Source organism: Chanos chanos, chromosome 2 (assembly GCF_902362185.1).
Source record: "Chanos chanos chromosome 2, fChaCha1.1, whole genome shotgun sequence".
Taxonomy (NCBI): domain Eukaryota; kingdom Metazoa; phylum Chordata; class Actinopteri; order Gonorynchiformes; family Chanidae; genus Chanos; species Chanos chanos.
Window position 1 is genome coordinate 9,198,772 of NC_044496.1, and position 125,641 is coordinate 9,324,412.

Below are 125,641 nucleotides of genomic sequence, written 5' to 3' on the forward strand. Positions count from 1 at the left end.
ATGCATCTTTTAGAGTTAGGAGACATGTGTAATTTTTATAGTGTGTGTGTGTGTGTGTGTGTGTCTGTGTGTGTGTGTGTGTCTGTGTGTGTGTGTCTGTGTGTGTTTCTAACCTTGCAAAGGTACCTACTGTGAGACAGAGCTTTCTGCCTTAACGAGGACAGTGGAAAGGAAAACCTGCCTATATCACCATATGCTGCTGTTGCCCTTCAATTCAATTGAGGATATTCCCACAGGGACCAAAACGTTAGTGCTCTGTGAATTTGACCTATTTCACATTTCACATGCGATAGTTGTCCTCTCCCCAAGAGAAATCTTGGAAAATAAAAGGTAATGTTTTAATGATATCCACAGCTGAGCCCATAATGTATATTAAGATGTTTTCTCTTCTGTTTTTTTAGCATGGACACAGTGGACACAGTATACATGCTCAGTAGACATGTGTGTGTGTGTGTGTGTGTGTGTGTGCACGTGCAACTGATTTGCTCATTGATGTCATGTCTATTTTATGACCATGTGTGTGTTCCTGTGTAAATGCATATATGCGTGTGTGTGTGTGTAGGTGGGTGGGCATGTGGAGAGGAAAAAGAAGCACTTTATTTGTCACACACCCATCCTAACACCAGTGAGCACACACACACTAGAGCAGTGAGCTCACATATACACTATGAGTTAGGAGCTGTGGGCACAAACTCCAGGTGCCCCAGCACCAGTGCCTTGGTCAAGGTCACTGACAGGAGTACTAAGCCTAGCATGCATATCTTTGTGGTGGGAGGAAAACGGAGCACCGGAGCACCTGGAGGAGAACACGCAAACTGGGACCTGGGACAGCCAGGATTCTAACCTAGGATCTTCTTGCTGTGAGGCAACAGTGCTAACCACAGTGCTAACCATGAAGCCCGCGAAGGGGTGTGTGTGTGTGTGTTTCTGTGCACACGCGCGCGCGCGTGTGTGTATGTGTCCTACTTTTATCAATTGCTATGTGTCGCAGCCCCACCTCAATTAATCTCCAGGGTGACGAATTTTTAATTGTGTCAGTTGCTCCAGGAATAGAGACTGCTACGTAAAGAGATCCCTCTTCTCTTTTACTGATACACTTTCACCTGAAATATATTTCACACTTACACAGTAGATCATGAAATGTACCATAGCGTTTGAAGTAATACAATGAGGTCTTCAGAACAAGATTGATTCTGATGCGTCTGTATCACGCATAGATGTTACATTTGCCACCTGACTCTTCCCTTTTGCCATTAGACATTCATTACCCGGTTTAAGCTAAGCCTGGTTTCTGTCTAGATTTGTCAAGATCAGTCAATTACAGACTGTGTCTGTATCTGGCCTTTATGCTTGTCAGTAGTAAGTGATCTTAAACACACCCATTATCAGATTAGTTAAGTAGGATTGTGTATGCCTCAGCACATCCTGAGAGTCAAAGGCTTGGGTCGGTATTATTCAATGCATCTTCAGTGAATCTTGAAGGTGGAGTGTTGGATATGTTTCCAGATTATAGAGTTTATTCACAGTTTATTTATTATGTGGATATTGTGTATTCTTGGACAAACCTTGAACAAGAGTCAAAGGTCTGCTGAAGAGCAGGCAACTGAATTCAGTGAGGCTCAGTAACCTGAACCTGTGATTCTCAAACAATACACCCACCTCCTAGCCCCTCCCCCCTCTTTAAAAAACACAAAACAACAACAACAAAACTGGAGGACCTGCACAGACGTAAGCACCATCTCTCGCCTTGTTATTGTCATGGGGGCTGTGGTTTACTCCATCTGACTGACCTGGCTGAAGGCTACAGAAGCACAGAGAGAGTAAATCCGTGTCAGTGAAGCTCCACCTGGATATCTCTATGTTCAGACCTCAGGGCTTGAGGGCCTGCTGAGCACACAATCCTGCAAATCTGTCAGTGTTTGAAAGGGAAAACAATCACAGGGTTTCGAAGAAGATGCTTGCAAAGCTGCAGGGCTTAACCCTTTCAAATCCCTCATCTCTGAATCTTGGGGCCGTTCTGCTTTTTCTTTCTTTCTTTCTTTCTTTCTTTCTTTCTTTCTTTCTTTCTTTCTTTCTTTCCTTCTTTCTTTCTTTCTTTCTTTCTTTCTTTTTCTCTCCCTCCCCTCCCTCACCCTCACCCTCACCCTCACCCTCACCCTCACCCTCTCTGTCCCTCTCTCTCTCTCTCTCTCTCTCTCTCTCTCTCTCTCTCTCTCTCTCTCTCTCTCTATCTATCTATCTATCTATCTTTCTCTGTCTCTCTCTCTTTCTGAATGGGGGCAAGAGACATAACAGCCTGTTCTGAACACTTTGTTGGTCACTAGACGTGCTGTCCTTGGGGAAAAGCAATCTGAAAATTTAAAGTGACACGGCTGAAACCCCTGCCCTTTGAATCTCCAGGCCATGGCCCTGCTTGTGTGACATTCTAAATGAAGTTCTGTACCTTGACTTCTACTGATAAAGAGGAGAGAAAGATGTTGAGTTTTGCAGTACGGAGAAGAAAACACAATTTTCCTCTCTTTTTCCACTTTCAGATTCTGAATGTTTCTCGGAATCTTTCTGTTTCTTTTGGTGCTATCCGGCTTTTAGAAAACTGAGTGGAATCTAAATGGACAACTTGTATGCTAGAGCCAGCAGCTATCTAGTGTTTCCTAGCTCTTTCTCTCTCTCTCTCTCTCTCTCTTTCTCTCTCTCTCTCTCACACACACACACAGATACAATCACCTGCTCTCCTTTCTTTCTCCCTTCTCTATTTTTGTGTTTCTTTCTTCTGCTCTCTCTCTCTCTTTTGGACTTCTGTGAAAAAATAAATGGTTTGGCACTGAGTAAAACTGAGCAGTGTTGAGGGCCAAGAGACGCTGTGCTGGAATGTGAACCTGAATGTCTCTCACTTGGCCCATCACACATACACCACACACACACACACACACACACACTCAAACACATACACCACACACACACACACACACACACACACACACTCAAACACATACACCACACACACACACACACACACACACACACATACACACACTCAAACACATACACCACACACACTCACACAGTTTTTATTTCACTATCAAAAGCAATAACGGAACAGCTCAGTCCTGTTATGCACTATTGTTGATGGGGTGATGGTGTGTGACCACACAGCGGGCAGCTGCCCTTCAAGAACTATGTGACTAAAATCTTCACATCAAACAGCCCACTGAACTTTCCTGTGGCTCTAGACTGTTTTATATCCGAGACTGTGAATCCTATTTTGTATCACAAAACATTAGAATAATGTGTTTCTAATCAGAACACACAGAGGGATGTCTCAACTATCACGACCATCTTAGAGAGAGAGAGAGAGAGAGAGAGTGAGAGAGCAAAGCAATTTTCATACTTCAGCTGTAGACCTCTAGATGACTGAAATGCGATAGTGGCTGCCTGAATATTTCAGTTTTGGATAAAAATGTTAATACTGAAAGGGATACAGACATTATCAATGCTGGAATTAATGCAGAATGTGTCTTGAAATCATACATAGTACACACCGTAACAGTAAAAGTTAGGATTGTTAAAAAAACTGAACAAAACAATGTCACTTCAAAGACTGGATTCCTGCTTAAAATATTTGAGTTTTGTTTCTCAGCAACTCTGAGGCAGAGAGTTGACAGGAAATTGTTTTAATCTTCTTATTTGGGTCTGAAGTGTGAAAGATACTAACCATCTACTTAATCCACACATTCTCGTTTCTTTCACATGTATAACTATGTTCTTCACATTAGGCATCATTCAGTCAACAAAGAGTGTGGATAAATGCAGTCATTTTGCTTTTCTATGACTCACTGCCATACATGTTAATGAAGTGTAATTTCTAGTGTGTGGGATCTTTTGTACAGTATAGAGCTTTCTGTGTGTTAGGTTTTGAGTTTTGACCAATATCCCTACTGTGTTTCCATAGGGACTGTCGGAGGAGCCCAGATGGCCAATTTCAATAGGAAATGTGAAGTGCACAATTGAATAGCTGGATCTTGACACAAACAGAGGAAATAGTTTCCTGCATTGTGTAATATGTGCTTTGCTGAGAAACCCCTTGGTAGCGTTGGCCTGTACAGCTGAATATAAATATGTTTCTGCAATGAGAGCATCTCAGCAAACACCACAGCAGCAGTCTGGAGCGCTGAGATAATTCACCAAAGCAGTAAATTAGGATTCTGCAGTCTGTGGGTCATCATTTTTGTTTTCTCACAACTTTTAAATTTCGGGTTTACACTCACATGTCGGAATAATACTCAGACTACTCAAGATAGGAAAAGATAGCACAGACAATAAGCTGTATTAGCTGCAATCAGAACTGTGGAACATAATGTACACAATAACACAATTAGGACACTTAAGTAATGACCGTATAGCTATAGGAGCTCAGACCTGCCCATCTCTCTCTCTCTCTCTCTCTCTCTCTCCCACTCTGTAGACAGGCAGTGTGGGCGGTAATGTGTCTTTCCTCTGTGCTATGCTACGCTATCGACCCTCTCCACCACTCATAACTCACACAGAGCCTGTGCCAACTCACACTTACACCTCACACTTTTAAATGAGCTCTCCCGTATGCACCGCCCATACTCCACATCACACACAACCCTGTCAAATCACACAGTGAGCAACCAGCAGCATTAAAAGAGAGCATCGTTTAGCAGCTTATGCAAATGATACAATAGCTGCGTTGAAGGACAGATGCGCTGACAGAGTCTGTTTGTGCCGAAAGCTTTCTTAAGCACAGCACAAAAAACCAAAAACCAAAAAAACAGAGGTGTAACGGCATGCCGAAAGCTGTAGTTCCCCGCGAATAGCTTCATTTGAGTGTCACTCACTGGTGTGGAGAAATTCTGTCTGTCTTTGAACGCGTTTTGCTGTTTCACTTTGATCCTTTATTTCTCACGCCTTTTTTTTTTTAAATTTTATGTTCTTATCTTAGGTTAAACACATTTTATTATAGACTTGTATAAAGTGTGGTCCAGAAATACAACTTTACCTGATGTGACTGAGCTCCATTTTTCAGGACAATAACAGCCAAAGCTCTCAGGTCTGCAGTCTCATTCAAGATTATAACAGGACACCTCTATACAATTCTTAAAGGTGTAAATAGATGTAAATATTTGATCCTTTTAAATGAAACCGTGTCATATATCAGAACACACATTGACAAACGGTTTGAATCTCACCCACAGTTTTGGCCAGCTGGGGAACCTCTCAGTGTGCCAGCGTCAGTCTTTTCTATAGTATCGTAATATTCTATAATATTCTAATATTGGATAGCACAGGCCTTGTTTCTACCAACATCTCTTCCTCTGCTGTTTCACTGCTGTTCCTCTGCTGTTTCACTGATATCCTATTAGAATTTCAATTCACAATTTTCTTTCTTCTCAGGCTTTTCAATGACCTTCTCAGACTTTCTAACACAAGCTCGAAATGATTATTGTTAGCCACTGCTGAGAAACATGGTGGTCTACAGGCTGAAAGGCAGCTCTGGTCTAATGCCACACTGTTTTATTTGATTCGACCTAATTGTGCAGTTTACATGCCAGTGTTACGTGTTCCCTGATTTTGTATGTTATAAACAGTTTTATTGCTTTTTCTCCCCTAATTGAAGTAAAAGGCACAGCCAATTGTGCTATGAGTGGTCAACGCTGTATGTTGAAATTTCCTGATGTTTCCCAAGATTCCCATCAAATTCCTTGAGAAGGAAGATGAGTCAAGTTCCAAGTTCCTCTCAGAATATCAGCATACCATCCCTTAAGAGAGCAGTCAGAAGTCTATACTTTTTCAATAGCTTTTCCAGGAATGGACAGCCGAGTCCTGATCCATAAAAAAGTTCATGGCTTTGCCGGGTAGATAAGCTGAATGTGTTCATTTACCTCGGTGTCACGAGAAAGGAGAGAAATGGGCTTGTATAGGAGCCGCAGGAGAGAAATGTCCTGCTTGACCCTAAAAAGTCACAGTGGTCCCACACAAGCACAAACACAAACGCAAAGCAATCAGCACATATAGACTGTCCCTCTGAGACAAGGGACTATTTCCCTTTACACAGCACCCCCCCCCCTATATTTGTTCAAACAGGGAGAGAGGAAGAGAAGGGCAGAGTCTGAGAAAGATAGAGATGAAATGTACAAATGTGACACAGAGTAGCCTCCAGATTTTTCACACACAGAGACACATAGACTCTCTCTCTCTCTCTCTCTCTCTCTCTCTCTCTCTCTCTCTCTCTCTCTCTCTCTCTCACACACACACACACACACACACACAGACACACACATGCAAGCGCACAGACACACACACTCTCTCTCTCTCTCTCTCTCTCTCTCTCACACACACACACAATGTTCCACAGCTGCTGCTTATCTGTGCCTCAATGCATTCATTCACCAGCCCAAGGCCTGCAAACAGGAAACACATCCTCTGCTTCTCTCTCATGACACGAAACTGTCTCTGACTCTCTCTCTGACATTCTCTCTGACTCTTTCTCTCTCTCTCTCTTTATCTCCCTCTCTCTCTCTCTTTCTCTCTCTCTCTCACACACACACACACACACACACACACTCATTTCTACAAGAGAAGAGAACAACACGGTAATAAACATGTGATTTTTCTCACCTGTTTCGCCTTCGCCACGTGAGAAAGATATTTATAAATGACATACTCTCCTTTCCTTTTGTGCTCACTGATCCCCTGATATGTTCATGCTCAATCGAAATCTCAGCAGTGTGAGGAAAATGTTCTCACCCACGCACACACACGCACACACTCACAAACACAGAATTCAATGACCTCATCTATTCTGAATGCCTGTAGTATCGCATAATTGCATTTTATTGCTTTGGATCACAGGGTTTTTTTTTTCCTTTTCGAGATTAAAATATGTTCACTCTTTTATTCTCTTTGGGTCATAATATGGCCGTATACATTTGGATCTATCACTGACATGTCTCAGGAAGAAATGTGTGGGATCAACAAAGTTACATTACAGAATGAATTACAAAGATCGAATTTTTTTTATTATTTAAAATGTAAAGGTAGGCTGTAAAGTACCTGCAATTTCAGCTCTATAATTTAGTCGTAGTGAATCACTCTAGTCTATGTAAGAATCTGCTTCATTAATAACTTTAAATAATGACTTCCCACCCATATTCTGTTTTTATTTAGATATTTAACATAACAGATATTTGTAAGAAACATTCACTGAATCCAAAAATAAGATATAGACACTAATGCTGCTTTTCAGACTATTGAAATTAGTTGTGATTTCACTGAGAGAGAGAGAGAGAGAGAGAGAGAGAGAGAGAGAGAGAACCCCTCCCAAACAAACATACACACACGCGCGCACACACTCACACATACACACACACACACACACACACACACACACACAAACACACACGCAATTTCCAATAATGTAGATATGCACCTGAATTTATGGCATCCAATTTTAGTTGACAAGGATATTAAACTGAGTCCTGAAATTGTATTACTCTATCAAAATCTATAACTCATTGACTGGTCCCCCACTATAATTGGACTGCTGTTTTTTATTAGTTTGTTTGTTATTACTCTAGTTGTTCTTTGCATGTGTCGTGTATCAATTAGACACAAGTCTGCATTTTCTTATTTCTTGGAGAAAGAGTAGAATTCCAGACCTGTTCCAGGGTTTCCAAGGTGACCTTTGCAAGACAAACACTTAGTGTGACCTCAGCCATCTGGGGGGGCCAGGCTTCTCTCTGCCGAGAACGCTCTGGGGGTGCATCCATTACTTTAGTCCCCCGAGACACACGCACACTCCATGCCAAGTGAGAATCACTCAGGGTAACCGTGAGCAACGCTCAGTGGAGTGGCCAGAGTCTATGGCTGAGATTGTGTTAGCCAACAGTTTGAGGCAATTCACAGCACAGGAATTACTGACTTAAATCAGAAGAAAATAATTCTGATATTTCTCTGTCTTTTCCTCCATTTCTCTCTCTCTCTCTCTCTCTCTCTCTCTCTATCTCTCTCTCTTTCTTGTTGTGGGTGTTTATTACTGAAGAAAGGTGTTTTCATGCTAACAGTATCCTATTGAGAAGGGAGTACCTCTGCACCACTGGGCAGTTCAAATCGTTACCAACCATTCACACCCATGCATATACATAAAGAAACACAGACCATTAAGTAAATCTCCTCGCTTACACTAGTAGAGAAAAAAAAAAACCCTCCCACACTTTAGTACACTCACATATGGTCACATATGGTTAACTGTGCATGTGGCTCTCGCATCTGATATGTACAGTATAGCGATAACACACCCACTCACTTCCATTTTCCACACTCAGACACAAAGACAGCACCTCACCAACCCCCCCCCCCCAAAACACACTTACTCACTCTCTCTCCCTCTCTCTCTCTCTCTCTCTCTCACACACACACACACACATGCATACATGGTGAGGACACAATGTCCAGACTCAAACTGTCCCATGCTGTTATGTGCTGCAAAGGCAATACTACATAAACCAGGGTGGCACTCCTTACACAAAGCCTTTTGCATGGCTGGACCCATTAGGACCACCTCTCCTCGAAACCTGGCTCTCATCCACACAGACTAATTTACTGCTGCTCTCAGAGAGCCAGACTCTAGTAATGTGCCCACTGCCTGAAAACCACTGGGCAAACAACTATTTCTCTACCAGTTACAATCAATGTAAGTCTCTTTCTTGGCCAAATATAATAACAGCCTGATGGAAAATGCGCTCTTGGAGAAAAGAATGTTATGGAAAAGTATCAAAGAACTTTTTAGCTTTCATTTCTGCGTTGAACTGGGGTATTCAAAGCTCCTTGCTCTTCCTGTCTGTCTACTTTACCTGCTCTTGGTGATGGAGATTGATTTTCATAACCTATCAGTGCTAAAAACGTTCTACACCGTCGATAGTGCCCTTTGAGTACATCCATTTGACCTTGCTGTTTGTAGTGTGGAGCCATTTGAATGATCCTGCTCCATCCTTTACTCATTGTCCAGAAGCCACCAGTCTTCTGGTCTCCCCAGCTTCTTCTCCATCTCTGTATTAACCCTTCCAGCTTTTACTGATAGCATATGAAATGAATTTTCACATCACCCTGCACTTTATATTCTCCTCAAGCTAGATAAGGGATTGCATCCTCACCACACATTAAGATATGCACCGGCAAGTCTAAAACACTATCCACAAGTGCAAATCACAGAGACGTCCTATGCCCACAAAGGAATTTAAGCAACAACGAACAACAAACAATATGTAACACTGATGTCAACATCACGTCCCGTGCGACTGCTGTGGCCTCTATCTCAGTATGCTATAGGTGCAGTTACTGATTGGGGTGTCTCCGGGACACTGAGAGACATGTCCTGTCCTCCAGCTGACTGTCTGAGTCTGTCAGAGAGGAAATCCTGTCTCTGTCTCTCCTCACACTTCTCTAATCCAACTGTGGGGTCGCACACCAACAGACAGGAGGGTGTGGGGGGTTTTTGTGGGGGGTTTTTTTTGGGGGGGGGGGGGTGGGGGGGTGGTGGATCCTGGGTCAGGGTGCCTTAGGAAGCATTGTGTTTTTAAAAACAAGCATTGTGAATATTAAGAAATGTAATCAGGTCTCTGATTCGAATGTTTTAGATTACCTTCGCACTCACTGACCGTACACTTCCTTTTGTTTGCAGCGTATCTAAAATTGCCAGACATTTGGATACTTTCTCCTTTGGTTTTCAGAAGGAAGAGTTTTTTTTTTTCCTGCTCAAAAGGTTCAGAAAGATCATACCGCAAAAATACAAAATAGCAAAAAAAAAAAAAAAACAAAACAAACAAAAAAACAAACGCACAAACAAAAAAAGACGAAACAAAAAACCAATATCAAATTATTTCATAAAACCCTTTTAATCATTATCTTCAGATCTAAAGATTTTTTTCTTTTTCGTGGTGAGATCCAAGCAACTGACAGCTCTAAATTATGTTGCTGTGTGTTATTTTTTATCTCAAAATGTACAGACGATATATCAAACATGACGTACAGTAAGGCTTTAGAGCAAGATAGCGTTTAAAGCTGCGTGTATGTGTTAACGCTCTTGTCTATATATTTTAGCTTCATAACCTAACTCTGGCCTGTCTGTCTGCCTTGTCCTGACAGAGAATCAGTCCATAGTTCAGCTTCATCAGCAAATCATCCCACCTCCCTCCTTCCACCTCTTCACTCCATCTCAAGGTCACTGCGCTCTTTAGAGTCCAAACAGTATGACTCAGCCCCGCCCTCACCCCTTCGTCTCTCTGTCCTGTCTCTTTCCCTTATCCTCCACGGTAAGGAACGCCAGTGTCAGCGACAACACACATCTGGCATCCCAGACAACCATAGCCAAGTACGATATGGGTCTCCAATGTGGAGTAATAGTTAAAAACACGACTCAACCAGCTATACAATGTGCATCAGTAAGAAGTAAATCAATCTCTGTATGTTTAAGTGAGGTCTTGTATGATCAGATATGGGAGGAGTTATACAAGTTCATTGTGACTGCGGGAATAGGTTGTGGTTTTGGACAGCAAACCTTATGCTGACCGTTCCATCTAAAACTCTTACATATTCTCTGTGCTGGAATCACCAAACAAGAGAGTTTTAATCTTGTTACAAAACTACATTTTTTAGTTTGGCTGTGTATCAAATGCTGCTGTTTTTTTTTTTCGGTGGCGTGTGTGTGTGTGTGTGTGTGTGTGTGTGTGTGTGTGTGTGCATGTGTGCATGTGTGTGTGCGTGCGTGCGTGCGTGCGTGTGTGTGCGTGTGTGTGTGTGAGAGAGAGTGAGAGAGAGAGAGTAAGAGAGAGAGAGAGAGAGAGAGAGGGAAAGAGAGAGAGCATGTACTTGTTCTTGTTCGGAGTCTGGCTGCTTTATTTTGGTTCATGACACGGGAGTGGTGTGCTAATTTCACTCTGCCTCTCCTTTGGTCCTTTGATTAATTAAGATGATTTGGCCACCTGCTGTTTACTCCAGGCTTTGAGCTTTATCACAGCCAGGCAACACACCCATAGGAAAAACAGAAACAAATACACACACATGTATGCACACACACACACACACACACACACACAGATATACACACATGCAAGCTCTCAGGGGATACAAGCATCCACACTTGGTATCCTAAGCTCCCTTTCTGCGATCTTCCATCCCTCTGGCTAGCCCTGTCCACTCCCTGTTTCCCACCAGCATGACGGACACCCCACATACACATACGTACTGGTACGAACACACTGAAACGCACATGCGTGGAGATACACGCAGACACTGCCACATGCTAAACAAACACACTTAAGTCTCTCAAAACTACTGATGTACGGAGGAACTGAATTCCTGAGCAAAAGCACAACTTTGCCTATAAGCAGGACAAGGCTGGATTAAAAGCTTCAGAGAATAATCAGAGTTAAAGCCTGAGCTCTGCAATCCCACTGCAGACATAGGGCTGCTTAAACCCGTCGAGTCCCACTGCCCTACAACATACAAACACACGCACACACAAACACAAACACACACACACACACACACACACACACACACACACACACACACACTGATGCCCCACCTGCATTCCCCTCAGTACTGCAGCTCTCAGGAACACTGCACAATCTGTCTCCGCAGCACAAACCAAACCCACTCAGCCCCTCCCAGATGCACTTACCTTTGTGACAGTCATGCAGAAACGGTGTAGAGGATCCGAAGTGTGTCCTCGTAATACACAAAGATCAAACACTGGGGGTTACTGCGCTGCTCACAGGTCCTCCAGCAACTGACAGGCTGAGAGTGTGTGAGAGTGAGTGAGTGAGTGAGTGAGAGAGAAACAGAGAGAGAGGGAGGGAGGGAGGGAGGGACAGTCAGGTTGCTGTCTTTGACTTAACAGAGGAGCCTATCACTGCTGCTGCTGCTGCTGCTGTAGCTGAAGCTGAGTGCTGCAGTGAAGCAATCTCAGCTTGCGTAGTTACTACAACAGGAAAAGCTCTGTCAGACTCACTCCCTCCCTCTCTCTCTCTCTCTCTCTCTGTCTCTCCTCCCCTCGTGCTGTCGATCTGATTACAGCCCGCTCTAATGAAGCTTATTGATGTGTGTGAGCTGGTGAAGAAGAGTTACTGACCATCCCATCTGAGAGATAAACTTAAGTCAGCCTAGTTTTCTCTCTGTTTCCCTCTCTGCCTCACATACTCTCTCTCTCTCCCTCTCTCTCTCTCTCTTGCTCTCTCTCTCTCTTTGTCTTTCTGGTTCATACAGTCAATCAATGAAGGTCCTTAAATTAATGTCAAAGATATATGTCATTATTGCATGTTAAAGAAGTGATGCTGGAAGAGGCAGTGTTACTTTAAGTTATGTGTCAAAACAATGACCCCATCAGAACATCCTGTTGGGTACAATGTCTCTCTCTTAAATATCTCTGTCTGAGACCCCAAACAGAAACAAGACAGTATAGTGATGATATACTGACCAAATATCATATTATATACAATATATGCAGCATAATGACCAAAACATCGTATATGTGTCCTGTGGATAAAAGGAAAACTCATCATCCAGTTATATTGACTAGTTTGAAATGATTCACTTCACTAATTTACAGCATGTAACAACATGACTAGGCCATAGTAAATGAAACAAACATACTAAATATATAAACAGTAATTTCCTTTTGTGGTTATTTTGGATAGATGTTGTTCAGGTGTATTGATCCTTCACTGTCCGGTGGATATAGGGTTACAGTGTAATGTGTTATCTGCCAGTCTCCCTCTCCGGGTTTCGTCTGAAGACGAGGCAGTCAGCTGTACCTTAGAAACAGTCAATGTTTCAGAACACCACAGGCTTAAATTTTTTAATGAACATATGACTGAGGTTCCCTTAGTTTATGATATCTGATTTTTTTCAGTGAACAATGGTGCAACAATAGCATATCATAACAGTTATGACATAGAGAACTGAGCTTGTTATTTATTTATTTCACATCTTATTTTATTGTTGATAATGGCAAGCTAGTAAAGTTCAAGTCCGTTACCCTCAAGTGGTAAGCACACGCGCGCGCACATACACAACCTGTACTGAAATCACCAAAGTTTTATTTCCACTATTGGTATAAGTTGCCCTCTCATACTGACCCAAGAGAAGCTCCATTCATCCAGATCCCAGCGTCAGTCATTGTAAGAGAAACGACAAAATCTGTGAGAGTGTACTGCCCTCTAGTGGCAATTTTGTTTTTCACACGCTATGCTGAGAACTGTGGACAGAAAATCAAATGTAAGGCAGTTCAAACAATTGCTGCATATCTGAAGTTCACATTCTTCTGTTAGTCTGAGATGTTTGTCATAGTTTAGTACTAATGCTACCACTTTTTTGGTCTTTGTCATTCTCTGACATCTATGAACCATTCCTTTTGCCTTAAGTGGTTATAGTGCAGACAGGCTAATGACTGTTAAGGTCAGTAAATCAGCTTTTCAGTCAAAGTTGGTAGATAACCTCTTATTGAATCCAGAGCTCTGGAGAACCTTCAAATGAGGTCAATCCTCTGCACTCACTCTGTTCTCATTAAAAGAAAGACAGGGAAACTAAAGAGATAACGTGTTTTTTTTTGAAGTTTCAGAATGCCTTCATTACTGAACCATGTTCCATAGCCACTGGCAACCAATCAGAGATAACAATACACAAAAGGGCAATTTTATTCTGCTGTGTTCAGAATTTCTAATGCGGTAGATGTCTGATTGAGATGGGTTTACATTGTTTGTTAAGTATGATGCAGCGGTACACAGTACACGAACAGTGCATATTTCTCCCCAAATTTGAGAGCATTATGAATTTTAAGAGTACAGTTACGTCTATAGTAAGTACACCTCCTGACGCAATGAAATATTTGTTAATGTAAATATGGGTACAGAACACTGTCATAATCATACCACATATGGTAAAGAGCCTGTCTCAGTGGAACTGTGATTTGAATCTAACGCAATGCATTAATGCATTGATTAGATTCATTAGATGCATAAAATATCCACGAAAGAGGAGATCTTTTAAATTCAGTGGAGTTGTTCCTATTACTTTATTATTATCATTAATATGCTTCTTCTGTTGTCAAGTAAGGACATAAATATTAAGGGACCTTCAATAAAAATGTATCACTTCAGCAATTCTGACTATAGGGGGCAGTCTGTTCCTCAACATTTGCATCAAAATTCTCTACACAAACGCACGCACATGGCCTTTTGCTGCGGAGCGCCTAAGAGTAAGCGATCTCGAGCAGAAACTGTTACTCAAGTGGAACTTTTAATACCGCTGTTCTCCGGTTACCATTCTCTGAGCGCAGAGCACGGTGTTCCAGCCAGCCGCACAAACCACTTCCTCCGACAAAGAGAAGGAATAAGGGACTCAGACAGAGGAGAGATGGACCGATGAATAGATGGAGACAGAACAGTCGAAGAGGAGTGGAGGAAGGAGATTGCGTAATAGAAGAAAAATGTATGGTTCCTTGCACTGTTGCGCGTCCCAGCATTTACTAACCTTAACCAGGGCCAGATAAAGTTTTCTAGGTAGAATAAACCCCTCTTCATTTTACTTTGTGTGACCTAAGAGGAGTGAACTTACTGTATGGATATATAGCATGGAGTGATAAAGAGAGCACCAAAGGTGAAGAGAGAGAGAAGGGGAGAGACAGAGAGAGAGAGAGACAGAGACAGAGACAGAGAGAAAGAAGGGGAGAGAGAGAGAGAGAGAGAGAGAGAGAGAGAGAGAGTGAATAAGCATGTGAGAGGGAGAGAGAGAGAGAGAGAGAGAGAGAGAGTAAGAGTGAGGAAGGAGAAAAAGAGAGGGACACACATTGCACTAAAACCTCTCCATCATTTGCTCTCCTCCTCCTTCCATCGTTTACACACATTTTCAGTCTTTTTTTTTTTCCGTCCTCAGAGGATTTTTTCCAGTGTGTTGGTTTCCAGTTGTCTCTTGGTTGCGACTGCACTGGTTTCCCATTATTCTATCTTCTCGTGTCAGAAACACTACATTCATACTTTTATTATTTCACCTGCTGCTCATCGACGCTCCTGATTTATGTGGATCTCTGAGCAAAAGCCCCACTGCGACCTTACCTCACACCTCCATCTGAGAGAAACCCAGAATGAAACATTCAGTTTAACATTCCGAACGTGGCACTTTCCCCTCATAAACCTCTTCACCTTTTAACCCTGTCAAACCTTCACAATGACTAAACTTTTGTTGACTTATAATTGTTTTTATTGAAGAAGAAGCGTCTGTTATAAGGCACACTGGGAGAAAATGATGTCTGCCCAGGTGAAAGGATAAGTATAGACTAAATGTTAAGTTTTAAATAAAACATTATGGGAGACTTAAGTGTCTGCACACTAACCCACACACACCCACAAACACACACACACTCATACTGAATTACTAAAAGCACAAAGGTGATTGTGGTAACATTTAAGAACACAACAGTTATTAAATTCCTCTTAAAGACCCCATACAGTACAACGGTTAAGATATAAACAAGAACAAATCTAAATAACAATTTTAGCCAAATGGCTGGGGGCAGGGGCCATTAAGCTAAAATCAAGAAACTTTGATTGCAGTGCTTCGAAGAACCTCTAATACCACTGATTCACAGTTTTATAGTTACTACGAAACACTGTAAACAACATTCTTAAGATGTGTAGCAGTCTTACTACAAAAATCCCAAAATGAGTTATGAAATTTAGGCTTTGGTTGAAACATGTTTAAATACCAAAAGAATTACATTTCATCCTATCTGACTGCTTCCAAAAAACAACAAAAAAAAAGGAAAAAAAGAAAGAAAGAAAAATAAAAACTCACTGAAAACCCGAATCTGAGTGCTGCTATCCAGCCTTGTATGCTCTCCTGTCACTAGAGGATGTTTACACGTATAACTCATCTCACGGACCTGACTTGCCTGCGTGATATTGCTAGGGTTTCAGAGTATAACACATCACAGAGGGGAAATTTTTTTTTCCAGTTTCCCATCTTCTTGAAATAACATGAAACAGGCAATTTGAAAATTCAATTTTGTGGTCTATCATACAGTAAACTTCCAGTGTGCTTAGAAAATACATCTGTTTCATTGTTGTTTCATTGATGGCATTAAAAAAAACATGAATTTTGTAACTGTTTTAAGCAGTTTTGTTTATATAAAGATATATAAAGGTTATGAGAAAGTGTTGGTTCAAAGTTAAATAAAATAAAATAAAACAGAACTAATCAGGTTGTGGTACAGAAATGAAGATCATGTCATGTGTGTCTCAAAGGCTGAAAATGTGAAAACACTGAACTAAACCTTAACTTCACGCTACTCTAGGGATTGTGGTTCTTCAGTGAGCATGGGGTTTTGTCAAACATTTTAAAATTCCTTAGCCTCTTATTAGGGCAATAGCCCATTCATGCACAACTCTCTGTCTAAAAATATTTTTGAGTGTTTTCAGAACTTAACCCTCCTTAACTAGGAATACAAATAGGCCTACTTACATTTTCTTATAGTTTTACTTCTTCACTGGACGGACACTGAAGAGAACAGAACCTACTGTCTACAGAACCTGTGTGGCCCATCTGAGGTCTCAGTTTAAAAGGCAAGTGAAGTTCGCTCTAAGTCTACAGCTCTTGCTTCAATTAGGGCTCCCCTTGACCAGGCTTACATAGCTCACCATCTTGCCTTGAGTTCTGAGTCCACAGCTTTCAGTTAACAAGCCTGAGCTTATCATAAAAGCACTGGAATTCCCTTCATCCACATGAAAAAACCACCAGAGTGATTGGCCGTCAAAACATCAGTCCAGTGGCTAGACTGTTTTACTCACCTTCTCACAGTGGAGAAGTGCAAGATGCTATTGTGCATGACGGTCAAGGTTGAGCAACTAGGACAAGGTTGGGATGGGACTGATTAAATTGACTGTGCGTGTGCGTGTGCGTGTGCGTGTGCGTGTTCGTCTGCGCGGGCGTGTGTGTGTGTGTGTCTGTGTGTATGTGTGTGTGTGCGCTTGTGTGGATGTGCACATGTGTTTGTATGTGCACGCATGGAAGAAAGTCCAAAAACACCTGGATAGAGTATATTTCCGTTTTTGTAAGTCTGTGTTAGTGTATTGTGTCCTATCATATTTCTTTGCTCTTATGCTTCCTGCAGCTGTGTTTGCTGGTCTTCACCGAAGCTCAAATGTTAATTGGGTTTGATTGAACTGTTAATTGATTACAGCTCTGGATTAGACAACAAGATTGTTGCCAGATGAGAGATCCAACACAAACAATGCAAAACCATTTGGAACACATTTCTATGTCTGTGAATTGCACAACACACCATGAGAGGAGATTTCATACAACAAACGTGGAGAAATCTTCCTGGGCAGTTGATCAAGGTAATGAGTACTCTGTGAAAATCTTCACATTATTAAGATGAATATGTGGTGTGATGGCCCCCTCTAAAATTTCTAAAGACATTTTTGAACTTTATCATTTGGAGTTAGTTATGTGCGCCCCCCCCCCCCCCCCCCCCCCCCCAAAAAAAAGCATATCGTGAACACCTTTTATCAAAGCCAGCTGTAACACGGATGTTTGAGTTATGGTCTTCACTGGTGTAGTTTATGCTGCTAGTAATACATAAACATTGATTTAAACAAAAAATAAATATTGGATACGGATCGAACCGTCCGTGTGTACGCACATAACAGAATAGAGGTTAGAAATAGGTCAAATACAGAACAATGGCTGAACCTTTTCAAGGTATTACCGTGCGAATCACGTTGACTGTCAACATATTGTTTTCCACCGTTCTCATCAGGTGACAAAAACCAAAAAAATACATTCAACATGTATAAAGGACATACAGCAGTCTGTAGAGGAAGTTTATTCATGAATGCCAGCCTGATCCTACCAAATATAGACATTTAATTGTCAGACAAATACTGCCCCTGACATATGGCAGTGTGGCCTTGGTAGACCTGTGAGTCTGGTATTCTAGACTAGTCCCGGGCATGTAAATCACTGCTGTGAGGCTGATCTAAAAGCAAAACCTCTCAGCTGGTATTTCCAGGCCCGCCAGTCCCATTCCAGGATCCCGGCTGGGTGCCTGGGACCAGGCAGGGGCAGGCCAGCTAGATTTCAGACTCTTTTGTAAATAGACACGTTTTAATTTGCCCCATCATTTCTTCTTTCTTTCTTCCTTCCTTTCTTCCTTTCTTTCTTTCTTTCTTTCTTTCTTTCTTGTTTAATTGAGGAGTACAGCAGTTTCTTTTTTCAGCTGGTGTGACGTTGATTACGAGTTTATTTGTATTTCTGCTCAGACATTTCTGCTATTCTTGTTGGGTCTGTGACCCAAGTCCAGGAAAGTGATAATGTTTTCAAGGCCTAGATCTGTGTTACTGAGTTCCATTTTTTTCCCCAAAAAATTCTTTATAATTCCTGACCCAGTCTTTCTTTGGGTAATCATTACGCAATCTGCGAAAACCACGAAAGATTGCAACGCTATTTTGGGGCACTGCGTAACTTCACCGAAGTCAGAAATTCTGTTAATGACCACTTTACCAGAACAATGAACTTCAGATTAATAGCATCACAACAAACACTTAATTTCAGAATGCCTACATTGTTTCGAGCACAACTAAAAGAGCTTTTTGACATTTATGATTTGCCTTTGAAAGCATTTCAACTGTTTTTGTTGATATTGTTCTAGGTTTAGAGCCCTGTCTATGTCAGTATCATTGTTGTCCAAATTCTTCTTAAACTATGCCAGGAAACATTTGCTTGGCAGATTATAAAAGCCAATATAAGGAGTAAACAGGGAAATCTTAGTTTATCCGTCACATATCCATTTGACGTCACAAGCATGTTTTTTTTTCCTGTTCTGTGAAATGAACAATAGCTTTTAGGCTGTCTCTGAAAGCATTTCTGGGAGACTGGTTGTCTAATCTGTGAGGATAAAACAGAAATATTACCAGGAATATTGAGATTATCCTTGTATTAATAGAAATTCAAAAACGAAGTCTAAATTTACTAGATATTTCTGGTATGCTTCAAATGCCACTTCTTAATTCATGTAACTCCAGCTCAAACACAGCATTTACTCAGAGAAATGTTCCCGCTTTCGAGTACGGATCATATTTTAATTAGAACATTTGGAATGACCCCTCCTAAAATGTCTTGCTGCTTGTCTTTCATCTCAAAAATGAAGATTAACTGCAAAACTAATTGGTGAGACAAGCACAAAATCAAAATCCTCCTCTTACACAGCCAAGTCGAAGTCATCAATAAACAGAGAAATTCAGTAACATCCAGGAACGCTTGGAAACAGTAGCACCCAGACAACAGTGTCATGAAATTGTGTTGCGCAATTTTCCTTTCTGCATCATATGATACGTAATCTCCTGATATGCTGTCATATGGAACAGATTTACAGAGATTGCAAGAAGGGGGGGGGGGGGGGGGTCAACTTTAAGCGGTCAGCCCGAAAATAAATAACTACACGCAAGCCTCCAGAAACCTAATAATTACGTATTAAAGATGTCTGGTTTTCCATGGTGATGCAGGAGAAACAAGACAAAATTGCAGCTCAGACATATTTTCTTTTTTCCATTTGAGTTTAAGAGGAAGCTCTGTGAAACAGGAGTATGTGGCTTGCAGCAGAAGACTTGTCGAGTGGTGGGACAGCTCTTCAGAGGGAATTATAGGTTAAAAGGATGGTGCAGGAACTGTCTCTCCTAATGGTACATGGAGGGGGGCTGACTGAGGGTTCTGACTGTAGTTCTGGTCGGCCTGGTCGGCTTTTGGCCGCATTCAGGTTAGGAAGCGCTGTTTCCGACCACAGCTGTATTGTTTTGGCATAGGTGGCAAGAGGGAGTAGTATAATTTTATGCTTACTGGGGATTTTCATCAATCCAAGCCAGTCTTGTTAATTTATTTGTATGGAGAGTTTATCTGTGGAAATAATTTGTGGAAGTTGTATGTTTTTATTTCAGAGCTGAGTGATGAGGGAGATATGTAGCCCTGTGTGTGTGTGTGTGTGTGTGTGTGTGTGTGTGGTGCCTGTAAGTGTATGCGTGTGCTTGCATAAGTGTGTGAGTGTGTGTTGCACTGGTAAATATGTGTTTCCATGCGTGTGTGTGTGTGCACGTGTGCATGTGTGTGTGTGTGTGTGTGTGTGTGTGTGTGTGTGTGTGTGTGTGCACGTGTGTGTAGTACAGTTGCTTTGTGGTGAGTGGTTTCAGTTTCCATATTCCTCTATCTTTCAGTGTTGCTACTGGCACTCTCAAGTAGATCCATCTGTTGCCAGATATCTGCAAAAGTTAAAATGACTCACGGTTCAGACTAGACTCGTTCTAGTCTCTTTGCATTTTTATATTACAGTCCCTCACCATTTTCACTGCATAACATGCTTCTCAACTGGTACATTGTTACTGCAGTTTAAACATTTAAACTCTGTCTTCAAAAAGCTGCAAGTGATTTCAGAAAAAAACAGATTAAAAAAAAACGAAGTTTCCTAAGCGTATAGGGTTAAAACTCTCAGGAAAAAAGCTGCTGAAATGAATGCATTCCATCAGAACTGTTAATGTGTGCTGCTTTGCTTAGACTTTATTGCCCCTTTGACAATCAGGCTCTTGCACAGAGTCAGAGGGGGCCAAACCTCTTACGGTGGTTAGAAGCAGTAACTATGAACACTTTTCTCATGCTGATGTAGTGGTGAAATGTTCTAATGGTTCCCTTCAGTGATCAGGCTCAGGACTAATGCCTTTTTGTGGAAGCCCAGTAGATATGAAAACGCCAGATTCAGAGAAAGGCCAAGACAGAGATGAGGGGAAAAATGTCCCAAAATGTTATCTGGGAAAGGGATCAAATTTGTAATGTGAATGTGCCGAGTCTATTTTGAGCGTTTTTTAAACTGAAAGGAGACAGTAAACTGATTTTATGTGGTCTGAACCAGACATAAGTATTTCCTCAGCATCTCTCATATGCTACGTAATACATTTCAGCCTTACCTTGACAAGGCAGGAAACACAGGAAAGTAGAAATGAGTTGGAATGGGAAACATGCATGCAATTCTGCAGTACCTCTGGAAATATTTGGGAGGTATTTGAGACTGAATACAGTTATTGCGAGGGATAAATTTCAGTGTGAATAAATAACACCAATAATGCATATGTATCATTTATGGCTGCAGCAAAGGACCTGAAACAGGTTCGTCTATGGCTGAAATAAGCATGTAAATCAATGAGAATATGTGTTATTACACAGTAATAACACTGGTGATAACATTGTGTCCTTTGTGAAAATGCTTCATTGTGTTAAACTCAGATAGTGCTCAGTAAGTATCCTGGAAACCTACACACGGACATGAAAGCATCATTTTCTGCAACTACAGACATATTCATGCTTTTATGTTCACACATGGTTGCAGTGTTTTTCATTGGTTGGAACATTTTAGGTTTCTTCCATTCACTGAAATGTCTACCCTGCAAGTTTTGTCTACAGATTTGCAAGAACTACTGTGACCTATTCAAAGTACAAGCTAAAGCTGAATTTCATGAGAGGAACATGAAATTATCCCTTTCTAATCTAGGAGTCCCAAAACAGTCTCTCACATCATAAAGTCTATGTGTTTCTATTTCTGGTAATACAGTGGATGCTGTCCAATACAGAGATTCCACAAAAAGGAAACTGACATTATTTTGACAGCTATTTGCCAAATGTTTTAATTCTTTGAAGTGTGGCTTCCAAAACAGCATGAAAGTAATGGCGTAAGTCCTTCAGTGAGGATAAACTGAGCACACTTCAGTAGGTACATGTAACTGCATCACTGGACTGGCCTTCTGTGTCCTGAAAAGAACTCCTGAAATGGAAAGAGAAAAACAATGTCTCCCCCCCCCCCCTCTCTCTTTCCCTCTCTGTGTATGTGTGTATACTGTCATTACACGCAGCAACATAAAAATTTAAGCAGCATACCCTTCATGAAAGATTGAATAGTGTTAAAGTTATGGCATCCTCAGATGTGAATGATCGTGAGTTTATCAGTCGCTGTCCAAAGCCACAGAATTTCAGCACAAAGCATTAACTCCAACATACCATCAGTAGAGCGCATGATAAAATATTGGATTGTGTGAGTATGTATCCCAACAAGGGAATGAATTTGTGAGAACAGCAGCTCCATTCCCAAAACCACCAAATTCCTCCAACTTAGGGCTTCTTGTCACTCAAAAAACCAATTTCGTCTAAGCACATCTCCCTTCGCATGACGGACTAACTAACTCATGCTACCATGGTTGGATCAAATTCTTTAATTCCTCAAACATGATTTCATAGATTTTAAGGACATATTTGCGTGTTTAAATGAATGGTTCAACAACAACAACAACAAAATCTGTAAAACAATTTTCTTGGAATTTGAGAGGCCCAGAAGTTACCATCTCGTGCCTATTTAATGAAGAAATTACATCATCAAGTAATCTTCTTCACTCAAAACAGATGGTTTATATCTTGTTTGGGTATCGACGATTCATGGTGGAGCTGGAGCAGAGCCTAAAGATACAGAAGCCTTATACTGCAGTAAATCAAATTTGTGAATTACAATGTTGTTTGGAAAATTTTTTCCTAAAACGAGTGTAATGTCCAAGGTTTTTCAGTTTGATTGTCTGTCTACTCTGCATCACCCATGCCTAGTGGCTGTTGGCTTAACGGAGAAAGAGTCAACCATATTTGGCATTCAGATGGAAGCCATAAAGTGTCTCTGAAATTGTTTTAAATTATTGACCTTGGTTGCCATGTCGTAAGCTAAATTTCATGAGAAAATGGTCAGCGAGAATGAGGAGGCGGGGGGGGGCAGATATGGATTATCTGTGGGCTACATTAAGTATAAAGGCAGCTGAAGGCACACACTTGTCTGTGTGGTTTTTGATCTGCAGTCTGTTCCCTTATGACTTCCATGAGTTTAACCACAGCAGGGGAAGCTGTCACTGACATGGCTACATGTGTCCCTTTGCCTGCAGTCTGCGTTTTATGCTGAAACTGTGGGTCGGAAAAGGCCCGGCTACATCTGTGAGGCTGGTCAGACCTGGCTCAGAGAGAAGTAGGGGGAGAAAAGGAGAGAGGGGGGCCGTGATGACTAGGGACAATGCAATTAGTTTGGAGATATTCACACCATAATTTGGATTATGAATGAATTCCATATTCAACACAGGTGTGCCCCCCCCCACCCCCAACCCATTTGTCAGCTGTATATGTCACAGAATTAATACTACAACCATGTCAGGGAAAACAGGGGACTCAGTTGCAGACTCACTGATGAATAAATAAAATGTTTATTGTGCCAGGCAGAAGTCTTTCAATACACTAGGCAGAAAGCGGAATCCAAAAAACAAGCAGAGGTCGTACCACAGAGCAGTCAGAGGGAGGCAAACAATCCAAAACGGCAGGCAAAGGCAAAATCCAGAGACAGGCAAAAGATCAAAAGCAGATACAGGGCAAGGCAGGCAGGCAGGCAGAAGAGGCAAAATCCAACAGGCAAAAAGTCAAAAAAACAGGCAGAGGTCAAGAACAGAAGACAATCAGGATAACAAAAGGCTAGGACGACACACTGTGGAAGGCGGTACGAACTGACAAACAAAGGGTAGAACAGGCAGGGTTTAAATAGACAGACTAATTACTACTTCAACGAGACACAGGTGAGCACAATAAGTGAGGGGCGGGGCCAGGGCACATGGAAGACCAAAATAAACAAAAGCACATGACAAAACCAAAAACAAATGACAGCTGTCACCAGACCTGACCAGCAGGGGCACAATAGAGAGCAGGTCACGCAGGAACCCTGACAGTACCCCCCCTCCTACGGGCGCCTCCTGGCGTCCCAACTGGTGGTGTGGGATGGAGACGGTGGAACTCCTGGATGAGTGTGGGGTCAAGGATGTCCCGAGCTGGGACCCAACACCTCTCTTCAGGACCATAGCCCTCCCAGTCCACGAGGTATTGAAGTCCGCGACCCCGGCGCCGCACATCCAATAAACGGCGCACCGTGAAGGCCTCTGAGCCATCAATGAGGCGGGGGGGAGGAGGGGGCTTGGGGACAGGGCAGAGGGGGCTGCGGATGAAGGGCTTAACTTGTGAGACATGAAATGTGGGGTGGATACGACGGAGAGTGGAGGGCAGTCTCAGCCTCACAGCGACAGGACTGATCACCTTGGCGATGGGGAAGGGACCAATGAAACGAGGGGCCAACTTGCGGGAATCCACCCTCAGGGGAATGTCGCGGGCGGAAAGCCACACGCGCTGACCTTGCCGATAGCGTGGAGCCGTGCTGCGATGACGATCAGCATGTAGTTTTATCCTGGCTGTGGAACGAAGCAGGGCCCTCCGAGCGCGCCTCCAGGTCCGTAGACATCTCCGGATGAATGCTTGTGCTGAAGGGACTCCGACCTCCTCCTCCTGGGCAGGGAACAGAGGGGGCTGATAGCCCAGGCAACACTGAAAAGGGGACAGACCAGAGGAGGAAGAGGGTAGGGAGTTAATAGCATATTCAACCCAGGGAAGTTGTTGGCTCCAGGAAGAGGGTTCTTGGGAGGACAGGCAGCGGAGCATCACTTCCAGTTGTTGGTTGGCCCGTTCAGTCTGGCCATTAGTCTGTGGGTGAAAACCAGAGGAGAGATTGACCTTTGCTCCAAGCAACTTACAAAAAGCCTTCCAGAAGTGAGAGGTGAACTGTGGTCCTCTGTCCGACACTACTTCCGTGGGTAAACCATGAAGCCTGAAAACATGATGAATGAGGAGGAGGGCAGTCTCCTTAGCAGAGGGTAGCTTGGGAAGAGGGACCAGATGCACAGATTTAGAAAAACGGTCCACGATAGTTAATATGGTGGTGTTACCATTAGATTGAGGCAATCCAGTCACAAAGTCCAGTGCTATGTGGGACCAGGGTCTCTTGGGAACTGTCAGAGGCTGTAGTAGGCCTGAAGGGGGTCGGTTGGAGGACTTGTTTTGGGCGCAGACTGGGCAGGCTGAGACAAAGCTATGAACATCGTCCCTCATGGAAGGCCACCAGAACATCCGACTGATGAAGGCAGCCGTACGTCGGATCCCAGGATGACAGGAAAGTCTTGATGAGTGTCCCCACTGGAGAACCTGGGAGCGGACAGATTGAGGAACATACGAAAGGTTAGGAGGACAAGAGCTGGGTCCAGACTCACCCTGCTGTGCAGATCGGACCACCGACTCGATATCCCATCGAGCAGCTGCGACCAGACATCGCTTGGGGAGAATTGTAGTGACCTCCGGGGTGTCCTCAGATGCCTGAAACTGACGAGAGAGGGCATCTGGTTTGCTGTTCTTGGAACCAGGGCGATAAGACAGGGTAAAGTTAAACCGAGCAAAAAAGAGAGACCAGCGGGCCTGACGGGAATTGAGACGTCTTGCAGACCTGATATATTCAAGGTTCTTATGATCAGTCCAAACCAAGAAAGGAGAACTTGCCCCCTCGAGCCAGTGCCTCCATTCCTCCAGAGCAAGTTTGACAGCCAGTAACTCCCGGTCTCCGATGTCATAATTACTTTCCGTGGGGGTTAATCTGTGGGAGTAGAAGGCACAGGGGTGTAGCTTACCATCCACAGCAGAAAACTGAGACAAAACGGCACCCACTCCCACGTCAGATGCGTCAGTCTCAACAATGAATTGGCGGGCAGGATCAGGCTGGATGAGGATGGGAGCCGAGGTGAACCGCCTCTTCAACTCAGAGAATGCCCTCTCGGCAGTTGGGCTCCAACAAAATCTCAGTTTGGATGAAGTCAGGGAGGTGAGGGGGGCTGCCAGGGTACTGAAATTGCGAATGAAGCGGCGATAAAAATTGGCAAACCCTAAGAACCGTTGCAAGTCGCGACGGGAAGTGGGCTGGGGCCAATTCTCTACCGCCCTTATCTTTTGCTGATCCATTTGAATCCCTCCTGCCGTGATCACATAGCCCAGGAACGAGATGGTGCTCTTGTGGAATTCGCACTTCTCCGCCTTCACAAATAACTGATTCTCCAAGAGACGCTGGAGCACCCGTCGGACATGTTGGATGTGTTCAGGGAGTGATCTGGAAAATATTAAGATGTCATCCAGGTAGACAAAGACAAACAGATTTAGCATATCTCTAAGGATGTCATTAACAAAGGATTGGAAGACGGCAGGGGCATTAGTGAGACCAAATGGCATAACCAAATACTCATAGTGGCCTGATGGTGTATTGAAGGCAGTCTTCCACTCATCTCCCTCCCTTATGCGGACTAAATGGTAGGCGTTACGGAGATCAAGCTTGGAGAAGACTGTGGCACCTTGCAGCAGCTCAAGAGCGGATGACATCAGGGGTAGCGGGTAGCGGTTCTTCACAGTGATATCATTGAGGCCTCTGTAATCAATGCAGGGACGGAGAGACCCATCCTTCTTGCCGACAAAGAAGAACCCCGCCCCAGCTGGGGAAGAAGAGGGGCGAATTATGCCAGCTGCTAGGGAGTCCTGTATGTACCTGTTCATGGCTTCCGTCTCTGGTGGCGACAGGGAGTACAAGCGGCCTCTGGGTGGTGAAGTCCCTGGAAGGAGCTCTATGACGCAATCATATGGACGGTGAGGCGGCAGAGAAGTGGCTCGTGCTTTGCTAAATACCATGCTGAGATCCCGATATTCAGGGGGAACTGAGGACAGGTCAGGGTGCTCCTCTGGAGACGAGGGAACCGGGGTTGAAGGAGCCTGAGCAGCACGGAGGCAGTGATTCGAACAGAAGGAGCTCCATTCTAAAACCTTATTGTGGGACCAGTCAATGTGGGGATTGTGCTGAGCTAGCCAGGGATGGCCTAAAACAACAGATGCCTGGGGTGAATCAATCAAATGAAATACAATGTTCTCCCAGTGATTGCCAGAGATGAGAAGCCTCACCGGAGCTGTTGTGTGAGTGATCCGAGCAAGCCTTACTCCCGTTAGTGCGTTGGCCTCCACAGGGAACTGTAGCGGAGTGGAAGGGATGCCAAGTTGGGCGGCCAGACCTGCATTCATAAAGTTCCCCTCTGCCCCAGAGTCGATGAGTACTGAAATAATGTGTCTATGGCCGTCAGTGACAAGGTAAGCTGGTAAGAGAGTACGTGTGGTAGAGGGCCGGGAAAGCGGAGTATTGCTCACCTGTAGTCCCGTGTTCAAAGGTGAGCGTTTAGCTTTTACTGGACAGGTGGACACAAAGTGGCCGGGCCGGCCACAGTACAAGCAGGAATTGGTGCTGATCCTCCTTTGTCTCTCTGAGACGGACAGACGGGCATGGTCGACCTGCATGGGTTCTGGGGTGACAGTCGATGGTGACGGATGACTTGGCGAAGACGACCCTGATTCAGGCTGGCGAGTGAACATATGAAACCTGGAGGGACCCCGTGCTCCTTCAGTAATCCACTCCTGACGACGTTGCTTCATGCGGTTGTCGATTCGTATGGCCAAATCTATCAGATGCTGAAAGCCAGTTGGTAGCTCACAGGTGGCTAGCTCGTCCTTAATGGCCTCGGACAAACCGTTCAGAAAGGCATCATATTGGGCCTCTGTATTCCAGTCGGTCGTGGTGGCAAGAGTGCGGAACTGGATAGCATAATCTGAAACTGAGCGGACTCCCTGCCGGATTCTCAGCAATTCTCTGGCGGCCTCTCTCCCATGCTGGGAACGATCAAAGACCCTCCTCATCTCATCACAAAATGCCTGGTAGCTGTCACAGAATGGAGCCCGAGTCTCCCACACTGCCGTTCCCCACTCTCTTGCTCGACCAGACAGCAAAGTGATGACATATGCAATACGGGCTCGATCAGTGGGGAAGGTGGTGGGCTGGAGCTCGAAAACCAGAGAGCACTGAGAGAGGAAGGACCTGCAGGTTCCTGGTTCGCCGTTGTATGACTCAGGTGGTGGCAGACGGGGCTCTCGGGCCAGCTGAGCTGGAGGGGTTTGCTGGGGGGCGGATGACGTTACTGGTGGTGAATGGCTAGGTTTCAGTGCCAGCTGGATCTGTTGTAACTGGGAAGTGATACTGGTCAGGGTGGCAGAGAAGGCCTCCATTGTCTGGTTAACGTTGGCAAAATGGCCCTCATGTCTTCCCAACATAGCACCCTGTCGAGAGAGAGCCTCTCGAAGCTGGCTGGAGTCTGCTGAGTCCATTAGTGTCAGTTCGTGTTGTCAGGGAAAACAGGGGACTCAGTTGCAGACTCACTGATGAATAAATAAAATGTTTATTGTGCCAGGCAGAAGTCTTTCAATACACTAGGCAGAAAGCGGAATCCAAAAAACAAGCAGAGGTCGTACCACAGAGCAGTCAGAGGGAGGCAAACAATCCAAAACGGCAGGCAAAGGCAAAATCCAGAGACAGGCAAAAGATCAAAAGCAGATACAGGGCAAGGCAGGCAGGCAGGCAGAAGAGGCAAAATCCAACAGGCAAAAAGTCAAAAAAACAGGCAGAGGTCAAGAACAGAAGACAATCAGGATAACAAAAGGCTAGGACGACACACTGTGGAAGGCGGTACGAACTGACAAACAAAGGGTAGAACAGGCAGGGTTTAAATAGACAGACTAATTACTACTTCAACGAGACACAGGTGAGCACAATAAGTGAGGGGCGGGGCCAGGGCACATGGAAGACCAAAATAAACAAAAGCACATGACAAAACCAAAAACAAATGACAGCTGTCACCAGACCTGACCAGCAGGGGCACAATAGAGAGCAGGTCACGCAGGAACCCTGACAAACCAGTCTGACATGGTGAGGTCATCCTCCCACAAGTCAAAAGGCAGTCCAGTGAGACTGCAATACTGTGCTGCAGTTTTTTTGGACAATTCCTTATATGATCAGAGACCACTTGACACATTAAAGTGATGTGCCTGCTCTGACCTGAATGACATCGAATCGAATGAAAGCACGGATTCTTACTTTTTTGTCAAAATATTTAATCATTTTTCCTGTAGCTTATATAGCACTAAACTTTCTGAACTCTGATGAAGGCTGTTAGGTACTCTGTTCTCTCTCTACCAAACTCCGGTCATCAGTAGCTCTTGCTTGTCTAAATAGAAGGCAGTTCGTCATAGAGCAGGTAACATATAGGTCATTTAGATAATTGATTGCAGTTGTGGCTCTGTATTTGGCCCCTCTGTGGTTGTGAGATAAGTGTTTCTGTGGTTTGTTGGACAAATATTGATTTCTTGGTGCTCCTTTCTGTTCTGATTTGAATCTCCTCATCCAGGAAGGATGTGAGAGTCTTATTTCCAAAAAAACTTAACACCTCACATCTCAGAGTTTCGCCCCCCCCTTGTTCTTCTGGCTGCATGTCTCCGTGAGTTAAATATGCATGCACGCATGGCAGTTTTGGCTACAGCATGACTTAATGGGGGGAACAGTTTCCCCCTTCTCTGGAAATAGTGACTGAGGAAACCCAACTCTCAATACTTGGCCCCTTTTCTTCATTTTGAAAAAAAAGCCTTTAATTGTAGGTTACTTTCCAATTCATCATTTGTGTATGGATGTTGATGACTCTCAAATTGACAACAGAGGATTTTTTGGTCATGAGTTATAATCCCACAATACTGGGAAAAAGCCTACTTCATGTTGCATTGTTCTCGTCCATCACCCTTTACTATCCAATCTTTTTTGATTTTGCTTTTATTATCCATGTCTGATGTAAGTTAGTTTGCCTCTGCCTGGGAAAATCAGTGTCTTGGAAGAATGATATATTTACCTGGTATTTCCATTAGCTTGTCCTATAGACATTATAACAGGTTGAAGTCACTGTGTTTGATTAACTAGGCCATCTAGTCTCTAAAACACTACTTGCTCTCTTATTTCAATTTTATAGGCGCTCAGTGTTGAAAGGAAAAATGTCCAGACACAATGAAATATATATGGGATTTTATTGCAGACGCTTTTTCTTATTTAAGATACTAATATAAAAATCCTAAAAATAAACACATTCAGTGTTCACATATGTAAACATATTTATGCACCTTGGTTCTTTATTGCACTCACTGAATGTGTTCCCACTGCTGTCTCTGAGGAAATGCTGCAGTTCACAGTAGTGCTGATTTCACATTCTCTGACTAGGGTCTGCTGACTTATATGCATTTTCAACCCACACTAATATGTGCTCAAATATAACCGTATGTTTAGCTTGTGTGGTGTCCACGTGGCCGCAATATGAGGACAGAAGTGTACAGGGACGCCATTTGTCTAAACATGTATAAGCTTTAAAGATATTACAGACCATTCCAAAACCAAAGTACAAATTTAAGACCTAACCCATCACGAAAATAAGTGATCAGTGCTCTTTAACAGATTCAGAATTATCTCATTCCTGGTAAATAGTGTGACTGACACAATCAGAATAAATAAAACAGCCCACTTAATGACCAGTATCAGCTCTTTTTCTTCGGCAACTCAGGGATTCAAGGAACAGACACTGAATACTTCTGTTTAAGAGAAACACAGCATAAATTTCACATGTACCCACAGGTATTATTATTGTTGTTGTTGTTGTTGTTGTTGTCATCGTCGTTGTCATTGTTGATATTGAAGTTGATGTTGTTGTTGAAGTCCTCTGGAAGATTCATGATCTTGCAAAGGATGTGTCCACTTCCAAGCTACGCTGCTGTGACAAGGACCACTGCCTTGTGTGTTCCAGTTCTGAGCTGTTTGTCCAGTTCCAGAGAGTGACCATCCAGGGTTTTGATCAGTACTGAAAATACTTGTGCCTTTACACTGCAGATCTTTTGTACTTCAAGTGGCTGGTCCTGATATTTGCTGATTTTCTCCCTCCCCTTGCGTTCCTGGTGTGGGCCTCGGTGGTGGCTTAGTACCATATTTGTTTGGCATTTTCCATTGCATTGCTGGTAGGCCACTCTTTGTCAGCCTGCATTTCTTTCTCAGAGGCAGCTTTGGGCTTTAATTCCTCTCATTCCTTTCCATTGTGTTTGAAGTGTATTAAATTTACCTCCTGGTATAATTCCTTCAACTACGTGCAAAGCAAATTTAATTGCAGGTAATTTGATCCTTCACAGATAGGTTTGTTCATTTTTAGAGGCACCAGGCAGATTGCCAGGGTTCACTGAACCATGGTCATGGAATATCTGTTCTATCAACAGAGATGAAAGAATGATGTGAGGAGCGGGAGGAAGTCTGCTTTGTAAATGGAGAGTAAAAATGGAGGGAAACTGATGACTTTGTGTGTGCAGTTGGCCTTGATAGGAATCCCTGATGAGAGAACAGAAGAGATGACTTTTTAAGTACACCAAATGAAATCAAGTCATACTTGTAGCCAAACGTCATCCATGGTGTTTAAAAGGCAATCATCATCAACATCACATCACACTTTTTAGTGTGTTTGTTCTGGTAGAGAAACGTTGAAAGCGGATCAGTGCCAATACATTGAAAGAGTTGGAGAAAACTGATGCGCAATTCCAGTCCGTTCACTATGGTTTGCCTTCTGACAGAAGGGTACATGTATCTGAAAAACACACATCTATTCCATTTTAGAATCTAGTTAATCCAGATGCTGAAAGTACTCTGGAGAGAACTCTACTTAATCTGACTTTAAATTACAGGCCAAATGTAAGGTGAGTCTGACAGCAACTGCTGAGGAGGGATGGTTCAGTTCTATTAAAAATGACCCATAGAGTTTATTTCTCAGTCACAGTAAGACACTGCTTGAAGATATGCCCCTGATACAGATACCTGAGAGCTGACACTCTGTGGTGATTACTTTTACAGACTCTCTCTCTCTCTCTCTCTCTCTCTGTGTGTGTGTGTGTGTGTGTATGTGCTTTCACTATCTGATGTGGTTGGACAACCAACATTACCATACATGTATCAATCAGTCAAACTCTCATTGTATTGTAGTGTGGTTCTGCATTCCTTTTGCTGCCATAAAATCACAGTGGTAGAGTAGGGTCATAGATCTCACTGTCTGTCAGTATCTGCTGTTACATAATGGGTAATTATATGGAGGTTTTGGAGGTTTGGACAGAGATGGTCAGACAGAGGGGTTTATGAGGTAACATACAGTTATGTGAACCGCAAATTTGCTCTGAACACCAGATTTGTTACACTAATTGGTATAATCCTGTGAATCCTGTGAGGTGTGAATTCTTACGTTCATAACATGGAATTAATGTTTTGAAATCTTACATTCATAATACGGAATTAATGATGATATTGAAGATTATGTTTTGAAGTGCTGTGAGAAAGCACTGTTTTTTTCTCATCAAATATCATTTCTGTGGTTATGGTCAGAAGTCTGCTACCAGAGCCTCAGATACAAACGTTTAATAGACAAACATTTAGCTAAAAACCTTTAAGAGTGTGTAGTTGTGTCGTTGTATAGTTGTTTCTGTTGGTGGTTGTTAGTCTGCCCGAGCAGAGAGAGAGAGAGAGAGAGAGAGAGAGAGAGAGAGAGAGAAAGAAGGAAAGAGAGACTTTTGACTGCTGGCTGAATGTGCACCTCCTTTTGGTTTAGCCACAGTCCCCTCCTACTTCCCCCTGATATAGTGAGTGTTTTTAGCAGCAGTGGATTCAATCAGAGCTGGATCTGTAGGAGGAAGACTTGACGGGATTCTGTGTCCTTTCACTCACTCACAAACACATGGAGTACTACTGCACCCTACTGCTCTGGATCCTCTGCAGCCTGCTGCCAGGTCAGTATGTGTGTGTGTGTGTGTGTGTGTGTGTGTGGGTGCATATATATGCATGCATTTCAGTGATACGTGACTTGGATGAGATGCAGCCATTCTAAAGAGATGACAAAAAGAGAGACACTGCAACTTAACTTATATAGAAGCTCTAAAATCCTCCAGGAGTTAAACTTCTCTCTCTCTCTCTCTCTCTCTCTCTCTCTCTCTCTCTCTCTCTCACTCTCTCTCTCTCTCTCTGTTTGTGTGTGTGTGTGTGTGTGCATGTGTGTGTGTGTGTGTGTGTGTCACTGAAAGTATTTAAAGTTCAGTGCAGAGAGTATTTAAAGTTCATGAATCCTGGATCTGACATTGCTGTTTCAGTGTAGGGTTGAAGTGAAGGATGACTTGTCTAATGTGTACTTCCTATATACTTCTCTGGAAACTTTAATGCTGGTTTGTCGTGACAGAGGAGGATGCTGAGCTGGCTCCTGCATGCTTGGACCTCTCGGGCTCCTGTTCTCTGTCTCTCATTTAAGGCGTTCCCATTCTTTGAAATGAGAGGTGATGTTATCTGACCCGAATCAAAGAATCACAGTTTGCAATGTCTGGAGAAGTGTTGGTGCGGAGCCAGAGTCTGGCTCAATTAGCAGTGAAATTACAATTGCAGCAGCACATTGAGGAAGGAAAGTCTGGCAGGCTGAAGTGTCCTTAGGCAGTGAACGCCAGCTCTTTAAATAACCTCTGTATCACATGCAAAGAAAACCTGCTGTTAGTTTAAAGGGATAATTATCAAGATATGTGCCAAGAAAGAAAGCACTGTGCAATTGAGATAACTGTTACAGGTGTTTTAAACACACATAAACTTTGGTATCAGAGCGCTTTGATTCAAATCTTATCTCAAATAGCACGTGCATTGTTGCACATGGCTGAGAGTTTTCTTTTTTTTTTCCTGTTCTTTTGACACATGTTATTTTTCAAGCATGGAGACTGTCACATATCTATACAGAGAGAGATATTAAGATGAAGTCATTTGTTCTCTGTCTTGGATGCACAGAAATGATCCATCAAGACTTGTTCCAAAGCCATATCTGATACGAGAGAAAGAATGAAACTGCGGCCAGTAGCCATTATCTTACAAAAAATGCTCTCTCTTTTTTAGTACAGATTATTATTCCTTTAAGGATAGCTTTGTTTATGAGTTTAGGGCAGAACAGAGGAAATGTTTGCTTTGTTGTGGGAATTTTTTGTTGGCTAAAAGGCTCTTCTGGAGGAGAGAATGACCTTTGAAGAGAGGGCAGAGAGATTTCTCGAAGCGCAGAGGCTGTCGGTTTTGATGCAAAAAAGCCCTTGAATGAAACCATGCCGGTTTAAGGCAGCAAGGGAGAGTGAATGGAAGTCCATATGAGGTACTATGTCTGTCTGTAGTTTGGGCAGGTTGGATAAGCTTGCATAGAGTGATTGTTGGTCAGTGTCGGGCTAGCTATCTGACCTTTGCCAGTGCTTATCCTGTGAGGTAAGTGCATGGTACAATGTGATTCACGCTTCTGCCTCTGTCAATAACAAGATTCATCCTAATCTATGCATCAAACCAGCAATGCAGAGTCAAATTACAAAACCACCAGCGGAATCTATTATATTATATTTTGCTGATGTTGCATTTGTACATATAGGACTTTCAAATACAACACATGGTGAAAATACAAATGTGATGTTTTAGGGAATTCATCTTAGGTGTTCCCTTGCAGCTTCTCTCGAGCTCCCAGATCTTATTCTATCATCCTTTGAAGCACATTACGTTTGCCTTATGGCTGGGCATTACACGTAATACTTTGGTTTCTAACTTCTCCGTCAAGTCTGTCTGAGCAGATCCTGAGAAGGTTGTGTGGGAGTGCGAAGATGCAGGCAGAGCCAGAGATAACAACTCACATTCATCATATTTTTCTAACAGACTCCTCGTGCTTTTCCAGAAAATCTCCTGCTGACCTAACTGAATATAAACAAACAGATTTTATTAGCAGCACTGTGCTGTCTTACTTTCCTCTTCCACCTCTGTACATGTAGCCTACTGTCCTTTTATTACTGCTGAGCCCAAATGGCCAGTATGTTTTGGACATCTGATATCTTCATGTCTGCATATTTACTGTAACTGCACTGATATAGTTTGATAACTCTGGTGAATAGACCTTTATGCCGTAAGATATAATGGTATATTATGAAGCTGAGAAGTCTCTGAAACTTGCGAATATTGTCCTACTTCAAAACCAGCTGGGAAAAAAAAAAAAAACGCCTCTGGATGTGATTGCCTTGTGCCTCACAGCTCGTTTGCTTTGGCCACAAAAGCACTCTCATGCCACCAGCACCATCCAACATAAGGCATCTTTCCACAGTCCTCAGATGAGATTTCCAGACAGAAGGGCTGTGCAGCTTTAATAAGAGCAGCACTGGTATAACTGAAAGATGTTAAACTGCTCATGCTCTTTGTATTAGAAGCATGTATGTAGTTGTTTGCATATCTGTCCCTGAGATATAACTGTACAGTACAACAGCTTTTGGGCTTTAATAACATTTCAAAGCAGATGTTGGGAGATGCATTTCCGGCATGTGGAGTTTATTAAAACCTAATCCACTGCCCCATAATGTTAGCCAGTGGGCATCAGTGGGCCTCATTAGCATGAGTTCTGTTCCACACATAAATATTTGTAAAAGAAGAAAGACATGACTGTGAAGTTCACAGATGTGTAGCAAGGGCGTCCCACACACACTGTGGCCCAATCTGTATACAGCGTGAATCACTGACACAGTTCTCAAGTCTGGGGACTTATTTTGGACCTGCTTGAGGTATCAAATATTTCACTTTTTTATGATGGCTGTTTTAGGTGTTAGTCTAAGAATTGTGAGACTCACTTTCCTTTTCAGCTTGGATTTCATGTTGAATCTCAAAAGGTCTTAACAGATCTGGTCCATGTTAAGGTCTCTAGGTATCTATCTTTGATGAAAGTCCATGTCTTGAAAAGTTTCTCCAAGGGTTTTAAATTTGGAGAGGTGGTTTTGTTTGGATTCTAGGGAACAGCTGAGACTTGGGTCAGGACTTGGTTTGATTCCGAGGTCTTCTGATCATGGTTAGATTGGATCAAGATCTCGGTGATCCACTTTGGATCTCAGAGCGAGGTTTGTTTGGACCCACGATAGGTGTTGAGTTGCCTGGCTTTAACCGGCATATGCGCGGCTGGACAGCCTAGCTAGACCCATAGGTGGCCCTCTGTCAGCGATACTGTGGTGAAGCTCCTGCAGCTTGGTTCAGGGCCAAAGGCAGCGCGGGCCCAGCCTTGACACTGAGCTCTGGAAGCCATGGGGCTGAGGTTTATTTATCTGGGCAGAGGAATCTGTACACAGGAAACCCAGCAAATACTCAGACCGACTCAGTGCTGCTGATATTACTGGGGATATTAAACCACTCTGCCACGTTAGGGTTTTAAATGGAAACTGGACCCTCTCCATTACTCTTTTTCTCTTTCTTACTAGTTCTTTTTTCTCTTTTTTTTTTTTTCATTTCACAGGACTGAAATAAGGCAAAGCCACTCTGCGATGGTATCTGGTGCGTTTTGCTTTCTATAACGAGCTCACGGCCATCAAAGCTCCGACCAGTGACTCACTTATGTTTATGTGTGTTTAAGCCAGCACATTGGAAAAACCATGAGAGCACATATGGGAAAGATTTCAAACTTACACACCGCTAAAAAAGAGAGAGAGACCGGAACTATATAGCGGTATGGCATCATCCCTCCAATGATATAAAGTCTCTTCTGTTACATATGTTTTTTTCAAATCTGCATTTCACAATCTGCATGTTCATATGTTCAAACAATAAAAAAAACTCCAGTCCATGTTCTCTTGCTGTCCCATAACCATACATCAGACATCAAAGCAAGGTCAAACACACAAACTATTTATGCAAATGGAAAAGAATAATGTATGGTATGTGTCAGCATTTAGATGAGTGGTAAACACATCTTCTGAGGTTTGATGTGAGTGATGTGTTTTCAATGACCCAGATAAAATAGTTGTCAGGTGTTTGTTGTTGACTCGTGTTGGAAAGGAATACTTGTAATTCATTGTAATGGCTGTTACTGATTAAAACCTTAGATTCACTTACAGCTGAGTTTCATATGATGAGTACCTTTTAATGCCATAACTCCATAAATCAGTATTAAAAGTCTGTCAGGCAAAAAATTCCTACCAGCTTGTCATTGTTAACAATGGAAGGTTTGTATAAAACTCCCTTCACTTATCTGATGTAGGAATATGAAGTCTTTGATAAGGATCTGATATAAGATATGTTTTAATAAGCCATGATATACAGACATTGTTAATGTTCTTTGTGAACATAAGTTATAAATCAGCAGGACCTGGATCAAAAGTAGAAAATAATTTTACTCAGTGGCTTGACTTGACTCCTGTTCACATTCATACAGATTCATTTTGGCACAATATATCATGAAGTGTTGGGCATTTAAAAGTGATTATGTCCATATGAATAGTATACTCCACACTTATCCTCAAAGTTTAGCTGTATTGTTACAGAAAAAAATCATTGTTCAGACCTACATGTGAAAGTGTACAGTTGAGAATTACTTCCAGAACCACAGAATATTTATTACGTGCATGAACTTTCTTTTGTGGTCAGGTGATGTTTCATTAGCTTACACTGAAAGTTCTTATTGCTGATGACACACATCTTATCTCTACCTGAAAAATAACTCTGTTTTTTCTGACAGCCTTAAATAAGTCATCATGTTTGATTAGGGTTTGATAGCATTCAGGGACATATTACTCATGCCAGTGAGTCAAGACCCAAAATAGATGACAGTAAATGATTTGGTTTACATCTTTGTCTCAAATGACTTAAAAATCTTTTTGTTATTATTGTTATCATTACTATTATTATGCAAAATTGTGTCATGAAAATAGGTTGTGATATCAACCCTAAACCCACACTGGCTGAGCAGCATTCCATCAGCTGCAGAGAGAGGGAGAGAGTGACGTTAAGAGATGATGGAAAGGACTACAGGAAATAGAGAAGGAATTTAAGGAAGTCCTGCTGAAATTTATCAAGTTCATTTCAGCTCCTGTTTGCCAGAGGAAAGAGCTAATCCAGATCTATCTATCTATCTTTTGAAAGATTTATTTCCTCTGCTAGATATTTAAGCTCAACATCGCTTTGTCGTTTTTCGTTATCAGCGTCATCATTAATAATTCCATTTTTCCATTTTACTTGCATAGGATGGAAAAGACTGAAAAAGGACCAATAAATATTCTAATTGAATTCAGAGGGCATAAGCTTTCTGTAAGATCAGAACAAACAGGTCAAGAAGGAGACAAAGGAGATGTGACTTCACTAGAGAAAATCTAATCTTCATTCATTGTGGTTTTTTTCTTTTCTGTTTTTTAATTTGATTTGGTTTTTTGGTTTGTTTTTGTTCTTTTATGTGATGAATTTTACTTGTCCACTGGGTTCTTTATTTCCTTATTAATGGTGTCCATATGTATTAATCAGGATTACAGCAATGTGATTTAGTATGATTTATACCAATTCTCAAAGACATTAGCACTTTTGAACTTCTTTTGAGTCACAATTATTGGCCGCTCAACTAAACACCTGTGGTAGATTTTCCTTGGAAAGGCTTTTTTTCATGATACAATCTCAGAGGTCTGTTAGACTGTAATGAAACGTCCTCATGTGACATGAAGTTATTCTTGAATTGAAAAAAAAAAAATTGTCCAGGCCAAAGCTTTTCGCTTTTGTTGTTGTTGTATTGGAGCAATACCAGTCGTGAATTTGATCTGGACCAGCATAACTATATTACTTTATTTTGTCCTGAAAAAAAAAAAAACCCCAAACAAAAATGCATTAACTGATTGTAAAGACCTCTCTTTCCAAACTCAGTTGGATAAAGAGGCAGTTTCCTGTTGTGTTTAAGGTGACGAGGTAGTTTTCAGTGTTTATGTGAGAGGTAAACATTGTGTGCTCTGCAGTTTAAAGGACAAGACCTCAGTATATTGACCTAACAAAGAACCAGTCTTCTGTGTTGCATACTGAAGTGTTGATACTGATCCTATCCCAATGAAGTGAGTATTTTGGCAGCAGCTCTCTGCAGCATGCTTAGTCTAACAAACTGTGTCTGTGGGGGCTCAATGAATGACTGACAGCTGAACAGTTTAGACTTGATCCTCTTTGTGTAAACACATCCTCCGACCCCCAGACTCGAGACTGTTGACAGTCTGGGGGTCTGATAGAGGAAGAGAACAAGCAGATAAAGAGGTGACGGTTTTCTCTGTGATCTGTGGAAGAGGCATGATTATTATTGACATGCCTTACCGGAGGACCTCCATGAGTAGTGTTTGTTTCTCCAAGGTGCGCGGCATAGGTTCCAGATTCCATTGCACAGGAAGATTCCGGAAGGACATAATGTCTTTCAGGAGCAGCACAGATGTCTTATTCAGATTTCTGTGTCAAAGTAAACACCATCCAAAATTGTTTACAGCCTCGAGAAGCATGCGCAATACTTTAACAACAGTTGTGTTTGGTGATATTTCCAGAGTTAAATCAGATGCCCTATAAGTGTCATGAGTTTTGCTATATCTGTAGTCTGCAGAGACCTATCAGCAGGTCTTGTATAACTTGGCAGAATCTTCCGGGTTAGCCACCATGAAAACTTTCCGCTTGTGCTTTTGGGCCATCAGAAAAGCAATAGCTCCTAGAAACCGTCACCGAAACCTGTAAATATAGTCTACTGTCCAAACAAGTTGTGGATGGTCTGTGTTTGACTTTCTGTGTCTGATTTCAGGGCCCCATGACTGTTTCAACATTGACACAAAGAATCCTCGGATCATAAAAGGACCCAAACAGGCTCAGTTTGGCTTCACTGTGCAGCAGCACATGGCCGGGGGACAGAAGTGGTAAGAGGTGTCTCTTTTCTTCTTCCTCTGTTGGTTCCTGCCATTGTCAAGTTCCTGCGCTATTTTAATTTCAGACTTCAGCGGGGTTTTTTTTGTTTTTTTTGTTTTTTTTTTAGTAACATGTATCAGTTATGAGGTGTGAAATCCTCTTCCACTGAGGAGTTCAGTTAGCAAGATCTCCTTAATAAGTTGTTTGACATTATTTTCTGCTGGATCTAGATGTACTGAGGATGCTACTCCACTGTGTCTGAGGATACAGACGGTGAGATATGCTTTATGGATTTCATCACTGGGATTTCGTCCACCCCCTGTGAAATGGAAAACTGTTTATAATGCACTTACAGAAGTTATGTGAGTTGGACTGCGAAGCACAGTTGTCATCCATCATGCTACCTCATCTTTGCTCATCTCTTGTTTCTATTGAACTAGAGTGAGGACTGCTGGGTAGTAGCTGGCATTCCCCTATGTCTGCTGGCAACAATTCCTCTTAAATTCAGTCCGGCTGTGTGTACATCTGTGTGTGTGTGTGTGTGTGTGTGTGTGTGTGGGTGTGTGCGTGCGTGTGTGTGAGAAAGAAAGTTATTTTTATCCTTCAGTCAGACTCTTTTTGTCATTGACCATGTTGTCTTCATTTACTCAGAGTCTAAGTGCGCAATGAACTGTTTGTGCCTGACATTTTTGGGAGGTTGTTCGCTTAATAGTCTGTGTTTGTTTATTTATGGACCAATACAAAGAAAATAAAGTGGCCCCAAGTCATCCCAAACTGAAAAGATTTTTTACAGGAAGGAGCAGGAAATTTGTATTTTTAATCTTAGTAATCCTTCTCGATTTTAAAAAGTATCACCAGTCTTTTCCTCTAATGCTTCTATGGTTAAAAAGTGACTAAATGTTGTCAGTTTAGCTGGGCAGATGGTCTCATAGTATCACCAAAGGCTCTTTCTACTGAACTCCTGCCAAACAGACCCCCTCTCTGTCCCACTTGATTCCAACAGCATCTGGAAATCATTTGCAGGCCAAAGGAAATTTTCAGTGTGGCGTGTGCATGGCTCCCGTGTGTGTGTGTGTGTGTGTGTGTGTGAGAAAGAGAGAGAGAGAGAGAGAGAGAGAGAGAGAGAGAGATGGACTCCCTTATTATTTTTGTGACCCCATGTCCCTCAGGGCTACAAGAGGTGATTCACACACTCACACCACTGATGAACTGGACACACACACACACACACACACACACACACACACACACACTAGATGATTTTCATAACAGTCTGGTTTTCAGTTCAGCTGAATTTAGTTTCACTTGTCTGACGTTGTATTAAAGATACCATTCCATAGATCTGCTGAGGAAAATTCCTGGGGTTGTAAAGGACACTGATGGATACGCTGAGTCAACACATTCTCACTGCTAGGACTAATTTTGAAGGCCAGAGGCAGGCTCCAGAGTTAATATGATGCAAGTGTGTACGGGACCCCATCGTGAGATGAAAATGAATGCAATATTTCTGCTCTTGGCAAGACACTCAACCTGTTTAGTGTGTGTGTGTGTGTGTGTGTGTGTCTGTGTGTGTGTGTGTGTGTGTGTGTGTGGTGTGCGTGTGTGTGCATTAACACCTGATTGATTGGAACTCCAGTTTGCCACTGTTGCTAAATCAAAGAGCATCAAGTCTCAGGATATCTGTCATGTGCAATGCTGCCCTGCTTGAACTTCTTCTTATTAGTTCTCTGCGAGAGACTTACAGACTTTGACATATGTCAGAATCAGATGCTCTGGACACAGTTACGTGGTCTGAGATAATTGTCCTATGAGGAGAATAAAGATCATAATGATTTAGAAATGCACACAGGTCAGTGAATACAAAATCCCCTCTAAACAGCACAGGCCAAAGGATGAGGAAGATGAGAGAACAAGTTGCATGGAAGTTATTTGAGCTTTGCTGAGGGTTGAAGCCAACGTGACCCAGTTATTCCATCTCTTTTTCTCATACTTTTCACTGAGCCTCTCTCTCTTTCTCTCTTTCTTTCTCTCTCTCTCTCTCTCTCTTTCTGTCAGACCCGTGCTGTAGCCCCCCAGCGTGGCTGAGGCTATTTTCAGAGGAACTATTAGTGTTTAACAGTGGGGGGGGGGGGGGGGGGGGGGGTTAGCTAAAAGCAACAGTTGTTTGTTAGACCAAGGAGTCCCTGGACCTAAGGGGAGTGTAGTCCTTCTCTCCATTTCCTCTAGTCCTTCTCTCTCTCTCTCTCTCTCTCTCTCTCTTTCTTTCTTCTTACTCTCTTTTTCCCTCTTTGCTTCCATACATCTTATCTGAGGACCTTATTTTTTTTTCTTTCTTTTCCTTGTTCCTTCTGTTTGGAAGTGGAAAAATGGATGTGATGTATTTCTGGTTATTGCTGCCAGCTAAAGCAGTGTGTTCTTACAGTGTACTTTCCAAAAAATACAGACAAAACCTGGTCCTAATATGTTTGTGCTGTTTCAGCAAAACACAGATTACTTTCTGTGGACAATATTTTATCTTTATAATTACATACAAAGGACTCTGTAATTATTATGTAACAACTATTGAAATACATGTCGTGAATTAGTGGTTGATGAAGTCGAAAGGAATCTGAACTCAAAGAGGTTTTTGTTACAGAGTGTCATTCGACAAGTACTGACCTCTTGCAAAAACCCAATTAAGAGTGGAAATAACACTGTAATTATCATGTTATGTTATTGCCTCATTATCAGACACACCGTTTAGTAAAGTCAAAAGATAAAGGTTGTTATTAATAGCAAAAAAAAGAAAAAAAAGAAAAGACATTAAGAGACGGAGATTCATGTGGTTTAATCATCATTGTTTATGAGCGTCCCTTAAGAGCATTTTGGCTTCGTGTCCACCTGAGCTCTGTGGGTGTCAGTCAGGGAAACATGACCGCTGCTCCAGTCCTGTGATGTTGAAATCAGAACCTTTCATACACAGCCAGCATTGTGTTTCTCTCAGGGTCTCCGCTAGTGATTTTTAGGCACAGGATATTTTCTCTAGGGTGATGAATGTGTTGCTTATTCCAGTAGGCGACTGAAGGGCTTTGGTGTTTGGGGTCCGTAAAGGGTCTTTGAAGTGGGAAGTGCTCTCTGGCGGTTAACAGCATGGCCACTGTTCTCCTGTCACCTTATGCCCACTCACTGACCTGGAAACAGCAGTTGTGATTTAGGTTATGCCAATCTCCCTGTCTGTGCATGTGTATATGGGGCTTATGCTTGACCTTTCTTTTGATAATAATTTTGGTTATAAAAGATTTTAGATATATTTTCACAGATCAGGTAATGTAACATGCCTTAACAATTAGTGCTAGGGTAATATTATAATAGAGTTTTGGAGTTGAAGGACTTTTATGACTTGTGAAAGAATGTGAGCTTCTGTGTTTTTTTTTTCTGACTGCCCATTTGACCGGCTGCCAGATCCTTGTGCTCACAGCCATCTTATGGGGTCATACAATGAGCTGACGGCCTCAGTCGGCTCCTAGTGTGCTGTTTGTATAGGAACCAGATCATAGTTCATAGGCAGTGGGAAAATGACTCTATAAAGGAGCTCTTTATGACTGGGAATCAGCACAGGGATGGAAACACAGCTGAGGCTGGTTAGCTCTTTGAAGACCCAAAGAGCAATACATACTTTGCAATCTGTATTTTCGCAATGTTTTGGCATTTACAATTTAATGTTTGTGGGGCCGTTCAGCTTAAAGTTTTTTTAATCTTTTGCGTTTTGATTAGAGTAAAATGAAGACAAATGAGACACTGTATGGGGTACTGTCCATTTTTTATTTTGGAGTCTACTGCTGATCAAAGTCTTATCCAAAAGCAGAATTTGTCTGGTTTTGCATTTTTACTCTCCGGAGCATAGCGTCATATATAAAGATGAGTTATTAGACAGGTAATGGTCTTTTTACTGGGCCTGTGATGTATATGACACAGTAAGTCAGCCCTGTACTGACCAAATCAGGAAAAGGTTGATGAAAATATTCTTGGAATCTGTGTTTGGCCAGAGCTTTCATCTAGAAGTGTGTGGTTTTCCCCTGGCTGCCAAGGCAACAAGACACTGTATTATTTTTTTGTCCTGGGTGGCCGTAGCTGACACTAACACATCCCCAGAGGCAGCTGGGAAGGTGGTCTCTCTGGGACATACCGGCCTGCATAACTCACACTCACCGATCTGTTTGTTTGTTTATCCTCTTCTTTTTTTCTTTTTTTTTTGGTTTTCAGAGCTTGCAGTGCAAGCCTCCCACTGAGAGGCCATCTTTGCTGAAACCGGAGTCTCTATACGCCATAAATGGCAGGGTGTCCTCAGAGGCATGTATCTACAGTCTGTTACACAGCTCAGATCAGACCTTGATTACAACCATTGATATAATGAAGAGCCATGTGTCTGCACAGAATGCCTAAAAAGTAAATCAAGGGTAGATTTAATGAACAATTTAAACCAATTATCATTATGTATGTATGTTGGAAACAATAAGGACCATGCTGTGAGCTATGGAAGCTCCGTGCCAAATTGTGACTCATAAATACATAGATTAAATTGGAGTACAGCCATGTTTTTAAGAACACTAAGATGAAGGTTCATCAAACACAGAGTTTGTGGTTGAACATGGCAAGAATTTCAGTTAATACGCAAACTGTGTCTTATATCCAGCTTTTCTTCAAGCTCCTGGCACAAATGGCTTTCCTGTCTTAGTTGGAATTAGGCTTGGCAAGGCCTCCCACTTGCCTTGCCAATCTCCTTCACGAGATAATATTTAGCAAAAGTTCATTAAATGTCATGTTCAGAATAGTTTTTAAATTGCTACAGCTCTTCGAATAACATTAGTGCTGATATGTCTTCATTTCTTCTTAATAAATTAATTAGACACAAACTACTGCTGTAAAATTGTTGTGACCTACTTCTTGACTAACCTTTAGGTAGAGAAATAAAATGTTGGCGACATCATCATCAGCCGTATGCTAATTTGAGGACTTTGACTTGGTTTCACATAGTATGCCTTGTTTCTTTCCCAAATGTGAAAAACATCAGCGCATTAATAGCTCTGACTTCAATCTAGTTTTCCACAAAACCTCACGCTGCTAGAATACCCAAATTTTGTGGGAGGATGTGTTCAAGCCCCATATTAGTGAGGTCATTTCTTTCATCGCTATTACCCTCTCTGTATTGATGCTGTGTGGTGAGGGCTTGCCCCTAACGAGCTTGACACTGATACGTTTAACAGCTCTGGGTGTCACTGCCTGGACGTTTGGGGCAGACATTTAAATCCTCCTAAACAATGGTCCTCTATTCTGTCAGGTATGGGTGTCCTGAGCTGAACTCTCTCGAGTGACGCGCACTGCCAAGAGACAGCAATAAAGACAATACAAATCAAAATGTTTTAGTGAAAATAATTCCCAGAAGCAAACTGAATGTAGGTCTTTGCTGCTGACTGTAGGCTAATACCCACTCACTGTCACTCTCGCCTGTTCTGGTGGTCAGATGGTGCCGTTAACACTGTTTGACAGGTTTGCACTAAGTGTAATTTCAAACAACATCAACTGTCCTCTTGAAGATAAGGGTCCATGACACAATAAAACGGAATGTGCCCCTCTCCCATTTTATAGAACTCTTTCAGTGTAACAAAGTTTAAGACATTGTTTAGGACATTGTAAATTATGTAGGGGCGTATAGATGAATAGGACAGTTACGGAGGAAGTTAAAACCAGATTTTGGAAATACATTTTTCCAGTGAAGCGTGCAGATACTGAGACATGTTTTGGATCCAGAGGCTTGTGTGGTTGACCTTTGAACTCCAGCAGCGTGTTGATGGAGGTCTGTTCTTGTAATAAAGGAGTGTCGAGTATCACTCCTCTCTGCTGTAGGGGTCCCACTGAGAGAACTGCTCCTGTGCAGGACTTTAACCCCTGATATCTGGCTCTGGGGCCACATTTACGGGAGTTTGTTCTTGGCACACACAGAGAGAGTTCTGACTTTAATTCAGAATTTGGCCATGGAACCATGCTGATGCCTAGTCTGAATGATAAGGTTGTTGAGCTTGTATAGCTGAATCAGCAGGACTATTTGTAGATCATGCAGAATGAACTGGAGAAAGAGTCTGTGGTATACAGAAGACTATGGACACTTGACCACAAGTGTTGATCCAATTGTAGATTGTGAAAGACAGCTTAATGGCAGTTAATGAGACTTAAGCTCAGACTCAAACAAACCATGTCTATTAGGCCATCAGAGAGCAGTGTGAACAAGCCCTCCTGACGGTATGGTCAACTGATATGGTCACTTTTGGACTTTATGGCCAGACAATGTTGTTTTAGAGGAGCCAGTGGAGTCAGTTTTTTCCAGAAATAGTAAAGTTCCAAAAGTGACATTATCACATGATTAATTCTATGATGTTTTAATTTAATCAACCATTTAGTGAGTGTTCAGTGAGTAGGCAAGTTTTTTACTGTTTGACCAAAAACATTGTGCAAGTTGCAAGTTTCAAAGTCCACTGACATAGTCATTATATGGTTTCACTCCCTTCATCTTGTACCTCAGTGCTGTGGTTCATCAGGGTTTTTTTTTTTTTAATTCACCATGGTTTCATTAAAAGCAGATACTCAGATCTGTTTGGAGCTTTATAAAGCCATTTACCGACATTTACAAGACCATCCTGACCCAACTCTGACATGGGATAGTTATTCTGCTCCCCTGAACTTCTTCATCACCCTGAAAGAATTCTCAGACACCCATATAAAGCACACAGTGCACAGCTTCTGAAGAGCCCCTGCTGATCTCAGTGCTCTATGACTGGTGAAATGCCTCCTCTATGAGTATTTAATGTGAATGAATGACCTTCTGTATCCTTCACACCTGCAGGCCTATCAAACTTATGCTAGCAGAGCGCTAGTCCCTATAGTACATTCATATGTTCATACATACGTGTGTGTGTGTGTGAGTGTGTGTGTGTGTGTGTTTGACTTGTTAAAGATAATGATTGTGTACTGCATGTGTGTGTGCATTTGTGGGTTCAGGAGGTCAGTCTGGGTCACTTGTAATTGTAACAGATCTGGTCGTTTGCCTGGTCACAAGTCATAAAACACACACACCAGCATCTCATATACCAATTCAGAAAGAGAGAGAGAGAGACAGAGAGAGAGAGAGAGAGACAGAGAGAGAGAGAGAGAGAGAGACAGAGAGAGAGACAGAGAGAGAGAGAGCGCTCCATGATTACGTGGCTCCTGATTGTATTTGTGTGTGTGTGTGTGTGTGTGTGTGTGTGTGTGTGTGTGTGTGTGTGTGTGCGCGCGCGTGCATGTGTGTGTGTGTTTTTAGGTTGTTGGTGGGAGCTCCATTGGAAACGAATGGTCAGCATCAGACAGGTGATGTTTACAAATGTCCAATAAACAGACGGTCTGGAGCACCCAGCTGTACCAAACTTAATCTAGGTACAGTATCCATTTCATCCCAAGAATAACAAGTGTAATCCCAGTAACCAATCTCAAATAACTGTTTACTTACATTCCAACCTCACTGTTACACTGAAACCACTAGTTGGCACATTGTACTTACACGTTTTATAAACAGCTTGACATGTAATGATCCAGGACAAAATGCCTTTATAAAGCATTTGTAAAGGCATGTGTGACAAAATGCCTTTACAAAATTACAATGTACATAAATCCATGGTTATTGGGTTTACTTAATATAAATTCGGTCCATCTCATCAAATGTACAGACTGGTTGGGAGTTGGGATGGGGTGTGTTGGGGGGGGGGGAGGGGGGCTCCCTAAGAAATGCCTTTAAAATTCAGGAATTTTAGAGCAGTAATTACAGTTGCGCAATAAAAACACCATCTCTTTTAAAGTACATTCACACAGATAATTACTCTGGGATAAACAGCTGTGATGTTAAGAGTTACCAGACATTTCTTTTAGATGTAGAGAGAGAGAGAGAGAAAAAGAGTTCCCAGTTTGTATACATTCCCAGTATCATATGTGTTGCACATGTGCATTGCGTTGTTTACTTAGCCAAAGCAATATTCTCTGTATGTGTGAAATTGCTAACAGATACACCAAGTTGTAGATATAGTCATGTTGAGCTAGACGGCCTTAAACAAATATGTTTACACATGGAGCAGGTCTCTCGCTGTGAACACATGATAACTCTCAACAAACTGAAGACAAACAAGATTTTCTTTTTGGCCTAAAGTGTAACAAATCCTGTTTTTAGATATTTATGTACAAACAGTGTGGTTTTTCATTTTTCCTTAAGGAAGGATATCCTTGACTAATGTGTCCGAACGCAAAGACAAGATGAGATTGGGCATGACACTCACATCCAATCCCAAAGACAACAGCTTTGTGGTGAGTATAGGGATCTTCCCTGTCCTGTGCACGCAATCCACTTTTTGGATTAGAGCCAAAAAGTATTTGCGTGTTGAATCAATCACCATCAATAGCATCACTTAAACAACCACTTAAAAAGCTACTTCATACTCATGAAGGGGCTACACCAGCTCTGTAATAAACAGCTGAAGTGTAGTGTGTCTAGACAAACTATAATGTTTTAAGGCATGAGGTCTGGTACGTATCATAACCCCCACATGTTACAGATGTGAAACCAAACATTTCACTGTCTCCCACTGGGACTTTATGTCACAGAGAATGTGATGTAATGTGTTGATTTGACTCTGATATCTTTTAGGCCTGTGGACCACTCTGGTCCTATGAGTGTGGCAGCTCTTACTACAGCACTGGAATCTGTTCCCGAGTCAGCTCCACGTTCAAATTCTCCCGCACCATCGCGCCAGCTTTCCAAAGTAAACACAGCACACCTGTGCTTTTGAGTTCGACTTGATTAACAGGAAGCATTTTTGTCATGACGTTTTCATTACTTTTCCGTATTTCTATTCAACAGTGATTTAGGCCAAATTTATGAAGAAAAAGTCTGGATTAGACACATTTCTTGGAAACTTGGATTAATCTACTGTCAGGCAAACCCTCTGAGTATTATGTCGTTTTGGTTTCTTTCAGGGTGTGAGACTTACATGGACATCGTGATTGTACTCGATGGTTCTAATTCCATTTATCCCTGGTATGAGGTCCAACACTTCCTCATCAACATCCTGCAAAAGTTCTACATTGGGCCAGGACAGATACAGGTAAGGAAATAAGTCTGTGATAACGGCTGTCATTGTGGTTTGGCCAGTACGGCGTGAAAACATTTGTTATAGGGGGTGACTGATACCTCAACCTGCTGCCAGAATGAGACAAGGACAAGGCAAGTTGTGACAGCCATGTTATTTTAAAGAGGGATTAACATGAAAACTTTGATGTAGAGGGAAATAATCTATTACTTTCTTAATAAAATACATGTTTTTTTGTACATTCGCAGTGTATCAAGATATTTGCTGTTTAATGTGTAGTCATAGTCTATGTTTTACAAAGTATCTTGCTTGTCCACTGATTATTTGAGCTTTTTTAGAGGACAGAACAGAAATACAGAGTTATATCGAGTCTTGGTTCCTCCCAAGGTTTCTTCAAGTCTGAGAGTTTGAACTGAGAGTTTCAGTTTTAGATGCATACATATCTTGTATGCAAATGGATTAAGTCACACTGTAGGGATGATATGTTCCTTTGACGTACACTCTGGACTCGGCAGGTTGGAGTGGTGCAGTACGGGGAGAAGGTGGTTCACGAGTTCCATTTGAGTGATTTCCGCTCTGTGGAGGATGTGGTGAAGGCTGCTCGTAAGATACAGCAGCGGGGAGGAGAGGAGACTAACACCGCTCTGGGCATTAACGTGGCACGGTACCATACACACATCTATACACATATGCATACACATATTTATGCTCAATACACATGTTTATGCTCAATACACATGTTTATGCTCAGACGCATACACATATCAACACACTCTGTAGTTAGATTTTAATCGACTGAACAACCAGAAAATATGGCGAATTTTAATTTATCACATTAAATTGCAGTTTAAGCCAAATCTAACTACCGTGCTGTAACGGCATCAGAGGTTAAAACTGTGATAACTGTGTATTGATACCAAGCATATGAAGATACACATGCTGTTTTGTCCTTCATATCTATTATGAAATAAGCAGATTGCAGCTCCATGTCTCATACTTTATGGTGTATTGTTGCTGTAGAGCTTCTTCAAAGAGTGCAGTATACGCTGGTGTAGATTAGGGTGATGCATAATTCTGTTGTCTCTCCTGTGTGTCCTCAGCTCAGAGGCGTTTAAACAAGGTGGCAGACGCGGAGCCAAAAAGGTCATGATTGTCATCACAGATGGAGAGTCACATGACAGTCCTGACCTTCAGAAGGTCATTGAGGACAGTGAGAAGGATGGTATCACCCGTTACGCCATTGCAGTGAGTAGAGATGTCCTCTCTCCTTTTTTTCTCTTCTGTTATTCACACCTCCCTCAGATCATCATTTCGGGCACTGCTTTTAGATTATTTAAGGACTACAAATTGAAGAGTTACGAAATATTACCAAAGTGGGGGTTTTTTTGTTGTTTGCTTGCTTGTTTGGGGTTTTTTTGTTTTTGTTCTATTTTTGTATTGTTTTGTACTGCTCTGTTCCCATACTCAAATGCCCTGAGCTGCAAACTCACATTGCTGAAAGTCCAACAATTGCCCACTAACAGTCTGAAAGTTTAGTCTGAGCAGTTTTCATGGACATCATGTCCTGCCAGTCTGGGAATTTCACACGTAACCAGACCCAGAGCCGTCAGAATCTTTTCTGTTCTTTAATATCCTCTCTTTGACTCTGTAACTGAAGGTGCCAATGACCTGTTCCAGATCACAGGGCTTGGGTGCCTAACTATGCTCTGGAAGGCCAATGCAAGCCACACTCATGCTGGGATGATGAAGTGGCCCATTTTCAATAAAGGGCACAGCTACATGGGCAGGGAATCTTTTGAGGTCACAATAACTTGCTGACAAAAGTGGAATTTTTAACTGCAGTGACATATGCCCGTTTTGCTTGGCTGTAGATTTAGGCTTTTCAAAAGGCTTGGCTTTAAATATCTCGGTTAGCGTTAGCCTTCATGAGAAATGAGTCAGAGCCGATGAGTGACGCATTAACTAGAAATGACACTGTAGCTGCTTGCTGACTTAAGGTTTGGTCCTGCCTTTTCCCAGGTCCTTGGCTATTACAATCGTAGAGGAATTAACCCAGAAGCATTCCTCAATGAGATCAAATATATTGCCAGCGATCCAGATGACAAGCACTTCTTCAATGTAACAGATGAGGCTGCCCTGAAGGATATTGTGGACTCTCTTGGAGAAAGGATCTTCAGTTTGGAAGGTATTTGATTTTACCTCAAAGAACTCGAAGTCAGCACATACTGCATTGCATCACACTGTAATAGCGTCTATAATCTCAGCCAGTAAAGCATTTGCACAATTTCGGCGTTGTACCCAGACTTTAAATCTTTCTCAAGCAAATCTCAAGAGTATTTACTTCAATTTGAAATATGTTCAGTGTAATAATTCATGCAGAGCCTCTCTAAGGCTTTCCTGAAATGCACTATACTGAATTTTACATCATTCATGGACCCTTTTACCCCTCTGTGCTCACACTGTGTCTGTCTGCAGGAACCAGTAAGAATGGGACAGCATTTGGTCTCCAGATGTCTCAAGCCGGTTTCTCTACACACATAGTGGAGGTAGGTCTCACTGTCTGTCTCTGTCCTCTAGTGCACGGACGTTTTTTTTTTCCATCCTTTTTTGTTGTTGTTTCATTCTCGACAAATGATGGACTGGTTTTAGCATAATGTTTGCTTCTTTCTTTTTTTCCTTCCTCACAATCTTACTCTCCTCTCTCTCTCTCTCTCTCTGACTCTGTAGACTGAGATTATCATGATATAGTTTTTCCCCGCTCTCTGTCTCTGACAAAGAGGAAAGTTTCAGTCCCAATCGTTTTCCAAAAGATGCAAAAAATATGTGAATATAGACCATGTTTTCTCTCACTACAGACAAATTGGCAATGAAATGCGTAAAGGAACTTCACCTCTTGCAGTAAAGGATTTTTAGTCTGCTTGTTTGGTCTGGACACTCACAGTAGGCTAATCATCAGATTCCCAACTATACCTGTTGAGTTGTCTGTCTTTATGTCCCATTCATAGCTGCACCTGTTAAGATCCTCCTCTGCAAAAGCATTTTTCCAGCTCTACCTGTGGAGCTGTCTAGCCATCAGCTAAATCACTCTTAAGGAATCTTTTCTAGTTCAAATCTATGTGTGAAGCGGCCAGAGATCTCAGACAGTCAACCTGGCCTTGTAAATAAGAAAAACACTGTATATATAGATATATATATATATAATCAAAAATACAGGCTCCCAGCTGTCCCTGCTGAAATTTGCTTCTGTCCAAGTCTGGGATCTGAACTTGTTAAATACTCCCTGCATCAAATTCTGCTGCCAGCTATGTCTCCAGTTCTGTCTATTTGCTCCAAACTCTTCTTTGACTAGCTACAAACCCACATCTTTGATTTTTTCCAGTTCATCTCTGCAAACTAATCACAACCTGCAATGGGGGATTAGGAATTTATAATCTTTTTTTAGCCGAGGGAAGAAAAAAATACTTTAACGGGAAAACTGCAGATGGTGACTGGGATGACTGGAAATTTCATCTCTTGGAATGCTGGATGCCTGGGATAGCACTTGCTCAACAAAGGCACTGAGAGTGTTGAGGGAAAGGATAACTTGTTGGAAAGAATGTCAGGCCTTTAGGAGAAAACCATCTGAGAGGCACAGATGGATTTTGCTGAAATTAGGCTCAGCCAATGGGAACTGCAGCTGATGTTATGCATATTCATATGTCCTGACCTGTTCAGTTGTCTTAAATTATTAGTTGTTTATTATTATTATTATTATTATTATTATTATTATTATTATTACTGTTGTTGTTGTTGTTTCTGTTATTTATCACTGTAGCAAAAGTTTGTTGTATTGTACTGCAATCCCAGGTTAGATTTGTATCACAGTGCTAAAGCAATGATGGAATTGGTTAGATTGGTTATCATGTGAGACTTTGATGATGTGTTTCATGCATTTTGAATTGTCCTATCTCTTGATTGGGAAGTGTCTCTAAGAAAGTGAAGACTTTGCTCCGTTTACGGATATCTGTCAGATTCCTGCAGCTGCTTGTTGAAGCAAACACTTGTCCTGACTTCACAGCCGAAATTGAGCAGACACTGAAAAGACATTCTAAGATAATCTTTTTCATTAATTAGACCATACATGGGAGTACATTCAGAAGCCTGTTCCTTCCATATCAGCTGTTTACAAAAGTATGCATTCCTGTGGATGTCAGGGCCGTCCGTTGTGAGGCTCAAACTGACATTCTTCCTGTTCCTCAGTGTTGCAAGCCCTGAGCAATCTCAAGGAGTTTACAGTTCAGCGACCGCAACCGGTATCATCTGATCTGAAGATCCATGACCATAGCTTCTAAACCACAGATGCTGACAGCTGTTCAGAATCTGGTCAAGAATGAAGTAACTATTATTGCCATACAAGGGAGATACTGGAACAGTGGTTAAAATTGGGTCGGGTAAAGAAACGCAAGACCCATGGTCAAAAAGTCTTGTCCCTAGATAAACTTTTGAGTGAAAAGGTTGGTAGAGAGGAAATGTTTAAAAATGGTTGCTGTGGAAACCATGCAAACCCAAACACATGTGCTGCCCAATAAATATGTCTGAAGTGGATGTGCCTAAGTGTATGTCTGCAGGAACAAATGAATCATATTGATGTAGAAACAAATCCAAGGTTTAAAGAGCTATTTGTGGTGCTTTGCTGCATGCAAGTCATTTGGAAAATACGTGCTCTACATTTCACATACTGTTTTAAAGAAACCTCATCAAAATTGATGATTGCACGGAAGGAAGCATGGATTATTTTTTTTAACCCCACCTCCCAAACACACTTTCTCATATACTCACACACACACACACACACACACACTCACACACACAGAGAAACACACACACATGGCTAACATACCCTCCCAAGCCAAACCATGTAAATGAATTTGCCAAAATTTCTTGCTTAACTATCCATGTTTTAATATAGTTATGCTTGTTGTCCAAACAAATGTGTGAACATTATGTGAAATATAACATTCGATAGCACAGGGTCAATTCTTCCAAGACTACATTTCCTGTACTCTAACTCCAAGCTGGCTTCACCCTCATGATGGAACCTGCAATTTAGGCATAAATGATTGAACCAATTTAGATTTTTCATAACAGACAGGACATCACAATTGTTATAACATATTATTTGAGCCTAATAGTGTGCTAACTCCTCAAGGGGTGTCCCAGAAACTGTTTGTTTTCTTATCCATGTAAATGTCTGCTCCCAGACTCCCTATAGTGAGTGAAAAGAACCATCTTTACACTGTGTGCTTAAGTATATGTCTTCAAAACATTATTGTCATGGATAATGTACCTCCCATTGGTCTGTGCAGGATGGCATTCTGGTGGGTGCGGTGGGAGCATACGACTGGAATGGGGCCGTCCTTAAGGAGACTCGACAGGGGAAAGTGGTCCCATCCAAGTCTTCCTACTCCCAGGAGTTCCCAGAGGAGCTGAAAAATCATGGAGCATACCTGGGTAGGAATGTAGTGCACCTTTAATGTAGTATATCTGAAAAGCTCTCTCAGTGGAAGAAAACATTGCGTGTTAAGGAGAAGATGGGAGGGTGATGGAAATTTCGATGTCAGAAGGCAACCAGTTAATCAGCTTTGTTCGCTGCCATTTTGTTCATCTTGTTCTCAGTTTCTCTCAAATTTCACCCCAAATTCCTGCCCAATTCAAATGTGATTCTCATAAGTCGTTTTGGATAAGATCATCTGCCAAATGAACAAAACTGTCACTGAAATTATTTTCCCTTTTTTCGCTGTCTCTTTGTGCTGTTCAGACCCTCAGTTTCTATCTTTCTCTTTAAAGAACCATGTGGCAGGCAGTACTGAGGCACTGTGGTTTAGCACCATTGGCTCTGTGGCCATCTCTATAAACCACTCCACTGGTTTTTCCTCACTTCCTGTTCCTTCAGTCTGGTTTTGCTATCAACCAGTATGTCCTGGCACTGCCAGCTCTCCTGGCCTCATTAGGGACTGAGTAAATGTGTGGGGTTAGCTTGTTTCTATGCCAACCTGGAGGCCAACTCAAGAATGATCACAGTAACGAAATTAGAGCCACAGTTCGGTATCGGTGCCATTTTTGACTGCACAACTTATTCCAGTGGGTTTGGGCTGAGTGCATACAGCACTGCCGGTATAAAGCATGAATAACAAAGCCATGACACAGTTATAATAAACTGTGTATAATGCATCTTGATGAGCAATAATTGTAACAATTACTGGTGTCTTAAACGCTAGCAGAGAAATCTACAAATTAAGAAGCATTATAATGGATTCATTGCATCCTGTGCGAGTGAAGTAAAGTGAAATGAAGTGTGACAGGGTAGGATGGAATGGGATGGGATGGGATAGAATGTGTGATCACATATATATGACATGCGATTACATTATTTGTGACGTGTCATGCCGACAGGTTACACAGTGACCTCTGTGGTGTCGGCAAGTAGCGGTCAGCTGTATGTCGCGGGAGCTCCACGATTTAACCACACCGGAAAAGTCATCATATTTACCCTGAAAAACACTGGAGAGCTCACCATACTCTACTCACTTAAAGGACAACAGGTATTCACAAGCCTGCCTACACACTTCCTTTTTTGGAATAGTCGGTCTTAAACAAAAGTCCTACGCATGCACTGTGCATCCATTCTGACATCCTCACAGAGTGCTATATACATACACACTCACACACACACACACACACACACACACACACACACACACACACACACACACACACACACATACTAAAAACACCTGGAACAAATGATTCCTTCTCATGATTACATCATTCTTTCGAGCCATTCTGACAATATGCAATTTCTGACTAGCACACAGCACCAGATAAACATGCCACACCGAGAGCGTTCAAAACATGGTTTACACCATCCATCAGGACGGGTTTATTTTTTCTTATTCACATCTGTTTGTCGGAGGCTAACTCCAGTCCTCAGATCGAAACAACCTTGACTTTTGAACACCGTGTCTACACAGAACTCAAATAGCAGTATGTGTACCAGTGTAACTGTGTGAAAACCAAAGGCTTTCAAACGCAAACGTTTCATGTTTATAAAATATTTTCAGTTTTTGCTATGACAGTCTAGACACTGTTCCCGCAGAGGCCAGATGCTTCTCATCCCACAGCTTAATCCAAAACACAGAGCCACACAAATTAGTCTGTCTGTACACACGCACACACGCACACACACAGGCACACACACAGACACACACACACACAAGCACACACACAAGTACACATAATGATCTGAAGGTTGAAAAATGCCGCTCAATGCAGCATCACAGTAAACAGTAACAGCCGGAGGACAGGGTTGGAGTGTTCTTTGGTAAAATGAGACGATTTTGTTTTGTGTTGTGTTCCTCTCAGTTGTGCTGGTAAGCCAGAGTGCCAGAGGGTGCAACTGGTCCACACCTGACACAAATGAATGATGATAATAGGTTGGTTTATGTTGTAGAACATAACTGATGTGATCTGTGCTTTACGGTTTCTGTTGCGCAGATGTTGGCATTGCTTGTGTAGGTGTACACTGGTATCCATAAACGCATGTCTACAAGTGAGTTCCTATATCTGTGTGTGTGTGTGTGTGTGTGTGTGTGTGTGTGGTGTCCATGAGTGCACACAATCCAGTGTAAATATGAGAATGCAGTGTTGACTCTGGTGATGATCTTACAGATCGGGTCATACTATGGCAGTGAGATTGCTGCTCTAGATATTGATGGAGATGGTGTGACTGATAACCTACTAGTGGCAGCTCCCATGTTCTTCAACGGTGGGTGGGAAAAAGGCAAAGTCTACATCTACAGAGTGACTGACCAGGTGAGTCCCTCTCACATGTATCGACAGGAAAAGTTATCGCACACAGGTTCAATGCAACCTGAACCAGCTCAAATCAGGTGCCAACATAAACACAGGTAAAAAAGTCTCTCGTTTAATGTACTTGCCTTTGTTTTTCCATTGGGCTGTTTTTTCCACTCAACCCTTGATTAATACAGTCTCATTATGCAGTACAGACAGACACTTGGCACCTGCTGCCATCACTCAGCTCATATGAGAGTCAGCCATCATTAGATGGCAAGTGAATGGTGAACTCAGTAGGAAAACATTTACTCCTTAGGACCTAATTACCTACAGGCCCAGGGTTTTTTTTCTGTGAGGTGGAAATTGCTGGAGAGAAAAAATGTGAGAAAGTCAAAGTCATTAGGAGACAGCGGAGTCAAATAGACTTCACTCCCGTAGAGTTTATAAGTCTTTTCTCAACTGTCTTTCCCTGTAGGCTTAGACTGCAATTTAACAGAATTAGGGATGAATCAGGGCTCATTTACTGGGATGGTCAGCACTAAGGATGTGCTTACTGTCTGTAATGGTCTTAAATTGCCTTGAGTGGTTGGTCCAAAGTGATGGATTTCTGAAATGATTTGTGTTAGATGTCTAGATTTTCTTCACTGCGCGAATGTTTCCGAAAAAATTAAGAGAATTAGAGAGAGAGCGAGAGAGAGAGAGAGAGAGAGAGAGAGAGAGAGAGAGAGAGAGAGAGAGGGAGAAGTAGCAGCTGAGGGGACTGCAGTTAAGCGTGAACCAACATTCAGGTCTCGATGGATGCAGCTTACACCTCGGGATGGTACAGACCACTCTCTCGTTAACCCTGTTTTGGATTGTGTTCTGGTGCTTTCACTCACACATCCTGTCTATATAGACCTTTGGGTTACAGTCGCCACGGTCAGAAAATGTAGGTCTCAGTTAGCCTTTTCATGCACAAAAAACCCCCACAAACCCTTGAGTAGCTCGGTCAGGAAAAAGGGAAGACAATAAGGTGAAAGACAGTTAAGGGAAATATTACAATATCTGTCAAAGCCACTCCGTGTGTTTTAAATAAAGTCCAGACACTATGTTACTCCTATTGCTCTCTGTTTTTCTCTCTTGGGCTTTTAGTCCAGTAGCTGTGAGAGGCGTCTGAGGCACACCATCACCCTCGCCCCCCCCCCCCCCCCCCCCCCCCCCCCCCCTCTCCATTCTGTCATCCCTCATTTTTTAAGGTAGTCTAAAAAAAAACGAGTGATCTCATAATTCTCCGCGTCCTGGGCCGTGTAGTGCAAATTCTACAAAGGGAGAAGATGTGCGTGGATAAATATAGTCCCAAATATTTGCATGACATGAGAAATTACACCTTTCCTACAAAGTTTCCAAACTTGAGAGAGTAATTGTTTTCAAAGCCATGAATGTCTCTCTTCTGACTTAACTCTCACTGGAGGTTTTCCATTGCACAGTTTTTTAAAGAAATAATACAGAAGCCCCAATCTGTTTGACCCTGTCGGTCTGATTTTTAAATAAACATTTTTCATGTTGACAAGTTTTTAGAATCACATTTCTACCGGGGGGGGGGGGTCACGTTGTACGACGCAAACAATAGATGAAGAGGACAAAGTTTCAGCTGATTCATAATTGGAATTACTGAAATACTGCGGTCTCTCAGTAACAACACTTTGTTTTATTTTGTGTTGTTTAGCTTTCTAAAGGAATTTTAAGTCACGGCAATAACAAACAGAAGTGCTGGTGGGACAGTGAGAATGTTAAAAACAACACACAGTGTCTCGTTGAGTCTTACATAAATAGACGGATCACCATCCATATGTCAGCTTGTTTGAGCGGATTTTCTGGATTTCTGAAGAGACTCCAAGAGAGACTAATGTTTTTGAGTGTCATGAATATGAGACTTGGCTCCTTTCTTTGCCAGCAACATGGGCTGCCAACCTGAATGATCTTCCCTTACTATATGTGTTACCACTGTTGAAAAAATGCTGAAAATCCAAATTCACTTGGCTTAGCAGTGAAACTATATTTGGTATCTTTTTCTCCTGGATGTGTACTTAAAATGGCTGGCTAGTTAAAATCGTTTTCCCGTTTGTAGCAATGTGCCCAAATGTTGGTATCACCTTAACACTGGTCATGGGAACAGACCACATGTAATTACAACAGTTCCCATACAATGTTTCATCGTGTCCCTGTCTGTGTCCCATTAGCCTCGATTTATCCTGGAGGGGGCGCTAGAGATCTCCGACCAGGGTCAGAATGCTCGCTTTGGTTCGGCTCTGGCTCCTGTTCCCGACCTTAACGGAGACTCCTTCAACGACCTGGTGGTGGGAGCTCCACTGGAGGACGACCATCGCGGCGCCATCTACATATTTTACAGTCAGCGCAATAGGATTCTGAGAAAGTACAAACAGGTAATGCAATCAGTCTGACCCAGTGATTTGCACCCGTAAAGTGGGAGGGTAAAAAATGTCCCCATTAACTCAATGAACTTTCATATTCTTTTAGTCTAGACTGGACATGTGTTATAAGTTAATATATAATTGATGACTCTGTCTCGTTTCAACACCCTCTCCCCCGTTACGCTCTCTCTCTTACTGTCTCTCACTCAGAGAATAGCTGGGTCAGAGTTGACGTCAGGGCTGCAGTACTTTGGCCGCAGTATTCATGGAAAGATGGATGTAAATGGGGATGGGCTTGTAGACCTGGCAGTGGGCTCTCTAGGTGCTGCAGTCCTTCTCTGGTGCGTAGCAACTCGTCATCCTTTTACATAAAAGACTACTCAAAAGTGTATAAAACTGGATGTCCTGTGCTTTTGCGGTTTAAATGCATTAAACGGCATATCATATAAATATAATGTAACTGCTGATGTGGTATCGCTTGTGTGTTCTTGCTTGGCAGGTCTCGTAGTGTAGTGCGCATTCACACCACCGTGAGATTTGAACCTAACAAGGTTAACGTCTTCAACAAGGATTGTCGCAGAGGAGGAAAGGACGTGACATGTATGTCGGCTATCGTGTGTCTGAACGTCACTTCCAGGACTCCTATTCGTGATTCACAGGAAGTAGGTCAGTCTGAAGAGTCGTCAGCATGTATTTACCAGAACAGATATAGTTACTTTCCCCGTAACATATATACAGCAACGTTCCTTTGTGTTATCATTGTAACATTAATGAATTCTGGCGTTTTTCAGAACTACAGTGTGTCTGTATAGTAACATTGAATGGGCCAGTATTCTTGGTCTTCTTGGTCTGAAAAATCCATAGTTGGCCTCCAACGTAAATAATCTGTGAAAGTAAGAACCAAGCCACAAATATCTGAAGACATGACGTTTCTTTCCATTGTTTCTCTTTTATACATATGCAACATTTTAGGATGGAAGTCGGTCCATAATGATTCCAGACACTGGTAATTTTACAAAAAAAAGAGCAGCAGGCAAAAAAATAGCAACAATTCAGAACTGTCTGCAATGTGAACAAAGCTTTAGCAAACAATCAGACAGATTAGCATTTTCAATCAAGGAGACACATACTGTGTGCAGCCATACCCAGTAGTTATGTGTAGTAACTAGAGATAAAAATCAGGAAAAACATGAATGTTTTCACAGACATTAGCATTTAAAACATGAACTTCTTATGCTGCCGACTCTGACTTCAGTTCTAAGGGCACAACTGTTTGCATCAGCAAATCTTTGTACAGTGAATCAATACGGACATCTACTGGGAGAAGGAGCTTTACATTCTGAAATAGCCCAGTCAAGCTCAAGTGTAGCATCCATTTGAAGCTGAATCAGTTTCTTTAACTGATTAATTGGCTGTATTGAATAGTTTTCACCCTGACATCTTAACTCATGTAATATCCTGTTGGGTGATGTAGGGGAGCCCAAAACCCACGACCCTCCACTCCACAGCCCAACAAAACCCTTCAGACTAGACAAGGTAATGATTTCACTGCAGACTTGCCTTCCTTTAAGATCTACTTAAACAGCAAACCTAGATGGGCTGTTATTTTAAATATTCCTATGTCCTGGATACATCCTGACAGCTTGGCAGCAAGCCCTTTGCACTCTTGTTGCCAAACCAGGAGATCTTCGCCATGTCAGCTCCAGTGCTTATTAGGTTGTATAAACCTTCAGTGGCAGAGACTGAAAAATCCAGGCTGCTGTTATGGAGCCCTCAGTCCCTCAGGACAGGTTTGGTTACCACGGCATTGTGAATATTATGGGCCATGGCCCACCCACAGTCTGACACAAGCCCTTTGTGCTCACAAATTTGTTTTAAAAGACGTGTTGGAGTGGCTCTAGTTTCCCCCTCGGTGCGTCAGGCCACGAGGCCACAGTAATGTTTCGTGTTAACCCACTGACCCTGGATCATCTCCATCAAACAAATCTTACATGTGAGACACGGAAAGAGACACAGAAAGGTAATGTGTCTTGGCTGTATATCACTGCAACCCAATCCTCATTCCTGAAACTCAAAATACTGTTGACAGTGATTAGCAAAAAAATGTAGTGACAACTGTTGCTCAGTTAGAAATTAGTCCTTTTGTTGAGTAACAGAGAAAAATATCAGGATTTCTGAGTCTCAGTCCAAATCTTAATGACCCTCCAGGGAAAGTAAAGAGAAGGATTCACTGGGACAGTAAACAGAGGGAAGGGAGAACATCTTTCTCTCATTTTGCCATATTGTCGTGTCTGGCTTTAATTCCTGTCAGATGTGTCCTGGTCCAGGGATTTGTGGCTATCTGCCCTTTCACTATGAAAATCCTTCCCTGAATGTGCTAAGACTTAAAGTCTACACTACCCTTTGTACTTTTCTGTGCTTCAAAATAAATCTTTGGGGTTTTCTCAGGTCATGATGAACAGGATAATTTTATTTTATCAGGCTCTACATCCTCCTTTGTTCTTTTGCCAGATCCAACTTCATATGTTCTGGAGACATGTTGTCACTAGAATGGCTCTTTCATATCAGAACCTTAGAACATTTTTTTCTCTCGATAAATGACCCTAGGATTAAATGCTTAATACGTGTCCCTCTTAATGTTTGTTGTCTGTTGGGAAAAGAGCAACAAATTTCAGTTGCCAAAGAAGGAGGGGGTAGAAATGAACAACTTATCAAGTATCCTCATAAAACTGGTATACTGAAGAACCAATTAAAAACCAATCTTTAAAAATGTTTCAGTGTAGCTAAGCCAGTGTTTGCAACAATTGCTTTTGTGTGTGTGTGTGCGTGTGTGTGTTTGTGTGTGTTTGTGTGAGTGTGTGTGATGACTAAAAAGTGGTACTTAATTTGAAACCACATCTTACCCTTAACAAAGTAATACTTCAACTTATTCCCATCGTTGTGTGTTCGTGTTTTTCATCTACCTAAGAAACCTTAATCCCTCTGAGTCCTCTAAAGGAGCACAACTGTCCTTCATTTTGTCATCTTTTATTAATTTTGTCATTTATTAGAGAGTAATGGTAAAAGACTAACTCCATGCCAGTATACACACAGCTCAAATGTTATTTTGGCTGGATTTCTTTTGCCATACACACTGCAACATTTGAATAAGTATAGGACCTTCTCTCCTCTACACAGCTCTATGGTTCAGCGCCTTTATCGAGGAGAAGCGTTTCAACCCTCGTGCCGTGCTAGATGATCCTGACAAACAACAGCCGCAAAACCTAACTCTGCTGTCAGGAGAGGAGATATGTGAAAACATCTACTTCCATGTCATGGTAAGCATATGCATAACGCACAGGGTAATGCATTTTCAGCATGAGAACACAGACTAATACTGGTCAAGAACTCATTTTGAAGCACCATTACCACCTGCATATATCCTGGCACAAAACAAGTGATGTACTATGTAGTATGTTTATACTGACAGAGTTTTGATCACTTCTTTGTACTGCCTCCCTCAGGACACCACAGACTATGCTAGGCCTATTATTTTTACTGTGGAGATTGGTCTACAAAACCCAGATGAAGGTCCAGTACTGGATGATGGCTGGCCTACCACACTCAAAACACAGGTTATTCTCTGTCTTTATGGAATTTTTCTGTAGTATTGGTTTCAGATGTGATTTGCTGTAAAGACACTCTTATATTTGACCCCTTAGGGCAGTGGCTGTGTCATTCTATATAGCAGGTACATAATTTGGTGGACACCAAAAAAGTTTTTTTCCCTCCTGTGTTGTGATTGTTCTGAGAGTTTATGTTTGCTAATTATATGGGTTTGTTGATTACAGCTTCCATTCTGGAATGGTTGTGATGAAGATGACCACTGCGTTCCGGACCTGGTCTTACAAAGCCAGACAGACCTACTGAACCGACAGTAAGACAGATCGCATATGCATACTCACATAGTGGTACATACAAAAACTGAAATACACACTTATAGTAACGCAAATAAAAACAAGATTTTTCTTTATCTCTCACTCTCCTCTTCTCTTCTCTCTCTTCAACACTCACACGCTCACACACAAAGCAACACATTTTTGATAATATACACAGCATATACACAATATTTGAAACTCACATGTTTAAATACGATATTCTAGTACAAGCTTCACACCTCCAGAGAGTGGAAAACCATTTGAAACACACATCTTGAAAGTATGATACTCTAGGACAAGCTTTATACATCCAGAGAGCGAAAAATCATTTAAAACATGCATTTTTAAATATGATATTCTAGTACAAGCTTTACGCCCCCATGGAATGGAAAATCATTTCTGCGCTCTGCTTTGGTAGGCAGTTCTGCGGACAGCCGGTGCGTTCAGGCAGTGTGCTGTGCAGGAATGGTGCAGCACCACCAGAGGTATCAGAGCGGGTGATTGAAGCTTCGCGTAGGAGGATGGTGGTGGATGTTCGGTTGGAGAACCGTGGTGAGAATGCTTATGGGGCTCGACTCAACATCTCCTACACCCCCAACCTCCGCTTCTCCAGTCTCAAAGTGAAGGTACAGTGCCACCACTAACAGCGCCACCAACTGTTGAAACAGTGGTAGTGTTGACAGAGCATACTGGGTGAATTCCAACATGCCGAACGCTGAAATGAGGTGTGATACTGAAAAATTTAAAACGTTTAACATTACTCAAAAAGGAAGTTACATTTTGTAATTAGTAAGTTTTTAACTGAGTCTGTCTTTAATTTTTTTTTTTTAGGTATTACATATTCATATAATATATAAATGATCACATTCGATTTCAATTTCCTCCTAACCCTTAAATATTGTTTATATATTTAACAACCATATTCGATGATAAACCTTCTGAACAGGACTCTTTTTCTCTTGTTAGGATAACACAGACATACAGATTGAGTGTCGTAGTGACGACAAGCAGAAAAACGCAAGGGCCTGTAATGTCAGCTCACCGTTCATGAGAGCCAAAACTCAGGTAAGTCCCCCCAAGACACAGAAGAACTCCCTGCACCTACATAACAAATGTCCAGTATGTATTTAGTCTGTTCTGCATCTCTTCTTAGTCCCTAAAAGAGGCAAACTATTCAAATACAATACTCTTAAGAGAATGGGTTCCTCTCTTTCACGTATTGGTTCTTCTCAAAAGTTTTTCTTTTTGAATTAAAGAGAGGTTTCATTCTCTGAGCCAATTTTCTGTAAACCTGTTTTCTGATAATCTATGCTTAAAAAGAGCTATACTAAAAATTCGTCATTTAAAAAAAAAAAAGAATTTAATTTGCTGCATTATCTGTGTCACAGTGGATACCGATACATTACGGAGATGCAGTTTGATAGAACTGATTGATATATACAAGAGAATGAGGAATGAAACTAACTGCATTTCTTTTCCCAAAATGAGTTTTGTCTAGTTTCATATAAATAGGAGCCGTATAACAAAGCAGTTAATTTTGGTTCTCTTGGTCTCTTTTTTTTTTCCCACACAAATTTTCTTTTTCTCTTCTTTTTTCCCTGGATTTAATTTACAAAGCAATGTGGCACTGATCAGTGGGACATATTTCGATGACTTTGAACTGTATAAATTATAGCATGTCATAAAATCTGTACCACTGTGACGGCATCATGCTTAATGGTGTATATGTGACTTTTGGCCTTCGGTCGTTGCGAGGAAACTTGACTCTCTTTCTGCAGCCTTGTGTTTTCTTTTTTCTTTTTCGGTAAAACTACAGCCACATACAGCTCTTCCTCAACTTCTCTCAATGATCACTTTACATGTAGGCCCCTAAGTGCTCAGACAACCATCCGTTAGGGAGATCCGAATCAAATGACAAAAACGTAATCAGACAGTTTCAGCTGAGAATAGCTATAACAGTCTTAGAGAACATATAGAGGGTAGTTGTGTGTGGGTGTATGTTAAAGAGAGGGATAGAAATAGAGAGAGAGAGAGAGAGAGAGAGAGAGAGAGAGAGGAGGGAGGGGAAGAGAGTGTGTGAGACATAGAACGGGTGAGTCAGAAAGATCAACACAGTCACACAGAGATGACATGGTCATATGTAAATCTTTCAGCTAAGTGTTAACTGAGTGGTGGTTTATAGTGATGTGGGTTAACACTAGACCTGTAGGGGTGAAACTGAGGGCTGAAAAACTCCCCAGGTTTTGATATGCATATATATCTCCTTAACAGAGAAGGTTTTTGAGGTTGACTGTCAGAGATTTCATCCACTCTCTTACATTATACACAACCACACTCATCAGCCACACTGTTAAATCCCTCTTGCTTTATAGCTGGAATATTCCACAGCACAAAAGGACACACACACACACACACACACACACACACAAGGTTGCAAGCCCTTTTAGTCACTGGATGATTCATTCATGTCATTAGGGTTGACAGAGTTCCAGACCTATAAGCCTGCGTTTGGGCTTCTTGAAGGTTCTGGAGCATGGGTTCATGGCATAGGACCACTGCCGCTATAAAACGATGACGTCCCCTTAGTGCAAAACCTCGGAGGCCAGAGGAGAAGCCGCAGTCCTAATTAGTGACAGAGGAACAATTGTCCAGCACTCTGATGTGGAACAGATCACCTGCCTCACCTACAACTCACATGTCTGATATGTGATTTTAGGGTTGTTGTAGGGTGAGAGGGACACAACCATGTACTGTGATAATGGGGATCTGGTCTGGTCTGGTCTGTTCTATACTCTGTACGACACATATACATATGGAGGTGACAAGCTCCATTCAGTGGTGGTGTTATGACTGTTTCTACAAGGGAGATGTGACCACACAAGCCAACAGCGGTTGCCTTGTTTGATCTGTGTCCCACATCGAAGGTTATATGTACATTGTTGCGGAACAGAATGCGCACAGTTGAGTTATTTGGTGGACGATTTTCCATTCCCATCAGTGCCAGGGTTGTTAAGGGAAGAGAGATCTTACCCACACATCTCAGTGATGTTTTCCAAAGCAGGGACAGAGCCATTACCCAGAACCCTCCGGAACCCCATATAAACTCACTAAGTGCAGTAATGCACATCATTTTACAGCAGGGAATAAAAAAAAATAATACATTCCAACGGAAATGTCGAACAAGAGTACAGCTTAAGGCAGAAAATGCTGGTTGGAAATATGCAATCATTATGCGCTTTGGAACTGTACATTCTGCATCTGTGTTCTGTCAGGATTGAATGTATACATATACGCATACAAAACTCTGAAGCAGAATAAGTACATCATTATGTTTTTTGGGTTTTTTTTTAATTGGCTCTGAAGGCATATGTAGAGCTCTCATCTCAGGAATGAGGACAGAGAGGAGTAAACCATATGTCCTCCTATGCATCCTCCCTATTATCATGGTCCTGTTGCAATGAACAAGGCCAAGGGAAATGCTATACATTTAAAATATGAAATGACTGGCATTCCAGTCTAGCCTGTTTTATGTAGGTGCTGTTTTATGTTTTTCCTTCCATCAGAAAGAGTGAGAGTTAACATGTGGCATACAACAAAAAAGGGACAGAAAGAAAACACAGGGTGGCAAAAAAGAGTGAGGAAATGAGTCTGTGTGTGTGTGTGTGTGTGTCTATGCATACACGTGTTTGTGCGTGTGTTTCCGTGTGTGTGTGTGTGTGTGTGTGTGTCAGTCCTGGACTTTACGGAGGGAAACTCTTGTCCTTTAAGCTTGTTCTGCAGAGCTGCAGGCTGCTTGTGTTTCAGGCCAAAGGCTTACTGCAGGTTATTGCAGCTTTTTCTCCTAAAGCCTCCACTGAATCTCTCTTTGTTGACGTTGGAAGAATAAACACACAGAGAAGAGAGTTTAAAGAGTTATTATGAGGAGCCCCTTCTGTTTTCCACCATCCCACACACAGGGAACTCACGTGTAGTCTTGATCAGTCTCAGACGCTGCTGCTGCTGCTGCTGCTGCTGCTGCTGAGGCTGTTGCGTGTTAGAGCTTGGTCGTTGAATTGGTAACATTTCGTCGTGTTATTGGCAGATTTTTGCGTGTTGCTCAAAGGCTGTTGTCTAATACAGTCAGGCTGATGTGTTTTTGTGAGGTTGCTATGTGTTACTGTTAAAGTGATGCGGTTTAAGTTTTCTTTTTTTTCCCCTCTTTTATTCACAGGTGACTTTCCGTCTGGAGTTTGAGTTCAGTCGGTCCGTGTTCCTGGATCATTTACGAATCATTTTGGATGCTAGCAGGTACCATTCAAATGAACAGCTTACACTTTGAATTTGTGTCTTCGTAAACCATTTTTTCAATATTAATGTTATCATAATGCAGGCAGTGTTGTAAAGGCTTTTTGTTGCAATGTGTTGATAACTGTTCTATTCTCTGTTGTCTCACAGTTATGTGTGGCTCAAAAAGATACAAGATGAAAAGGGCATGTCCAAATACTATTCAGTCATATTACCTAATAAAAAACAAGTTATTTGATCAGTTCACAAGGTGAACTACATCCTAGTTAAGATTTGTTAGATGAGATGATTACATCATTACTAGATAGAGAACTGTAGTTTTGGAGGCTTAGTAAGCAGTGGAAGAGAGAGTGAGAGAGAGACAGAGAGAAAGGGGGAGAGGGAGGTCGAGAGAGTGAGAGAGAGACAGAGAGAAAGGGGGAGAGGGAGGTAGGTAGAGTGAGAGAGAGACAGAGAGAAAGAGGGAGGTAGGGAGAGTGAGAGAGAGGTGTGACAGAGATTTTGACTTTAGCAGAGTGGCGGGAAGATATTCCGGAACGAGGCCAAGTCTCATTTGGGTGTTGGCGTGTCCCTCAGATTCACGTTAACAATTTGATTAAACATGACGCTGAGATGTTGCTTGTGCCTGTCTCTGCTTTTTAGCGACGGAGAAGAAGTGGCTTTAACTGATAATGTCAACGACATTTTTTATCAACTGAAATACGAAGCTGACCTGCTTTTCACAAGGTCAGTCCGCCTAGTTCTGTTCTCACCTATCACTGCTGTTCTTAAATGAGTAAGACATGTATGTGTCTATATCTGTGCTATTGAGACACACGTCTGTTTGTGGGTCAGTAGGGTATGATATGAGTGCACACATATCTAATCAGGTTGAATTTGTATGTTCAGGGATTCAAACCCTTCCCGATATGAACTCAAAGCTGATCTTACTCTGGAAGAGTCAGGTAGAATGGACCCACCTTTCAACTTCAGCTTTCAGGTAAGAGTCATCCACTCTCAACAGTAGAAAGTCTAGTTATATGTTTAGTTCAACTTTTCCATTTAAGTCATTCATTAAAACATGCTCTGTCAACATTTCATGCACCTCAGTGGGGAATTTTTCATAAAATCTGTGGATCCCTCTGTCTGCTCTGCAGATGCAGAATCTAGGTTATTTCCCGGTCCGGAACTTGCAGCTGAACATAGCAATCCCTGAGGTGACAAAGAATGGAAACCAGCTTCTACAAATCACAGATTTTCATGTAGACCAGGTGAGGACAAGCTAAAAAAAAGGGGGGAGAAAAGGAGCTACAGTAAGCTCTTGATTCACATACATGTTTCTGCCACATTTTCACTGTAACGACACCTGAAGTCCAATGTGTCAAGCTTAATTTTTTATCTTAAATCATTTCTTTTCATCACTACAACCCAATATGTTGTTCTACCCTGTTAGGTAGAGAGAACCTTCAGGGAAATAATGTTACCTATCAGAAGACAGAGGCAATAATAATGTGCTTTGATTTTTCAGGTAGACGGTACCTACTGTATACCCCCTCAGCATGTGGCACACAGTCGGGCATCGCCCGAAGACCTTTCCCGGCTCTCACGCCTGGTAAATGTTTTCCACCAATCACGGGTTGTCTGATCACTTGTAGAGTTGAATCAGGATTTAAAGACCTGAATGAAACTGATAATGTTGAAGACAGGGGGGCTTGAGGAATGGCTTGGGAGTCTCCATAAACTGTACATAAAGATTCAATGAAGGACAATGTAGTCATTTAAATCTATTACACAGTCTGTTTAAACATATTAAACAAGTTACTGTTTCATGTTGCTCTCTCAGCAAAACGGGGGAAAAAAACATTCCAGGGTCCCTGTCTAATTTAATCGTACAGCTGTGAGTGTCAGACTCTGTTTTGACCATGTTCTGTCTTGCATTACTAGATGTGAACATGTGCACAGCCCAACAGTTGATGGTTAATCCTCAAAAATGCAACCACTTAAACTCATTCAAATAACTCCACAAATAAAGATTATTTTGGGGGAATTCAACTTCAAATGTATTGCCATGTAAGCTGAAAATTTACAATTTCTCATGCAACACACCATATCTTTTAAGTTGTGAGTCACACCAAAAAAAAAAAAAACCCTAAAAAAAACAAACAGATGTTTTTTTTCATCTCTGCAGCAACTTGGATAATATGTTGTTGTTTTTGTCTCCGTGTAGAATTACACCAACACACTGGTAGTGCCGGTGCAGTGCACTGTAAATCTTCTCTCGCAAAAAGGAGCCAGTGTACGGATCAGCGGAGCGCTGAAAACCGAGGCTCTTCACGCTGTGAGTAACTGTATCACTCAGATCATCACCAGCATCATACATCTACTTACCAAACGTTTGACTGAAGGTGTTTCACAGTCAGATTATATATATATATAAAAAAATCTTGGTTACTTTCTGTACCTTAAAATAATGTAAGGAAATCAACTAAAACATTTCCTCTTCTTCTTAACAGAAACTTTTTTTTTTTTTATTTGTGGTATTGGACAGCCACCATCTGTTGCTCTCTGATGTCTCATTGCTTGACTTGCATGTGTGTGGATTCTGCCCTCACTCAATAAACATCACTGCTATATTTTGAAATAGTCCACTCAGTTTCTCAGTGAGTCACAGCGCAGACTGTCTTTCTCCGCTCCCTAAAGACGTCTCCAAATAGTCATCTGTATTCCCACCGTCTTGCACTCAGCCCTGTTGGTCCGAAAAATGACCTCTTCTTTATTTTGTCCCATTCAGCTGAAGTTTAAGACACTGGAGTTAGTGACGACAGCCTCGGTAGAGCTGGGCCCCTCAAGCGCCATGTTTTTACATGAGGAGAGTCCGGTCAGACATGTGAGTCACTGAGTGTGCACACCAGTACGTTTAGAGCTAATCACACAAGACTGGGCACGTAACGCACTTCCAGGAATGGTTACATGCATAGATCACTTTAAGACAGACGGGATTTGTTCAAGTTTCTTTGTGGGTTGTTTAAGTCACCGGTTTACACAGAGGATGGTAGAAATGTATTAAAGAAGTTTCAATGTAGTTTTTTATGGTTTTCCAGAGAAGATGTCCTAAAATTATTAATTAAAAACAATCATTTCAGTGATTTTGGACCCAAGATTGATCATCATTTGCCATTCAGTTGGCATTGACATTTTATATTCAATCAGTCCCTTCAGGCAAAATCGTCTGAGCTTCAGAGCATCAATGCTATTGTTCTGTCCTTTAAGACATTAATGCCATATATAACAAATTAATAGGGTTCTCTGGACAGGCTTAGTGCATTTTTCAGTTCAGACTGGTCTCTCAGCATTCTTCAGCACTCTGGAGCCAGAGGACCGAAAGGACCCACAGTGCTGTACAGACCCTCTCCCTTTTTTTTGCTAAACTCTGCTGCCATCTGTTGGCGGTTTACCTGAACATAGCACACACTGATGTCTGCAGATTCAGCTATGCCTTATTGTCTCATAAGAGGAGAGGTCAAAGTGTGACCCTTTTAATGAATTTAAGTAAAGACAAATAGTTAGAGCTAGATTACTGCGTTTAAAATTTCAATCTGTGTCTCTGCAGTGCTTCAGTGCCCTAAAGTAAAATAACCCATCTAAGTCATGGAATTTAGCCAATGTGTAATAAGTCAATTTAACTGTTTCAGATTTCCATGTACCTCTATGTTCTCTCATGTCTTGCTTTTTTTTTTTAATATGTTTTCTCAAGATAATCCTAGAGATTAGGAAAGAGGAGGACTACCGGATCTCCATCTGGATTATAATTGGAAGTACACTAGGGGGACTGTTGCTGTTGGCTCTGCTTGTATTAGCTTTATGGAAGGTCTGTCTAAACTAAGATCTACTGATTATACCTCTCATCTTTTAATAAGTAATTAACATCAGTTACATAGAATTTCCACAGTAACGTTTTCTGTTTTCCCACAACGACAGAGAGACAAAGTACGGTTTGATTATCTCTCAGCCCTGAAATTATATAATGTTGCGTGACTCACATTCTCTGCTCTGTCCTTAGCTGGGTTTTTTCCAAAGACAGAAGAGGCGAGAGGAGATGGAGAATGAGGCCAATGGGAAAGTGGCCGAGGAGCGGTAACGCAAGAGTCGATCGTGGGTGCAAATTCACCCAACTCTCAGGGACTATCAACACATGTCTCTGAAACAGAGAGAGGGAGACAGAGAGAGTGTGAGAGAGGGTGAAAGAGAAAGAAAGAGAGAAAGAGAGAGAGAGAGAGAGAGAGAGAGGGAGAAAGAGGGAGAGAGAGAGAGAGAGAGAGTGAGGGAGAGGGGGAGAGAGAGAGAGAGAGAGAGAGAGAGTGAGGGAGAGGGGGAGAGAGAGAGAGAGAGAGAGAGAGAGAGAGAGAGGATAAATGCTCTGTGCACTGGATGACCTGTCCCTCAACCACGGAAACACTGCAAAGACCAACACCTGCACTGCTAACTGAGCCAAACCCATCAGTGGGCCTCCTCTCTGTTTCACGTCATTAATCTTTAAAGCAGCCAGAGTTCCTTTCAGAAGCAGCTTTCGTATATCCTTAAGTTTCATCTGGTCTTTTTCTTATCATTCTCTCACATTGGAAGTATAAAGAGAAACCTCAAACGGACGTGACTGTCCATAACGACCGTATATTATGGTGCTTTTTGCTCAAAAACCTGGACACTTCTGGGAGGTGAGAAGAAAACAAGGAAGGCTATGGTTGGTTCAACAGTTGGTTGGCCTCTGGTAACTATGACCACATTGTTGAGAAGTAAAACAAGGCACTGGAGTGATTAGCTCTGATTGTCTAAAAGTGATAAATTCCAAAAAGCTGTTTTTTGGAATTTGCAGTAATCATTTGGTGGAAAATCAGTGTTTCAAAGAACTGCTACTCAGAAATGAAATGCTTGTCAAGTTATATATATAGTAGCGTGTATTTGTCCCTCTTATGGGAAAATTCAGAATCTTCAAGAAGGGAAAGGGACTTAGGGTCTCATGTTTTAGTCTTGATGCACTTTTTTTATATTCTAAAAATGCAAACTTGAATTTTTTTATGTAAATATATTAACTTTTTAATTAATAACCATGACCAAAATGTTTTGTAATAGTGCTTCCACAAGGATTGTGGCATTACCTTATAGCTTTAGTAACTTGTCGACTTAGTTTAGCATTTAATGACTGACATAATGTTCCACCTCTTCATATGCTTTGCAGCTGAACAAATAGCCTTAGTGAAAGGATATGCTTACGGTATATGTGTCAGTACATTCACTTATTTCTGTGAGTGCTGTCAATGACAGACTCACTGAGGATCTCCACAAGGACATGATAATTGGACAGTAATTGTTTATATTTGCTAAGTCAGAATGGATCATCATTTGCAGATGTAACATAATCAAGGAAATACAATTATCTTATGCTTTTTGTTTGTCCACAGATGCCTACGTCCGTTAAAGGTGGACAAAGTGCAGATTTTGTAAAAGATTGTGATTAAAGAATGTTTAATACACCAAGCTGTCATGAGTTGTGTGTTCCTGTTACAGAATGCTGTGATGAAGACCAGTAGCAACCTATGCATGCATGCGTGCGTGCACGCTCACGTAAAACAGCCATATCTCATTCCAGCACACTGCAAGTGTTACAGAGTGAAATCGTTTTCATAAGTAATAGTGCACATAGTGAATGCTCGTAAAAATATTACTAAGAAGAAAAGTAGTGTTTACATAACTCAAATGTCACAAAGATCAGGTCCACGGAGGGAAGTGAATGGTTGCTGGTAAATACATAGCCTACATGCCTACATACATACATACATACAGTGAACCACGGGGAGCTTTCCTCACATGACTTTTCACAATAACTATATTGGGAGAAATAAAAAAAATGTAGAATATAGGAATCGAAACTTCTCTCAACGGCGGGAAAACGTTCCTCCTCTTTTACTTGAATATGCGGAAGTAAATCTGCTCGGATCCACTGTTACGAGCGTTTGTGGAAGCCGAACTGAATGACTGCGGCAGCAGTTAACAGAAAACAAGGACGTGTTACCGCAGTTTCTAAGCAGACAGTCCAAGGTGCATTTGCAAGACAGAACGCAGATAATAATGCGGAAACGACCAAAGTCTGAGGCCAAAACATCTATATCACACCCAAGGTTTGTACATAATTATCAGCTAATAGAAAGAGTGATTTATTATCGAATGCAGTCCCACAGAACCTATTGGACTGCACTTTGAAAAATGTGTTTGCTGTTAAAATGCAGCAGTAAAAAGGTATTTGGTGAAGTCAACATGATTTGATCCTGGTCAACGGAGAAACTATGGTGTAAGTGCGACGATTAGTCTGTTTAAGTAAGCGTCCGGTGTCAGCTGACGAATATATGTACACGTGACAAACACTCACCCTTGTGATCACAATTTTTGAAGTCCCGACACTTTTTTTTTAACTCGAAGAACATACATTATGAACTAACCAATAAGTAGTTGTGTCGATGATGTAGTCACGAAGAACCCGCTTTGTAGAATTCGTATATTCGCCAGTTTATAAACTAAGGAGCATTAATTAATCTATACGTATAGAATGTACAGAATCGGAAACATCCTAAGCTGATAACTCAGAGTCCTGTCTAGTTACAGTTACTATGTAAATTCACAAAAGTGCTCAGTGCGATACATTGTGATTTTTGAAGACCTACACTGACAATCATAAAAATTATTTTATGTTGATAGATAGAAACATTTGTAACAAGTTTTGAAACATTTACAAATTCAACGCTAAATTATTAATTATTAATAATTATTAATAATTATATAATCCATGTTTGCTTCTCTAATCAGTATGTCTGGGTCAGAAAAATCTTCAATAACAGCAGAGTCTCAGTTCCATTTGGACCTGTGGTTCTGTTTTACTGTGCAGAATTGGATCCTGGACTTTGGCAGACCTATTGTGATGGTAATCATGACAAGCTTGTGGATTGGATTTGAGTTTAACACATTTTTATATCGTCAGTAATAAATTCTTTTGGCCCATATAGTATTTATTTTTATGACACCAGATTATCCTGCCTTTGGAGTGGTTCCCTTTGAACAAACCTAGCGCAGGGGATTATTTTCACATGGCATACAATATCATAACACCATTTCTTCTGCTCAAGGTAATACCTGTTCACAAAAAAAAAACACTCAAACTATCATGTTTTCACAGAAATCAATCCTCACCTGTTTTTGCATAAGAGTGTAACAACACAGATAATATTTTGTTGTTATTTTCACATATATGCATTGTACAATGCACAGTAATTGTTTTGAACCAGCTCTTCACACGTGAATCTGTTTCCCTCTGTGGATAGCTAATTGAACGCAGCCCCACAGCCCTGCCTCGTGCGGCCGTGTATATCAGCATTATCACGTTTGTCATGGGGGCCAGCATACACCTGGTGGGTGACTCCATAAATCATCGTCTCATCCTGAGTGGATACCAGCTTCACCTGTCAGTCAGAGAAAACCCCATTATCAAAGACCTAAAGCCTGCTTCACTGGTAAGCCACTGCCAGTGCGTTCAACACGCTGTTGCTTTTCAAAAGGTTTTGAACAATGAGCTTGGAAATACAGTATAGAGAGCATCTGTTCCACATGTAACAGTGTCCTCATGAACCACGGTATTCCTGAATGTGTGATGCATTTAGAAAAACCTCAACCGGCCACAGTTAGTATCTGCGTTTCTTAAAGATGCATATGATTTTCATCCACATATGTACACACCATGTATCAGATTATATTTTTTCTTGAATTCTAAAAGGAAGATAAAAACAGGACAGCGTATGAGATATTAAAAATGTTCTTCGGCCATGTTCATCTCTCTCTCCTCTGTAGATTGATTCCTTTGAACTTCTTTACTATTACGATGAACATCTGGGTCACTCCATGTGGTAAGTATGGCTGATGTGAGACATAGAGTAACACAGGACATGTGAGTTTCTATTGAAGAAAAACAATGAGTGTAATGAGAACATTGTGATGGTTCTGTTTTGTTTTCTCTTGTCTCTCTGACTTTCTGGCTTTGTGGTTTTGTGTCTCCATGTACTCGCTGACAGTAGTCAGCTCTTTTAGATGATCCTTCATTCTCTCATTCTCAGGTATATTCCATTCTTCCTCATCACCTTCCTGTACTTCACTGGCTGCTTCACACAAGCTAAGGAGAAGATGCCTCTTTCTGGGTGGTTGCTGCTAGGACCCAGTGCTGTCTATTACTGGTTTGTGTCTGATGTGTCAAGTGCCTCTGTGATTTCCTTGTACGTTTGCTGTAATAGTTTGAAGCAGAGGTGGTTAAATTCAGTCCTGAAGGGCCAAACCCTAGCCGTCGGTCTTTTCGGCTGTTGGTGTAAAGGGCACTGGTGCTGTAGGACAGCTCTTAATTCCAAAGTCTTCACCTGGAATTCTTTGTGTTTTCTTTTTATCCAATCAGCTGGTTTATTATCTATGTAAGGGGTAATGGACAGCGAGCTGGTCATTATCGCGAAATAAAGCCCGACAGGGTGATGCAGGACCCCGACGCGAAGCAGAGGGATCTTAAATCACCCTGAGGGGATTTATTTCGCTATAATGACGGGCTCTGCATACATTATCCCACTTATTACGCGGCTACTTACTAAAGTAGTCAATAATTTGACACAAAATATTGATTTCAAAATGATTTTATTGATTGCTTCTGCTAAAAAAATAGTTCCATAGCAGTGGTCCGTTATACATAGCAGCGGTCTGCTATACAGAAATAAGACCATAGAATGCCGTAACTGACCAATCAGAATCGGGTATTCAACAAAGCCGTGTAATAAAATCTCTTAAGTACACTCCTCAATATGCTGATTGCTTTACTGATTGTGATGAGTAAAGTACTTTCCACGGTATTTTGATCATAATATTCTTATGATTATATTTAAACCACCCTGTTGAAACCTGACATTACTAATATTTTGCAGGTATCTGGTCACAGAAGGTCAGATCTTCGTCCTGTATGTCTTCACGTTCTTTGCGATGGCTGCCACAGTCATGAGGCAGAGGAGAATGGGCTTTACCCTGGACAGCAACGGCCAGTTCCTGCTCTACAGTTTTGCCATCACCTTGGGACTGATAGTGCTATGGGTGGCCTACTTATGGAATGATAAAGTACTGCGTAAGAAGTACCCTGGCATCATCTATGTTCCAGAACCATGGTCATACTACACATTACACATTAAAGGCAGTACATAGACCGTTAACAGGTAAGCACTGAGCCTAGAAGTCAGGTTTACAGTGCATATGTGGATGTTAAAATAACATCATGCAATGAATTCCACAGTGAAAGATTACATGGTCCTCTAGTGTTCAGTTTCCTAGGTATTTGTTCTGACTGCAGAGTACTGTCTAATAAATGAATTAGGTGCACTGTCCCAACAAGTGAGCTAATGAGTTCCAGTGGGTAGTGCAGATCATGTTCAGAACAGATATTTTAAAGGTGTAAAGTCTTTGAAGGTGGAGTTGTCAGCTGAATCCTTAAAGTCCTAATTCTGTCCGTGAAGTACTTAATAAACCAGATTTATTGAGTGCTTTGGTTTTTTGCAACTCAAGTGCTTGTTATCTCTATAATCTTAGCACAATACATGTGAAATAAAAACAGCATGGTCATTTTGTCCCAGTTAATAACTCCCTTTGACAGTATTTGTAACTCCTGCTTAATTTGTTTGTTTGGTTGTTTGTTTTTCTAGCACACTTATCTTTACTGGGCAGGCGCATGGCCTCCACTAAGCAAGTGGGCAATCTGCTTTTATTTTAGACAGTGGTGTTATATCACTGGTGAGCTCGGTGTATACTGGGAAGCACTGAAGACTTCAAACAGAGGCATTTCTTGTCTTGACATGTATGGCCCTTATCCATGCCCTGAGACCCTGTAGAGAGAAAGGCCACAGAGGGCTACAGTGTTAATTGTACTGTATATGTTAATATGTGTTTGTGCGATGTACAGGAATAATAAACAATGTGTATATATGCACGTATACGTACGCACTGATCAGCCGTTTACATTCCATTGGTCATGTTTTTGTCATTTATTGTTTTGTATGATGCTGTTGTTGTGTGTTGTTTTTTTTTTGGTTTTTTTGTAAGTGCCATTTAATTTCTTTTTCTGCCCTCTTTATAAAATTGTTTTTTTTGGAATTAATTCTCACATGGGGAAATGATACATTGTTGAAGTAATTGTTGAAGTTTTTTTTTTTTTTCTTCATGATGTGGTCTCTTGTTTGGTGCAAAATGTTTGTAATAATGTAGTCAGAAGAAATCATACCAGCGTAATGTCTTTTTATAAATAAAAGATAATATTTAAAAAACACCTTGAAAAGTTTGCCTTTTTAGTGCCCTGAATATGCCCAAGTATTTTATCATAAAGACAAAAATAAATTTGTGAGTGAGACTTTTTTTTCTTGATTATGGTCAGATGCTGCTGAAACATAACGTAATAGTGTAATCATAATGTAACAAATGAGTTTATGGCAAAATTCCTCGTTGTTTAGGGAACAGCCCTGTTCAGCATATTCAGTGGCTCATTTAGAGAGTCACCACCTGTCTTGGCAGATAGTAGAGGATAATATGATACATAGAGTCCGGTATCTCTGTTTCCACAGCAACCAAACAGCAATGACATGCACAGTCAGGTGGACTTTAGAACATACAGGTGTGGAGGTAATTCACTAGGAGGGACTTACATTACGGGAAGACACAAAGTCATACGCAAACATGGTAAGTATAATTATTTAACTTATTTTTTTTATTTCCTTTTTTTTTTCCATATTTGATTCGATCAAGAAATACAAATGTATGTGTCTTTGTGCTCTTTCTCAGGCAAAGTTCCTTTCACAAACACAGATTAACGGTGAGTGAATTGAGGTTAAATGTATGAGAATTCAGTTGCTTCCAACATTCATTCTCACATTTAAGCTCGGTACCAATGATATGTTCTCCATTTGACCTCCTTTAATGTCTGTAATATTGTTGTACTCCAGTACACACAGTTCAGTCAACAGAGTAATATATTTCATTTTTCAAACAGGAAATATGGTTTGAGAAAAAACTACGTATGTAAATGAAACTGTAGGGCGTCCCCTCATTTTACTGTAAGATCAAAGTTTACACATATACTATTGTCTCTGTTTCTTGCCATTAAATGTAAGTATCATGTTGTCACTTTGAGTAATGAATAAGTAAAATGATCTGGGCGCAAGGATCACATGACACAAAAGCTGTGGTTGTTTAGCAGTGGGGTAGAGCATCCCTTGTAAATTAAGTTTATATTTTGTCTCTGATGAAATTTGAGGGTGAGAGAAATGAAACTGCAGTTCCTCTACAGTTTTATAGTTGGCCCGTCAGCCATATTAAATTTTGCTAGGACTTCAGCAACTGCTGAAACAGGGGACCTACAGGGGATCTGTACGCACTGCTGTTAGGGTCCTTGACATTTGAGAAATGAAATTAGATGGATAAAATCATTATCCAAACATAAGATAAGTATCATGTGACGTGTGACATGGCTGTATTCATTTTAATATTTTTTTGTTGTTGTTCTTTGTGTATTTATAGAGTTTAAAGAGTGTTTCTCCCTCTATGACAAAAAGCGGAAAGGGAAGATTACAGCCAAGGATTTGATCACAGTGATGCGCTGTTTGGGGACAAGTCCCACCTTCAATGAAATTCAACGACACCTTCAGGTCCATAAGATAGGTACAGTATTCTGCCAACTGGATCCGCAGCACAGACTGGTGCCGTCCGTTTAAATTCTGGGTTGATGATGGTCATGGATTGATCATCCTGTGTATTCTTTGTTTGTGGACCTATGACTAATCCATCCATCCATCCATCCATCCATCCATCCATCCATCCATCCATCCATCCATCCATCCATCCATCCATTCATTCATTCATTCATTCATTCATTCATTCATTGTTCATGCTCAGATAAAAATGGAGAGTTGGACTTCTCCACATTCCTGACGATGATGCACAGGCAGATGCAGCAGGAGGATCCTAAGACTGAGATCCTGATGGCTTTGCGCATGACAGACAAACAGAAGAAGGGCTACATCCAGGCCTCGGAGCTCAGAGCCAAACTCACAGGCCTGGGAGAGAAATTAACAAATAAAGAAGGTAAAGACTCATACTGTCTACTTTATATTATGATACCCTCCTACTGAAGTCAAAGATTACTGAACAAAAGAGACTATACAATAATTACGATTCAGACAAGGGATGGAAGATTGAATAAGGTGTTGCCTGAGTTTTAGATGGAAAGGAGTAACTTTCTAGGGTGACTAAGCTGAGAGTCGAAATCTTCCCTAAATTTGCTGTGTAATACAGTTCCCAACAGGTACAACCTTTTCTAAAGGCTGTGTTTCTCAGTTGACAACACACAGCAGCGAGACAAAATGTTTTCAGTTTTTTGGAAACTTTTTAGAATATATATATATATATTTTACTAATATTTATTTATTCATTTTTATGTATTTATAGTGGATGAGCTCTTCAGAGAAGCTAATGTTCAGTCCAATGGGCTCATTCACTATGAGGAGTTTACCAGAATGGTTACCCTACCACCAGTTGACTACTGAACAGGTGAAGGACCTGGAAGATGAGACAGATATGGTTTCACCACACACTCATTGTGTTGTAAGACAGTACTCATTGTACTGTCACAGTGCTATAAGAATGTCAAAACCAATGTATTTAGAGAGTAATTAAATGTAATGTTTCTGATCACACCACTAACCCACCCCATTATAGACATATAAATGATTATAAACATATTATAAAGATAGTGCTTATATTGTTTAACTGCACAGTTGAGTAAAGTCTGCCAGTTGTGTTTGAAAGTCCATGATTCTATTCTCTGATGATACCTTGCTGGGTTATGTAGTGATTACATATCTGCATTTAGTGACTGTCTTCTGGTTTGTCATCATTTCTAAACTACTACATTCTTTTGATCCTAAGATTTCTAAAAATAAAAAATAAAAAACACAAAGGAATGATTAAATAAACACATCGATTCTAAACTCTTAAAATTTGTTTTTAAATATATTTTTCAGTCTTGTTCAGGAAGGGTTCATGTGTGTAATAGAAAAGTAAACTGCATGTGTTCCTTAGGTGTAAATAAAAGAAGAAGACATAGAATGGGATAAAATCATTTGATGGATATAATGGTAACAGGACATGCATGTTTTGTGGCAGCTGTAACCTGCTGATAGCCATGGTGGGTCATACAAGGGGCTTCACTTGCTGTGACCATCAGCTTCCAAAGTCATAATAGGGATCACTATCATCATCCTCATCCTGTTCACTCTAATCATTATCCACACCAATCCAATAAAGGTCACTGTCACTGTGATGTCAGTCCGCAAGTGGATCACAATGCAGCGTGTCATGCTATTGTCAAAAGCACTTCCTTGGTTGAATTATTACTTTCAAGTGTTTCCTCAGTAAACTTGTAAATTCTTATCCCAGGTATTCTTATCCAACCACCGACTAAGTCTTCTGAATTGGTTAACTGTCAAGTACAAACTGTGGCCACAAGATGGAGGGCTTTGTGTTTCAGTTACTACCCTTGCATTTAACTGTTTTCCAAGTCTCAGTGCACTCTTCTACGGTGTGGTAAACATGGCATAGAATGTGAGATATGAAGTCCATCATCATATGTAAAGCCATGAAATGTAAAAAATAGATCAAAACTCAAGCACCGTATAATCAGTGTAGATCTGGAGACTTTTTGTGACCATAACCCCATTATTTCCTGTAACATATGCCAAATTTTATTTAAAATGTTTTAAAATGCTTTAGCCTTTTAATATTTTTAAATGTTTTGGCTTTTTAAAGCAGCTTTTCAATTCATCAGTGGTTAAAGGTTAAACTTATTAGATTATAAGTAACAAGTTTCCAAATGCAGCTTTAATTTAATAATTTGTTACTGGCAGGGTATGTTCACTAGATTATCATTTTACATTAGTGATGTTATCAGTATTATTATGCCAGATGCCACAGCTATTACATTATTACACAGTAAGAATGTCATTGGTCATTTATTATGTTATCAACTGAAATGAGATTTTGAGAATTCAGAAAGAAAGAATATGTCTTTGTTTGTATAACAATGAATGGGCAACAAGCCATTTTCCTCTCAAACTTATAAAGACTCTCACTAAAAATCCAAATCTAAATATACAGATATTTATATATTTCTTCATCATATACGACTTTAGAAATGTACATGTCTTAGCTGAGGGATAATGCAATTAACATTTTAAATATGTCTCTTCCTACAAATAAACTGGAGGAGGGAGGAATCATTCTTCTTCTCCATCACAATTAATTCTCAATAACTATGTTAGCGAATGCTTTGCAAAGCAAACAACTACACCTTATTTTGGTGTTTACACTTCAAATACATACAACTCAAGCCTTATTAGACCAAATATGAAAACACACTTTACTAATTTCTTGCAGGTAGACTGGATATAAAACCTGCATAATGTGTTCACATTAAGAGCACAAATGACAGCGGCTGAAGTTTCATGCATGTACTATAGACAGGTAACTGCCAAAATTAAGGAAAACGTGCAGAAATGAGAGTTACAAAAACATATTGAAAGCTCATGATTCCGCACAGGTCGGTTTCCAGAGTTTATAAGACAAAAAAATCCCACCATGCAAGTTTGTGGATAGTGCTACACAGGCTCAGTTGTGCATGACATTGACTGCCATATCTAGACAAAGATCAACGAGACTTTGAAAAAAGAGTGACTGTTTGAATATGACTGGCAGGACCTTCAGTGATGACGGCTGTTCAACTTGCCAATGATTCACAAAGAATAGTGACGTGGTTGTTATCGTGATGTAAGTCTGAGACAAAGACATCATTAACGAGAGTTTATTGCATATACTCCTAATCCACGCACTGGCTCTGGATTCAAGGACAAACTGGGCGGAAATTCTGATTCAGCTGACTGCATATATAACCCTAGACTCTATTCATCATTCAGCACAGCTCATCATTCAGCACAGTCCATAGAGCAATTACTTCACAAAGTGGTTTACTCTGGTCAAAATGGAGTGAACGGACCCTTTACCACAACAGTAAAAATGCATGTTTCCAACTGAAGTGGTTACTGTGGTCCAAATTTGAACTGGAAAATTGTCTTCAGACAGTGAACCTGGATAGAGCAGCAAATCTCATCAAATATCAAAGGGGGGTAGAATATTTCTCTGAGGCAGCCTTTTGCGTAATTTACTTATATCTTGTTTTGTCTATTACAAATTTGCCTTTTTCGATTTGCTCCGAATTGAATGGTTTTTGTACGTCAGACAGGATGATGTTGACTTTAACTGGATTTAAAAGCACTCACTCTATCCTATTTCTGTCTGTTAAGAGGTTTACTGTTTGTTAATACTGAGACCTTCACCTCCAACCAGGTCCTTTTTCTTCCCCCAGAGACAGTGAGGGTTTCCCACTTCCTGAAACGTAGACCAATCCCTCAACTTGACAATAATAGGCTTATTAAAAAGGAAAACCTTTCTCATCACCCAGTGCCTACACTACTCTTCTTGTTTACTGTGTGTGCTGGAGATGTGTGCCATCAACAGCACTCTGAGGAATGGTGAGGACATGGTTCACAGCTCCAACATCAGCTTTCCACCTTGCTTTATACGTGATTCCTGAGATCAAACAGCCCTGAATGCTGATTCCTGAAAGCCAGCACCCCTGGAGCTTTAACTCCAAATACCCGAACCTGTGCGGAAAGTGATGTGGCGTCGCTGTTGTCGGGCCCAAGTAAGGTTTCTTATGTGGTACAGATGACGTGGTACAAGCATGTGGCATTTAAAGATATCACCTCAATTAAAATATTTTGGTAATTTTTTTTAAAACTGTTTTGTCCCCTGATTTAGTAGCCTTTTGACAGAATTTTGAATGCAAAACTTTTATTTTTGAGAAGAAAAAAAAAATGGCTTTACAGTGAAAGGGGCTACATTTTCAAGCTAACTTACAGCTATTTGCAAACCCCTTCTGGGTGATGGTCTTGATGCAAACGTGGAGGTGTTCCCGCTGTGGAACTTGCAGAAACTAGAGCATTTAGCAATGTTAGTAGTTTTAGAATATGTGGATCTAGTGAAAGTGAGTCTGGGTTGGTGTTGTCGAGGGAACTGGACTTTGGAGAACAGCCAGCTGAGCTGATGTACTGGAATTTCACCCAGCTAGAAAGTGAGTAAAGCCATTTAATTATTCCTCATAAGTACACTGCTTCTGTTTTTGGCATGCATACATTTCAGATGTATGTATTCATTAGTTCACACCTAAAGATTTGGCAACTTTGATTTAGAAACTTCCAGTATTCCAAGAAAGGATCATTTTTTTGATCACCTCTAGCCTAGAATGTAGCGAGAATGATCAGTTACTATTTGCTCTGACAGCTGCAATAGATTGTAAAGTTTAAGGGTTTCAGATGATGGTTACAGTTTGAAATTGCACATAATTAGCTAGACTGCAAATCATACTCACCTGGCAGGCTAGTTTTGCTGTTTGTTTATGTGGCAGTTCTGAAAATTACCGTCATGAGGCCAGCTGACAAATGTAATTTCCATCCTTGGTATTTTAAACGTAGCATCAGCAAAGACTGGAGGTGTATTCCAAATTTTAAAAAAGTTTCTAGAGGTTTCTAGAATGTGACTTCTATGGGTATGAAGAAAGAAAAGCGGAGAACTTTCTGGAATTTCTCCATGTCTATGAAAGCTATGCATGAGTCCAGCTATTCTGGAGCATTCTTAAAAACATGGCTACATAAAGTATTTGGGGGCCATAGTAGAGTCATCCGTTAATGTTGAGTGATACGAGGTGAGAGCAGACTGGAATATTTAGTGTGCAGCTGTAGATGGTTTTTGCCCCTTCAGTTGTTTCAAAGCCTATTAAAAAACCATAGATGAAATATTTCTCATGGGATCACGAAGGTCATTGTATGTAGTCAAATATGCTTTTGTCAGAACAATGTACCACTGTCTTCTTTCCCAACGCCCCCCAATTATGTGAGTGAAAGGGCCTTCAGCCATCCTGAGAAGAGTTTCACTGTGGAGGGGAGAGAGTACTGGCTTGTTTGGTGAAAAATCCTTATTAATTCAGAGGGTTCTAATAGGTTTAGAAAAGCTTTTGGCTATGTGTCAGGGGATTAAAGATCTTAAATTAAACTACAATGTCCCGGTTGTATGTTTGTTGATGTGGATATTTTAAACTAGTTGATATGGATTTCATGTGTGTGTGTGTGTGTGTGTGTGAATGTTTTTGTGAGTAAAGTGTGACTGGGATTCTGCTCTCAGTCATGCCAATCACATGGACTTTCACAAGTTTTTTTTTGTTTGTTTGTTTGGGTTTTTTTTTTTCTGGAATGAACAAATATTAGTTCTTTTATAAATTGACAAGATGAATAGAGGGGCTTCAGACACAAAGATTGCTACATCTTTTGCTGTGAATTATGGCACAAGAGGTCACTTGCTGACAGACATGTATGATGAATTTTCCCTGGATTTGAGGAAAACAGTTACTAACCTCTTAAAGAACTGACTAGTTAGTCTTTGAAAGACAAGATTCTAGAAGTTCTTTGTGAAATATGTTAAACCGATACTCTTTTTGATACATGAGCCCTTTAGCTCATCTTTTGACAGTAACTCAGACTGGATTTTGTACCAAACTTTGAGTGTTTTGTATTTTTCACCAAAAGTGCGGGTTTTTTTCCCCAACAGCGTATTGCACAAAGCTACATTTATTTACTATGCTAGTAATGACAGTGGCATAGTCAACAGTGAATTTCCAATATAACAGAGCTAAACTGTCCAATTTCACAACTGTTGTGTTCCGTTTTGTTTTTTAAAACAGTTTCATGGGGAACTGAAGGCTGGGTGAAATATTTTATGGTAAAATGAAAGTATAAGATATAATTCCTCTGGTGAGCTGCCTACCTGTGTGTATATATTTATGAGTATATTTTCTGGTAATATTGGTAATAGTTGGTAAGTTGGTAATATTATATTTCTGAGTATATTTTACATCCAGTGATTGCCTTGAAAACATACCTCAAATATTCATCCATTCTAAGAGTGTAAACAAACAAAAAAAATGTGATAACAGCACTGTCTTTCATGTGTCTTGTTTGGCAGTGTTATAAATAAGAGGTATCTGTATAACTAAGATATACTGCAGTTCTGTGACTTCACTCAAATATTTTGATATTAAAAAGAGAAACTGAGAGAAACCATGTCAAAAAGGGGCATATATTGACACATAATGACTAAGATAGGTGTAGCATCCATAATGAAACCTAAAACTTATTTCATAAAGACGCATTTTGAAGTGTCCGCACGCAAATATTATAAATTTGTGTCTATGTCTGTGTCTGTGTTTGTGAACAGAAAGTCAGTAATATAAGTAACTGTTCTCTCCCACCCCTGCTGTCTGGATTAGTGTGTCAGTCTGCCGTAGAGTGAAGGTCACTGAGGCTTGGGCAAGTAGAGAAAACTCCAGGATAATCCTGATGCACACTGACCTAAATATAGACAGTCTACTGTTTACTCAGAGCTGTTAACACCGTCAATGGGGAACCACACACCTTGTACAGCATTACTGTGATTCTCTTCTCTTCATTTCTCTTCCTCCTTTTCTTTTACTGTCCGTTATGGCTGATTTATTCTTTTGGCTGTCTGTCATGCAGGGTTTTCTTTAAAAAGGAGTTTATTCCCAAACAAGTAGGACAAGTAGGACAGCCCATTCAAAATGGCCTATTCATTGTGATGGCCTATTCAATATGAAGGCATCCCACACTGTATTTCTGGTCAAAGCGACGCATGTGAAGGAATTTGACTGTGGCCATGTTTATGTCTCCCTCAGCGTGTTCTCTCTACTGCTACCCGCTACCCGGCGTTTCTGGGTCGAGGTATAATGATAGGATTATGCATTTGGCCTCTATCAGGCAAATAGGACTTCACTGGGTTGCTGCGCCGCATTGTAACTAAGGGAGTAAAAGCAGCGTCCGTCGGAATTCTTAGCCCAAACATTTAAAATCACAACATTGCAAGTAATTCCATTATTTTTCAATAAACCGATTACGTCCCTGGACCAATCCTATTGTGCTGCAGGGTGCCTGTACCATACCTCTGACTAGTGCAACAGAGATGGAGCCTGGGGGGAGGGAAGGACAGATGGATCAACACATGTTACCCCCCTCCTCCCTTCACTGTGGCTTCCTAATCTTCCTGGGTGTAGAGAAGGGACAGGAGGGAGGGCCGCTGGGCATCCACTCTCTCTCACGCAGTGTCCTGCCACAACCAACAAGTTAGCGGACCATGGGAAGTTCATTCATTGTGTATTTCTTTGAGAAATTATGACAAGTGTTTGCACCGCTGGAGGATCTGAAGGACAGCGAGACTGCAGCTGATGGGAGGAATAAGTTAATCATTTTATTTTGCCGAATTTCAGAGAATTCTCACCATACTGTCCCACTATTTTTTTCCCTCTTTTTTGAGTGTTCGTTGGTCTAAAAGAAACAGATTGCCTCTTCAGAACAACAATATCCCAGTTCATTTTTTTTTTAAGTATTTTTAATCTTTATGACGGAATTCTATTGAACAAACTCAGCAGGAGAATTACAATGTCGACAGCTCAAGGTTTACACCGCAATGGTGTGTACAACTATTTTCTTAACATGGTGGCCTATCAGGTAAGAGAAACCGGTGAAGAGAGATTAGAATGTGGTTTATTTGTTAGAGCTGCTGATGTATAGGTGTTGGCATTTTGTGACAATCGGGCTCTAGGTTTGTTTTTAAAGATTAGGGTACAGGTGGCAATTGACTGCAGGATACTAGATACAAATGTTTCTGAGATGACTGGTCTCTTCTGTCATCAGCTCAAGTCAGCAAAATATCAAACTGTTTAATTAACATAAACTCAGTTGTAATTACATCACCTTTACGTTACAGTGTTTGGACTCCATAAGCTGTTGTATAGTCATGATCCTCTGATAACTGTTTCTGTTACCCTCACACAGTATATATCTATGATGCCCATATTTCACTTAAAGATATTCAGCCCAATGCAGTTCACATGAAGTAACGTGTTAGAAAAGATTTCTACCCAAAAACATCTACTTTTTACTCATTGTGTTTGATCTGAAATTTTTGTTTGTGAGGGATTTCTCTCTCTCTCTCTCTCTCTCTCTCTCTCTCTCTTTCTCTCTCTGTCTGTCTCTGTCTCTCTGTCGGTCTCTCTCTCTCTCTCTCCCTCTCTCTCTCTCTCTCTCTCTCTCTCTCAGTTTGCCAGTTTGCTTTGCTCATTTCAACGGTTGCTCCAGTTTAAACAGAGAATGGTGTGCTGCTGTTGTATTATGTTCTTATGACAGTTAGCAGGTGAACGCCCAAAAATTGGAATCTTTCCCATTCTGAGTCACTTCATAGAAAATTTTGAGCAGATGACTTATACATATTTATTTACATATTTATACAGTAAATTAAGTGTCAGTACGTTGGTTTGCACATAGAGTGTTATCAGTGGGCACATAGAAAAAAACAACAATCCATAGATTGTTCTACTTCAGTCAACATTTCAACTATGAATTTTCATGACTCTTTATTCATTACTTAGCGCTTATACCTAAATGATACAACACTCACAATTATAGTGTCCAAATGGTAACTTTTAAATGTATTATTAATTTATCCACACAAGGGTTTTGTAATTTCTCACAAAACCTCACTACGTCTAAATATAAATTGGCGTACAAATAATGTTTTGACTACGATAGTCACTCAAAGATGTTTATAGTTATGTTCTTGGACACAGTGCTGATTTGTGGGCAAAGAGAGCTGCTATTACATCACAATGAAATTCCAAACAGTGGAGCGAATTCCTCTTTTCAGTGGCGGCCAAGAGCGTGAATGTGGGTACCCCAAAGCAGAGCTGGGGAGAGCATGCAATGGGGTGCATCTAGGGGGGCCCACTGGGGAGCTCTTAAAACATTATTCCAATTTATTTTCAAATCTTTAACTTTAACAGTAGTAATAATGAAAGGATACAACAAGCTATTGAAAAATACATCTTATGTCAACATAAAGATCTTTAACTGGTGTAGTTCATTAAAAACGGATGCTTTGATCATTAATATACCGCAACGTGTTATGAAATAAATCACTGAATATCCTACAGTACAAATAAAACAATGGTTCAGTGAACCATCAAATTCCACTCATCCCTTCATCATATTTAACTAAGCGTCTTTGAATTCATTTCCAGTTTACCGTAATGCTTGCCTCTGACATGTGCATTGTGCCACAGTTCCTTTCTGACTGGATTTCTGCCTCACGATGTGCTTATAGCACATGTTTTATGCCACAGAGCCAAAGATGCGCCCAAATATGAGCTGTTTAATTTTGCCAGCTGATTCCAGTCAGGTCTCTTGTCAAAGTTTGTTAAGCAAAGTAAGCGTATTTCATTGATAGAAATAAATAAAGTGTACGTACAAACATTTTTAGTATTTTGCCAAAGAATTATATCTACTAGAAAGTTAGGAAAGTTTGGAAGGTAAATGTCTTAGTGGGTTTTTTTTTATCGTAAACAGTTTTTCAAGCATTGTTTCAAGTATGGCAAGGACAGCTAGAAACAAGGGGATGTAAGCAGATATTAGATTTTTGTATGCTTACAAAAAATTAGTTTCCATGTAAAAAATGTTGTTGACCTGGCCAGAACTCTGAATTCAACCAGCTGTTACACTGTGTTGAAATCTAGGTTAATATCATTACAACAACACCATGTGTGAAACTTTGAACACAAACTGAAGTTATGTTTGCTAGCTAATTTCCGTTTGAATCATTTTAAATATTTGAATATTTTTATTGTTTTGAGGATTGTTTCAGTGTAATGTTATTTATTTGACAAATTTCTAGAGTGTATTGGTCTAGATTTTATGTGTGCAGAGCTGCTTATGTTTTAGCCGTCACGTGGGTGAATCAGTGAAAGGCAAATTTGTATGTCTGGTGGTATTCAGTTCCAGATTTATTTAATGTGGGCTTTAACTGAAAACATGGGGTTGCCAGTCACACTTTCCTTGTTGGAACTGTGCAAATCCTGCAAATCCTGTTTGCAGACACAGCTGAGCTGTTGGAAGATATCTGTTTGACCTGTTATAGTTATTAAGTGGCTATCACTTAAGATCACTTAAGATAAATTCACTCTCTTAGATTGTTCCACTATTCTTTGTTTTTCATCAATCTTTAATTTGAATTTTGTTTGTGGATTTGTATAAATAATCAAATGCTTCATTATTTTTCCTTTCTAATGCTTCTAATAAGGTAGCCGTAGAACATATAATCTTGTTTGTCCTACATTTTTAAAAAATCAAGGGACTCTTTGGTAGATATTCTGTAGTAAAAAGTGATTGACAGAAATATACCTTACTCCTATTATAAAGCAATAACTGGTATTATTTGTCTGTGATTGAATCAGTAGAACTGGGTAAACAACAGAAAGAACTCTTCCTAAATCTTGTTTGATTTGCTTACGTATCATTATAGAGTGTAGTATAATACAGTATGTGATTGGTTTATATGGTCATTTTAATGTCTTGCAAAGTCTGCTGAAATGAAAGCATCATGGACAGGTTTTTTTCTGTGCACTTTGTCCTCATGTTCTGGAAAAATCAATGGTGGTCCAGTCTGGTCAGGTCAGGAAACGATTGCGTTTCATCAGATTATTGGACTGATCTTGGACACAGGGTACATGCTGTCGAATGATTCTACTGTGGCACGTAACCTAGGTTCTTATGCATGCATCAGTCTGCACAGCTATTTTCTTTCATAAATATGCAGATACTTTAAGCAATCAAGATTAATCCCTACCAGAAGTCACTGATCCTGCCTGTGGACTCTCTTATCCTGACGCTCATAGCTTTGTGCTATCAGTCAAACTACATTCAACTCTCATGTTGAGTCCGTGTAACCCGGAAGACAGCGCTGAAATCTCACAGGTTTTCTATTGTCGTGTGTGCTAAAATTATCTGGTACAATGTGGAAAACCATGAAGTGTTTTTACACATTTTTCGGTCACTGATGAAACCGTACCTTTGCTGTGTTCTCAGATATGTTGCTGTTGCGGTCCTGCTCCATGCTCCCTCTGCTGCTCTTTCTGCCCGCCCGTCAAATCCTCCTCCAGCACGCGGGTGATGTACACCTTGTTCCACATTATGGCCTGTGCAGTGTCATGCCTAATGTTGTCCAAGACTGTCTCTGAGACTATGAGGGCAAATGTGAGTGGGTTTTTTTGTTTGTTTGTTTGTTTGTTTATTTGTTTGTTTTTTTTATAAAGACCATTGACATTGCTGTACGACATACGGCAGATGGTTGGTTTCTCCAAATACTTTGTAAATCCAGTGATCTATGAAACAAGAAAATCACCCTTTTCTTTTGTAAAGTCAAATTCAAAACATGTAGGATCAGTTAATTCTTTGTAAACACTGGACGCGAACTTGATGAAGCCCTCATCGCAATCAGGCGTAGCCTGTTGACAAAATCTCTTTCTAGAATATTCTAGAGACATAACATAACGTCATTCTTTCAGGTGCCTTTCTTTAACGTGGTTTGTGATGAAGCCCACGGTGGAGGAGACTGTGAGATGCTGGTGGGATATTCAGCTGTTTATAGAGTTTGCTTTGGCACTGCCTGTTTCTACTTAATGATGGCCATTTTCCTCATCGACGTCAAATCCAGCCAGGATTTCCGTGCACTCATCCACAATGGGTGAGTAATGGTAGGGGTGTCTGTGTCTTCACAACTCATACTTGCATACGAGTGAAATGTGCACGAATGCCGGGGAGTTTCACGGTCAACAAAATAACAGTCAGTGTATTCTAGATATATACCTAAGACAAACCATTATACAAACGAATACACTTAGGCTTTTTCCAGGGGAATGTGAACTTCACAAAACATCAATACTGCACATCAAAGCACCAATACTATACAGCACATATGGTTGCTAAATAGGATGGTGTCCTTATATAACACTGTTTTCACAGAAATGATAACCATTTCAGCTTGAGCAGGTGAACTGAAAGATTGCATGTGTAACTGAAATTAAATTGAGCAAGAATACATGGCTCTATATGTATTGTACCCATTTGGTACATAGCAGGTGTGGTAAAACTATGAGTTGAAATGCATGTAGTTACATTAGTAGACTGCATAACACAGTCTCTTGGCTATGACAAATGATATATACAATCACTAATGCTCACCCCTTCTCAGTAGCTCACTGTACTCAGTGTGCTGCGGCACTGTGGAGTTGTTTACTTGGTAGATTATCATAATGTGCAAAGCCTGATGTCATTTCAGTGCACTCGTTTTGTGACTCCGATACACAGAATTGCACAGATTAGGCTCCAAAAAGCTTTTGCTTGCTAACATTGGAGTCTCAATCCTTATGGCTCTTATATGTCAGGACAGAGCGTAAATAAGGGTCGTTTAAGGCTAAAACTGACCGAACAGGTCGACAGACATCCACCCACAAGTGCTGAAGCCGCTGTCCTGATTACGAGCTATTTACGGGCCGCAGTCTGCCATCTCTCTGCCCCGTCCATCTGGACGCTTTAGATAGATTTGATTGGCATTCCTTAATGCTGCTCTGTCCTTTGTATAACACAGATTTTGGTTCCTCAAGTTTATTACTCTGCTTGGGATGTGCGCCGCTGCCTTCTTCATTCCAACCGAATCTTTTCTGCATGGTGAGAAGGCCCGAAATCGCATTTTTACAACATTTACAACATTCACGCATGTTATACATAATCAAATCTACGCACTCATCCAAAAACAGACATTAATGCATACACACACAAACTCATCTCATTCGTACTGACACCATTGCATGCGCATATATGGACTGACACATTTCTGCATGTATTTACTCAGTCGTCCATTGCCCTAGGCTAAATAGACCTAATATATAAAATGATGAACCAGAGTAGAGTACAACTGTTATGAGATGAGTGTGCCAGTGCTTCTCTCGTCAAATTAATTAATGAGGAAAATTAGACTTATGTTGTCAGGAGGGTAATGTTTTGCTGATTTTTATTAAAGGGAAATTTGTCATGTAAATTATTTGATTTCAGCTGATGATGCTAATATCAATTCAGTTTTTAAAAATCAGCATTATTGTTTCAAGTAGGTAAACATACACGCAGAGAGAGAGAGAGAGAGAGACACACACACAGACACACACACACACACACACATATATATATATAGCATGAACATACAATTATAATTATTTAATACATAATTATATTGTTCATATATTATATATTATGATTTTAAGATGCTAAAAGCTTACAGTATTGTCAAAGTGTATGTGACCTGAGCAGAGAAAAGACCATCTTTTTGTTTTACTGGCATATTAAACAACACCAGGTGGCACTGCACACCCATTTCTTGAGCAGCTGACTTGCTCTGTAGATTAATTAAATATACCATAAATCTTTTTGTGGTTGAGTTTGGGTTGTTTGGGAATACTAAATCTTGTTCATGCAGACATTCAGTCCGCTGTAATGTTTTATAGCCTTTTGTGTTTTCACAGAACCTGACAGCTCATTAGTTTGTCTTTTTTCTCTGTTCTTTTCTCTGCAGCTTGGCACTATGTGGGTGTGGTGGGGGGATTTGCCTTCATTTTAATTCAGCTCATCCTCATCACTGCTTTTGCACACACCTGGAACAAAAACTGGTGAGTTTTGGGGTGGGGGGGGGGGGTAATGCCGTGCCCTGTGATATCATCTCTGAGTCTCCAGACAGCTTTATTCAGCCTGTTTAAGCTTAAACAGTTAAACAAATCAGTTACTGAGGTAATCTAGGATGGTCTGGCTGGGAGATATTGTGTTTTAGACCATGTATGAGAGCTCTTAGGCAAATTTCAGCCTAAAATTACCAGTTCAAGGCTAGGCTGGAATGTGGTTTAATGATTCTCCACACAGACAGACACAAACACACACAGACTAAGACACACACACACACACACAACCTCATTGTTTGACAAGATTCCCAGATGTTTTTTTTCTGACTGCAGTAGCATCAGTTAACTTTTGAATGGGAGACATGATGAGAGAACTGAATGTACAGGAATGAGCAAGTTCACAGGACCTGGAAGACTTCCAAGCAAAACAAAGAGTGTACAGTAGCAAGAAGCCAGCTTTTTATTTTGTTAACATAAAGAGGAATGTACAATCCATAACTTTCCTATTATCCCATTCACCTGCAGGTTGACGGGGGCGGCTGAAGACAAACGGTGGTACCTTGCAGTCATGTGTGCTACGCTGTTTTTTTACACTGTCGCCAGCACGGCCTTCACCTTCATGTACAAGTACTACACCCACCCAGCCGCCTGCCAACTCAATAAAGCTCTGCTCTGGACAAACCTGGGACTGTGTGTCATCATGTCCTTCATTGCTATCACTCCCTGTGTGCAGCAGAGTAAGTCTGGTCTGTTTTAAAACACACAAACAACTCCTCCCCATCACCACCACAACTCCCCCCCCCCCCCCCGCCCCTCCCCATCAACACCACAACTCCCCCGACCCCCAAACACACACAGAACACATTTTACAGGCCACCGCTTGGATTACGTACTTCGAAGTCAGGAAGATACGTTGGGTTTTTTTTTTTAGTCCCTGGTGTTTCACATGCTTTCCACACTCATTGTGTTTTATATTTAATATATATTGACAAATCTTTATTTAGAATAAGAGTTTTAAATGGGATTCTTTTTTTCCCTTTCAGAACAGCCCCGCTCAGGCCTCCTACAGGCCTCCATTATCAGCTGTTACGTTATGTACCTTACCTTCTCCGCCCTATCCAGCCGACCCCCGGAAAAAGGTAAACATGTGCACTCACAAACGCACGCATGCAGTTCACATTTTAAGTACACCTTGGGTCCAATACATTCACTTATGTTTGACACTGTATCATTTATCTATGGGCCAGACAGGATGTTTCACATTCCAACTAAATCAAATGTCAAATATAATAGCACACTGTTGTAAAATGAATAAATTCAATTTATTGTTTTTATTTGTGAGTCCATGTTTCAGTTGTGCTGTTATTGTCATATGATTCAACATCTGGAATATGTAACAGCACTATTAATTAAAACCAGTGTTTCAGGAATGAAAGCAAACTATTTTCTCGGGCATGAACCATGCAAAACGTAATAAATTCCACCTTTTATCCCATTATTAGTTTATTCGATTTGTTTTATGACTGCAAAAAAACACACACAGGCCTGTGTGTCTTTAAGATTATTGGCAATTCAGGATACAGATGGTTCTCAGCTTCTCTTCACATGTAGAGACCGCATCACGTTGTGACAGTAATTGCGATAGGGCACACTCTCTCATGCTGTAAACTCTAGCAGTATCATTACATGTTCTTAAACACTGTGTCCTGGAAACAGGGTAATTCTCTACATGTTTTAACCTGTCAGAGCGAGCACCTCCACAGACCGCCGTGGCTCTCACTCTTCACCTCCACCCTTAATGATGCTGGTGGGGGGGGGGGGGGGGCTCAGCCTCTTGTCAGGTGTTGGGAAACTCGTGTGTTTGGTAAAGTGGTGCTCATACACCGTTTTAAGAGCTTGACTAATGAGCATTATAGACTGGTACTGAGCACTGGATCACACATGGCACCGGCCTCCTGCACAGAGGATTCGGGAGTCTCCAGAGACATTTAGCTATTTCCTAACAATGTTTTCATCATCTTCTTTAAAAAACCAACATGATCGTAATTACAAATTCATGTGTTAATGAAAAACGTTTGCATGCTAAATTTTAGCAATAAAAAAAAGTCTGTTAAAACAAACAGACTTTTAAATAGTGATTCCTCTGGAATACATTATGACTTCAGATCCCATCTCATTTCTGTTTCTGGTTCCTAGCCATCCTTCAGAGGTGATGAACAGAGGGCAGTCCTGTCAGCCTTATGATGCTATATGATTAGAGGATATAGAACAAAGCAGCCAGACAGAAGCCTATGTGTACATTCCTCTGTTCAGTTTCACTGTACTTTAAGTGCCTCAAATCGTCCATAGAAATTAAATGCATGAGAGCAACACAGACACTCCATAGGGGATGAGGCGGAGTGTTCCCACTAGAGCAGAACCTTTGGCACTGTGAGGGGCTTTGTAATGATTAACTGAAGACGGTTCTATGAAATAGAATTAGCACAAATAGAAAAACAGGATATTATACATTTTACCGGGACATTTAGTGCCATTTTGGTTTAAAGGGTGTGTTGAAGTGGTTCTGATTAGAGTTATACCGCTTTTCAGTTTCCAGTGGCATCCTGTTCTGGGGCAACATGGGGTAATGCTTCAACATGCTGCAGAAATATGCACTGCCAGCCAGTCTGCTCTTAAAACATCTTTTCAACACACACTAACACACACACACACACGCACGCACTCTCTCTCCCCCAACTTCCTTCAGTGTCCTCAGAGGAGAACTGCATTGTAATTTGTTCTCACCCATAAGCAGTTTTCCTGTCACTCTGAGTGTATGTGTGTGTTCCTGAGAACTGTATATATGTTTGTCATGAAGGGCTCTTGTGCGGTGCCACTGAAGCGTCTCTGGCCCCCCCCCCCACCCTGTGTTCTGTCCTGTTCTAGCGTGTTCCGCCATTTCCTCCGGCACTCAGTGACTTCATCAGGGAGCTCTATGCTGATGACTGAGGCAAGCCGGCACACTAACCCTGTGACAGCCTTAAGCTTAGGAATGTTTTTTTTTTTTTTTGGAAACAGAAAACACACAAAATCAGGAGTGGCTCCTTCCTCCTCCTTACCTTATAATGGTGGATGTCCATGTGTGTAAATAGCACTCCCTCTAATTAGCCAGTGTTTTCATGTTGCCCTAGGTTGGATTTTAATACACTGTTTATGGAATTTGCCCTGAAACACATGGCCTGAAGTGAAACTCACCCCTCCCCCAAGAATGAAGAGATTGTGTATGTGTGTGTGTGTGTGTGTGTGTGTGTGTGTGTGTGCATATGTGAGCACATGTCAACTCCTTTGGCCATGTTCTGGAATGTCCCGGAGACCAGATGATACAAAACACTCACATAATGATCTGAGCCGCATGTTTCTCAGAGTGGAATTTGTGTTGCTTGATTGAGATTACGAAATCTTCAAACAGGGAACGGGGATGATTTATAATCTCTTTCCGCTGATGTTGTGCATTCTCAGTGGTGTACCAGGGCATAAACATGACTGTGTGCTACCCCAGCGTGGGACGAGATGAAATCCAGAAGGAGGGCAATGCAGTGGCTATTATTGGTGCTGCCATTATGTACTGCTGTGTGCTCTTTGCCTGGTAAATACTCTATAACATACAATTATTTATCAATTTCATATATATATATGTGTGTGTGATTTATTGTGAATGATCCCTTAATAGGCCTCTTTTTGGTTTTCCTGTTGTTTTTGTTTTGTTTTGTTTTGTTCTTTTTTAGTAATGAAGCCTCGTACCTGGCAGAGGTTTTTGGACCATTCTGGATGATCAAAGTGTATCGCTATGAATTCCAGGTAAATTTGTCATCATTTTAGGATTCTATGCCTCTCTGTTTGCCTGTAACATGTCTGCTGATGAACGTCTTTCCTCTGTGTGATTTCCCTCTTCAATTCAACAGAAAGCCACCTGCTGCTTCTGCTGCCCAGAGGAGGAAGAAGGTGACAATAACATTATAGACTATTTCAAATGAGAGTAGATCAAAAGACTGCTCAGTTCAGTTTCTCTTAGCCATAGCATTTTTACAGACTCATTTCTGTCATTCTTCGCTGTCTACAGAGGAGGAGTTTGTGGTCGATGATGACAGTAAAGGCTGCCAGAGAGTAATCCACAATGAAACCCAGCGTGTGGCCTACAGCTACTTCTTCTTCCATTTTGTCTTCTTCCTCGCCTCACTGTACGTCATGATGACCCTCACTAACTGGTTCAGGTCAGTTCTTCAACCACACACACACACACACACACACACACACACACACGCGCACACACGCATAAAATATGAAAAATAATTAGCTCTCCTGCCATCACATCTGACATTCGTCCTTCAATATACATCCTTTAATGAGTACAACACCCTTTTTTAAGTTGTTTTTTGAATGACAACCTTCAACCTTCCTTTTAGCTATGAAACAGCAGTACTTGAGACCACCTTCACTCACGGGAACTGGTCCACGTTCTGGGTAAAGATGTCATCCTGTTGGGCTTGTGTGGTTCTGTACCTATGGCTACTGCTGGGTCCTCTCTGTCACTGTCGGTCTGATCATAAATCCCGACCCAGACGGTCCCGGATCAAAAGGCGAACGACCTCTCAACGCCATGTCAGCGTCAGTGTGTGATTCTACGCGGGATCCGCCACAGCACACACCGCTGCCATAACAACGACAGGGAATGAGCGGACAAGTGGGAGCTTGTCTTCGTGGGAAGCCTTTAAACTCCAAGTGACGAAGAACAGATTCCCAGAAGACACAGCTCTACTGCTGTCGGGCTCAGTGTGACTAACTGAAACCCTGCTAAAACATTAATGAGACGTTCAGACACCGAACGCCATGTTCAACAAACTGGGGTCTATAGGTTGGAAAGTGCTTAAAATTTGCCAAAAGGATCACAAGAGGTGGGCAACGTTGCACATGTGAAAGATGTGGTTATATTTGTTCAACAGATATTTCTTAACGGATTGCCGCGGTTGTCAGTTGACTTTAATTAAATATTAGGGTTTAGATGTTTTTTTTTTCTATCAAAAATAAAAAAAGCTTTCTATGATCTGTGGCCCTCAGACTGTGAAAGCCATATGTTTCAGGGAGGATCCCCTCAAAGCCACAGGGAGTGAAAGCTGTGTTCTTTAATGAATTTACTAGGCCAGTAATGAGCAGTGTATAAAAGTTAATGACACATTTAAGTTAGAAGATTTTATGTCATGTTATTTTTGTAAATATATTTTTAACAAAAAACAGAACATTTGCCTGTGAGTGCATTCACTGGGAAGAAAGATAAACATATGGAAAGTACTTGGGTAACATTCAACTGAATTTGTCTAAGGTGTAGTAACTGACTCAAACAAAAGATGTAGTTACCTTCACTAACTAAAATCCAGTTGATCAACTAGTTTAGTCTCATCACTGCTAATCAGTTCTGTTCACTTTTATCCTCTTTACACAGAAGCTAACATCATGGACAGGGTAGTCAGGAGTCACGAGCAAACATAGTTGGCTTTAGAGAATGTGGGACCTGGGAATCTGATTTTCAAAACCCCCAAACTCTCCATACTTTGCTTTTTTGGTTCCATCAACACAGAGAGAATGTAGTAGTGGAAACGGATTGGTACCCATGTGTCAATGGTACACAGCGTTATGAAGAGAGCTGTAAAAGATCTCTCCAGCTTTAGGACAGTCTTCTTAGTGTCACAAGGCACTTTCATTTCGTGCTCAGTTCTTCATTATTATTTTTCATAATTATTTTTCATTCTACAGCCTTATAATGGGCTAAGACACACTGAACAAAATACAGCTGAGTTCCTCTCCCCATATTTAAAATATTTTTTAATCAAATGTGGAAAACTTATAGATAGATAGTAAAAATATTATATAAGAAGCAATACCTGTAAATGCAAATTTGCGTCTAATGATCCTGATAAATATAAATATAATTTAAAAAAAAAAACATTACAATGAAAAAAAAGCAAGGCATGATAAATATAAATATCTCACACCTCTCTCTGGTAGAGTGACTTTATGCCGTAACTTCAGAAAAACATAAATGATTACATATTTGTTCCTCTCTTTGGTGCTTGCCTTTCGAAGGTAGGTAAACGTCTCCACCTAAAGTGCTTAATATGTTATCTTTTTTAAAAGATGATCTTTGGTAGATTTTGGGTTTCTCTGACCATTACCCAGATACGACGCGTCATCACTGTCCATGAAAACCAATACTGGTAGATTTGGTTGAACTCTCTCGGTCTCTCTCGCCGCCGTAATCTCAGAGACAGGTAGTTGCCAGCGAAAAGAGCACGTGCTCTTTTCTGTTTGTGGGAATGAGAGTTGAACTTCATAAGTGCACAGTGTTGTGAGAGTGTACATGTGTCTCTGCTCTAACCTCTGGGTCTGCCAGCAATCCTGGGCCCCTTATTGCTGCAAAGCTCCTCTAGGGGGCGTAAAAGAGAATCCTCCCGGGGCCGGTAAGGTTGGGCATAGCTGTCCTCCTCTAGCAAAATGCGATTGAGGGTATGCTCGTAATTAATGTGCCGTCGGACCATCAAAACGTATTGATGACCCTCTTCTAATGGGGGGCAGTCACAAACATTGGGCGCCCACAGGAACTCACGGTGTTCCAGGTGGAAACGGTTACGGTAAGTGTGGATGATCTGAATGTCGTAACGGGTCTCTTCACCAAGGTACACCTTCCCAAGGATTTTGGCCCTGAAAACTGATATGGGAAAATGGACTTTGCTTTAAAAAAAAAAAAACAAAAAAAAACTTGCTTCAATTTGTCAGCGGTACAGTTATGTCAGAACGAAATAAATTGCAAGACATTAATGTATAATACATGAGGTATGGATCATGCAATGGGGCTTTAGTTTAAGTAGCGACTCACCAAAGTCTTTCTCGCAATACTGTCTCTGCCGCTCTCCTCGACCCCGAGCCCTCCTGCATTTCCCACATTGACCTTCAGGGAGAACAATCAAGAACAATGACCTCATCAGCGACACTCTTTCCGAAAAAAAAAAAAAATCAGTGAAATGACTGATCAGACAATCGGTTATTCAAATAAAGAGCAGGATGGAGATGTTGGAACTGGGCTGACCTGCACGGTTCAATTGAGGGAGCTGGTTCCTGCGGTTTTCATCTCTCTCCAGGCGAGGTAAAGGCTGCTGCTGCTGCTGCTGCTGCTGCTGCTGCTGCTGGTGCTGAGAGCGTCTGATTGGCCAGCCACCTGTCAGGCCAGACCACCAAGCATTTTAAATCACAGTTTTACTGGGGGGAAAACTTCCTCTCAGGCAACACTAAAAAAAAAAAAAAAATCCAAGAAACTTCAGCCAGGCTGGTAATCATTTGAGGGCATATCAGAGTTTTAGGTTACCTCACACAACCCCAGCAGCAATAAAACAGGAGTGGCCAAGAGCACACATTCCTCTGTACCATCAGACATGTATATACAGATAAAAATGCATCGGGGACCAAGCTGTTAAGCTACTCCAGTTCAAGGTCCACTACTGTATGAAACGTCTTGCAACATATCAACTTTTTTGCGTTAAAAACGTCCGTTTTTGCCCCCCTTATCAACGTACACTCAATATTCATCGATATTTCGGTTACAAAAAGAAAACATTATTTTCTATTTGCATACGCCAGTTGATACCAGCATGTCACGGATTATTTTGAGGTATTCATCAATCTGTAGGAAAGAAGATTGTATGCAACTTTTGACGAAGTCTGTGGCAGCGTCTTGAGAGCTCAGAAGGCAAACTGTACTCACCCCAGTAGGGTTGAGTAGTAACAGGAGGACGTCTACTCGTAGTTGTGGTTGTGGTTGTAGTGGTAGTAGGTAGCTCCCATGGTAGAAAGCTTGAGGTATGGTGAGGCTGCCTAAGTTGGCCTCTTCTCCCATGATACAGGGCATATCGGTCTGGAGGAAGCCAGTACTCATATTCTATGCCTGAGTTTTTATCAGTGGACAACACCTGCAAATATTTCATGACCAAATAATGATTAAGGGCCACAGCTTGGCAGAGGAATTTGCAAGTACAGGAGGTTATAAACGTCGTCAAGTCTAAACGCCATGATAGTTAAACCAGAGTTACTAAATTTAGACACCCTGGGATTTTTTGAATAACTACGTTCATTCTGTTTTAAAGTGCTTCAGAAAGGTGGTCTTAACCATGATGTGTAGGTCTTCCTGCGTGGGGCCCGGAACCTCAAAACTTTCCCACATATCAGCAGAGCGCCGATACACAAGCTTTGTCCCGGCTACACTGTACTCCCCGGGAACACTGATCTTCCAGTTTCCATTAATGACAAACTGAGAGCGGCCATTCTGGAGGGCTGTTCAGAGAAGAGAGAACAAATAAAAAGCTTCTCTCTTAGACCAGGCCACTTACAGTATCTCTCTTCATTGAACGTGTCTAAAAAACAGCACATTATAAATCAATAAAAGCACAACCTCTGCTATAGAACACCTGATTTTCTAAATTTACTTTGAAACTGCTTTCTCTCATTTCATGAGGTCAGTGGATGTTTGGGTTGTAGAATCCATTCTCTCCCTCTTTGTATATATCAGTGTATATTAATGTGTTTATCTAATATGTTTTTCATGAATTCTCCTTTGAAGTCCTACTCAGAAACAATCAGGAAACCACTCACTCAGCTTACTAAATTGGAGGGGATGTATGAATAATATAAATCCTTTGCTATGGAGTGTTTGGTATATTCTTCTTCGCTATGCACTGGATTATGCTGGTTATAGTGTAGTGTTAAGGGAAACGGCCTGGTAACCAGAGTTGTGGGTTTGAGTCTTGTTTCAAAGATGTAGTAATAACTGGATACAAAGACGTTAAAAGAGAACAAGTATGTGTTCTCTCTCCCTCCCCGAATTCCAGTTGCCACATTTTGAATAAACAGCGGTCGGGTGGTTGTCGTTTTAAGCAGTTCATTACAGTAGTCAAGGAAACTAAAATTTAAAATATGTCAGCTCTTCAAGATCATGCAAGAGTCTATCATGAGATATGATCATATTCATATAATACAGGTGCTTGAATCAGTTAATCGTCTTCTCTGGCCCGTTCAACATTCTCCCAACCTGTCATAATAAATCCATGAAAGGCTGAGTCTACATCTCCTGAAACGCAGACCTTGGCAAGAGAGTACCCTGATTGTCAATAATCTCTAACCCTTTGGCAGGACCTCAAGTTGAAAGTCAAACACACTGAGAAAAAAGGAACACAGACTGGGACCTTCTCTGCAAATGTTTTACATCAGAAAACGATTTGTAAAATTATTTTGTCAAACAATGATTCACAGACTCTCCTCAGTACTTCCAGCTGCTGTAACAGTTTAATATGTTATCTTGCAAATTATGAATGATGACAGTGCAGACTGGTGATGCTTTTCTTTGACAGCAGGAGTTTAAAAAAGCAGAAACTGCTCATCTGGGGAAATTTTGGAGGGGGAGCTTGTGACAATAAATCAGCATTACAGTCAAAAGAAGGGGAACTGTGGTGTCTGAGATGACCATGACCGTGCCATTGAATAAACTGATTTAGTGTTTTCCAGCCTTTGGAACTCAGTCAAACCCTATGTTGTGTTAGGTCCACATTGCAGAACAACAGATGAAAGCTGATGGCTATTTTAGGCAAGTCAGGGAAGTCATTCAATTCACAGTCACTTGCTGCTTGGCAAAGAATTTGTTCTTGAGCTTGATAGCATTAATATAACTTTGCCCTTTGTTTAACTGTTGTGTAATAATGAAGTAATTAAAAGTACTTAATTAAAAAAAACATAGTTTCTAATTAAACGCAAACAAACCAATGAACATGATTGAGTTCATTTCAGAGAACACTTAACTTCCTATCAAATATAAAATGCACTGAAAGATGGCCATTTTCAAATCAGGAAGGAGAAAGAGGATGCTAATACTCAAACATATACAGACGCAACAAAAGCAAAAATAGTGACCTGGCGGATCTAAAAAATGGATCAACTAAAACTTTAATCAAATCACATGAATTACTCAGCCATTTTCTGAATTCGGGGTGTTTTGTATGTTTAAAAAAAACGTTTTGGGACAAAACCAGACGAAGGTTTTCGCTATTACGTCATGAGTGCTGTTCCATCGCATACGACACTTTTCACTGAAAAGATAAAACATGACCAGAGAGTGCTCTCACCCAGATAGTTCCTACTGTTGTCAGTAACTCGGATATGAGTGGCTCCAGCCGGGATCATGGTGACTTCATTGTACCCCAGAGGTCCTGCATGGACATTAATGGTTAGAGACCACAGAACTATGAGCGAGAAAACATGGTCTTGCTCAGATCACATCTGTCCTGTTCTCTACTGCCACGCTTTAGTGAGACTAAACACTGATTTTATGATCTTTTTCCTCTGTAAGTTAGGTTTGCTCTTGTTTTGAGGAGCTAAACCGAAGGGCTGTGGCCCTGGTCTCCTGGTCTGCGGGCATTTGATCCACCATAAAGGACCGTACGTGTGTAGCATGAGGTCTGTTAATCTGCTCTGAAAAGTGCAGCTGTAGAAGAGGAGTAACCAAGGCTTTTCACACACCCAAACAAAAACAAGTCTTATCTCTGTTTTTGCCTCAGAAAATCAGGACTGTTATGCTGAGAGCTGTTCACACATGTAAACAGGACACAGTCTCAGAGAGAGGTTAAAACTCAATAAGGCACTGGAAGTGCTCTGTGTTAGAGTGTGTTTGAATCTGTGAGTGTGTGTGTGTGTGTGTGTGTGTGTGTTTAAGTGTTCTCTGAGTCACTGTCCTAAAGGAACCACTTAGGTAAGGAATTCCATGGCATGCTGCCAGACCTTAAAGTTTAGTTGCCCTCTGCGCTGTTCTGTTTTGAGGTAGATTTAAAGAACAGCTAAAGCACAGGTTTTAACCATTGAAACAGATCACCTGACTTCAGAGACTTATAATTTGGTTCTCCTCTTTCCTTGGTGCTTAAACTGTGAAATGACAAACATTACATTTTATGTTCCTGCTCCTTTCCTGAATATCAAAGCTTTTTTTTTTCTTTATACGAGTCCCTCTGATGTTAAAATATACATAGTTCACATGTGATGAGATATGTGTTAGGTCTACAGTATGACTAACCAGCATCCTGTTCGTTGATCTGGTATACACTGTGGTGATAGAGACAGGTGCTGTTATCCCCACCACACACCATGCAGGCGTCTTCCTGCTGTTCAGAGCCCAGGATCAGGTCACAGCCTGGCTTCTGCAACACACACACACCAGGATTAGAAACCCAATAACAGCCCCTCCTCGCCGTAGTACACTACAGACACTGAAGCCCATCCAACAAGGCTTATGAGCAAAATGTAGACCTTGAACAGCTTGTTACATTTAAATAGCATTCAGATATTTATACGGAACCCTCCAGATTTTCCATGACATGAAAGGTGATGATAAACAGAGCACTGTCCATTTCTCTTTCTCTCTCGACACTACTCGATGGTCACATTTCCTCAACATAATGCTCTTCTGTGTTAGCTGTTGCTTTCTGACAGCCCTCAAAAAGACAGACAGGGGATATCTTAAGCTGTAAACACAGACAAAGGAGAAGCCAGCACAACCCCCTCTTTAAGATTCCGCAGAGTCCTAAAGGGAACCTGAAATGGACCGTATCTGCCTCAAGTCCCGCTGATTGCGGAGGATCACGGTCTGCAAGTAGTTACATGAGAGCATACCAGAGAGGAGTAAAGAAAACGCAGTGACAAAGGACGAGCTGAAGACTGACAGAGGTCTCTCACTCTGACCCCTCAGTTGAGGTATATGCATGAGGAGGCCGTGTACCAGAGCCTTGGTTCTTTGGAGTGAATACCAAGTGCCGGACCGTAGCTGCCAGACTACGGGAGTTCAAGTCCTCGGTCGGAACAGACAGCCTCAACTCAGGGGCACATAATTACGCTCCCCACCCTCTGTTTCTCTTTGTTACTCTCTGTGCCAAAAAGTATATGAATCAATGATACTAAATAACCTATTGTTGTGCCCAGGAGTCACCGAGAGGGCAGACCACACACACATATGCACAGTGTATCACACAATGCACAGTATGTTTGGCACAGTTTTTGTCTGGGCTCCTCAATGTTTTCAGACTCCTCAGCAGTGGGTAGGCCACCAGAAATGCTCTCTGATCTTGAATAGCTTCATCAACCAGCTGACCTCACAGAACATAAATCTTTGACATACCTGCACAAAACAACCCAGTATTGAAACTTATTAGAAAAAAAAAAATCACAAGAAAAATGTTTGAGATGAAGCGTTTGAATTTGCTTTGAAAAGCCAAGGTAGCACAGATGAATAAACAGTTTCACAGATGGGGGGTCAGTTGAACTGGAGCCCCTGAGTAAAGCAGTCAGACTTAAAGATCAGGACACACACAGAGAATGAACATTAATGTTGTTTCACTCATTCTTTACAGTTGTTAAAGCACATTTTGTGAAGTTGACATCACTCACCAGACAACGACCATTAACACAAACACCACCGGGCTCAGTTTGGCAGGGTGTGCCGTCTAGAACGCGCCCAAAGTTGTAGTAGAAATTGTGCCCCAGTGCAAGGCAACTTAGATCACAGGGGTTAGAACCTAGGAAAGAGCAAGGGAGTGGTAAAAAAAAAAAACATTAGGATGTGAAACAGTTCACTGTCAGTCATGCCTCAAACCCCCTACCCACACCACAGTCATACAGAGCATGTCTCACTGACCTCCGTGGAAAGTTGTCCACTGGTAATTACTGCCGGCTACAAGCGGTCGATTATCAAAGGCCTTACACTGGAATTCTCTGAAATCCATGGAGCCGACTGCACACTCCTGACAGAACACACACATAGTCTCAGTGCTTTGCAGGAGAAGCACACACACATACACATACATACAAACACAACCACATACTCACAAAGTAAAACCCCTTCAGTCCATCACTGCCTCATTAGCGCACACACACACACACACACACACACACTCTCTCTTTCTGACACATTCACTGGCACCCACACAGACTGCACTGTCAGTCACACTCACACTCACACTGAGTTGTTGGCATGGTTTTCTGTTTCCCCAGAGTGCACTTCAGAGAGCTTTATTAAAGTAATAATAATACTTTCTCAACAAAAATGAATACCAAAACAATGGGCTATGGTTTTTAATCATTTAGCATATAAGCTGTTACTTCAATGAAATTAATGACCACATCCAAGAGAGAAATGAATAAAGCTAAATTAACTCTGCGTGTGTGTGTGTTTGTGTGTGTGTGTGTGTTTGGATTTAAGTTCTGGACAGATTTAAACCCATACTTTAGACATTTAGATTCAAATAAGATATTACATGAAGGGTTCAACCTTTGTGTTGCAGATCTTATATTGTCTCCCATCTCCTGAACATGGCCCTCCAACAAGGTTCCTGAAAGAGAAATAATTCAGTATGTTTTGAAGATCTGTGATAAGACAGACCGAAGAATTACCACTCTCCTTCTATGAGAGGTTGTAATCGACACTTTAAACATTTTAGGAGCATGTGTGCGGCACATCATCCAAAGATCTTTATCCAACGCGTCTGGCAAAGATCAAGCTGAACAAACTGGTGTTGGGTAACGACCCTTCTCCATACCTGGTGATGCAGGTGCGTGTGCGAGTGGCCGCACCTCCCCCACACGAACGCGAGCATGCAGACCAGCCGCTCCAGGGCGCCCACTCATTCATAAACAACAGCTGACGTCGGGTTCGATGGGGCTGCCCCGCATTTCCCCACTGAGCCTGTTGCCAGGTAAAAGGATTATCAAAGTCCAGTAACAAATTACAGAGGATTATCAGTGTCTGATCACCCTGATCTTTGAGATACTTCCCTCAAGGAGTAATGCCACTGACATTTCCGTGATTACAAATCCTTCATCCATCCCTCAGAACGGTAAATCATTTCGTCCCTCTACCTCAAGATTCACCGTCAATGATTACAAACGCCAACAGCAGTCAGCCACGGAAAAACATTACCCTCATATTCAGACATCTTACAGCGGCCTTGTTCCAAGACCAGAGAGAAGCAGCGTCTTTAATCGTCCTCCAGTGGCTCACAGATTTCAGAGGTGAGAGGACTGTATGTAAAGGTGATAGGGCTGTTGTGAAGTTGTGGTGGACATAACGGGTCCTGTTGCGCCTATCAATTATAGTGCCTCAGGGACACCAGTTGTTTTGATCTAAAAATAAAACCATCTGCTTCATAACACACATCTAATTTTAGGAACACACATGTCCATGCTAGGGGAGTAAAAAAGACACAGGAACAATATAAAATGATTTATGAATACACATTCCAGAGATTTCCCCTCAAGGTGTATTAAACTGGCAATGTTCCTACTTGTCTTTCATACAAAAAGTCATGCGTGTTCTTTGACATTAACCCTCTCAAGACTTACAGGAGGTATAAGCATGGAAAACAAATATGTTTTCAGTTCAAATGAGTCTGTATTGATTTACGTATAGGGTCGGGGTTAAAAGAGCTTCCTCTTAGACGACATGTTGTGTTCTGGTCAAGAGCCGATGGTACATTACTTTGAGTATCAATACTGAGGTCCTAAGCACTACGATCAGCAGAATTGAGCATCGCAAAAAAAAAAAAAAAAATTTTAAATTAAAATAATAATAGCAATTGATGGTGTTCTGGGAAAGTCAGTTGGACATGGTATACTGCCTGTCATCACATTGTAGCAGCTCTGAGCATCAGTCGGATACTTGCACAGTTTCAGGCAAACCCAGGGAAACAGCATGGGTTTTTGCTCCCATAGAAACACTTGTTAACTGGCAGGTGAAAAGAGGTGGTGCTTGATGACACGTGTATCAGAGGGTGCATGTATCCTCCTTCGCGGGCATAGGGGCTAAACAGTAACAAGAACTTATTATAGTGCAGGGGATTGGATGTGCAAAAATGGAAGAGAAAAAAAATTGTAAAATAGATTAAAAAGAAGAGGCAGTTGTCTGACTGGCAGTAAAATTACGTGAGATGGCCTCACACCAAAGCCTGCACCTCAGTGTGACAGACTGAACATGACTGGCACCTCACTAACACAGCTGTGCTATATGACAGCGCTCCATCACTCTGCATCACACTCCATCCCACTGTGACCTGGAACTGCCCTCATTACTGCCTCACAGTGTCAAATTAGTGTTGATAACAGAGAGACATGGGGAGAATTGACAAGCCAGATTAATGAAATCGGCTTTTGACCTTATAGTGATAGCTTCCCCCGTGGCAACATTCAGGGAGAAGTGTTTACTGTGTACTTTTTTTCTTTTTTTTTTTTTTTGAGACGCGATTGTGGTTTAGCTTTTGCACAAACTTGCCGATTTCACTGCAAAGTGAATCCAGAATAGATTTGAATAATGGAGCATTTTGCATGATCAGTGAAACATTTCTGACCTTAAATTTAACAGAAAAAAAAAAAAGAAAAACAAAAGACAAGCACAGACAGAATGACACTAATATGGGTCGACTGACTAGTTAAGCCTCGAGGAATGAAGAAACTGTCTGTGTGGGGGCCAACAGATGAGCTCAGTAAATTCACATTAAAGTACCTGGCCAAGTTTACTCCTGGATAAAGCCAGTGTCTGTGAAAACCTGTGAGAGAGGCTCAGACTTTTCTTTAACAAACTCCAACTGTTTCAGCAAAACAGAAATGATGGTGATATTCATGTCTTTCTCTATCCCAGGAGTATTATGTCTCTTTACAGACAGAGAGAAAAAAAAAAGAAGCAGCTGGATTTTATCTTGCTGAACTCCTACAAAATCCTTCACTGTGCTCTGCTAAATAATAATTCACCAGTTCTAGGAGATCAGGCTGATGCATTGACAGTGGAACTCTTCAGTGCAGTTTAGGTGAGCAGAGCTTTAGAAAGAAAGGCGATCCAAACATACCATCTCTCCATTTAGTGGTATAACAATTCAATCCACTCACGTTTAAACGTCACTGGAAAATGTTTTTTACTTCAGTTCAACAGTAGATCTGAACATTCACAGTAAATGTTATGCATTACCACTTATCTTAGAAGTTGCTCTTTCTATTCAGTGAGCAAAATACAACTATATTTATGGAACAAGACTACATCGCGGACAGTACGATGTAATTACAGATTAAAACTTATTTCTAAACTTGAGCATGTGAATTTCTGATGAAGTGTTACCACTTAGTGTAGTAGTGCGATGTCACAGGCCTAACAGTATATTTCCTGCTGCATTAGTACAACTGTTCATGAAAGTACAGCCAACAGATCTAAAGCAGGTTAAGCAAAGTAGGATCAAACAAACTGATTGTCAAAAATTAAAATTATGATGCTGAGAATCGGAATTTTCCCCACAGGCATGCTGAAGGTGTGTGTTTTAGTGTGTTTATTATTGTATGGTCTTCAAGGAGAACAGATGGTTTTGTCTTACGGGATGAGAGAACGGGACAACCGGGAAAAGCAGCAGAACCACAAGGCTGAAAGACTGGCACACAGACAGCTGCCTAGAGACAAAGACAACGCATAACATTAGAGGCAAAGAACAAAACCGGCATCAGTTAATTACACTCACACAATCTCAAGAATTTTAGCACAGCGGAGGGAAAGGGGGCAGACACTTTAAAGCTCATTTAACACAGGAGTCTTGCCCCTAGGTCACAGGTCTACCATTAATAACAACAAATACCCCAGCAAGACCTGCTGACCTGATGGTAGGGTGCAGTGGCGAAGTGTTATGGGTCAGGCATGGTCTTGCACATCCCTAGGATCATTAGTTCTCTCTGACCAGAGTATTCAGCAGACTTCCAGCACAAAGTATCACAACACTCTGTCTACTCACCTCACTCATAGACAGATGTTTACACGCATATCCTCAAATGTTTTTACCCCTGTCAGTAATTGTGTAAATTGAGAATAACCCTGTGCACAAGAGGGATGAACACTGAGCACACACACACACACACACACAAACAAAACTGATTCATCAAATAAGTGTTTCCCAAGAAACTCGTCAGCACACCCCCCACAACACACACACACATATATACACACACATACATATACACACACACACATATACACACACACTCCACCACTCTACCCCTTCTTGCCAATGTTCTCCCTCTGTGTTTATTGAACATCTATGATGGAAGATGTTAAAGAAAAAAGCGCCAAGAGTGCTAATCTCTGTTTTCTTAAGCTTCAAAGTACTCAGTTCTTCTTGACCTTGATCAGATTACAAAAAAAAAAAACATAATTATTTTCTCGTTTCTTAATCGTTATCTTTCTTGGGTTTTTGTGGAACTGGGCCAAAAGGCTTTCTTTAGCTGCGCCCCAGGGCAGTAGCCGCCCTGTCTGTTTAAATGATCCATATCTCCCACATGCACACACATCCGTGCCTTTCCCATAAAGAGCCTAGCAACTCAGGGACTGTGTGTGAATCCAACCTGAATGAAATCTCTCAACACCTGTGCTCTTGCGTTCAAGGGGGACCCACCAAAACATACGTTGAGAGTTAGGACATGATACTTACAGCTGTTTGAGCCACATTGTTTACATTGGCAGGAGACGCACAGGAGACGTATTTACGTCCAAAACTGTAAACATGATGTTTATGATTTAGGTAAACTCAATATTTCACTCTGTAAAACTGTTCAAAAGGAATGTGACCTCCATATAGTTGGACCATCTATGCAGACGGTCACATGTTTGAAACATATATTACGTAAACTACGTTTTTTTTTACTCATTTTTAATTAAGCATTCTCCCAGTTGCCAAACACATAATACAGGTAAAAGTTTAAACCATCTGAGGTCTACTGACAGGTTTTGTTATACCATATAGGCAACTAATGATGACACAATTCATGATTCACGGGACGATTCAACTGTGTACATTAAACAAAAATGAAGTGGAAATCGCTAAGGTAACCATACTTATACCTGTAGCTGAAACCATATGAAAATTTAACACCAAGGCACATGTTCATTTAAGCAGACCTTGCAAAAACGAAGCACAGCGTAGCTTAATAAATTTAGAATAAGTGAAGAAGCAAACCACTAAGAGCTGACTTAATATGAATATTAATATTGCTGTGTATTTGAATGACATGAACACCGAACACCATCATATCTCATTAATATTACTTCTTTGCCCTGCCATCCGCTATTTAGAGCATCATGCCCAATTCGGTTTATCCACGAGCCTTATCCAGGGTTACCATTAAGAATCGTCTTACTGCTCCAAAGTACAACTGCACACGTACAAACGTATGCTTCTGCATGTATACAATACACGTGGCTCTGTCTAAAAAAAACGGAACCGCTTTATGTGAAGACGGTGAGTGATCTGGTTAAAAGTTGGCACTGAAAAACTCGGCCGAGACAAACACTTTATCTCTCAACGACAAGCCGTAAAGTATCGATTAAACACCATAATCAGTCATAAATAACCATGAAATGGCAGAGTGTTCATTTATCCAGATCAAATTAAATTAATTATACACTATGATCTTATCTGAAAGCACAAAACGAGTTCACCACAACAACAGCCCTCAGTAGCCCACAGAGCATGAGTCTGCAGTGGGTGATTATTTAAAGTGTAAAAACGTCAGAGAAACAAACAGTAGAAATGGCATCATATATCTCTTACCTGGTATATGAGGTTGGCATAGTACTTCTCTCTTTATTAGGTATTATTATACAACTCATTCAAAGTTTCTGGACAGGTTGGATCATCTGATTAAATACAGTCTGAAGACTGTAAGATCCCGCAGTTCAAAGTGATCAAACTGGCTGGTGAACTTGATGGTAAGCACATCCATGCTCTCGAAAAATCTGCTTAGATTAAATCCCAATTTTAAACAAATCTAACAAAATTAAATGTGAGGCATCCATTTCAAAAGAGGAAGTTCAAAAACGTCTGCCTCACGGATTGTGTACGATTGAGAGCTAAAATCATTTACAGATTACTGAGGTCCACCCAACTCTCCCATGCTGACCCGTTCAGCTCGAGACATAGCTTTTCCTCCAAGGTTACCAGGCGCGCGTTGTCATCGGTTGAGAACAGCGAAGAGTATATTATCCACAAGTGTATTCTAACACTGCACATTCGTGATAAAGTTTTCCGCAACTGAATATGCTTAAACTCTGACCGACATCGCTAAACAGCATGAACTCAAATGAGACGGTTTAGTAGATCCTCAGTCTTGCAGCCTACCTATCTCGCATAGTTACACACATTTAGTACCTATCACTGGCTATCCGCCAACGGAAATTGTTGCACTTTGAAAAATGTAGTTTTATCTGCTGTGAAGGACAGGTCCCCTCAGAACTCAGAACCAGAGTACCATTTTATTCCCCGATTAAAAAATATTTCAAGTGGTCTATTCTAATATTGTGCACATTCGTGAGAAAAAGCGTTTAGCTGAATGGTGTTAAGTTTGTCCCGCCATTAGACCTTTGGCTTTTCTTTTAAGCCTCGACTTATGCTCCCACGCATAAGGAAAATTATTTGGTGTTTCGTAGTTCCGTGAATGAAGACCTCGGAGAGTCGGTGTCAATTTACAGACCGGTCTAATTTGTGCTAATGTCTTGGTAGTTTTCAGGAAAAGGTTGTTGTTTCTCTTGAAGTCGAATGAATTTGATCATATGAATTGAGATTACATATTGTGTGTGCACCTTTACAGAGTCAAACATGTTTTAGAGGATAAAGCAATATTAATTTTAGATTCAGCATAACACTCTTCGATTGAGTCTAACCATTATCCGACCGTTTCTACATAGCGTGCAGTGCACACCTGAAGTTCACGACCATGTGTCTGCATTCCAGTGAAACCGGGTAAACACGCCCCTTTACACTGAAGGTTGACCAATCGAGAGAGGAAACGCTCTGTTATCCCTCCGTAAAACAGAGTCGGGAGAGCAAGCGCGCCCTAATTGCGTGACTGAAATTTTGTAAAGATTAAAAAGGAAGCGACAGTGAAAAATCAGTAGATAAAATTGTACAAATACGTTACCCATTTCAGGTGGGAATATTTTTTCAAAGGAGTCACTATGTTAAAAATCCAAAACAGATCGATTAGAAGTAAAATATGTGTCATTCATTTACCATTTAATACATTCCATTCCATTTATATTCCCATTTTATCACGTACTCTCAGTTGTTCAAGTCCTGTCTGATGTCTGGACTCCCAGTTAGAATTTATTTTAGAGTTATTTACGGAGGATGCATCATGTGACCTTCACAACTGCAAACAAATAGGAAGTTATGTCGCAAAAAAGCAACGTCAATAATCACAAACAACGGAGAATACACCTGGGCATCAAAACAAAACACACGGAGTTAGAGAACAGGGTAACAGAGCAACAAAGGATCAGTGCAGTCTGAGCAAAGTGGATGGAAACAGTTTCTAAAATAGCCCATATCAGCCACTATTTTCTCTCCTCCCCTCTCCCTACCTAACTCGCTTACACACAGGCACGCACGCAATCACAGTGGCACTGTTATCTCACTGTAAAGGGAAAACCAGTTAACGTTTTGAGCGCCTCTGCACGGTATAATGATTGACATGTTCCAACACGCAGAAACATTTCTGTAACAAGTGTGCCAGTGTGCCGGGAGGGTCCCAACGTTTTGCTTTGTACAAAAATGAGTCATAAGTGCAGAGGAGGTTTGGACTATGTCTCAAAGATCACCTTTGGGTGTCATATCTGACGGGCAGGATTAGTTAATGGTCAGCTTCAAAGGGTCATGATGTGCGTGTGAACTGCTGACAGTAGTGAATGCTGCTACCGCGATTACAGGCTCTTAACTGGGCGATGGCCCTGTGCCAGGAGGCACTGAAATGCTTGATATGCCAACTCTGTTTAAGAGATGGATGTTGCTGAGAATCTGCTGTATATTTCAAAGGAGGGATTAATCTGTTTGTGACCAGAACAGACAGCATTCCTGTATCAGAGTGTGACATGCCTAAACAAAAGAACCACAGGAGAAAAGAACTACCCCCCACCAAAACTAACAGCACAGACACATACACAGAGCGAGAGCGAGAGAGAGAGAGAGAGAGAGAGAGAGAGAGAGAGAGAGAGCTTAGCTGAGAAATGGAATGGCTTTGTTTTGGATTTAAAAGCCTGTTGCTTTAAGGTAGGCATGGCGGTGAGGCTGTGCCAGTCTGACCACAGGAGCAGAACCCACATGTCTGCAACACTAATCCCTGTGAACCTGACACTGACAGCTGCTCTCACCTTTGACACCAGGAAAGGGATCCTCAGAGCTTGCCACTGTCTCTCTCTCTCTAAATACACACCTCAGGCAGACACAGAGGGAGTGTTGAGCACTGTCATGTGTCCTCTTTTCCACACTGACAAACTGACACTCTCCTTTGTTTGTCTGTTTGTTTCTCACCTTCTCTTTCTTTCGTTCTTTCTTACTTCCTTTCTCTCTCTCTCTCTCTCTCTTTCTCTGATTGTGTGTTTAAATGTGAAAATTGTGTCAAACTTGCAATACCAGTTTGAAAAGCAGGCATGAAATAACTTTGATATTTTCTCACTGGAAATGCTTTATCAGAGAGCACTGGCCTTTGGAGGTACAGTCTTTAATGTCTGGTGTCACTGAGGGAGTGGTTTCTCTAGGGTTGGTTGTGCAATTACTCCCTACATTCCAACATTTTCTGATCTGAGGCTTTTACACAGGGTGTGCCGAACAGAAACAGAGATAAGAGCTCTGAACTCAAAAGACATCATCTCCATATAGGCAGTACTAATTGCAGTCTTCATTTTACCATCACCTATAAGAGTATGGTGTTAAAGAGAGTGAGCAGTACTGGCAGGTAAAACAGAATACCTTAAAAACCCCTTCCCTAATGGTTGAGCTATGGTAACAAAAGAAAAATGTCATTAAGAAATATGTTATAACGCTGTCCTTATCAGATAAGGACATGCTGCCCTGCTCAATGCAAGATGCACTACAGCTCCTCTCTCTCTGAGCTCTCCAAATGCATGAGGAAGATGACTGGATTCTTTACTGAGCCAAACATAGCATAATGCATGCATACACATACTGTACATATACAAACACAGTGCACCAGAGCTACAGAATGCACAGGGAGAATTCCACCTCTCTACCTGCTGGGTGTGGTGAATACATCAGAGGGGCTCTCTAAAGGTATATGCGAACCTGTGAAAATAAGTGACTGTATGTGAGTATATGAGTATGTGTAATTGTGATGTGGTTTTCTGATTGTGGGTGACACGTTGAGATTGTGTCGGCATGAAAGTAGGTTAGAGTATTGTGTTTATGTATGCATGAGTAGGCTCTATGTGTGACCAGGGTGTATGTGAACATATGAGCAAGTCTTCTGGCCTGATGTCTATTTAATTTATTTAAAACAATACAAATCAAAAAGTCAACAACTTCTATTTGCGCTGACTAAAAGGGCACAGAGACATATATCAGAAAACCACTGACTGGCCTCAATATATCATTTATCTCTAGTTCCAGTGCTGAGAAAAATCTCATCTCTTTGCTTAATTTCATGTGACTTGGCATCATCATTCCCCTACATCACCGGTGGCTGAATGTCAAACCTGAGTTGAATTCAGAGAATGTGATCAGCAGGGACTATCAATAGACTTAAGAGGGGGGGGGGGGAGACAGCTGTTTATTAGCCTAGTTGAAATTATGTGTGTGAAACCCCTGAGGGTAGCAGATGTGTTTGTCTCTCTTTACTTATTGTCTTCCTAGTCACAAACAACTGAGCGGTGGAGGAAGAGAGTGCAGCGCTGTAAAAATAAATAAATAAATAAATAAATAAGAAAATAAATTTTAAAAAAATGAGGTTGTTCAAGACAGTAATGAAGAGACTCAGAAGAGTTTGAAAAGATTGCTTTGAGAAGATTGAGAAGAGCTGGATCCACCGAAGCCTTACGCGGCCTTGCAGAATGCGGAGGGTTCCGCTAACAACATTAGCATGAGGACCACTGGCGCTACTCTTTGTACTGGTGGTCGTTCCACTCAAACTTGCTTAAACTGTCTCACGCTTTTACCTATGCTGCTCTCGCAGAACATCTGGCTGCCCCTGTGTTATACAGCCATATCTATCACGTTTCCTTTGTAGTGGATGTAAAATAAACAGTACACCCCTTTCCACCTCCACCTCCTCTCACACGGCACCAGGCCTGTTTCACTGGGATTTACTTATTTACAACGAGTCATACAAATAAAAGCCCAGCACGACCGACGGGGCACACACGCTGAGTCTGTTTAAGATCTGTTTACTGTAATGGCACAGTAGTTTTATGGGCATAGAAGAAAGAAAGGAGTGTCTTCTACGTGTCACACTGAATACACAGACATGCACACACGCATACGCACGCACTCGCACGCACACACACACACGCACACACACACACACACACACACACACACACAGCCAGTAAACACAGCTGCGGGGTGACTCAGTACCACAGCCTGATTATAACTACACACACACACACACACCTGTGAAATGAACAGTTTTATTGTAGGGAAAGCTCTGAAATGCTTACTACTCTATTATTTGAGTAAACATACTTTCTTGACGTGCGACAATGATATTTCATTATCTACAAATGACAAGAATACAATCAGACAGTGATCACTTGTGAGGACACACACACACACATACACATTTATGGCTTATATAAATATATTCGTATATATAATTTTTCAGTGTTTTTTGGTGCCTGGTATACATGCCATTAAAATAGTCAGAATAAGCTCAGAGATAGAGCAGCTTTAAAGCAGCAGTCGGACTGAGGGGTTGAATTTTTGCTTCTAACACTGGGAGGTAAATGAATGAGGCAACTTAAGAGTTTCTTCCTTAGTTGGGGAAACTGAACGTAAATCACATGTTATTTACTCACCTCAGACACTTCAGAAGAGGAAAAGCATTAATCACACTAATTCAAAGATTTCAGGGGCTTTCTCCTGTGTTTAGAATTCAGCTGAAACAGCACTTAGAGTAATTGGCTATGATCAAACCTCCCCTCAGGTCAAGTACATGGCAAGCCTCCCTTTGAGTTGCTATGGCAGGACCTCCCCTGTCCATCCTGCCTGTGTAGGCGAGCCAAGAGCTTAGATCCAAAGGAGGTCCAACCCCGGGGTGAGTATTGAGGGAGAGGAAATGTGTCAGATCTATACCCGAATCACAGGTGAACTACAAAGAGAATTGTATCCAGCGTAGTTTGGATGAAGCGTGATGTGCTAAGTCACTATCCAGAGTACACAGTGTTTTCTTTTTTTTTCCTAACCCGTTTAGCAGTTTTTCCTTCAGATAAGATCAGTAAAATGCAACGCTGGGTGATGGCCCCACTCTAATCTTCTGAACATGCCTTTCCTCAGAAATTTATGATGTGGTTAAGCATGAAAAAAAGAGACCACAAAACAAGGGAACATACCACCATTTATGGTACCTACAGAGAACTTTTTGGAGTTGCAAAAATACAGAAATGAAATAAAACTTAGAATGAAGAGAAAGAAAGAAAGAAAGAAAAGAAAGACAGAAAGAAAACAAGAGAGAAAGAAAGAAAGACTGGATGTTTTGAAAGGCTGGATGTTTTGGATTGGCTGAAAACGGTGGAGTAGAGGCAGAAAGGAAGGAAGAAAAAAAGAGAGAACACAGCAATCAGTAAAAAAAAAAAAAAAAAATAACAGCCTTGACAGGCCTGTGAGGCTCCCATTAAACTCTAATTGAATTAGATTAGGACTATGCACTGAGTGGCTAAGACAGGGCTGGAGTCAGCTGAGGGTGGGTGGGGGGGGGGGGGGGGGGGGATGTCAGGAAGGAGAGGCCATGTTGACAAACCCAGCTACAGTCATAGGTCATAGTTCTGTTGCCACAGGGCAAGGGGTGGCTGACTGCAGCTCTGAACTCAAAATGACTTAATTGAGCTCATTAATTACTTTAACAAGGTAATTTAGTGCAACTACAGCTTTTAGCCCGTTGGCCTAATTACATCATGCCATAAGGAATTTAAGGCTGGCATTTTACCGTTGACCCCTGCCCCCATGCCCCCCTGCCAAGTGGAATATTGCAGGGTCTCTAAGTACTACATGTCATTTGAGGCCTCATAAACTTGACATTATTGGCTCAAGTCCCACATTATGCTTTCTCATATCTCCATCGCAGCCCGAAGATGGATGCTGTTCCACACACCTTATTTTAGACAGTCTCTCACTTATAACAGCCTGTTAAAAAACCCCCAAAAAACACTATGCTTTCATTTGCAGCTCTCTTCAGTAGTGTAATAAAACTGGTGGAGTCATTAACCATACAGTCATAGGAACACAAAGCTGCCACGGATGAGGATTATGGGAGAGGCTTGACTGGAAACTTTTATGCGAAGCTTGTACATGGAATGAGCCGTCACATTCTCTTAGGCAGTTTTAAAGGTCTTACTGAATGTTTGAGTCTCTCATACCCAAAGAAGGACTTGTCTTTAATCCAATGCTCTCTGTCCTCTCTGGAAGAGAATAGTCTTCCTCTCACTATCCCCTTGGCTCACTCAAGAGGATAATCTTCACCATCTGACTCACGGTTAAGGGAAATCAGCATAAAGGAATTAATCACATTCTCCAAAATTCTCAGATCAGGCAAAAGATTTCTGAGAGACAGAAAAAAACAAAACCCTGGTAGTCTGTTGACGGATAGCAAGAGTCCCAAATGCGGTGAAACCTAGTATGACAAAAACGGTATTAACACAAAAATACAGAACCATTTTATGGATTAAGGAGTTTGCTCTATGCTTATTTCTAATCCAAAATACAGCTGTTTCAGAGGAATTTGCAAAGGAACAGTGAAAATGAAAGGACAATTTAGATAGCTGATTTTTTATTTTAAAAAGAGAGGGGAAAATCTTGAATAACATTAAAAAAAAAAAAAAAATGCAGTAGCATTTTTTTTTTTTTTTGCACTAGCCGTATTAAAGTTTGGGAATTTCAAGTCATCAAATCCATTATTTAGTGCTCCCTAATGAAAAGCTATTGTGCACCACCAACCATTTTACAAAGACAGGTCCCGCACCGTCTTAAACTCGTGTTTTTGTTTTTTGGTGTACCAGAAGGCTTTGTTGGAGTACTTCATGTCATGTCTTCTTACCCTCCCCCTATGTCTGAACCATCATATGCCACTTTAGGGGAGCCATGAAGTTGCTTCAAACAACAGTACAGAAAAGAACCAGCAAAAACGTAGACCACACCAGATGGAACTGAAATCAGTAAATTACCGTCACCCACAGGAAAAGATAGGACTGTTTTTTCATAGCAATAGAAGTATATGTGGCATTACAGAAGATATTTGTGAAGCTTCTTCTTTGAAGTGGTACTCCCTATACATTAACTTAGTAGTTCATACAGCAATCTTCCACAAACTTATTACTATTTTAACAACAGTTTCATCTTTCATTACTGTCTACACACTCCCACAGGTAGACATGTAAATGTTACTGCCTCCATCTGCTGGCGGACAGTGACAAAAACAATCATTAGCCACACTGACACAGAAAATGGCTGACAATCTGATAAGACATGACTGCAAGAAAGTGTTTTCAATGGACCCACTGTTTGGTTCTCCTTCCTATAACATACCCTCAACAATTCACTCTACACAAGAAAGCACTTCTTTTCTTTTTTAAAATGACTCTTAATGGTTGTCACTACTCCTGTATTCCTATCCTTTTACATTGTCTCTGTCTCTCCACTTAACATTGCCTCTATATTTATTTTAGTTTTGTTTTAAACATATTGCAGTCCTTCTTGAGCTCTGAGAGTTAAAAATAAGTGCATAAATAATTATTGAATAAATGATTAAACTGCAGCCATGTCTGACAGATGGTAATAGGTTTTATTATTCATATTAAATCAAAAGGGTAAGCACTATATGTCACAGATCGAAAGCCATGTTGTGTAGTAAAATTTTAATATCTGAAAAAAAAAAGAGAAAGATTTAAAATGGCATATTACAAAAAGTAGTAACACTAGTGGACAAGAAAAATCCTTTAAATAATAGAACTGTACATTTTTAAAAAGGAGACTAAAAAACATAAGACACCAAATAAAACAAAAAAAAAAACTTGAATTCCTTCTAAAAAAAAAAACAAAACAAAACAAAAAAAACAAAACAAAAAAAAACAAAACAAAAAGGAAACCACAACAAACCCCAAAACATTCTGAGCACTAAAACATCACTGATAGAGATTGGGAGACAGCAAAAAACAAACAAAAACCAGACAAACAGAAAATGATTAGCCTGAAGGGAGCAGAGAGACCAGAGCCTCCAAAAGAACATGAAAAATCACAGTACAATCAGATGGACAGCAGAGGTTAAAGTTCTGCGAGAATAAGGCAGCAGAGGATAGGATCTCTCAGAAAGGGAGTCAGAGGAACAGACAGAGGGAAGGGGACAGCAATATAAAGGGAGAACGTCAGCAATTTGGGCTAACAAGCATCCCCGAGTCTAGAAAGTTAGATTAAAAAAACAAACAAACAAACCTCAAGTGGGGATGCAGAGCTTCTCTGTCACATGATTATCTAAATCACCTCTATTGCAGATAGAAAACTTAACTCTTCCATTTACCTAAACCAACCCTTTCCCAAATACAAAAATGACGCTCGTTCCACAGGAGCCATACTTAAAAAGGTCGTTGAAGAAAGGAAGTTAAAAACAGAGACTTTTACAAACAGGAGCATAAACATGCCTGAGAGCCCTGATCTCATAGCTCCATGGATGTGTTCTACAGTTGAAACTTGAAAAAAAAAAAAAAATGCTGTTCTCTGGAGATCAAAGATGGAGGAAAAAGCAAGGTGACAGCAAATGTCTTTTTGGTTCTGTTAAAACCTTTTAAACGGACATTTAATTCCCTCTCTTTTCTCCCCTCCTCCACACAGACCCACATGCTGTTCACCAAGTTAGGTCTGATAGCCCTGACAGCAATGTAGACATGCCATACAAATTTCACTGCAATCGTTTCATGGTAATCCAGAAAGATTAAAAAAAAAAAAAAAAAAAATACAGGGACTGGGGGAAAAGCTTACAAGTACAGACAATGTGACGACTGAATTCTATGGCACCTGTCTTTTTTTTTTTTTTGCATGAAAACACTAAAACATAGGACATCTTTTATTATTTCCAGAGTGTGCTTTCAGCAGGGGGCGCTACACAGCATTTTTGGATGTGCTTTACTCTGACATTGCTGATAAGATATTTACCTTTTTTGGTCATTTAAAAATGGATGTAGTTATCCAACGATACAAGAAATACATACATTTATCATTAGGCTCATAAAAGATTTCTAGAGTTGACCACGGTTGAGAATGGTCGACAAATATGAGGATCATCTCGAAACAAAATTCATTTTCATAACCATAAAATATAACTATAGTCAATCAGTGCAAACTTTTACTGGCAGTAAAAACTTCAAAATGAGGGCAATGGTACAGGTATACCAACATCAAAAAAAAAAAAAATCATTCTATTTTTCATTTGTGCAACCTGAACTTCCAAAAAAGCCAGAGCAAGGGCAGAGTCAAGACTTACAATGACTGAACATACAACTATCACAAAGCCACAGCAGGGGAGAGGGTCCAGACCCACACTGACCGAGCACATAACCATGGCAAAGTTTTCACACCACACACCATTCACATAAAATGAGCATAAGAAACTAAACCTACTGACTTGATGCCAGCTGCATTAGTAATCTGTATAAAATAGGGAGTACATAGTAACATATTGAATAGATATATAATAGTAAATACACAATAAAATAGTTAGTAAAATAGTTCCTTTTTCATGGTGTAAATTGTTCCAGCTGTCTGAAACACTAGAGTTCTGCATAGCCATTTCATACAGGGCTCTGAACTTCCACTCCATCACATCCCCCCCAAAAAAAAAAAAAAAAAAAAATTAAAATACACACAATTTTTTCTTTTAGAGTTATACCCTATACCAAAATGATACGACTCAAACGCAATTTTTTTTTCTTTATCTGTCTTGTAAACAGTCTGCCCTTTTTGTCTTGGTTTTACAAAAATACATTCTTGTTACAAACTGAAATTGCGAGGCATATAAGTGGCAAACATGTCTTTCTTGCTTTCTTTCTTATTTTTTTTTCTTTCTCGTTTTTTTTTTTTTTGTTGTTGTCGTTTTTTTTTAACAAAATAACATATATGCAAAGACTTTTAAAAAATAATGCTTTGTACAGAAAAAAAAAAAAGAAAAAAGAAAACCCTCAACATTGGAGCCATGTTCGTGGTTCACGGAGGGACTGCGTGTGCTGTTGTAAGTGATCTGAACGGGGGACTGGCCACTAGGGGAAATCTCTTACGGTGAATCTCTCTGTGAAGCTGCTGGTAGTGCTCTAAGGCAGGATGGCAGGCTGGGGCACATCGGACCTGTGCCGACAGTCGTTGCTGGTGCTGGTGCTGGTTCAGCCCAGTTCGCTGGTAGCTCCTGACGCGGGGGAACCGGCTGCCAGGCCGGCTGCTGAGTCCTTCTGTTCAATCTCACACGGCAAATGAGTGCTCTCTCTCCAAGAACATGCTGAGAACACAGCCCTGTGAATCCACCCGGGCTGCATGCGTCTGGCAAACACGCCTCTGACCTTCTCTCCGTCAGAAAAGCTCTACAACTACCGACTTACTGCTTATTGGGCTGATGGATAAGGTCCGCACGGACCATAAAAGTAAATGTTACGCTTTCCTTTTGGTTCAATTGCTCTGCCAGAGATAAGCGACAGGGGGACCGTGACAGAGAGATCAGCAGTGTAAGCACAATGACACACGTCGGCCATGTGAGGATCAGAGACAAACATGAGCAAAGGGATTTCAGATCCTGCCAAAGCTATTCAAAATTACATCTGACAAAAAAACCAGGTGACTGTTACTGTGAAGTGCCTCTATGAACAACGTTAATGTTTGTGTGTGTGTGTGTGTGTGCGCGCACACACATTTACATATGAAATCCTCTTATTTTATTCACAGATCCAGAACAGGTGTTGCATACATTTCCACATGCATGGTCATCTTAGTCTCCATTGGCAGGTGGGCCACGCATTGTACCGTAACAGCCCTGAGACACACTGCATCTACGAGCCAGATGAAAGCAGGGCTTATATGTGGTAGATTAGTTTTCTGTACACATGTGTATGTGTGTACATTTAAACTGATGTGTGTGCATTTATACATTGAAAATCATTCCATATTTGTTCACATTTTACTGTTAATAATGTTTGTATGTGTCAAGCAAAATTGTTTTGAGCGGGTTGTAGGTGTAAAGATGAACTGTATTTTAGAGTGTTTGTGTGGAACAGAAAGTGCGTATATCTGTGTGTGTGTGTGTGTGTGTGTGTGTGTGCGCATCAGAGAGAGAGAGAGAACATGTGTGTTAGCATAGCTGGCAACATGCTGATGTTTAGAGTCTGTCGCTGCGGAAGGTGTCTTCCACTGAAGGGTCAGGGAGAACCATATCAGGGTCACTGAGCATGCTCAGACCATCCAGACTGAGTGGTTCTATGCGTAGCTCATCCTCCAACGGGAAAACTCCCTCTGAGTCAAAACACTCAGGCACAGAAGACAGCACACCGCTGACATCCTTAGAAAGACCCTGGTGTGACTCGTCTGAGGGAGAGAGAAAGAACACATGACAACGTAAGACAATGAAAGCTGTTAGCTTCAACACGTATTTAATTCTACATGGTGTGTGTGTTCTTAAAGGGATAACAGAGATATGTAAATTTGTCATTATACCTCGCGTCATAATATCTTGCATGGTAACCTGGCAGTGAACAGCAGTGGCAGGTTCTGTTTTAATTGCCACATCAGGAAAATACAGTAGCTTTTAAATTTTTATTCCCCTCTGGCTACAATTCGGAACTGCCAGTTCCCTGTGCTAACGCCAAAATATCACCCCCCTTTGGGTTAATCCATGAGAATGAAAACTAGCACATGCATCCTCCAAAACATGCAAAGTCATTCCACTGCTTCCTTTCACCTGCTCAGTTTACAAGCAACTCCGTAGGAACAGCGTGTGTGTGGAGACATACGCTATTTCCCTTCATAACTCTGCAGGCGACCAGCAGCTGGTGGTATCTCAAAGATTCTGTGAGCCCAACAACTAAAACACACTGACTGAGGAGTGTTCCGTACAGCCATAGTTTGTTAAAGTGGCCTGTGCTGGCATATCCACACTCCTGTCTACATTTAACACCATCAGAAATGGCCCCTCCGCCCGGTGAAATCCAGAGCATTGCTTAAGGACAGGGATGACATTTGATGACACGGATGACATCAAAGGTGCTTTGAAGACTAAGGCCAGAGTACGCCGACGTAATCAAGCCTTGGGTTCATATGTGGCGCAAAAGCGCTGAGCATAGAGCAGATTACTTCTTGAGTATTTGAGCGGTTTTGTGCGGAGTGGATCTACATTTGTGATTAGTATTCCTTCTCATAAGGGAGTTGTAAGGCCATAGGAATTATTTCCGTATGATAGACACCATGTATCAATTCTACACATTATAAAGAGAAATAAGAGTGCAACGGGGTGGGGAGTGTTTACAGCAGGGAATTATCCCCTCTCTATATGAGGTCCATACTAAAGGCCTATTTACCAGTGAGGATGATGTTGGGCACTCCACCCCCACAGTTAGAGTACAGCATGTTGGGTCTCATCTGCAGGGGGTCGTGCAGGTTACCATGGCTACCACCCAGCCCCATCATGGAAGCCTGGGAGGTGTAGAGATTGGATGAAGGGTCGATATTTCCCACCATAGACATCATGGCATTCTCCAAAATATTATACTGGTCCTGCTGCGAGAGAGACACACACACACAAACACTTTCAGCAATGAGTAAACCCATCGCCTCTACATTAACCAGAGACTAAACACAACGTTTATGAAGCAGTTTGTTCTGTTCTCCTTTTTTTTCCAGCTTGAAATAAAACTCAGTTTCAGCTCATTTCATTTTGGTTTTTTTTGGTTTTTTTTCCCAGTTCCTCTCATCCTCACCTGATATGATGAGCATTTCTGTTGCCGTCCAGAGAACTGAGGATCCATGAAGGGGTCGTTAAAGAATGCTCCCATGTTGTTATGCTAAGACAGAGACAGAGGGATGATGAGGGCACTGAAAAGAGGAGAATGTGATATTTAATTTACAGCTGCTTTACATTATTGTGGACTGGCGATGTCTCGGTGAAAAAAAAAGCCCGAGCGCAGTGGATGGCATGTTGGAAAGAACAACGAAAGCTTTATCTCCTATTGGCTCTGTCTACGGCAGACTCACATGCGTTCTGCGATTTTAAAACAATAGTGGTATTAAAACCCGTACAAACGAGGCCACTTTTATCAGCTATGTTGAGAATAGCCGCCCTTTCAAATGAGTTATTTAACTCACAGTTCAGAGAATAAGCAACAATGGACAATAGCACTGCAGTTCCTGGAAACAGGAAGGGGGGGCTGTAGGAATGAAGCAATATCTCACTTGGAATCAGTTATGAGATGAGTGTATCTAGTTCAGTGTTTATAGAGAGGAGCTGCTGAT

At 41.2% G+C, this 125,641-nt stretch overlaps 6 protein-coding genes across 8 annotated transcripts in view; 4 read left to right on the forward strand and 2 right to left on the reverse strand.

Annotated features, from left to right (window-relative positions):
* Positions 1-32,651: 32,651 nt before the first annotated feature.
* Positions 32,652-71,402, forward strand: LOC115805333 (integrin alpha-11-like). Its single transcript, XM_030765885.1, has 30 exons — positions 32,652-32,703; positions 39,525-39,636; positions 46,959-47,071; positions 47,898-47,989; positions 48,330-48,444; positions 48,659-48,786; positions 49,287-49,435; positions 49,872-50,016; positions 50,791-50,956; positions 51,247-51,317; positions 54,117-54,261; positions 55,204-55,352; positions 56,479-56,622; positions 58,824-59,027; positions 59,226-59,356; positions 59,515-59,681; positions 62,193-62,332; positions 62,519-62,629; positions 62,846-62,931; positions 63,351-63,558; positions 63,899-63,997; positions 67,143-67,219; positions 67,859-67,942; positions 68,105-68,195; positions 68,353-68,466; positions 68,724-68,807; positions 69,423-69,533; positions 69,987-70,082; positions 70,950-71,063; positions 71,256-71,402. The coding sequence occupies exons 1-30, from the start codon at positions 32,652-32,654 to the stop codon at positions 71,331-71,333; spliced, it is 3,576 nt and encodes a 1,191-aa protein (XP_030621745.1). The 3' UTR covers positions 71,334-71,402.
* Positions 71,403-73,318: 1,916 nt separating this feature from the next.
* On the forward strand, positions 73,319-76,788 carry cln6a (CLN6 transmembrane ER protein a). 2 transcript variants are annotated; one of them, XM_030766648.1, is made up of 7 exons: positions 73,319-73,368; positions 74,051-74,165; positions 74,269-74,367; positions 74,563-74,751; positions 75,086-75,141; positions 75,349-75,465; positions 76,192-76,788. In XM_030766648.1, exons 1-7 carry the CDS (start codon positions 73,319-73,321, stop codon positions 76,460-76,462), a joined length of 897 nt encoding a protein of 298 aa, XP_030622508.1. In that variant the 3' UTR covers positions 76,463-76,788. The 2 variants fall into 2 exon arrangements, with proteins under 2 accessions (XP_030622508.1, XP_030622509.1); XM_030766649.1 differs by having other exon boundaries at positions 73,319-73,340; positions 74,029-74,165.
* Positions 76,789-76,982: 194 nt separating this feature from the next.
* Positions 76,983-79,845, forward strand: calml4a (calmodulin-like 4a). Its single transcript, XM_030794172.1, has 5 exons — positions 76,983-77,000; positions 78,086-78,116; positions 78,821-78,961; positions 79,196-79,384; positions 79,748-79,845. The coding sequence occupies exons 1-5, from the start codon at positions 76,983-76,985 to the stop codon at positions 79,843-79,845; spliced, it is 477 nt and encodes a 158-aa protein (XP_030650032.1).
* Positions 79,846-86,910: 7,065 nt separating this feature from the next.
* Positions 86,911-97,688, forward strand: serinc4 (serine incorporator 4). Its single transcript, XM_030766666.1, has 12 exons — positions 86,911-86,985; positions 90,394-90,561; positions 90,873-91,051; positions 91,955-92,034; positions 92,933-93,026; positions 93,558-93,769; positions 94,076-94,171; positions 96,531-96,657; positions 96,797-96,869; positions 96,974-97,013; positions 97,132-97,282; positions 97,475-97,688. The coding sequence occupies exons 1-12, from the start codon at positions 86,917-86,919 to the stop codon at positions 97,686-97,688; spliced, it is 1,503 nt and encodes a 500-aa protein (XP_030622526.1). The 5' UTR covers positions 86,911-86,916.
* Positions 97,689-99,436: 1,748 nt separating this feature from the next.
* Positions 99,437-111,752, reverse strand: adamtsl5 (ADAMTS like 5). Its single transcript, XM_030794173.1, has 13 exons — positions 111,719-111,752; positions 109,499-109,571; positions 106,685-106,830; positions 106,417-106,477; positions 105,784-105,889; positions 105,537-105,664; positions 104,170-104,293; positions 103,229-103,312; positions 101,224-101,387; positions 100,813-101,026; positions 100,150-100,278; positions 99,940-100,011; positions 99,437-99,771 (listed from the first exon to the last, which is right to left on the reverse strand). Exons 1-13 carry the CDS (start codon positions 111,736-111,738, stop codon positions 99,437-99,439), a joined length of 1,656 nt encoding a protein of 551 aa, XP_030650033.1. The 5' UTR covers positions 111,739-111,752.
* Positions 111,753-122,322: 10,570 nt separating this feature from the next.
* The window catches only part of crtc3 (CREB regulated transcription coactivator 3), a 23,344-nt gene continuing 20,025 nt past the window's right edge, over positions 122,323-125,641 (reverse strand). For both annotated transcript variants that reach the window (XM_030766005.1, XM_030766004.1), the window contains 3 exons: positions 125,110-125,193; positions 124,711-124,909; positions 122,323-123,721 (listed from right to left, as the gene is read on the reverse strand). In XM_030766005.1, the coding sequence (XP_030621865.1) occupies positions 123,516-123,721; positions 124,711-124,909; positions 125,110-125,193 (489 nt within the window). In that variant the 3' untranslated portion in view covers positions 122,323-123,515. The remainder of the gene's footprint in view (positions 123,722-124,710; positions 124,910-125,109; positions 125,194-125,641) is intronic.

Coding starts and splice junctions, on each gene's coding strand:
- cln6a (XM_030766648.1), top strand. CDS start 73,319: ATGCGGAAACGACCAAAGTCTGAGGCCAAAACATCTATATCACACCCA. Junction 74,368..74,562: donor CACCATTTCTTCTGCTCAAG/GTAATACCTGTT, acceptor CTCTGTGGATAG/CTAATTGAACGCAGCCCCAC. Junction 75,142..75,348: donor CATCTGGGTCACTCCATGTG/GTAAGTATGGCT, acceptor TCTCATTCTCAG/GTATATTCCATTCTTCCTCA.
- calml4a (XM_030794172.1), top strand. Junction 78,962..79,195: donor CCTTCAGGTCCATAAGATAG/GTACAGTATTCT, acceptor GTTCATGCTCAG/ATAAAAATGGAGAGTTGGAC. Junction 79,385..79,747: donor GAAATTAACAAATAAAGAAG/GTAAAGACTCAT, acceptor ATGTATTTATAG/TGGATGAGCTCTTCAGAGAA.
- adamtsl5 (XM_030794173.1), bottom strand. CDS start 111,738: ATGCCAACCTCATATACCAG. Junction 106,478..106,684: donor ACACGCACCTGCATCACCAG/GTATGGAGAAGG, acceptor TTTCTCTTTCAG/GAACCTTGTTGGAGGGCCAT. Junction 104,294..105,536: donor GTGTTAATGGTCGTTGTCTG/GTGAGTGATGTC, acceptor TGTGTGTTGCAG/AAGCCAGGCTGTGACCTGAT.
- serinc4 (XM_030766666.1), top strand. CDS start 86,917: ATGTCGACAGCTCAAGGTTTACACCGCAATGGTGTGTACAACTATTTT. Junction 86,986..90,393: donor TTAACATGGTGGCCTATCAG/GTAAGAGAAACC, acceptor CTGTGTTCTCAG/ATATGTTGCTGTTGCGGTCC. Junction 94,172..96,530: donor CAGCCGACCCCCGGAAAAAG/GTAAACATGTGC, acceptor GTGCATTCTCAG/TGGTGTACCAGGGCATAAAC.
- LOC115805333 (XM_030765885.1), top strand. CDS start 32,652: ATGGAGTACTACTGCACCCTACTGCTCTGGATCCTCTGCAGCCTGCTG. Junction 51,318..54,116: donor TCTCTACACACATAGTGGAG/GTAGGTCTCACT, acceptor TGGTCTGTGCAG/GATGGCATTCTGGTGGGTGC. Junction 71,064..71,255: donor TTGTATTAGCTTTATGGAAG/GTCTGTCTAAAC, acceptor CTCTGTCCTTAG/CTGGGTTTTTTCCAAAGACA.